Raw genomic sequence first — 144,179 nt, forward strand, 5'->3', positions numbered from 1 at the left:
CTGGATGTTTAGAGCTATTGGTGTCTCCATGGCTACTGAGGCTCTTGATTTGTATGTGAACCAGTTCCACTTGAGCAGAACGACACAGAGGAGTGTTTCTTTTCAAGGGAGGTGAAATATAAGAACAGAAGGCAAATTGAGTAAAACAACAATTGAAATACTGTTTACAGGGCTTATAAAACAGTAGCAGAACTGAGCAAAGTGTTTTCTGTGGTGAATTTGGTTAGTTAAGGTTCCTAGTTCACGACTGCGCGAACTAGCTGTGAATTTCAACTCAATTTGTCAAATGCGGCCCTGCAGGAGTTAAATGGCTTCACTGGCTAGATATAAGTGCAGGTCACTGTGTGTTTAACGGTGAAAACAGAGTTTTACAGTTTGTTAACAGTTTATTTGCGGATTTATGGATAAACCAGGCTTATGGGATGATTTTGAAGAATACCTGGTGAATTCGTCGGCAAGAGTTGCAAATGCAGGTGCAATGGAGGCTCTGGCGGTCTCGGAATCGACTTTAGCCGGCTGGTGCTGGTTTGGACGTGAGCAGCATGCAAAAATAACAGTAGTGTCTTTTGCCAAAAGTGGAAAAAACATGAGATTTTGCCCTAAAAATAGATTTTTGGCAATATTGGCGCGTTTTTGGGATGACGTCAGCATGACGTCATCGGGTGGGGTCGGAGTCGGATGACGTCAGCATGACGTCATCGGGTGATGTGGCAAGCTGCTATTGGTCCACAGAGATGATGCGGTGGCAGACACATTGGCACAGGGGCGGACAAAAAGTTGACACGATGGCGGGGTGGCAATGACGTGGGGATGACGTGGGCATGACATGGGACCAGCAAAACCAGGCGGTAATCAACAATGGCGGTAATGGTTTTCTCGGACCGCCTACGATACGGCGGTGGTTTTGTCAGAGGGCAACCCGAGAGACTGAGAAGGTGACGCGTGGCCGAGGACTGACGTAACCCTTCGTCAGTTTCTCGGGTACTAACTGTCGGGCGTCGGGACCAACCCGATACGTATAAGGGCTGTCCGATCAGAGGCGCTCGATCGAACGACTGACGGGTTGATGAAGTGATCGGGCGATACGGAAGGGGGGCGGGATTTAAAAAATATATTTTTTGGGATGCGCGCTTAGCGGAAGACCATTGGGGTATGGAGGATTTCGATGGTTTTTTTAATGTATTTTCAAATAAAACCAATATAGCGCCCGAACCATTGGATAACATAAAAAATGGGTTTTTTATGAATATTTTTGTAAAAATGCGCCCGATGCTTAGACTTTGGATAAAGGAGAAAAGTGGGTTTTAGAGTATTTTTGCAAATGAAGCGGGTTAAAGGGAAAAAGGGGTTTTTAATAAGGTTTTCTTAGCAAATGAGGTTAAAATGAGTCAAATGGATTCAGAAGAGGGGAGAGGGGTAAGGCTAAGGTTTATCAAATTGACCAGAGGTCCATTTGATCCCTGAAAGAGAACATATGGCTATAATGCCAAGGGAAGGGATATTTATACCATGTTTGGGGTTTATACACCATGGTGTTATAATACTAGGGAAAGGGTAAGATAGGGGATTTATATAATAGAATTAGTGGTTAATATGGATGAAAGAGTGAATGAGGGGGATATCACTAAGTTTATTTGAAACTTACTTAGTTTAGGGAGTAGATCAAAATGAAAAGAATTTTAGACAAGAAATGTGGCTTCTAAAAAGATTAAGAACCACCATGAAACCATAATCCCTTCCATGAATCTCAACTGATGAGGGACTGTTAGTAATGAAATGGAAAAAGGGGAAGAAGGGAGGTTAGACATGCTTCTTGCCTGCTGCAACTTGATGAAGAATAACACCTTCTCAATTCATTGATTTTGCTTTGGTAAACAAAGTTAACACACATGCAACTTATAAGAAATGACCTTTCTGCAACCCCAACTGCCTACCCATCTATTTGCCTAGCATTTTTTATTTCTTCTTGGAGGGTGCACTTGGACTTGCAGACCCTTACTTGCCTTTTCTTTTCTTTGGCTTTTCTTTTGTTTTTCTATCTACTTCTACCCTTATTTCTTCCAAGGTCCCAGATTAAGCTGTTGGGAACCTTTCTTCTCTACCTAAACTACTTGTCTGCCAAGGTTAAACAGTTTGGGCAGACTTCTTTCTCTATTCTGCAACTGGAAATTCAAAACATGGCATGATCCAGATTAGACTGTTGGACCATCCATCAAAATTTGAGTCCGTATCAAGCTATAAGCACAGATTGTATTCTCTTGGAAATATGTGATCTTTGAATCATCAAAGCAGAACATATTTAGACCTTTTCATTGCCAATCATGAAATATGAAACCTATTGGTATAGGTAGCTAACAGGCCCCAAGTTTCAGTGGTTCCAATAGAGAAATTGAGATCTCCACCTACCACCAAGTTTGGATTCCTCATCACCGATTTGGAAAGTAAAGAGTTCTAGAATGTAGCTCTCCCTTGACATGGACCATAGATATTGACTATCAACAGGGGTACACCTAGCTCTGAGGATAGGACTTCCATCCCCATTGCATGCTCCATCCCCCAAAGATTCCTCAATTTTAATTTTCCTTCCCTGATGCCCATGGCTATGCCTCCCGAGTGTCCTATGGAATCCATTGCCTGAAAATTCCACCCTGGGAGAAGGGATGTTAAGCCTTTCGATACTTCTTCACCCCTGCCTAAAGTTTCTTGCAACAGAAGGACATCCGGCTATATATCCATCATCTTATAGCAAACTAACGGGGCAATTAACATTCCACTAATTTTGAGAGCAATATTATCTTAATACAATTTCTAAGCAAAAAATGTTGGACACGCAATTCAAAATACGTGACTAGAAAGGAGTTTGTAGTATGTAACAATGAATTGTTAATTCTTCAATTGTAAAGAAAATTAGAATTTTACTAAACCTACTAAAGTATGGTAGTACCTATCGTGGGAGGGGACCCAACCTCTTCAAATAAGGCACTGGAAGAGAAAACACAATACTATCTAGTCAATCATCGCACACATCAACGAGACATCTTGCAGGAAACCACATAGGTCTCTATAGTAACACGAATCGAATTATAGAGACATCTAATACAAAGTATTTTTCATTTTTTCTTATATTACATCCTCAAGAGATGGGTGCACTGCCTATATAACAATCTCGTATAAAACTAATTTAAGACCTTGAATTGTCACTCAGGTGGTTCTAACAAGAAACATTTTTTGATCCCCGATTCAAACCTACTAATTTATGAATTAGTTGGCTCAAGATGATGACTTCATGAATTTGGAGTGTCGATTGCCTGGATGCATGATTTTGGCATATTCAAGTAGATCCTTGTTTATACACCATCACCTAGATCAACAAGATTCACTCCTTCATCATGCTCTCCTTTGTCATCAAGTGAGATTTGGAATGGTTGAAGTCATGTCACCATTGCTACACAATTGGCAACAATGACTTCCTCTTGAATTCTCTTCCAATCCAACTGCAAATGTGCTATATATCTCATGTAGCCAACCATTAGTCTACCTGTGGATGTGTTGTAGATCTTTGACCACCATTTGGTAGTATAGCTACACATGTGTTGTAGGTCTCTTGTAGCTTGTCGGTAGTATAGTTGTGGAACCCTTATAGCTCTTCTATAACACATTTATAATTTTGCTATAACATAACATAGTAGGGATTTTTCTTGGTATGACAATGCTTTAATATAGTGGGGGTGCACCATAGACCATAACACTTATCATGTGCAAAGTTACACATGCAGATTATTGTCTAAGTACAAAAAGTTGAGTTGGATATGTTGAATTTATGTTAGCTTCTAGACTAATAAGAGTGCATCAATCCACCACAAGTTGGGAGCTACTTGTTGGATCCCCTGAGCCCTCACCTTGCTCCAATTACTCTCAGCGCTTGGAGATGACACCAATCACATTGTTGATTAAAAAATTGCAAGTACAAAGAGAATATCTTTCATTAGCTCCTTTTGCCTCAACACTTCAACAATAAGTTCTCTATACATACTTTTATGATCTTCAAAACAAAAAATGTCATTAAAACTCGAGTTACAATAATAAATAAGAATCAAACATCCACAACATTAATCCAATACAAAATAATTAAAAATCCACCCAAAAAAATGTTGTAATCAATCATTCACAACACCAATCCAATGCATGATAATTGAAAGTCAACCCAGAATTGTTGCAATCCCTTGCTTTCCACCCTTATTAATAAATGATTTTCCGTTGCTAGTTACTTCATGGCTATTTTGAATGTTATTAGCCATTGCAATTTTGATAATGGGCAATTTTGTAGGTCCCGCAATTCGATTTTGTTCATAATAGTTGTTTAAGCAACCCTCTTGTTTTTTTATTATAATGGATCCAAAAAACCACCGAAAGTGGATGCACATAGGAAAGAAAAAAACCGAAAGTACATCATACGAAAAGAAATAAAAGGACAGGTTTATTACTTTAAATTTATTAATATTTTTAAAAATTAATTTCCAGGTTTTCCATATTCCATCCATATTTAGCATGGAGAGAACCCTGTCGTCTAATTGTTCTCTACATAGACACATGACTATGACTTGCTCTCAATACATTGAGTCCATATGAGGGATTCGATCTGACGACCTTCCGGTGAAATGATGATACGAGAACCAACAAAATTCCATGTTTATATAACCCTGGGAGGTATACAGCTCATTCTTCGGAGGATTTACGATTAGGCCCGAAGGCGCTTCTGAGAAAAGCCATCAGCCTGATACAATAAGGGAGTGTGGCCTTCCAAAGGGCCAGATAATAATAAGGAACCCCGATGTCGCAGAACGGGAAACTGATGCCACAACTGGACCAGCAGAGCACCAAGCTCCTCAACCTCACCGTGCTTAAGCGGATCGATCCCTGTGTCGAAGACATCCTCTTCACAGCCGCTCATGTTACATTTTACGAATTCAATACCGAACAAAGCCAATGGGTGTGTACTCCTTTTCTGTCGTTCTGAACGTAAAACGAACTTTTGCTGGAATTTAATTCTGCCCTCAAGGTTTTGGTCATTTTAATGGTTTTTTTGGAAAATTGGTAAAATCCGCAGAGATTTTGCTTAATAGAAATGTGAAATTCCAGAGACTGACATGGATTTTGCGCAGAGTCGCAAAGATGTCGAGGGATCGCTCTTCGTGGTCAAGAGGTATTTCACTTTCTATATTTTTTTCTCGCCTATATTTATCTTTAAATTCAGTTTTCATGTTCAATTTCCATGGCAAAGAAAAGGACATTAAAAAGTACACATAAAAACATCATTTTTCTTAATGTTTATAAGCATTTACATGTTGAGTACGGTATTGGCAATAGCGGACCAGTGGTCGTGGCTTTTCAGTCCCTGCCCAGATAGGAATTCCCTAATAGCATCGGTGGTAATCTAGGCTCTCTAGGTATGTTGATATGACTCTAGCCAATATAAGAGATCACTTGAATAATAAAATCAAATGCTATCGAGTTCACATGAGTAATGGGTCAAGGAATTTGTAATGGTACTGAGCCCACATGAGTAAGTCAAGAATTTGTAATGCGACTTACACAAGGTGCTTGCTGGTAGTGAAAGAGGGGTGTTATTATTAACCCCACTAGGACTCCATTCCCCCACATTACATGTTCGCTTCCTTGTGTGCCATCGTGTCCCTGCAAAAGGGATGTTGTTAGTGGAACCCATCGGGATCATTAAATGATTAAGCGGTCAAACGCCAAAACAGTGTGGGAAGGGGTGTCTCACATTTTGGGTCGTGATGGATACTTGACCTTATGATTCTTCTCAGAGGTGGTGGATACTTGGCACTCAATTAAACTTTTTTCACTTATAATTATTCTCATACTTGGGGTTGTGCATGCCATCTATATTTGTTATAATGCAATTTAGATAAGATGCCTGACGTTGGTGAAAGAGGGGTGTTATTATTAACCCGACCAAAACTTCATTCTCGACCACATTACATGTTCGCTCCCTTGTTAGCTGGCGTGTCCATGCAAAAGGGCTGTTGTTAATGTAAATCATCATGCCCATTAAGTGATTAAGCGGTCACATGCCAAAACAGTGTAAAGCAGTGTCTTACATTTTAGGAGATGGTCAATACTTGACACTTATGTAGAAAATTTTCATTTATAATTACTCATACATTGAAGCTGTTCTTGTCATCTATATTTGTTGTGTATAATGTGGATGTTTGACATACTTGGGAGTTATATTTGCTGTATATAATACAGATGCTTGACATTTAAATAGAAAAAAATCATCTATAATTATTGTCATATTTGAGGTTGTGCTTATCATCTATATTTGTAATAAATAATATGGATAAGTTGACACTTATTTGTTGTAATATAATATGGATACTTGGCATTGAAGCAGAAGAATTTTTCGCTTATAATTTTCATACTCGGGGTTGTGCTCACTATTATGCTCATGCTCAGGGTTGTGCTTGCCAATGGTTGTGTTTGTATATAATATTTATCCAGTTATTTTACCATCTATATCCTATGTCACACGGTTTGGGTTCAAATTCGAGTTCGGCAACAATTGAGTTCGATTCGAATTCGAATTTTCTGATGAGGTTCGTATGAGGTTTGACATTAAGTTCGATTATACATATTGTTCAGCACACACGCACACAAAGATATATATATATATATATATATATATATATGACATAAAATAATAAAAAATCAAAATCAATCAATAAAGCTATATGAGTAGCAGTGAGCACCCACGAGCCACAACTCATGACCACTATTCACTTCACTCTTTAGGTGGTGGGTACAAGCAACATCTAGAAATTGAATTCATGAAATTGCAGAGAATACAACAGGCAGCAGCAACACTGAGCACAATAGAGCGAGTACACTCGGACTGAAGTTGGCTTGTGAAAATCTATCGATAGCCATGGTAAATAAAGCCAAACTAGTGGCCACCGCGGGAAACTAACTAGCAGGAAGTGAAACAAGAGAAAACCATGTGTTGCCCATGGTTTTTCTCATAAACCTTAAAACAAATGACAAAAACAGCCCAAACTCTAACCTCAAATGGCAAAAAAATTCAAAAATTTATAAAATTCAGCTTTAGGTTTGAATTCGTTAAGGTTCAAATTTGATGTTCGACTGTCAAGTTCATCGAACCTGAACAAATTCAATTTTTTTTTTGGGTTCGCCGAATTTCGAACCTCATGGTTCAATTTTGGCAAACCATGTGACATAGTCTATATCTATTGTATATAATATGGATATTTGACACTTAAGTAGAAAATTTTCACTTATAATTATTCTCATGCTTGGGGCTTGTGCTTGAAATCTATATTTGTTGTATATAATATTTATTTAGTTATCGAGGTAATTTGTGCTTGCCATCTATATTTGTTGCATATAATATTTATCTAGTTATTTAGGTAATTTGTGCTTGACACTTAAGTAGAATTTTTTCACTTATAAGTATTCTCATACTTAGGATTGTGCTTGCCAATGGTTGTGCTGTTGTATATAATATTTATCTAGTTATTTTGATAAAATTTGTGCTGGTCATATTCTCATACTTGGGGGTTGTGCTTGCCATCTATATATTTGTTGTATAGAATATTTATCTAGTTATTTTGGTAAGTTGTGCTTACCATATATATTTGTTGTATTATGTATACAATATTTATCTAGTTATTTTGGTAATTTATACTTACGATCTAGGTATTTGTTGTATATAATATTTATCTAGTTATTTTGGTAATTTATGCATGCCATATTCTCATACTTGGGGGTTATCTAGTTATTTTGGTAATTCATGCTCGCCATATTCTCATACATGGGGGTTCTGCTTGCAATCTTTTGGTAATTTGTGCTTTTTTGCCATATTCTCATATTTGGGGGTTGTGCTTGCAATCTTTGTTGTGTATAATATTTATCAAGCTATTTTGGTAATTGTTTTTGGCAGGTACTCTTCTACCATCTAGTTATTTTAGTTATTTTGGTAATTTATGTTTATAACCAGTGCTCTGATACCATCTACTTATACAAGTGAATTGTCTATGGCAGGTGCTCTTATACCATCTAGTTATTTTAGTTATTTTGGTAATTTGTGTTTATAACCAGTGCTCTGATACCATCTACTTATACAAGTGATCCTTTATTGGCTATAAGTTCATGACTCATAACCGATGTGGTATTGTGTTTGATTTTATTGCGTCCTGCTGATTGTGTTTTTTGGATTGTTTGAACAGGAATACACAGCCACGTTTCCAGTTTATTGTCATGAATAGGCGTAATACTGGTATGTGGTTTTCTCTAACATAAATCTACCTGTTTCCATATCTTAGAAGATTATATTGCATTTGGATTCACTTATAGCCATTTGACTGGTTTAGTACTCGGAGTAAGTCTCTGCTCATAGAACATAATTGCTGTCAAAATGCTAGCTCATTTGCTATAACTAGCTGAAATATGACTTTGTGCTATTGCAGAATGGTCTGATCATTCTCTCGTGGATATATTTTTGTTACTGTAGCATTTTATGCAACTCTGTGCTTTGTGTGACTGCAGAGTCCCCCTTCCATGAACATTTTTTTGGAAGTTAACTTCTCATCTGCCTCTCTCCAAAAGAGAAAATTCAAAAAAGTAAACTCCAGCCTTTCTGTTTCAAGTTGCAAATTCCTTTCTGTGCATATAAAATAAGTATGTTACAAAAGCAAACAGGCACATCATGATGCAAGGAAAAGAACAGCAAAACTTAATTTCCTTGGTCGCCAATTCTGATATATTAGATGCTTTCATTCAGAACTTAGCTGTCTGTCTTAAAGACTACAATTGAGTGCAATAAATAAGGACCTATTCTTTATTTTCATGCACATTGCATAAATAATAGCTCATCTACAAAAACAATCTTTTGAACATAGGTGTTCACTATTATCCAATTGGCAACTAGGGCCAAACTCCATGTGGGTCATCTTATTTATGGCAGCTGATATTTTTCTTGGATTCCTCTCTCCGAGAGGTGTAGGATTGACCTAAAGATCATCTGATTCTGATATGTATTTATGGAGATATGAATTTATTCATATTATTGACAATTTGTCAAGGTCGGCCAGCAAGAAAATTACCCCAACTTATCCTCAGCGTTGCATTATAAATAGAGGTGACCTCAAGTCATTTGTGACACACCTCTCATGATCTCTCTCCAATCATTTGGGTTTGGTGGCAAGAGAGGTCAAGTGGGAGACCTAGCTGCAGTTGAAGAAGGTCCCCTAGCCGCTGTCCTAAAGGAGATCAAGCCACAGTCATGGAGGAGACTTATACGCAGTCCAAGGGAAGGATCTAGCCGCAGTCATCTAAGGACCTAGTCACTGTCATAATGAAGCCTAGCCGCAGTCTTGAAGCCCTAGCAGCAGTCTTGTGAGGAGGTCTGGCCACAGTTAAAAGGAGGCCTGGTAGCTGTCAAGAGGAGCACCAATACACAGTATAAAGAAGCCCTTAATCTGCTGTCTAAAGGTGGCCCTAATCCGCTGACTAAAGGAGGCCCTAACTGCAGTTAAGAAAGGCCTAATACGCAGTCAAGGGAGACATCTAATACACAGCCAAGGAGAGACCCTAACACAGCTAATTGAAGCCTGTTGACAGCGTGAAGAAGACTAGATGGACAGCGTGGAAATCTTTGTGTGCTGTAGGTGACAGCGTGGCAAATAAGGCAGCCTTAAGGCTTGAATTAAAGGGCTGTTAGCAAGGCTGGAAGTTACAGTCATAAGGAGAAGCATTGCATTGGAAAAGTCTGTCTTCAAGACGGCATAGGGCAGAATAGGTTATGCGTTTGGGTGCTGTTAAGACTCAAGAGTAGACAGCTAGGCTAAGATTTTCAGGAAGAAAATGCTGCCTTTTGAATATCATTTGGGCAGGCCGAAAGCTACAGCTAGCTGTTGTGCTTGGCCACAGGCCATAGCACACAGCTAGAGGTTGAGTTAAGGGCTTTCAAGGGTGGACAGCACGTTTAGAAGGCAGTGTAGCATGAGAGAAGGATCTCCAAGGTATACTACAGTCCTAAAAGGACTTGTCTCTTGACTGTGGTGGAACTACTGCTACAGGGCTTGACATAACCTATAATGCAGCAAACCTCAATGCTAACAGGTTGCAGCAAGGGCTACTAGATTGATGAACTCAAAGGATATGCTACAGAACTCTTAATGACTGATTGAAGACTATCATGAGAATTCAGGGCTGCATCTTTGAACTGTCATCATTAGCAGAATGATGGACTTTCTACTGCTGTCATAAAATCTCAGATTTGTATATTTGTACTATCTCTTTATCTGCTTAACTATTGAAGAATATAAGAAGAATTGATCAAGGGTTTCCCCACATTGGGGTTTGTCCTTGGCTGGTGCCACATCTTGTGTCCTCTTGTCTCAACTTGTCTTCTACTGTTTATGTTTATGTTCTATCTGCATCTTACTATCATGCTGATGTGATTGCTAATCTGGATATTGATTTTGAGCTAATAAGAAAATTGAAGTAAATTGCTTTAAGCGTAGAACATACCAAAAATTAACATGGTATCAAAACCAAGTTGAAGACAAAGCCCAAGCAAGAGCGAAAGAGCAATCACTGAAGACAGATGGACAAGGTCAAAGGCTTAATGGGTTCCTCATCCCACTTCCTGGCTGAAGACAAGCTCCATGAAAAGTTTTACTATCACGGACTGCTACAAAAAACAAGTACACCAAGGGTGAACTCAAAGCGAAGAAGATGATCAGAGATTCCATTGACAAGCGTCTAGTGGCCTACATCTCCAATTTAAACACCTCCAAGGAAATCTACGATAGATTGGTAAGCATGTTCAAGGTTAGTGATGCAAATCAAATTTTGTTCCTCAAAAATAAGTTGAAGGATATTAAGACAGGCAAAGTTGAGGATATTCAATCCTACTTCTTAAATATCACTGAGATCAAGAATGATCTTCTATCGATTGGAGAAGTCATTTCTGACAGGGAACTTACTATCACTACCTTTGGAGGGCTCCCACCTGAGTGGTATCTATTTAGAACCGCTATTCTCAACAATGATCGAAGGAATGACCGGTATAATGGCAAAGGAAAAAGGAATGCAAGACATCAAGGAAATGGTCGACCTTCCAAGAAAGCCAGGAACTCCAGGTATGAAGAATCAAATGTTGTTTTTGATAAGAAAAAGGAGTATTATATTATATCGGACCTCTCCACTACCTCTCCTCTGGACACTTTGGGAAATTGGCTTATTGATAATGGTGCTTCAAGGCACTTCCTTAGATTCAAAGAAGTGCTCTCTAATCTGATAGAGAAGGAAACAAATTGGAAGATTATTCTTGGAGATGATGCCACCTATCCCGTAAAGGGTGTAGGGAATGTTACTCTTCAATTGGATCAGGGTAACTCGATTCATTTACAAGAAGTTCTTTATGTACTTGATCTCAAGAAGAACCTGGTGTCCATTTCGGCAATGGAAGACAAAGGTTACAAGGTGGCATTCATTGATGGAAAGGTACGTGTTTGGAAAAGAAATTTTAAAGATGCTTTTACTCTTGGGTTTAGGGTTGGCACTTTGTATCAAGTTGTAGGAAGTTCGTTGGGAGCCATGTCTTGCGACACATCTCTATAATTTGATCTATGATACTAGAGGTTTGCCCATCTTCATTGCAAGGCTCTACCCGACGTGAGTCAGATGGTGGTAGGGGTGTCTGAGTTCAAAGGAGAGCATGAAGGTATATATCCAGGATGTATCGAGGGAAAGCTTACAAGGGGACCATTCCCCTCAAGTAATAGCAAGACCACAGATGTGGATCAGCCCAAGGGGTTTGAGGTTCACGATTTGGAATCTCATATATGCAGGGTGAAGAAAACTCTCTATGGTTTGAAGAAAGCACCCCGGGCTTGGGATGAGAGGATTAACAACTATCTGATGAAGCTGAGATTCACTAGGAGTGAGGCCGATCCAAACCTTTGCTTTAAGGTTGTGGATGATAGACCTCTCATATTGGTACCTTATGAGGACAACCTCTTTTTGACAGGTGCAGACCCTCTCATTTACAAATGTAAGAGGGAGATAGATTCTGAATTTGGAATGGTGAACTGCAAGCCAGTGACTACCCCGATGGAGCTTATCTTTAAGAAGTTATGCGGTAGTGCTGCTAGATCTGAATTGGGAAATGCTTTTGAGTATCGTCAACTCATAGTAGCATTGATGTTCTTGGTGAACTCCCATCCAGATATATGTTTTGCAGTGAACACGTTGAGCCAATATATGGTTGAGCCTCATCACACACATTGGATAGGTGCCAAGAATCTTCTGAGATATTTTCGGGGCACAATCACTCATGGACTGAGATACAGTGCCAGAGATGTGAGGCTGCATGGTTATTCTGATGTTGATTGGGCAAGCAGTGTGATGGATCGCAAGAGCACTTCTAGGTGCTGTTTTTCTTTGGGTTCTGCTTCGATAGCCTGGATGAGCAGGAAGCAGATGTCGGTTGCTTTGAGCATCGCTGAGGCTAGATACATAGCTGCGAGTATAGCCTCCTGTGAAGCTGTCTTGTTGTGGAAGCTCTTCATTGAGCTGCTTGGACATGTGCTGGATACCATCGTGATCCTATGCGACAACCAGAGTGGGATCCGATTGTCGGAGAATCCCGTGTTTCATGATCGCTCCAAGCATATAGACATCAGGTACCACTTTATCCGTGATATGGTACAACGAGGAGTAATAAGGCTCCATCACATTGGGACTGATGTGCAGGTTGCCAATATTATGACGAAGCCCCTGGGAAAGGTAAAATCCTTGACTTTCGGAGAACGATTAGGAGTCGTGGAGAGACCCTCTCTTGAAGGTCCTGTATGATATGGACATTGAGCTCTGGGAGCTCCGAGGAGCTTGGGGTACTTCTTGGAGCAATGAGCAACCATAGGGTGAGTGGTTCAACCTTCCCTAGTGGTTTGCTATGTAGGCAGGATGAGTGGTTCATCCTTCTCCTGCTGAGACACAATCATAGGGTGAGTGGTCCAGCCTTCCCCTGGGATACCCCATGGCGTCATGTAGGCAGGATGAGTGGTTCATTCTTCTCTTACTGAGACATCCTACCCATGTAGTCTGGGACTCATGGGAAGTACCTCTCATCTGGTCAATGAGTAGGGAAATGAGGATAGGGACCATAGTACTACCGATGGACGCATCGTGTACTATCATACTCCCTATGATAGGATGATATTGATCTAGGATCAATTGGAACTAATTTCGAGTCAGTAAGAGTGGTATGAGAGACTCTCTTTATTTGGAGCTGATTTCGGATCAGTAAGAGTGCTATGAGACACTCTCTTTATTTGGAACTGATTTCGGATCAGTAAGAGTGGTATGAGACACTCTTTATTTGGAACTGATTTCGGACTAGTAAGAGTGGTATGAGACACTCTCTTTTTGGGATTGACTTCGGGTCAATAGAGAATGGTATGATACATTCTTGATCTCTTCTTCTTCTTCATAGTTCAGCAGAGCAGTGCATTGATGGCAGAGATAGTACAAACTGGCAGATGGATTAATAGATGCAGTTCTCCCTAGTTGAGAGGGAATGTTGAAATTGGAAACTAGGGCCAAACTCCATGTGGGTCATCTTATTTATGGCAACTGATATTTTTATTGGATTCCTCTCTTCGAGAGGTGTAGGACTGATTTAAAGATGATCTGATTCCGACATGTATTTATGGAGATATGAACTTATTCATATTATTGACAATTTGTCAAGGTCAGCCAGCAAGCAAATTACCCCAACTTACCCTCAACGTTGCATTATAAATAGAGGTGACCTCAAGTCATTTGTGACACACATCTCTCATGATCTCTCTCCACTCGTTTGGGTTTGGTGGCAAGAGAGGTCAAGTGGGAGACCTAGCTGCAGTTGAAGAAGGTGCGCTAGTCGCTGTCCTAAAGGAGATCAAGCCACAGTCATGGACGAGGCTTATGCACAGTCCAAGGGAAGGATCTAGCCGCAATCATCTAAGGACCTAGCTGCTGTCATAATGAAGCCTAGCCGCAGTTTAAAAAGGAGACCTATTAGCTATGAAGAGGAGCATCAATACGCAGTATAAAGAAGCCCTTAATCTGTTGTCTAAAGGTGGCCCTAATCCACTGACTAAAGGAGGCCCTAATTGCAGTGAAGAAAGGCCTAATACGTAGTCAAGGGAGACATCTAATACGTAGCCAAGGAGAGACCCTAACGCAGCTAATTGAAGCCTGTTGACAATGTGAAGAAGACTATATGGACACCGTGGAAATCTTGGTATGCTGTAGGTGACAACACGACAAATAAGGCAACTTTAAGGCTTGAATTAAAGGGCTGTTAGCAAGGCTGGAAGTTACAGTCATAAGGAGAAGCATTGCATTGGAAAAGTCTGCCTTCAAGACAACATAGGGCAGAATAGGTTATATGTTTGGGTGCTGCTAAGAGTAGACAACTAGGCTAAGATCTTCAGGAAGAAAACGCTGCCTTTTGAATATCATTTGGGCAGGCCGAAAGCTACAACTAGTTGTTGTGCTAGGCCACAGGCCATAGCACATAGCTAGAGGTTGAGTTAAGGGCTGTCAAGGGTGGACAACACCTTTAGAAGGCAGTGTAGCATGAGAGAAGGATCTCTAAGGTATACTACAGTCCTAAAAGGACTTGTCTCTTGACTGTGTGGTGGAACTACTGCTATAGGACTTGCCATAACCTATAATGCAACAAACCTCAGTGCTAACATGTTGCAACAAGGGCTACTAGATTGATGAACTCAAAGGATATGCTACAACACTCTTAATGACTGATTGAAGACTGTCATGAGAATTCAGGGCTGCATCTTTGAACTGTCATTATTAACAAAATGATGGACTTTCTATTGCTGTCATAAAATGTAAGATTTGTATATTTGTACTCTTTCTCTATCTGCTGAACTATTGAAGACTATAAGAAGAATTGATCCAACGTTCCCCCACATTGGGGTTTGTCCCTGGCTGGTGCCACATCTTGTGTCCTCTTGTCTTGGCTTGTCTTCTACTGTTTATGTTTATGTTCTATCTGCATCTTACTATCATGCTGATGTGATTGCTAATCTAGATATTGATTTTGAGCTAATAAGAAAATTGAAGTAAATTGCTCTAAGCATAGAACATACCAAAAATTAACAAGCTGCCTGTCTGAAAGATTACAATTGAGTGCAATAAATAGAGACCTATTCTTTATTTTCATGCACATTGCATAAATAATAGCTCATCTACAAAAACAATCTTCTGAACATAGGTGTTCACTATTATCCATTTCCCACAACCTTCATGTCAGGCCAGGATAATAACTCCCAAATTGATGTTTTCTATTAATGTAAACATAATTATATAACATGAGGAGCTGTGACCTTGGAATACCTTTGGGATTCATATTCCAAGGTTGCTTCCTATTCTACCTTTTCATTTTCCTTTATTTACATATTTACATTTTTCTCACCCATTCCCCGATGATTAGGTGTCTAACATTCCCCCCCCCAAATTTGAAGGGGTTTTTATGAGTCCAAGCATCATTCTGAATCTTTCAAACTTTTCTCTTCCAAGTGCTTTAGTGAAGATGTCCACAATTTGCTCATTTGGAACAATGTCGTAGATGAATAGTCTCAGTCTCTGCATGATGTTGAACCAAATGATACTTTGTATTGATATGTTTGGTTTGATCATGGAATTTGGGATTCCTGGACAACTTAATTGCAGAAGTATTGTCAATAAGAAGGGGAGTAGAGTTCACTTGTATGTCTTGCTTGTCTTCAAGAATTTTCTCGAACCACAAAATCTCCTTGGTTGCTTCTGCAGCGGCTACATATTCTGCCTCTGTTTGGAATCTGTTTTAACTAACTATTTGCGTGCCCTCCAGGATGGACAACTCCTGATCCAAGGCTCATAACATATCTAGAAGTAGACACTCCATTTTCCTTATCTGCATCAAAGTTTGAATCATAATATCTAATCAAATTAAAGTCATCCATGTGTGAATATTTAAGCCTTGAGTTTCTTTCAAGTACTTTAGAACTCTTTTTGCAGTAGACTAATTTTCTTCAGAAGGCTTTTGCATAAACCTGGAAATGATTCCAATAACAAATGGAATATTTGGTTTGGTAGTGGTGAGCTAGATAAGACTTCCCACAAGCTGTCTATACATAGTTGCATCCTCAAATTCATTTCCTTTTTTAGATGTGAGCTTCAGATTTTGTTCGATTGGAGTGGACAAAGAATTGCATTTAACCATGCTAAACTTGTTTAGCAATTCTCCAATGTACTTCTTTTGAGAGAGAAATATATACATTGGATGTGTTGAAAAATAATGTAGTTATGGTCAACGTTTTTCATTGCAAAACATGAAGAAAAATTCAATTTGTTGTCTCCTACAAGTTGGCCCCATTAGGGCTACCTAGCCCACACGACTCATATAAATATGTGGTAGTTGGCTCTCATTTTCATTATCATCAACTCAACAAGCTCGGTCTACTACATCAGAGCTTATTCACACATGCGAAGTTCAGAAAAGGATTCTCTTTTGGCTACTTTGTCTATCTCTTCAAGTCTCATTGATTACTATTGACTTGGGCATCAAATTGACTTCTGTTCTGTTCATTTTGAAGGTCGAAGACTTCAAAAGGACCTTGACTTTTGTTGATGGCAATTTCGCTCTTTTGATGTGACATTGACCTGAGTTGACCGCAATTTCACTCTTTTGATGTGACATTGACCTGAGTTTACCGTGGGTTTTGGGCCGAGTTTTTGTGACTGTTCAATGAGTTTTCTGTGGCGGCTTAAAGACTACATTTCGGCCTCTTTTTACAGTGATCATAGGACTGATCTTCGGCCTAGTTGTGAAGTCCAATGCAGCTGATATGAAGTTGAATCTCTCTCTATGTATACAGACTTTGACTGGTATTTCTCATTGAAGAGTAATTTGAATTTATTGGAACATTTTGATGTACTTTTGATGGACAAAATCTCTCTCACAAGGAAATAATTTCGGGTTTTCCCCTGGTTGTGAGCCTAATCCTGGTGTCTTTTGTCTCTTATTGTTTATTGTTCATTGTGATCTCTATTTACTACTCTTGTTGAAGATTTGAATTGTTGAAGTTTTTCATGTATAGCTGCTTGTTGATTAAAGTATAAAGAAGGAACTGATTGCATCAATAGAAGTAGTTATCAATTGTGTAAAACTGTTCTAGCCCTAGCTACACTAGAATTTCAACATGGTATTGGAGTTGGGCTGAAGAAAAGTCAGTGAAGTCACCCCGAAAAAGGCACCTATGAAGGATTCCTTGTCAATAAGGACTGCTTAGCTTTTGGAAATGAATTATGCTAAACAAGGCTTGAAGGCCTAATTTATTAAAATAACCTCAGGCAAATTGTTAAAAGAGTTGGCGTGGCGCTTCAGGAACCAAGAGAAATAGCAAATGATTTACTTGAACTCAATTCAATGTACCTTAATAGCTTTTCATAATGGAATCCTAGTGTGAAATGGATAGCTCCTCAAACAAATTCCATATATGCAATGGGCAATGGTCTACACTTTTAAAAGTAGACTGTTCTAACTTTCCAATTGTTTAAACTTCCAGTCTACAGTAGGGGAATGTGATAGTGGATTGTTCTATTTCATTCACTATCTGCAAGAACAATGGTGATTCCTGATCAAGCAACAGTCACTCTGAGCTATACTGGTGTCGTCTATACTCATGCCGAAATTTTTAAAATCGATAATAATGAAGGCATAAGAATAAGTTTTGTGAGGCAGGAATGCATATAATCTCTGGGCTAGAATATGAGTTGTTCTGGGCTTCTATTTTCTGTATTTTCTGGGCTTGATCATGGCATCTTTTGGACACGTATGTGAGCATGTTCTGGCTTAATCTTTGACAACCAAATGCGAGTTCATCTTCTGAGTTCTTTGGAGACGTCTATTTCCAAGGTTCTGAAGTTCTTTCATATATGGTTTCGTTCCCTTATGATGATATGATGCTCTGTATGTGAGTTACTTCAAAATGATCTAAGTCATACTAGGGTTGTTAAAAGGTATACTTCAAGTTGCCAGATGTTACAGTGAGTATGCTGTTGTAAGATACAAGTTGTTCTGAGGTGACAAATGCTACAATTGCTTGATCTATGCGTTACACAGTTTATATGATCCAGTGACAAAGGTATGTTATATGGAGTGCTCAAATTGCAAAGAGTATACATTGCGTATAGCATGTACAACATAGTATGTATGTGATGCAAGTGGTATGCATATAATCCAAGCCATCTCCTAAGGTATGATAGTATATGATGTGATATATGTTGGAATATGTATGTGAGTATGTTGTAGCACTGTACATGATCCAAAGTTGCTATTGTATGGTTGATTTATATGATTCGAGTTGCTATAACAATTGCTAAGTAATGATGTGATCATGAGAGTTTGTGTACACCCTTATAGTATCTATGTCATTAACAATAATTCGTATAACAGATTTGGCAGACAATATATATGACATAGCAGACACTGTTGGTATGTATGACATGGCAGACACCCTTGGTATGTATGACATGGCAGGCAATATGTATGACATGGCAGGCAATATGTATGACATGGCAGACAATACATATATGAGATGGCAGACAATACATATATGACATGGCAAACACTCTTGGTATGTATGACATGGCAAACACTCTTGGTATCTATGATATGGCAGATAGTATGTATGACATGTCAGACAGTAATATGACTGACGTGAGTTATGCCCTGTCAAGATCTGAGCTGTTACAGTCCATTCAAATTGTAACCAGTACATCTAGGACATGCTATGAGAGACACATTTAATACAAATTGAGAGGTATGTAATATGTACACAATGCTTGCACGAGTAACAGCGATCGGAATATGTATAATTTGGGTGCGATTTTGATGATATATGATAGTACTCTTGATATAATAATTCTTATGTATAAGTTCTGAGACATATTTGATATGTCAGTTGCATGATGCAACATTGATTGACTTGACAGTAACTTGATATGATATTGAAACGTGGACAGTATATGTGACCAAGTATATTCTACAGCGATGGTATATGTCAATATGGTAGTAATTTGAACAGTATGAAGGAATTGCAATCATCTTTGAGGACGTGTTGCATTAACAAGAAGAACTGAATCTATCATGAGCAATGACTGTAGTAAGCAGGATCTGTGGCAAGTCTAGGCTCCAAGTTACCTTACACCTCTGAGGAATCTGATTACATGAATTGTGTGGAAGAAAGAAAGTCGAGTATAGGAATACTCCTTGAAGTCGAGAACCTCAAAAACGGTGCCCCATATAAATTTTCGGGCAGAAGAAGGATGATACTCATTGCTAAATAACTGACCTCTAGCTCCAATATAAGTCTTCAATTGAAAGGACTGTTTTTGATTTCATGTTTTGGCTGAAGACTTGTAGATCTCTAAGGGTTTGAACAAGAAAGAAACCCTAGGATTGCCTTTGTTAAAAATGATGAAGAATGCAAGAATGATTGATGAAGAATAAGCGTTAGGGTTTGGGATTAAAACCCTATCAAGTCAAAAGGAGCTGCAAATGAAAAAAAACCTGGGCTTGTGGATTAATTACTTCCCTAGCTCCTGAATGAGTTGACATCTTGGTAATGAGGTTGATTTGCAGGATGGATTTAAAGATCAAGAGGGAGTTGCCACAATCTCAAAAAGATAAGTATCTTGTATTTCTTTGTTTTAATTATTATTGACATTGGATTGTTTTGTAAACCTTGGGTAGGGTTTTGGAAAAGAAAGCCTAGGGCTTATGAATCAAACCCTGGACCTGATTGCTTTCGTTTAAGAAGATTTGACATCTTGTTAAGGTTGATTTGCAAAATGAATGTAAAAGGACTAAAGATTAAGAGGGAGTTGAAAAGATAAATATCTTGTTTTTCATTTTACTTTTAAATTGTTACTAATGATGTGAACTCTTTACAAGGACTCCTTGTTGATGATATGGACTCAATGATAATGATGTGGATTTGTTGATAATGTGGACTTATTGATAATGATAATGATGTGAGCTTGTTGATGTGGACTCATTGATGATGTAGATGATGATGAACTCTTTGATGTTGCGAACTCCTTGATGTGAACTCTTTGATGATGATGTGAACACCTTGATAATGTGGATGTGAACTCTTTGTTGATGTTGATGTGAAGATGTGGATGATGGACTCCTTGTGAACTCTTTGATGATGGTATGGACTCCTTGATAATGTGATGAGATTGACTTGATCAGAGAAGGCCAAGATCAAGAGGGAGCTTACACACTCTCTCAAAATAGAAGTATTATCTTGATTGTTTCATTATGAGTCTCTTGGCTTGCTTGGTTGTTCTTGTTCTTCCATGGCCTTCTCATGAGGATTTCAGGTACATAATGAAGACGACCAAGGTAAGGCAAATCGTTAGAAATATTGGAAGAACAATGTGACAAAAAGATTCATGATAGGGTATGTACTCAGAGGAAGCAAACAAGATTAGCCTGATTGAAGCACGCTTCTATGAAGATGATTAGAAGTTTTGAAGATCTTTGCTGATCTAGATATGCTAAAATGAGCTCGTAACTTTTTTGCTATGTAGAGTACTTCTGTGTAAGAGGGAGCTGCTTTTAAGGCATGGACTTGGTGATATGCTTGGCATGATGGATTGCAGGTCCATCGACATCTCCCTGATGAATGATTTGAAGACGCTGCAAGACTCTGATATTGATTGGTTCAGATTTGATTATGGGATGTTGGATTCTATGCTTGCTTCTGTGAGAAACCACCTATTATTCGCTGGATTTGACTATGAACACTGATATTCACTTCTATGAGAAGCCACTTATTATTGGACTCTACTATGGTTGCCAATGATTGCTTATGAGAAAAGCTGAGGCTGATGTCTATTATTTTCTGCTGATAGCTGATGAGAGAAGATTCGGTTGAAGCAAAATGAACAATTGAATGCCATTGCTTGTTGAAATTTCAAATGATTAAGTATTGAGATCCACCATGGCTACATTTTTGATGTTGAACTGATTTCTGATATGAAGAAATTGGAATGACTGAGAATCCCCTTGAAGAGGGAGCATTACATAACATCATATTATGAACCATCTCTTGTAGACTGTGTGCTGTGAGACCTTGTGGTCTGGGAGATGGATTCCTCTTGTAGGTTGTGTGTTGTGAGAGCTTGTGGTTCGGGAGATGTATTCCTCCTGTAGGCTGTCTGCTGTGAGACATTGTTGTTCGAGAGACCTTTTGGTTCGGGAGATGTATTCCTCTTGTAGGAAGTGTATTGTAAGACATTGTTGTTCTGGAGATGTATTGATGATTCCTCTTGTAGGTTGTGTGTCATGAGACCTTGTGGTCCGGGAGATGTATTCCTCTTGTAGGCTGTGTCATGAGACATTGTTGTTTGGGAGATGTATTGATGATCCCTCTTGTAGGTTGTCTGCCATGAGATCTTGTGGTTCGAGAGATGTATTCCTCCTGTAGGCTGTGTGCCATGAGACCTTGTGGTTCGAGAGATGTATTCCTCATGTAGTCTGTGTGCTGTGAGACATTGTTGTCCGGGAGATGTATTGATGATTTCTCCAGTAGGCTGTGTGTTGTGAGACATTGTGGTTCGGGAGATGTATTGATGATTTCTCTTGTAAGATGTGTTCCGTGAGACCTTGTGGTCTGGGAGATGCTTTGTTGGTTCCTCACTTAGGTTGTGTGCCATGAGACCTCGTGGTCAGGGAGGTGCTGTGAGATGGATGTTGTGTATCTTTCCTTATGATGAGTTTGAGAGAGAGAGAAACTTGGATTGTGTTCTCTTTGTTAGGCTGTGGGCTGTGAGACCTATGAATTGGTCGGGAAGATTGATTTTGAGAGAGAATGAAAAACTACCTCTCTAGCTAAGAGGGAGTGTTGAAAATAATGAAGCAATGGTCGACAATTTTCATTGCAAAACATGAGGAATTTAATTTATTGTCTCCTACAAGTCGGCTTCAAGAAACCTACATGTCGGCCTCATTAGGGCTAATTAGTTCACACATGACTCTTATAAATGTGTGCATGTTGGCTCTCATTTTCATTATCATCAACTCAACAAGTTCGTTCTACTACTTTAGAGCTTATTCACACGTGCGAAGTTCAAAAAAGGATTCACACGTGGGTCGTTGATTATAGTTGACTTGGGCATCAAATTGACTTTGGTTCTGTTCATTTTGGAGGCTGAAGCCTTCAAAAGGACCTTGAATTTTGTTGACTGCAGTTTCGCTCATTTGATGTGATGTTGACCTGAGTTGACTGTGGGTTTTGGGCCGAGTTTTTGTGACTATTCGATGAGTTTTTTGTGGTGGCTTAAGGACTACATTTTGGCCTCTTGTTACAATGATCACAGGACTAATCTTCAACCTAGTTGTGAAGTCTAGTGCAGTTGATTTGAAGCTGACTCTCTCTCTATGTAGATAGACTTTGTTTGGTATTTCTCATTGAAGAGTAATTTGGATTTATTGGAACATTTTGATGTACTTTTGATGGACATAATATCTCTCTTAAGGAATTTTTTATGGGTTTTCCCCTTGTGGATTTTGCCTTGACCATGAGCCTAATCCTAGTGTCTCTCGTCTCTTATTGTTTATTGTTCATTGTGATCTCTATTTACTGCTCTTGTTGAAGATTTGAATGGTTGAAGTTTTTCATGTATAACTACTTGTTGATTAAAGTATAAAGAAGGAACTGATTGCATCAATATAAGTAGTTATGAATTGTAAAGAACTATTCTAGTCCTAGCTACACTTAATTTCAATAGGATGTTGGGTCACTATAATGCCTAAATTGTAGTGAAGGTGTCACGCATTTGTCATCTTGAATCCTTTCTTCAACTCTTTCTTTATGGATGCAATATAGTTTTCATTGTTCTCTCTTATCAACATATTATCTACATATATTACAAGATAGATAACAAATTTTCCAACTTTCTTGACAAAAATTTTGCATCTTCAAGACTAAAGTGTTTGAAATTAATTTCAGATGATGCTCAATCAATTTTTCATACTAGGCTTGCGGTGCTTGTTTTAGGCCATATAAGGATTTGATGAGTTTGCATACTTTCTATTCTTGTCCCTTCACAACAAAGCCTTTTAGTTGAGACATGAAGACATTTTCTTTCAATTCTCCATTTAAGAAAGTAGTCTTTACGTCCATTTGATGGAATTTCCATCCATTTTGAGTTGCCAAGGCAAAGAGAGTCCGAACGGTAGCTTTTATGTGCAAATCTTTTTGCCACGAGTCTTGCTTTATGCTTTTCAAGTGAGCCATTTGAATTATACTTATTCTTGTAGACCCACTTGCAGTGAATTGGTTTGGTTCCAAATGGAGGGTCCACCAACTTCCATGTTCCATTCTTTATGAGAGCATCATACTCCTTCTGCATTGCTTCTTTCCATTCATCATGAGAAGCAACTTATTTAAAGGAAGTTGGTTCAAAATTAGTAGACAAATTCAATTCACAATCATATGAAACATCCATATCATTAACATAATCAGAATCATCTACATCGCCTCCATTTTGTCTGATGGAACTTCTAGTTCTCGTATATCTGACCTCATCAGGGTGAACACTTTCAAGTGTTTTGGTGAGCCATTTTGGGGGACCTTTTTGAGATAATTGAGGTTGCTCTGTTGATAGAAAAGGGGCTACATCAAGATTTAACCTTCCAATCCTCTCACTCATATCACTCAAGGGGTCTTCTTGATTTGAAGGAGTGGCCATAAAACTTCATGCAAGGGATACAATACTCCAGAAGGAGATTCCAAAGATTGATCTAAGATAGGGATCCCCCCTTCAAGATGTGGAATCTCATGATCAAATTCATAATAAGTTTTTGCATGATTGAATCTATTTGAACGATCAAGCTGCCACTCAACAATATTGTAAGTCTTGGAAGATTCAAGAAAAATGACATCTCTAGACAATAATAACTTCTTATTTACCTCATCGTAGAGATGATATGCTTTTGTGGTATTTGAATACCCCAAGAACATGCACTTTCGACTCCTTACATCTCTATCGAATTTTGTAACTATGGTCGGTCTTCATAATGTAATTTTTTATTTATATATTTATTTTGTTTTTGAGCATGTTCTTCATGCTCATTTCAAAAGATCAAAATTCGAATTTTAAATTTAAATGTTTTGGCTCCATTGAAGCCTAGCCGACCTCTTCCTAGTCAAGTGATTAAGTTGGCTAAGCTGGAAAGGTGCCCATTTGGCAAGGAAAAACACTATACATTTACATTTATGCTCCTCCTGTTGACCACTCTTTGTTAACTACCCTATAGCAGTACACATTTTTTCAAGCATTCCATCATGTTCAAGCAACCAAAGATCATCATCTTTCAACATTGTTGTCAAAAGTTGTATTCCAAATTCTGCAGCCCTATGGGCCATCATTATAAAATTGATTCTAGTACGACTATGAAGCCATGTAAAAACATCTAGGTGAGCCTTTGGTTCCTTGCTAAAGAGTTTCACTTTAGGGAGTGTTTTACCATCCGCCACTTATTCGCATTTCTGAACCCAAATAATCGGCAAAGTTTTTCTCCCACACATACCCTAAAGCTAGAGTGGGGCTCGATAGTAAGGTCTCAGGTGAGCCCTATTGTTATCGAGTCTATGTAATTATCATACTAGATCATCCGTCAAGTGTCGCATAATTTGGTTAAGTCTAAGAGGTCATGTGTCAATTGTAAAAATTCCCCTTCTAATGGGATGTCTATGTAATATCTTGATGTAAAAAAGTGTTGTCTAGGAATATTTTTGGTGGATGATTACTCATAATTAGACATCATCGCCAAAATATTTTTTAGACCTACTTTGAGGGTGGAAAATATGTCTAATCCCCACTAGAGTCATTTATTTATTTTCTGGAAAAAATAAAAGAAAATTAAATCAGCCAAAAATTAATAAAAAATTAGAATGAGAGAATTAAATTCTCTCCAAGTGGAAAAATTATCAAAAAATTGTTGAGGTCCTTTTTCAAAGTCAAAAATATGAAAGGACTCATTTCCAAGGCAGAAAGTCCCAGTCCAAAAATTCGTTGGGGTCAAAATGATTTTTTTCTTAGCAAAATCTAATTTTTCGATCAAGGTGGTTATTTTAATGTGAATTCTATTTTTTGAAGATTCTCCAGTGGTCCAAAACCACCCAGAAGTCAACATTTGGTCCATCCAGCCCAACAATCAAGGAAATCGAATTCTTTTGGAGATCTGTGCACCAGTTATCAAGGGATCAAATTAATTTGACAAGGATCAAGGAAACTAGCTGTTATTTCCACTTGGAGGGGTTTGATGCTCTCATTTTCTATATAAGGAAGCTATTATGCTCCTCATTGTATCATGTACTCATCAAAAAATTTTGATCGAGCTCTAAGTCAGGCTTTGCTGGTTGTAATCTTTCTTCTGGAATAATAAAGCAAAAGTCTTTGGGGGTTTATTCATGATGGTGTTCCTCTTTTGCTTCTTGGTAATATTTTTCTGAATCATGTTCCTAATGCTCTACTGAAGTAAAATTCTATAAGTTATTATTTCATTAGCCAGTGGTTGGATTAACTATTTGCACAAGTATCTTGCATTAGTTACTAGGTTTAGAGTAGCACATTAAATTTGATTAATCTAGCAGGTATCTCTAGATTTTGAGGGTTTATTGTGTGATCTAGCCTTTATTGATCTAATAACTTGATCTTAAGTGTGTAGAGATCTCATTAATATTCAGATCTTGGGTGTGAGGGGAAGTCTTCGGTTGGACCAGCCAACTCCCAAGACAAGAAGCTCAAGAGCCCATTGTGTTAAACTTCCAGGACTTATCTAACAATTGTTTTGTAGAGGGCTTGGCCATGGCTCTAATATAAAAATCCCATTCTACTCATTTATCTCTAATTTAATTGTGCAATAAAAGAATAAATCTGCTAATTAGAGCTAGGAATTTATTTGTGAATATTGTAGATAATTTGTATAATATTTTTCTAACCTTTGTAATTATTTTCCTTGTGTATATAGCTATTTGAGGTTTCATTTTTTGATTTCTTTTTGTAGATCTAGGGGGACGGCTAAGGCTTATTGTCTTGCATGTGCCATTACTTCAAGATCAAAGACAAATTCGAAATTTCTAAAGGGACTAGCCCTCACCTAGCCTAGATGGCTAGGGTTTGGGCAACATTGCACCTTTGAGGAAGCTATTTAGCACTTTGGAGAGGGAAGTAGGTGGCTTAGGGCCAGATCTAGCCTTTCAAGGCATAGATCCACCATACCCAAGCCTCTTTTCCTCAACACACTATCTTCTTTGGAGGCTGCAAGCCTTACAAGGGCTAATTTCACTAAAAATTTGGATTTTTCATAAGGGTTTATAGTTCAAAAAGTTTGCAAATATATTTTGTGGCCCTCAAAATTTTCAAATCATTTTCTTGCCAAAATCTAACTTGGTTGCTTGTTGCAAGCTTATTGAAATTTTTTTGAGGGCCGAAAGACTGATCACTAGCCTCTTTTGGGAAGTTGCAAGGGTTTTTGAGCCATTTTGGCTTCGCCGCAGGTCTAACTAAGGCCTAGTTAGCCTAGCCGCAGACATTGGGGCTAATAATTTTTTTGCATTTGATTCTAGACCAATATAAGTTATAACCTTGTTTGCAGACCTAATCCCAACTTTTGCAAGGGTTTATCATTGGTTTTGACTTGGAAATCTTGCCACTATAATTCTATTCCATCAGAAGGCTTAAAAAATTTATTGTAGACTAATTTTGGTTGATTGCAGGCATAGTGCCATTGGCAAGGGTCCTTTGGGCATTTTTGTGGTTTGGAAGCTTGTCAATGAAAATCTAATCAATTAAACTTTTTCTCTAGCCTGGCTGCAAGGCCTAGAGGCCTTTCTAGCCTTGGCCACAAGCATATTGAGGTCTGTTCCCTATTGCGTATAGTCTAGGGCTAATGATTTTTTGATTGCAGGGATAACATTGCTCTTTGGAAGAGTTACAACATCATTTCATGGTCAAAAATTGCTATTTGGGTGCTTGACTTGATACATCAGTTGCTGAGATGAGGCTGCAAGGCATTGGAGCCTTGATCCTCCCCAACCTTGACCTATTACAAATTGTCATAATACATCAAATATGAAGTGTTTCATACAGATACTAATCACACAAAAAGTCTACTAATATTAAGCCTAAAAAAATAAAATTTGTTACACAATAATCACAAGAAGTTAATAAGTGATTTAGCTCTTTCTGTTGCATGAATGTGGGCTCCTTTGGTGACCGATCTTGGTGACAGTGGACTGATATTTCTTGACAGTGGTATCTTTTGAGGTTTGGTGCATTCTTTCCATCTCTAAAGTTGATCATTGTGCATTAATGTGGCATTTGGATAGCTAGAAGGATAGTGGATAAGTAATTGCTTTGGCTTTTCTCTTGTGATCTCATCAAAGTGTCAAGGATAGGCTCTTGTTTTCTAGTTAAATTACTGACCACCTTGCTTTTTGTTTCTCTTGTTAAAAGTTGCATCGCATGGTTAAGTTCTTGTTGCATTTCCTCATTCAAAATCACTGTTAGCAATCTCATCTCATTTGTGTGTATATCATTTTTTTTTGCTTCTTGTTCTAATTGCTGCATTACACAAGTGGAAGAGAATCCTAATAAGCACCTCTTTTTGAGTTGATGTTATTGCTATTATTGTTTCATTGAGTAATCTTGAAGTGCTTCACTAATTGCTATTGGCATCTTGTGATCTTGTATTGATAAGTGATATTTGGTAATCTTGATTACAAGCGGTTTGATATTTGATGCATCTTACATAATTGAAGCAAATCTAATATTGTTAATATTTGCATCCTTATTCTAGACTAGTGTTGCATTGTTAGAACTTACCTCCAAGCATAAGCTTAGTTGTATAGAAAGATAGGACAACCTTCTTCACCTTTCAATTTGAGAAGTTAGACCCCCATTCACGGTTAACACAGGGGACCTTGCAGTTCTCTTGCGAGTGATCCCTTGTAGGAACGAAGGCACTTGGGTGGTTAGAACTCCTGGGGAGGTATTGTTAATGAGGACTTAGCCTCTTTCCCTAACATTTCTCTCTACAACCTTGTTTGTGACTAGCTTTAAAACAATTGACGAGGAGACTTCACCTAGACTAGGCATTTAACTAAAAATAATCAAGATCTTGCATCAATCCCAGTTTAATTTTGCATTTCATCTGTTTAACTTATTATTTTCTTGCAACATTGTTATTATTGTGACTTGAGATATCTATTTGCAAGTTTCTTAATTCTTATTGAGCATTGTTAAGGCACTGGTTTATCACTTTTACATCTTGTGTCTGCCTCACTGATCCTAATTGAATCCATCTTAAAACACATTGCTCATAAACATTTACACTTGCTCTAATTAATAATCGAGTTACACTAATAATAATTGCCTTGCCCTTAGATCTCCTAGACTTGTTGCTTCAACAAGTTTTCCTTCATCAATCATCTTTAGGGACTACCCCCCTTGACTTAGCTAGGAGAGAGTCTAAACAGAGTGAGTAGGGATCAAAGTGACAACCCCTACTTTGAGCATTGTGCCTTAGGTGTACACTTTAGGTGACAACACCTCCATTTGGCATCCAATTCGCCTTCTTTTGTGGATGAAACTTGAATTAGTTTGAGGCAAGCGAAATACAAATTTGAGGCAAGATGGAATGAATTTAGGGCCAATAAATAGCCCTCTCTCTCTTTGTGATACATGACCTAATCTGAGGCCAACAACATTCTCTGAGGCCAACAAATTCATCTTTCTATGATGAAGCACTGAAGTACAAGTTGTGGAGCAAGTTTCTTGGGCTAGTTGTTTGACTTGACTAGGAGAATTGACTAGGTCAGTCCTAGTGTTTGACTTTGATGTCTCTCTCTCATTGACTTGTTTCTATAAGGAAAGGATTGCTAGGTTTTCCCTGGGTAAATTCTTGTGTGGCTGTCTCTTCATGTTTTACTGATGTAGTTCTCTATATAACTGTATTATGATGCATAATAAATATAATAGAGGATCAACCTAATAGGATAATCATAAGAAATAATTATCAGACTGAGAACTACTTGAAACTTTAACAACATCAAGCTTGCTTTTTTGTTCCTTTGGAATCAAGGCATAATAGGTGGAACCAAAAACCTTGAGATGCCTTACCGAAGGAATGTGGCAATACCACATTTCATAAGGAGTCTTATTTTGAGAGCATGAGATGGATATCTATTTTTGATATATACTGCACATTGAATTGCATCAACGCAAAACATCAACTTTACATTTTTCAAAAACATCATTCTTTTAGCTACACCATTTTGTTGAGGATTGTAAGGAAAAATAGTTTGATGTTGAATCCCATGTTGGCGAAGATAGTTTTCAATTTATTAGAAGTATATTCTTTTCCATTAACAGTATGAAGAGAGCCAATATATGGTTGTGCATCATTTTCAATCCATGCTTGGAAATTTCTAGAAGTTTCAAAAGCTTCTGATTTACTTTTCAACAAGTATGCACAACACATCCTAGTGTAATTATCAAAAAGGGTCATCATATATTTATTTCAGAAGGAACATGCATAGGGCCACACAAATCATAATGAATTAGTGCAAGCTTTCTACATGCTTTGGAAGTAGAATAATGAAATGGCTGTTTGCTATGTTTTCGTTGGATACACACATCACATTGCTTCAATTTCCTTGGAATAGTTGGCAAACTAGAACATTAAACACCATTTATTTTCAACAAATGAAGATTGTCATAATTAAGATGTCCAAATCTTGCATGCCATAGAAGACTGGATGGCAATGTGCCTTCTTTGTACTAAGAATTGCATGCAAAGTTTTGTGCACGGGCAAATGTTCCTTGCAGATTCAACAATTTTTCACTCTATTCTAGTCATGTCAACTGTGTTGTTTGATGCTTTTCTTATTTCAACTTTGCCATCAAACATATGAATGGAGTGCCCTTGTTGGAATGTGAATAAGGGACAACATGTTTCTCCGCAGTTATGGAAGGTAGAGTACATCATGCAGAAGGAAGTTAGGAAGTCTAGGCAATTTGAGCCTAATGGTGCCAAGTCTGGATGGCTTGAGATTTGTCTTGTTTGTAAAGTACACTGCTCCATCTACATTGTCACTGAGGTCTTCAAAGAAGTCTTTCTGAAAGTCATATGGTAAGTTGCGCTTGTATCAAGCAGCCATGCATCTTTCATTGAAGCAAATTAAGTATGAAACAAATCTTCAACTACTCCAATATTGCAATGGGCAACAACGTAATGGGCAGATTCAGATGCTTTACCTTTCATTGGATTTGGTGTTTTACCTTTGTCTTCTGTGTTCTTGCGATTGTTTATAGTGAGTTTATTTGCAAATCTGATTTCTTCATTATTTTTTATTTACGACTATACAAATATTCACGCTTTTTAACATTTCAAGGGTGGATTCCGATCACAATTTTCATGGATCCATTTCCGGGAACAGATCCAAAAAAATTTAAAACCCTTGGAAACGTATCCAATTCCAAATCCAAAGTTTCCGATTTTTTGAAATGGCACAAAAACATTTTTACAGCGTTTCATATCTGTTTCTGTTTCGGAAACGACGATCTGCATTTCTGGCAAATTCCTAAGGCATTTCCGGTAACTTAGGTGAAATCTTTACAAATTTATAGGGTCCAATATTTCGAGGCTTAAGTGTAACCATTTTATTTGAACAAACATAATTCCCATTTGTGATATTGAGGATCAATTGAATCATGAATGGTTTAAAGTGATCATGCCAAATATTTGCAACTGTTTAATAAAAGACAATTGAATAGTTGCTAAACTCAAGATCAAGTGAAATTTTTAATAGAATCCATTGAGTCCTTTAAGCAATCTTGCCAAACTATTCAGGCAATGACAAAAGAACAGTTGCAAAATGCATGACAAAATGGCAACTTTCAATTTTAAATCACTTTCATTCAAGTTGTCTGTTCCAACATTCTCAGTCAGTACTAGTAATAACATTATTTGCATGTCTCTAGAATAGTGGCATCGTATATAGAAACTACAAAATTACTCAAGTTGATTATTTATAGAATTAGGTCATCAAGTTGATTAGGATCAGGGCTTCTTTAAAGGTATCATGGGCATCAACAAGATTAGGGTACCTTTTCAATATGTATTCATGTGCATCTTCATTTAAGGCTTCATCATCAATGATCTAAGGTTTTTCATGGACAATAGGGCAAGGGCTTCTTCATTAGAATTAGGGCTTCATACACGTAGGCTTCCATTCATGTATCTTAAGGGCATCATAAGTATTAGGACTTGCATCAATGTGTTAGGGCTAAGGCATCTTCTAGAGTATTATGGGCATTTAGATCATGCATCACCAATCTAGGGCATAAATGTACTTAGGGTTTTGTCATGTAGTTAGGGCAACATCATGAAAGGGTTTAAGGCATGTATCACAAGAATATTTTCCATCTCCAACAATGCCATATTGACATCAATGACAACCTTGACCAACAATCTCCCCCTTTGTCATTGATGGCAATATTCTTTCCCTTCCAACATTTTCTCCCCCTTTGACATCAATGGCAAATGGGGTACCCAAGTACTCCACCTATTAAGTTGCTTCTCTTCATCATAGTTTCTTCATCAATAATAGTTCTTCATAGGTATGTTTCTCCCCTTGTTATGGTGCTCTTTCTTCTGGCAATGTGGTGCATGATAGTTGTGTTTACATTTCTTCATGTGATGAACCAACTCCCCCTGCCTTTACAAACTCCTTTAGCTCAAGAAATATTGCTTGTTTTGTGATCAAAATCAAATGGAAGAGATCTTTAACAATAGTCCATCAGACGAGTAAGGGATCATGTTTTTCAATGGAGTTGCTCCCGAGAGATGATCTATCAAAGTATGATTGTCCATGAGTGACTCATCAAGGATTTCATAGGGCCCTTTCACAGATAGCTTCTGCAAGAATGATCATAAGCTCCACCTCACTGTATGCATGGTCTTCTTTTCTTTTTGGTAGAGTCTCATCATCAAACACTTGGAATATCATATCTATCAATGATGTCTTCATCAAATCAACAACATGTGTTGTTGGCTAGAGTGTCCAAGAGACTTTCATATCCAATTTGCTTCTTTCTCCATATTTGTGTAACTTTCTTTTCTGGCTTGGTTATCATGGTTCTAGCTTGTGTAGGGACCCAAGTCAAGTTACAATCACGTGCCATATGTCCAATGTTAAGGCAATTGAAGCACTTCATCTTGTTTATGAATGAGTAATCATGACTTCTTGCAAAATTGCTTCTAGGAGATTGACGACGACCATTATATTTGTCTTTGTGATATGCCCTACAATCTTTTGCTATGTGCCCAAAGTTTGTACAAGAATAGCAATAACCAAGAAATATACTTTGGTACCTAGGAGATGAAGATTTCCTTGATGTACTTCTGAAGTCTTTTTGCCTTGTGATTCTTTGATGATATTCATTGCCTTTTGTATTCTTGACACCATTTGCAAGTCTTCTTGGAGTAGTATTTCTTTCAATGTGTTCTTGACTCTTCTCCTTGCCTTTGTTGGAACTGGGAACATCAACATTTCTTCCAGGCTTCCTCACATCCTTGTTGTTTGAATCATTAGGGTTTGCATCATTCTTGCTTGAGGATTCACTTGCATAGCCGAGACTTGATTTATCAAGGGGAGACCTTTGATGAATTAGGATGTCATCTAGGGTTTGAGAACTCTTCAAGTTCTCATTCAGCAAGTCAATTTCCTTTTTAAGAAAAACAATTTCTTCTTTCATTTTCTTGCATTCTTCATCCTTCTTTGATAGTATGATCTCCATTTCTTCCTTCATCTTGGTTGCTTCACATGATTGGGCCTTAAGAGAAGTGATTTTTGATCTTAACTTGGTGATGTCATCATTCTTTTCTTCTAGTTGGCATGTCATGGTGTTTCTCTCCTTTTCTGCTTCATCAACTTGTCCTTCTATGAATGCCAAAGCTTCCATCACCTTCTCAACTCCTTGTGCTTGTTTCCTTGCTTCTTCTAGTTGAGATCTAAGGGAGGAGACCTCTTCCTTGTATTGACCAATCTCTGCTTCAAGTTTGTTTAAACTCTTGAGTCTTTGTTCAAGGTGGCTTGACAAAGTTTCTTCCCTTTTCTTTGCCTTATCTAATTGATTTGTCATGGATATGACTTCTTCATGATGCTTTCTTTTGTTTTGATGAAATTCCTCCTTAAGCTTGGTGAGCTCCTCATCTCTTTCTTGTACTTAAAGCTTGAAAATGCCAACTTCCTTACTTGTCTTTTCTTGGTCACCATCTTGCACTTTCTTCTTAAGTTCCTCATTTTCCTTTTTCAAACTGTTAATCTCTTCCATGGTAGCTATAAGTTTAGGTAGGAGATCTTCTTCAAAGTCTTCTTCTACCTCTTGTCTTCTCCCCATCAAAAAAATCCGAGCTTGAATGTATGAATTTAGGTTTATATTTATAGTGGTTTTTCCATATTCTGAAGGGACATGTCTTTTTGCCAAGGGTTATGAGCCTACTCAAGTCGACTTGGACAGTTTGACAATTTTTGACATATGCTGATTTCAATAATTGATTTCTCTTCAACGGTAAGGAATTTGGTAGCATGTAATAGCTTGTTAGAAAGAGGAAAAAATCCTCTACACTCCTATGCCAATCCCATCCTTAAATAAGGTCATTTTACCACCAATAAAATTATTTTTGTGAGATTGTCATTATTATTTTATTTATGGTAGCCATTAGGATTTTAGTTTTAGGCATCCAATGTTTAGGGCTCCTTATTTATAGAATTAGGTCATCAAGTTGATTAGGATTAGGGCTTCTTTAAAGGTATCACGGGCATCAACAAGATTAGGGTGCCTTTTGAATATGTATTCATGGGCATCTTCATTTAAGGCTTCATCATCAATGATCTAAGGCTTTTCATGGACATTAAGGCAAGGGCTTCTTCATTAGGATTATGGCTTCATACACATAGGCTTCCATTCATGTATCTTAAGGGCATCATAAGTATTAGGACTTGCATCAATGTGTTAGGGCTAAGGCATTTTCTAGAGTATTATGGGCATTTAGATAACGCATCACCGATCTAGGGCATAAATGTACTTAGGGTTTTGTCATGTAGTTAGGGCAACATCCTGAAAGGGTTTAAGGCATGTATCACAAGAATATTTGCCATCTCCAAAATGCCATATTGACATTAATGACAACATTGACCAACAATAATAAAAATAAAAAATAAAATAAAATAAAAATAAATAAAATGCTAAATAAATACAAATTAATATAACCTTGTTATTGTCGTAATTGAAGCATTTCGCTCAGAGTTTGGAGTTCCTCCATTTCTCAATTTCAGCATTCAGGCCTTTAGCCATTTAAAAAAAAATAAAGAAAGAAAAAAAGTTATTAAAAAACATATATTTATAAAAAAAGAAGAAATAGTATATAAAAAAAAGTTGAAAAAAAAATGGAAAAAAAAAGGAAAAAAAGGGAGCATAATAGCATATATATAAGAAAATAAAAATAAAAAGTAAAAAATATTAAAAGAAAAGGTTTATATGAAAAAAAGAAAAAATAAAAAAAGAAAAGAGAATTTAAAAAAAATTAAATAAATCATATATTATAAGATTATTAAAAAAATATTAAATTAAAAGAATTTTTTTTTAAGAAGAGGGTAAAAAAATTATATATAAAAAAAATTCAGGGAAAAAATAAAAAAAATGAAATTAATATATATATATATATATATATATTGAAAAAAATGTAAAAAAATTATATTAAAAAACATAAATTAAAATTTAAAATAAAAATAAAATTAAAATCAAAGGAAAAAAAATTGAAAATGAAAAAAAAAACAGCTGCCACCTGGACTTGCAGTAGCTGACAGTGTAGATCGCCCATCACCATTGTTCGATCACCATCGAGTAGCTCCATGCTGCCACTAGATTGTTTTGGACACCAGACTATTGCTGCCAACAACAATGCGACAACCACTGACTGCCACTCTTGACATTTCACCCTCGGCTGCTAGCTATCTCCAAACGTTGACGCCACTAACCTTAGTGTCCATACGCATTCCATAGACAAGACCACTGACTAGATCTCTGTCAAATTCCACCCTTGCCATTAGATACCTCTCGCAGTCCACTACCAACCTCAAGCTGCCCTTTCTGTTGCACGCAAACCTCGTACGATCACGGCCAACTACCACTCACACACACACCATCGAGTAGCTCCATGCTGCCACCAGACTGTCTTGGCCACCACACTGTTGCTGCCAACAACAATGCGACAACCACCCACTGCCGCTCTTGACATCTCACCCTTGGCCGCTAGCTCTCTCCAAATGTTGACGCCACCAGCCTTAGCGATCCATATGCATTCCACAGACAAGACCATTGACCAAATCTCTGTCAAATTCCACCCTTGCCATTTGATACCTCTCGCAGCCCACTGCCAACCTCAAGCTGCCCTTTCTGTTGCACGCAAACCTCGTACGATCACCGCCAGTCGCCACTGCACACTTTACATTCATTACCGAAAAGGCTGGTTCGTGTGTCCACTGCAATCGTTGCTACCCACAACATAATTAAAATAACTTATCTCGTTCATTCACAATTTTATGTAGAATTGATATCAAACACGAAGAGGTGGCATAAGCTAGGGGTCAAACATTACGACCCTTGATAATTATATTAATTATATCAACAGGTTTAATCATCGTATTATAGTTGAACCACTAGAATTCGAGTGAAAATCAGCTAATAAAAATAAATAAATAAATGCTAAAGTGTGGTGAATATTTCTTTCACATTTTGCAATATCTTAAAAATCAATTTCACATACCTTTTTATGTACCTTATAAGCCTAAAATAGTAAGGCCAGTAAGTCACACACACACACACATATATAGAAATAAGGGAGTGAGTGTTAAATTGAGTATTAAGAATTATAAGTCAAGTTGTACAAACTCTTGAGTAATTTTATAGTACAGAAAGAAGGGTTATAAAACGAATTATTATAGAGGTTATTGAAGATTATTAAATTCTTTTTGTAAAGGTATTAAGGATTATCAGGGAAACATTGTGAAGTTATTTATAAAATCAGAGGAAATGATTATTATATTTCTAAGGTCGTAAGGGATATTGTTGAAAGTATAAAGGAGGAATATTTTTAAAACCCTAAAGCTCATCTCGAGAAAGAAAAATGGAGACTAGTAATGAAAGATTTCCTAAAACCTTTAGTAAATGTGTTAGTACACTATTTAAAATCAAAGGATCACTCGCAGGAAGAGATATTATAATCTCTATTAGTCCTATTGAAGATAGTAACTATGTTAGTCTTAAATGTGCTAAGCAATTAGTGATCCCTAAATCAAATATAATTGAAACAAATTTTGTTGATACAAGTCACAAGCAATACGGCATAAGCAATCTACAACTAAGTATTAGGGATTATACTTTTATCTCACAATTCGTTGTGAAAACTTTATTTTTTGATGATAGTGACATTTTTTTGGGCTCACCATGGATGGAAACTCTAGGGTCTTTCATCCTAAATACGAAAAAGAATTTTTTAACATTTTCATACAAAAAGAAAAAAATTAACACTACAGGTTGTTACATTGAAGCCAAATTCAGTAACACCAGAAGACATACAAGATATTTCAAAAGTAATTTTTCAAGAAGGTAAAAAAGTACTACAAAGTATGCAAAAAGAAGTTGACAAGATCACCATTGACAAAAATGAAGAAGTATCTCGGCTTAAAGACCATAGTGAAAAATTATTGGCACAAATTAAGACGCTTAAGAAGGACAAGAAGTCATTGGAAAACAAGGTACAACAACTTATCGAGAAGGAAGCATCAAATGTAGAAGTCCAAGTTGAAAAGAAAGGAATAAATACTGATCCAATCAATGTCACAACTCAAAAAGAAGACAAGCCAATTGAAGAAAAGACACACTTAGATGTTGTAGTCCAAACGATGAACATCCCAAGTGAAAGTTTTGTAACCAATTCAACAACATCATCACTTGAAGTAAATCAAAATATTGCCACACATGGTAACGGAAAGACAAACCAAAATAACAACTTATCTACATCTGAATCACAAGAACAAACATCTCAACAATCTACTAATCCGTATCACTCAGAACATGAACAACAAACTTATGTTCCGAAGACTACTAATGTCAGTACAATTTAGTCTTGTGCTAACAATTCACACGAAGTATCAAGTAACCACAAGATTCCACATAAGATTAATTTAAGATGGTTAGATCCATTCTCTGTGCGACAATTTTGTTTATCACTTAGAGGATCATATCATTTTGTATCAACAAAAATGACAGTTTTGAGACGAGAATATACTCAAAACATAAAAAGAGATCAAACCTTTTCATCAGTAAGCTTTGAGGACAAAGCTTTTTGAGGAGGAAGGCAATGTTATGAATAAAATATAAATATAAAATAATGTAAATATAAATAATAATAACACATCATAAATAATGATTAATTAGTTAATGAAGAGGTATGTCCCTAAGGACATGAGCGTTCATAAAGGGACACTTGCCTAGGGTATATAAGCAGACCCTCACTCTGATTTGTAACATAATTCACATTCATACATTTTAATATATATTCTTGTATCTTCAATGGAGATCTATATATTCCATGTCTTATGGAGTGTTTAACTTGTTATAACGAACCTTGTTCGTTACATTGGTATCAAAGCATTCCTCTGAGTATACATTGGTATCTCACTTTGTTAATTTAAGGATAAAATTGGTATGTTTTATGCATAGAGCAATTTTACTTTGATTTTCTTTATTAGCCCAATATCATATCCAGTATAGCAATCACATCAACATGATAGTAAAATGCAAATTGAACATAAACAATAACAGGAGAAGACAAGCCAACACAAGAGGACACAAGATATGGCACCAGCAAAGGACAAACCCCAATGTGGGGAAACCCTTGATCAATTCTTTTTATAATTCTTCAAAAGTTCAGTGGAGAGAGAGAGAGTACAATTTTCAATATTCACCTGCCCAAAATGATCGGTCAAAACAATAGAAACATAAAGCCCTAACCAAAAAGTCAATGCTGGTCAACAGGTCTGAAATTGACCTCCAAAACAACTTGGTCAACCTTGGTCAACTCGGCCTCCAACAACAAGATAATGTAGCCCAAATCAGTGTGAAAATAACCAGTCCAATATGATCAACAAAAGTCAATGCAACAACCTGAATTAGGGCAGTCAACGCTGGTCAATGCAGGGGGTCAAACCGCCTCGATTTTTGTGCCCAGAATAACAATGTGCCCAAACAAAAGTCTCCCTCACAAACTGAAGTCAAACAAGGTCAATGCTGGTCAAAGTCAGTCTCTTGAAATTTCATCCTCTTGAAATTTCAGTCTCCTGAAGTTTCGGTCAAATCTGATCAACACAACAGCTAGAAAAAATAGTCTTCCTTTTACACATGTGGAGAGAGAGAGAGAGGCCCAGAAATCTGTACCCAATCAATATGAGATGCCAAAATGAGGAGGCACCTTGTATTTATATGCAACGTTGAAGGCTAGAGGAGACTAATTTGATGTCTAGTTGACCTTGACAATTTGTCCATAATCAAAATAAATTCATAACTTCATTTGTACATGTCAGAATGGGATGATCTTTAGATCAATCCTACACCTCTTGGAAAGAGGAATCCAAAAAAAATATCAGCTGCCTCATAAGGGCTGTCCAAAGTGATGTTTGGCTCTAGTTGCCAAATTTAACACTCCCTCTCAACTAGGGAGAACATCACCTGCCAAATTGTTTGACAATTTGTACCATCCCTGTCACTGCACTGCTCCGCTGAACGATGCAAAAAGAAGAAATGATCAAGAATGTATCATACCATTCTCCACTAGCCAGAAGTCAGTCTCCAACAACAGAGAGTGTGTCATACCACTCTTAACTGACCTGTAGTCAGTTTCCATTGGTCCCAGATCAATATCAACATCTTAGCATAGGGAGTACGATAGTACACGATGTGTCCATCGGTAGTACTATGGTCCCTATCCTCATTTCCCTACTCATTGGCCAGATGAGAGGTACTTCCCATGAGTCCCGGACTGCATGGGTAGGCTGTGTTGACAGGAAAAGATGAGGATATTCATTCCTACTTGATGAGGATTACTGAGATAAAAAATGATCTTCTTTCAATTGGTGAAGCTATTGCTGTCAGGGAGCTCACTGTCATTGCCCTTGGAGGTCTTCCTCCGAATGGCATGTGTTCAACACTACTATTCTCAATAACAACAAAAGTCCAAGTTTTGAAGAATTGCTAACTAGATCTTCTCAAGAAGAAACAAGGATGATGGAATTGTAGATGTCTTTGAATAGGAATAATCCTACCGCATTCTCCGCCCATGCCAAGAAGAAGAACAATGTAGATTCAAAGAAGCAATGTCAAGGAAGGCTGGGTTTCAAAATTGGAAGGAAGGGAAGATGCTTCGTTTGCAACAAGTTTGGTCACTATGCCAGGAAGTGTCCAAATAGAAGGGACACATTTCATGATGATGATGACAGTCATTCCAGGGGCAACAACAACAATCAAAGGAATGGCAGGTTCAACAACAAAGGGAAAAGGAATGCTTCCGCTACTCAACTTGGAAATGATCAAGCTTCTTGTAGAAAATCCTATAGATTCACAAGCTCATACAATGTACTAAAGCACATGACAACAATCTACTTCTACTTTCAACCAACGAAAGTCAATAGATCGATGAAAACAATAAGAACAAGGAGAAGATAAATCAATGGCACATAACATAATAAGTTTTCCTGGGGAAAGCCATAGCTCAAAACTCCGCCTATCAGTATTGCATTAATCAGAAATATGAGTGAAGATACAAAGCTTGTTCTCACTAGAACAATTCCGCACAAGTATGCTCAACTCTCTCAGCTCACAAGCTAGCTCTTGGCCAACACTTAGCCAATTTTGCAGCTCTCCAAGCCTCTAATATCTTGCGTAATTCCTAGGATGAATAGCCTGTATTTAAAGGGAATTCATGCTTCCAAAACTACACAATCCAAACATAGGATCTATCTTTGATGCATGCATGATATTTACACTCCAGTAAATAATACCCCTGATAGTACACTGTCCCTACACTCTAGTCTCAATTGGGTCTTTTTTTGAACTGACATGCATGAGTTTCTCATGAGGGAATCTTCAATTAACTGGAGTAGCACTAGTGGGTGCATTAGTGCACCAATTGACTCTTAGTCCTCTATTAGTTCCAAAAACAATTTAGAACTAATTTAACTGAACTTAAATTAGTAAACTGAGTGATCTAATTTCCAACTCAATTTAAACTTGTACCGGACACCTAAAATTTAGGAAGAACATATGCATGACTACAGAAAGACTTCCAACCCGAAATTCCTAAGCTAATTAAGTTAATTGAACTTAATTAACTATTTACAAGTTGCTATGAGAATAGAATTCGATTTTAATTCTCAGTTTAATTCAAGGACAAATTAAACTGAAATTTCTTGTTGCCATTTCTTAACACTTCTAAAACAACAAGAAACTCCAAGTATGATGAGTCTAATGTTGTAAATTCTAAGCAAAAGGAATTTTATCTTATATCTGCCCTCTCTACTACCTCTCCTCCGATACTTTGGGAAATTGTTTGATTGATAGTGGTGCCTTAAGGCACTTCGCCGGGTACAAGGAGGTTCCTTCAAATCTGATAGAGAAGGATACAAATTTGGAAATTATCCTTGGAGACAATGCCACCTATCCCGTGAAGGGAGTTGGGAATGTTACCCTTCAATTGAATCAAGGTAACACCATTCATCTACAAGAAGTATTATATGTACCCGATTTAAAGAAGAACCTGGTATCTATCTCTGCGATGGAGGACAAAGGATTCAAGGTGACATTCATCGATGGAAAGGTACGTGTGTGGAATAAAAATTTCAAAGATGCATTTACACTTGGCTTCAGGGTTGATAACCTATATCAAGTTGGAGGAAGCCCATTGGGAGCTATGTCTTGCGACACATCACTTCAATCTGAATTATGGCACCAGAGGTTTGCTCATCTACATTATAAGGCTCTACCCGATGCGAGGAAGATGGTGACAGGTATGCCCGAATTTAAAGTAGAACATGAAGGTGTTTGTCAGGGGTGTGCCGAAGGAAAGCATACAAGGGGACCATTCCCCTCAAGTGATAGCAAGACTACTGACATATTGCAATTGATTCATTCTGATCTATCTGGTGCAATGCCCGTGAACTCATTGGGAGGATACTTATATTATGTAACCTTTATAGATGATTTCTCTCGCAAGACTTGGATATATTTCTTGAAGAAGGACGAAGTATTCTCATGGTTTCGTTCTTTCAAAGCTTTGGTCGAAGATCAAACTAGGAAGAAAATCAAAATATTGTAAATTGTACTTTCTCTCTCTCTGCTGAACATTTGAAGAATTATAAGAAGAATTGATCAAGGGTTTCCCCACATTGGGGTTTGTCCCTGGCTAGTGCCATATCTTGTGTTGGCTTGTCTTCTGCTGTTATTGTTTATGTTCTATCTGCATTTTACTATCATGTTGAGGTGATTGCTATACTGGATATGATATTGGGCTAGTAAAGAAAATTGAAGTAAAATTACTCTAAGCATAGAACATACCATTATTATCCTTAAATTAACATGGTATCGAAGCTTAGGTGAAGACAAAACCCAAGCAAGAGTGAAGAGAAATCACTGATCAAGAACAAGTCTCAATGGCCTCCACATCCTACTTCAAGTCTATTGATAAGCTTCATGATAAGTTTGATTATCATGCATGGAAGATGTCTCTTGATTTGACTTTAGAAGAGCAAGATGCCATGGATTATGTGCAGGGAAAGATTCTGGAACCTTCTTCAAATGCACCGGCTACTGCTAAAACCAAATACAAGAAAGGTGAAGTCAAAGCCAACAAGATCATCAGGGATTCTATTCATAATCACTTTGTTTCTTACATCTCCGATTTGAATACATCAAAGGAGATATATGATAGGTTGGATGGCATGTTCAAATCTGGCAATGCAAATCAAATTCTTTTCCTCAAGAACAAGTTGAAGGATATAAAGTAGGGTAAAAGTGAATATTGTAAATTGTACTCTCTCTCTGCTGAACTTTTGAAGAATTATAAGAAGAATTGATGAAGGGTTTCCCCACATTGGGGTTTGTCCTTGACTGGTGCCATATCTTGTCTCTTGGGTTGGCTTGTCTTCTATTATTATTGTTTATGTTCTTTTTGCATTTTACTATTGAATATTGTAAATTGTAGTCTCTCTCTCTACTGAACTTTTGAAGAATTATAAGAAGAATTGATCAAGAATTTCTCCACATTGGGGTTTGTCCCTGGCTAGTGCCATATCTTGTGTCCTCTTGTGTTGGCTTGTCTTCTACTGTTATTGTTTATGTTCTATCTGCATTTTACTATCATGTTGATGTGATTGCTATACTGGATATGATATTGGGCTAATAAAGAAAATTGAAGTAAAATTGCTCTAAGCATAGAACAAACCATTGTTATCCTTATATTATCACACTTGTATTCAAACATTTTTATATATAATTACCTGTGCTACAATGGATGTCTTTGTCTTTGAAGTATTCTGAAGATTATTGTGAAGTACAAACTTTGTTCGTTACATTGGTATCAGAGCATTTCCCTGAGTATACGAACTTTGTTCGTTACAACATTCTACATAGGTAGACATATCTATGTTTTTTGTTCATATCTCATTTCAATGGTTGACTTGTAGAGGAACTGATCTTTTCTTCCAATATCTAGAATCTATTACCCTTCTAGTATCTTAACTAATGTGGTAACATTTCCAGAGAATTTATGGTATATAGTATATACGGTACATCTGATTGTTTATCTTAATGTTTTCTTTTGTGGCAAAGTAATTGTAGCCTAGAACATTATGAAAACTGCAAGTTGTTTACATTGTATGAGAATATAAGAGAGAGTAAATGTTTTTAACGATCTTGGAAGTTTCGTTTTGAACTTGATTTTGAATTTTTACATTACTGTTTCTTGTATCTTTGGTGATCCAATATTTTTTCAGTGATTTCTAATTTGTCAACTACCAACAGAGAACTTGGTTGAGAATCTGCTTGGTGATTTTGAATACGAAGTCCAAGTTCCATATTTGCTTTATCGAAATGCAGCTCAGGAAGTGAATGGAATTTGGTTTTATGAACGACGTGATTGTGAAGATATTGCAAATCTTTTCAACAGGTAACCACTAGCCTATTGAAGTTCTGTTATATCCGATATGTCATGTACCAAGGCAGATCTCAATAATGCTTATTCAGATTTTCATGGCTCATAAGAAGGGGAAATTGTTTTGGAAAGTATATTGGTTCTTGGAGAAGAACACATGTAAATAAGCAATTTACATAGAAGGGAGATGGTAATAGCACATGAGTATTTACTAGTTGCATTTAGCTTCTCTGGTTTCAAACTGCCTACCCAACTAGAGAAAAAAATACTATTTAGTGTTAGTTCAATTGCAAGGGCTAAAATCTTTTGAACTAATCTATTTTATGTATGCGTATTTCATGTTCTCTGAATTAAATTTTATATTTCTCCTACCCATGTGAGTATGTAAAGTGTTGTAACTGCAATTAAGATCCATTCTTTGAAGGATATGCATCTGTTTAGAAGGCAGAATTCAGCATGGTTAGAAGTCTGAAATATGCTGCTATAATGGTCTGAAACAAAGCCAAAACTGTTACCGAGTAGTGATGCTATCTTTACTTCATGGAAGATGATAATCTTTACTCGTTAGAAGTAAGAGTCCCAGGCAACCTTTCCTAGGTGAAATCCTGAAAGGTTAAGCCATCGTCACTTCAAGGGAGTTTAGGGGAAATGCCAAGATCTAAACCCACATTGGTTAGGTTTTTAACTGAGACTGATATAGAGTCCATTTTCTTAGTTGAAAAATGAAATGGCATTCATTTCAGATTTAGAAGAGATTGCATTGGGGAGTGCTTGTGATGTGGCCTTGAAAAACAAAAGGCTCTTTTATTGTAGCCTTCTAGAACGTTTTGATGTATTCACCATTTATTCACATTTTCAATTGTTGGGAGTTTAGGATTCAGAGATTTATGCAACTTTTCTATTTCTAACGTTATGTAAATTAAAAACCAAAATGCCAAAAGAAATATAACCAAAGATATAGAGCAAAATAATCCAATACTTAGCCATCTCAAATAGTTGCTTTGGCATGAAGAGTGTTATTTGGGTATTAGATGTAAGGGTCTTTAAGTTGCATAGAACTGGATGAGTATCTTTCATCTTTCATAAGACAGGGAAATAAAGAGGAGGTCAAGACCATTTATTGACCATGTTACTGCCTAAACTAGCATCCAAGTGGAAAGTTAATCATGGATGCTACCTTGGGGCAGTGGATAGTAATTGCATCGCTGTCAGCTTAGTACAGTATCTTCTTCACTCTAGGCTGGCTCTGAATGGCCTAGGAGGGTATCCTTAGTCTATTAGTAATAGAGCTTAAGCAAATCTCTTTAGTGAATTGATCTATGAGAGCTTATGACTTAATTCAATGTATAAATTCCACAAAGATATGGCAATGCAAGGATGTCAACTAATGAGTGATTAGATGCTTTAAGATAACACCTCAATAATAACAATAGCATAATTCACAATTATCTACAAAAAGTATTATGAGTTTAGAAGCTAGTGAATCAATGCCAAATTTGATTATAGAGTATACAAGAAAGGATAGCTTCAGATTTGCATTAGTTTGATTATCGTGTCAAAAAAATAACATTTAGAAAGAGCAACTATGAATGTATGAAAAGAAACTACTTCAAGATAATTAAAACCAAAAGAGATGAAATCACCTAGCATAAATTGAGTATGTGTGATGTGCTTTTGAGTACCAATCAATTATTTGCTTGATTAAGGATAGGTTTAAGGCTGTCAACCTTCAAATCTGTTTTATTGATGATTTATTGCATAATTCTGGATGTGGGGTTAGAAAGAAACCGATCCAAGAGTGTTATTTCAGCCTTTAAACAAGACATCTTGGATATTTAGCTAGGGTTTTATGAAATACAATGAAATGGTAACTCTAACTTGCCTGGAATCAAGTCCACAACAAATATGTTCATATAAATGTGAAAGAATATGAGATTAAAGGTAAATTAGACCTAGGGTTTATCAAGGTTAGCTTTGGAATCTACCAAGAAAATGATGATAAATCTCTAAGTGAAAGGTATGCAGCTAATACCAATTTAGATTTGAATTTCACCACTAGAAAAGAAGAGTAATCTTGCCAGAACCTTCTAGTAAATGAAATATAGTAAATGAAATATATGCTAAGTCTAGCTCTAGATATTCCTTAGAAGCATAAAACCTAGAATCAGGGTTTATGTAAATTTATTTTTCTTCTTTTATGTAATTTGCAGATTTACGTAAGCATCAAAATCAGCCCAAAGAAAGATAATTAAACGTTTGAAGAACAAATCTGAGGGGCCGATTTTCCCTTGAGGGTTTAAACTTTAAAGATAAGGAATTAAGCTGAAACCCTAACTTGATCTAGTCTAGAAAATAGAATAAACATTAAACTTAATGCTAGACTCGAAAAGGAATTAGAAATCTAACAAATGATTTTCAATGATTTTTCTTAGATTTCTTTCTAAACAAAAATTAAGAAAAGAAATTTTGGATTTTGTAGTTTTGGTTGGTTGTTGGGAGAAGACAAGTGTCATATTCCAACTAGGTCTTATGGGCTCAAGAAGAAAACCCCTCTTCAAATTTGGTATATTTTAGGATTAGGAATTAAGAGACTAGAACCCAAAGGGAAGGATAGTCCCATATCTAATCAAGATAAACTATGAAGACCAAGGCCCTACTAGAAGGCATCATCAAGGGAGCACCCTCACCAACAAGATCAACTATAGCTATGATAAGCATACAAATACCCTTGCAAGGGTTCTAAAAGATAGGCAAATCAAGGAATTAAGTAATTAATAAACTAACAAAGGAAGAAGAAGATGAGTAATGCTTTCAAGTGCTAGCCTCAACTCTCAATGGATCGACCTTGTAAGCTTGTTGTAGTCTTGAACATTTACAGTCAACCTTTATGCATCAAAATTTAAATCCAAGATAGAAGAGCTTCAAGAATTGACACCAACATCTCAATTGTTAGATACTAAACAAAATTTCATTCTCGAAAATAGCGAACAACAACAAATTGGAATGAGGGGAGGAGCTTCATAGAGGAGGCTTCATCAATCATCTCATTACAAATATATTTTCCATCTCGTTATATTTATCCTAAGAGATCTCACATTTGACTTGTCTTCCAACTAACTAAGGAGACTATGTCTAGTAATACATAAATACAAGTTAGCTTTCCCAGTGCCGTTCCCCTTTCCTGCAGCGATGTGCCACATGTACAATATTTCCCCCAAGAGAAGGAGGTGCTCTAATATGATGGTCAAAAGGTGCTCAATGTTCCTACACAATGCTAGGTCAGCTCCTCAAATCATGTCAAAAAGCCCTCTCTAATGAATAATAGTCAACCAAGGGGTGCCAAAGACTATGCTGAAGATGAGGGAGGCCCACACGAGAGGTTCAAGAGAGGGGGTGGATCATTTAAATCAACTTCAATGTCTAGATGGAAGGGTCCAAGATATGGACTCCCCAAATCATCTCAACCATGTGCTCAATTCAAGGGAGGTCCATGTTGAATTGTGTAGCTTGGGAGGTTCTCCAAAAGCCTAGATTTGGGGTTTGTGTGAGTTTGGTCACAAAAAGGGTTTGTGGGCAAAGAACCCAAGTGAAGGGGTTTTAGACCCAGATGGGGTTTAAAATTCTAAAAGAAATCAAAAGAGAAAAATTAAATTCCCAAGTCTAAGAGAGGATCAAACTCCCTAAGATCTAGAGGGTTCCAAAGAGGTTTAGGGAGATCTATTTAAGGAGGCCTTAGGATCAAGGCTAGCTATCAAGTGAGAGGGAGTTCGTTTGATCAAGAAGGGAGGTCGAGATGTAGTGCATATAGAGGTTGAGCGTGAAGGCTGAGATGGGCTGCTAGAAGGCCGAGATCTGATCTTCACAAGTGTGATCATCTAAGGAAAGAAGAAGCCTAGGGACGTCTATCTCAGTGGTGGCCGAGCTGAAGAGCAAGGGTTAGAAGGTTCATTCAAGTGTTGAAAAGGGCCGAGATTATCCTTGCAGGACAGCTGTGTGCATCTAAGGAAGAAAGACCGTGTCCTTAAGTGGTTCTGGGCTAGAGATCCGTGTTTTCTCTCTCTGATTTAGGGTGGAGTTTTCTGTGCTACAACAGGGAAGACTGAGACCCTTACATGGCTTAGTAGGAGGGTTGTAAGGCCTGTGATGAACCAGGCACAAGGGCCGAGTATTCCCATGATGCTGCGCTGGAAAGAGAAGGATGAAAAGAGAGGAAATGCTGAAGATTGTGGACTGAGGTAACCTTAAACAGAGGCCGAAAATCTCAATCCAGATCGAGCCCTAAGATTGTGACCATGTTAAGAATATAACAGGTAAGAGATTGTGTCTTTCAAGTGATGATTGCTAGCTCTGAAAGAACTGTCATTAAGAGCTATTGACAGCTGTATATTGTGCCCTAAGTTCTGTCCTGTTTGAAGCAATCAACAGATGGTTAGAGGGCAGATATAACAAGCCTTAGTTAAGGGTTTTTTCAGTGGTACGTTGACCCTTAAAGGGCTGTCCCAAATTCTATAAAATTCGTTCAGATCTGTGCACAAGTTAAGGAGGCCGAGACCCAAATTAAGGGTTAGTTTGATCATCAATAGGGTAGCATATTGCTTTAGAGAATGTACACAGTAGAATGAGCAGTCGGGCAGTAGTTAGGGCATGTACAGTGAAGAATGAGAAGAACTGTTTGAACAGCAGTAAGTACAATTGCAGAAGTATAGTGATTTTGAGGGATCAAATCACTGTTAGGTGGCAGCTTGATGAAGCCCTAGAAGAGGGCAGATCTGAAGCCCTAGATCTGGGCAATTTGGAGGACAAATTCCAGAAAAGAGGGCAGTGTTCTTTGTAGCCTTAGATCTATGTGATTTGACGGTCAAATCACAAGTATGAGGGCAGATCTACAAGCCCTAGGTGAGGGCAGTTCTGGTGGCCCTAGATCAGTCAAGGAGATGATTGAAGATGGGCATATCTGAAGCATAAGAAGCAGTGCAGGAAGGAGTCCAGATTAGGGATAGATTAGGGATAGATGTATGGCAACCTAAGTATAGCATGGGGGACTGTTAGAAGGTTGACAATTGTGCTCTAAGTGCATGACATATAAAGGAGTATAAGCTTGCTAGGAGTGGCAGAACTATTGAGCTCAGAGACTGCAGTCAAGAGAGCCAGATTGATAGCCCTAGTTCACTGTTTGAGGAGGACTTCTACAGTGGAAAGTGGGCAGCCTCTGTGCCCTAGACTTTTCTTCATATAGCAGCAGAGGAAGGCAGAAGTGGGCAGCCAAAGAGCTGTTCACAAATGGAGTTGTGAACAGCTACAAGATGTCTGTATGTGTTGCATCCTTGATGGACTAAGGAGCAGCTAAAGGGCAGACTTGTTGGAGCTGTGTTCAGTGACCTAAAGGAGCAGGTATATTGATAGAGGCAGATTGGTGTTGCTGCAGATTGGGAGCCAAATGACCAGCAGATGTGTTCAAGACACATGGATTGAAAGGGTTGCGGGGCACCACATCAGCAAGTAGGTCAAGTGTTGTCTTGTTCAAGGTAGATTGGTGTTCATAGTTGTTGACATCAAGCCCTAGTTGTATTCTTGTATCAGTATGATTGTATGAGGGCCATGATCCTTGGTACGGGAGCCCTAAGATTGTGTATTATAGTTTGTTAATATAACGAAGAAGGGTTGAATTTTTTTAAAAGTTGTCTATTGTGCACGTGTTGATTCACTGTTGTGTTTATTCCGTTGTGCAAAGTAGTTTGTTGTGGCATTTGAGTTGGTTACGCCAGGGATTGTAAGATTCTAACCTAGATTATCTAGTGCCATGGAAAAAAACATGATATCAGAGCTACTTTGAAGGGCTAGTGGATCAAAATGTGCACGTGGAAGCGTGTGAGCCAGTGGAGATCGTGTAGACTTAGAGGGAGTCTGTCTTTAGGGGGGGTAGCCCTATGGAAGTTTGAGATGTTCAGTCTCTGATGAGGTAGAGACACTACAAAGACAATGATCAATTTTGCAGGGTATGGTGGAGTGATGGATGCCAGATGGGCTAGTGTCACCGAATACTTTCGAGCAGTGGAAGTACCTCCCTCGCTAAGAGGGAGTGTTGAATTATGTAGCTTGGAAGGTACTCCACATACCTAGATCTAGGGTTTGTGTGAGTTTGGTCACAGAAAAAGGTTGTGGGAAAAGACCCCAAATGAAGGGGGTTTAGACCTAGATGGGGTTTAAAATTCGAAAATAAATTAAAAGAGAAAAAATAAATTCCCAAGTCTAAGAGAGTATCGAAACCCCTAAGATCTAGAGGGTTCCAAAGAGGCTTAGGGAGATGTATTTAAGGAGGCCTTAAGATCAAGGCTAGATATCAAGCGATGTTGAAATTTGGTACCGGAGGACAGGTGGTTCCCTTAGGCTTTGATCTTTGGCCTAGGGAAAAGTGTCCAAAAGAATTTAATTTTTCTCCTAAAGTGACTTTATAATTTTATAAAGTTAAATCTAATTTAAAAGTGACTTTAAGTGATAAAGTTACTAAGTCTAATTTTAAAGTAACTTTTATAAAGTAAATGAAAAATTAGAAAGGAAAAGTGACTTTGGAAATAAATGACTAAGTGGGTCTTTATTAAAGTGGGGTGAATTAAAAAATAGAAAGTGAGATTTAAATGAGCATTTAATCTCAGCCATTGATCTAAATCTATTTCAGCCATTGGATTCAGAGATCACCCAAAAGTCACTTGGAGTTATATTAAAGGAGGAAAATGAGGAAATATGTCATTCATTCTTTCATGAGCAGATTGGGAGAAGGAGAGCAAGAGAGATTTCTGAGCAGGGAGGAGAAGGAGACAGCAGCTTGGCACACATTCCAAGGCAGCAGTTGAGCAGATTTGTACAGCTGATTCAGCACATAGTGAAAGGCAGATTTTTGCACAAAAATCGAGGAGTAGTTTGCTGATTTTTCTGCACACAAAACGGAGGCCGTACAACATTTATTGCTGTCCTGTTTGCTGTAATTTCCAGATTGCTGTGAGGCACGGGAAAGGAGATAAGTTGTAAATTTGCTTGCTGATTTTTTGCTGAATAATTCTCACTGTAAAAAGGCAATTTTCAGAAATAAAGAAGAGCTCTCAAACTGGTTTTCCCCAAGAGTTGTAGGGGGTTTTTCCAGGGTCAAGTTGACCAAAAATATCAGTGTTTTAATGTGTTTTAATGGCTGTTTTTGATTGCTGATTTTTAATTCTGCAATTTCCAGCATTCTGAAAATTTTCCAGAATTTGTGTTTTCAGCAATATTTATTTTTTTCAGTCTGTTAAATGTATGGTTATGGGAATGGGCATTTAACTACATGGGAGAAATAAGGAGAAACTGAAAACCGGGGTGGGAAAACAGAAATTTCTACATGGTATCAGAGCTTGAGTGCTGAAGGGCAGTTTGGGACAGCAAAAGGAAAAATTACAGTTGCTGATTTTTCACTCAGAAAATTCCAGCAAGCTGATTTTTTCATAAACAACAGTTTTATCTTTACTACAACAGTGCTATTTTTCAGTTTTAGGACAGCAGGATGTCATTGGGATTGAGGGTGGAGGATAGGTTGGATGGGCATACAAATTACAGCGTTTGGAATGAGAGAATGCAGAGTATCTTTGAGGAGGCAGAAGTCTGGGATATCATGGTGCATACAGCACAATACCCTGTTGTTGTGCCTACTGATGCTACTCAGTTGACAACTTATAATAGAAAGAACAACAAGGGTAAGAGGCTGATTCTAGACGGAATCAAAGACCATTGCATTCCTCATGTGAGAGGAAAGAGCAATGCCCATGAGATGGGGCCAGCATTGTCCAATCTCTACCAGAATACCAATGAGAACCGGAAGATGGTCTGAAGGAGAAGCTGAAGAACATTAAGATGGGTAATGATAGTGCAGCTGGATATCTCACAAAGATTACTAATGTGAGAGATGAGTTGGCAGCGATTGGAGAGGCCATTCCACCCACTGAGTTGGTGCGGATTGCAGTGAATGGCCTGCCCCGTTCATGGTTGAACTTTGCTGATGGGGTTTGTGCACGTGAGACCCTTCCCACATGGGAGAGGTTTTGGGATGATTACATTCAGACAGAGATCAGGAAAGGACAGCTTGGGGCAGCCAAGCCAGTTGAGTAGGATGAGGATGTAGCACTGGTGGCAGGAGGCAAGAAAGGCAAAGGGAAAAAGCAGGCTTCCACAAGCAGTGGTGGGGGCAAAGGCAAAGGTAAAGGTAAACAGAGTAACTCACAGAAGGACTATTCCAAAGTGAAGTGTTGGAATTGTCAGAAGATGGGACACTATGCAGTTGTGTGTCTGGAGAAGAAGAAGAAGAAGGGGAAGAACCAGGATGTGGCAGCTTCAGCTGAGATTGAGGACTTTGCAGGTCGTTTTGACCGGGAGTTTGCGTTCACTACATGTGAGTCCTCTAGTGCAGGATCACCTGCCACACAGGTTCAGAGGGAGCATGCTTTTCCCTCGATTAACGGAGCATCTTCAGGTATCTGGTATGTGGACAGTGGGGCTTCACGTCATATGACAGGAGTTCGTGAGTACTTCTCAGAGCTTTCAGAGAGTGGCACTGATATTGAGGTAGTACTCGGTGATGACAGAGTTGTTAGAGCAGTTGGGGTGGGGACAGTGACATTTCAGAGGGAGTCCAAACCTCCCTTGAAGGTGTCAGAGGTTCTTTATGTGCCAGGGATGAGGAAGAACCTCATATCCGTCTCAGCTTTGGAGGACAGAGGATATGAGGTACTGTTCAGGGGAGGACAGGTGTTGATGTATCCCAGGGGCACTCCAGCTGATTCAGCTAGAGTGATAGCTGTACGCCATGCAAAGGTGTACAAGTTTGCATTTCAGCCCCTTTTGGCATTGAGCAGTAGTACCGACAGCAGAGCTAGCAGTTCTGAGCTGTGTGAGATTTGGCATCGCAGGATGGGACATATGTATCATGGAGCCTTGAGGACATTGCGGGAGATCACTACAGGTGTGCCAGATTTCAGTACTGACCACTTTGATACTTGCAGAGGTTGTGCGATGGGCAAGTTTGCCAAATCCCCTTTTCCCAGCAGTGACAGCAGAGCGACGGGGATACTTGATTTGATTCATTTCGATGTGAGCGATCGGATGTCTCATGTGTCCTTGAGTGGATATGAGTACTATGTTTTATTCATTGATGATCACTCCAGGAGGACCTGGATTTATTTTTTGAAGACCAAGAGTGAGGTCTTCAAGTGGTTTCAAGCGTTCAGAGCTCTTATGGAGACTCAGACAGGTCGAAAGATCAAGTCCTTGAGGTCGGACAATGGAGGAGAGTACACCCTTGGAGAGTTTGTTGACTATTGTGCGGAGGCAGGCATTAGGAGGGAGTTCACTGTTCCTTACAACCCCCAGCAGAACGGGGTTGCGGAGAGGAAGAACAGATCCATCATAGGGCTGCCAAAGCCATGATACATGATCAGGGGTTGCCATTGTTCTTGTGGGCAGAGGCCTGCAACACAGCTGTTTACTTGCAGAACAGGAGTCTGCATCGTGCCTTGGGGCACATGACTCCGGAGGAGGCTTTCTCTGGGAAGAAGCCTGATCTTGGTCATCTTCATATCTTTGGATGCATTGCATACTCCTATATACCCAAGGAGAAGAGGACCAAACTAGAGCCCACCGCAGAGAAGGGTATCTTTGTGGGCTACAGTGAGACCTCAAAGGCCTTTCGGATTTACATCCCTGCACAGAGGAAAGTTGTTGTCAGACGGGATGTGAAGTTCGAGGAGGATAGGGCCTTTCTGAGGTCACGGGAGTTAGAGTATCTGGATCAGCCAGACCCTCAGCAGCAGTTGAGTCAATCGCAGGGATCCAGTGGGTAGGGATCAAGAGGATCCGGAGGTACATCTATGAGGATGTCAGGTCCGTCAGTGAGCAGTGGCTCGTCGAGCCAGAGGGGTGGTGCTCCGGGCAGCATGCAGAGCAGTTCACTAGGGAGTCCATTGATGGACAGTTCACATGGTACCTCAACTTCTATAGGTTCAGGTGCAGGTAGGAGGACAGCAGACAGACAGTCAGGAGTTCAGGCTACTGATGATGATGAGGAGGAGGAGTTTCATTCTCCGGTGGGAGAAGTGCGCTCAGGGAAGAGGAAGCCCAAGTGGCTTCAGGACACCTTGAGAGATGCCACATCTGTTGCTAAGCCGAAGAGGCCGGTCAGAGAGAGTAGACCACCTAAGAGGTTCTGTAGCTATATGGCGATGGTTACCAGCATCCTTGACTCTGAGCCTTCTAGCTATGAGGAGGCAGCTAGCCAACAGGTCTGGAGAGAGGCCATGCAGGAGGAGTATTCTTCTATCATGAAGAATGATGTTTGGGAGGTGGTGCCGAGGCCTGAGGGCAAATCCGTGGTTACTTCCAGATGGCTTTACAAGGTAAAGCATGCTGCAGATGGCAGCATTGAGAAATTCAAAGCGAGGTTTGTGGCTAGAGGGTTCTCCCAGGTAGAGGGAGTTGATTATGAGGAGACCTTCGCTCCCGTGGCTCGATATACTTCGATCCGCTCCATTATATCGATAGCAACAGAGATGGGTTTGAAGATCTACCAGATGGATGTGAAGACCGCATTTCTCAATGGCTTCATACAGGAGGAGGTGTACATTGAGCAACCACAGGGCTTTGAGGTGCATGGGAAGGAGTCCCATGTGTGCAGATTGAAGAAGGCCCTTTATGGCCTGAAGCAAGCTCCCAGAGCTTGGTACTATAGGATAGATGCATACTTGCAGGGGATGGTTTTCACAAAGAGTGAGGCAGATCCGAACCTTTACTTTATTGTGATTGGTGAGGAGCCTCTCATTCTGGTGCTGTATGTGGATGACTTGATCATTACAGGTGCAAAGAGACTCATAGAGCACTGCAAGAGAGATCTTGCGGCGAGTTTGAGATGAAGGACATCGGCTTGATGCATTACTTTTTGGGTTTGGAGGTGTGGCAGGAGGAGGGGCATTTCTTCCTGGGGCAGGGGAAGTATATTGTGGACATCCTTAGCAGATTCCACATGGAGGATTGTAGACCCATGTCGACACCGATGATCACCAACTGGAAGAAGCTTCATGCTTCAGATTCCGAGTTGGTGGATCCCACATTGTACAGGCAGCTGATTGGTTCCTTGATGTATTTGGTCAACACTAGACCAGATATCTGTTTTGCAGTCAACACGATGAGTCAGTTTATGTGTGAGCCTAGGAAGGTTCACTGGGTGGCTGCAAAACACATTTTGCGGTACTTGCAGGGGACAGTGGATTATGGTCTGGACTACAGGCAGGGAGATGGAGTGAGATTGGCAAGATACACTGGTTCTGATTGGGCAGGTTGTGCTTCTGATAGGAAGAGCACTTCAGGGTGCTGTTTTGGGTTGGGTTCAGCAGTAGTGTCATGGTTCAGCCGGAAGCAGCAGTCAGTAGCACTGAGTTCAGCGGAAGCAGAGTATATGGCAGCCAGTCTAGCTAGTTGTGAGGCCATCTGGCTTCACAAGATGTTGTTTGGCTTATTTGGTCAACCGTTGAGACCTTCAGTGATTTACTGTGATAATCAGAGTTGCATTAAACTCACGGAGAATCCAGTATTTCATGACAGGTCAAAGCATATCGGGATCAGATATCATTTCATCAGAGACTATGTTCAGAAGGGAGCTGTGAAGCTTGAGTATATTTCCACTGATGAGCAGGTTGCAGATATCCTTACCAAAGCCTTACCACGGGGCAAGCATGTTTACTTCAGAGACAAGATGGGTGTGGTGAGGAACACCTTCCTCGGTAAGAGGGAGTGTTGAAATTTGGTACTGGAGGACAGGTGGTTCCCTTAAGCTTTGATCTTTGGCCTAGGGAAAAGTGTCCAAAAGAATTTAATTTTTCTCCTAAAGTGACTTTATATTTTTATAAAGTTAAATCTAATTTAAAAGTGACTTTAAGTGATAAAGTTACTAAGTCTAATTTTAAAGTAATTTTTATAAAGTAAATGAAAAATTAGAAATGAAAAGTGACTTTGGAAATAAATGACTAAGTGGGTCTTTATTAAAGTGGGGTGAATTAAAAAATAGAAAGTGAGATTTAAATGAGCATTTAATCTCAGCCATTGATCTAAATCTATTTCAGCCATTGGATTTAGAGATCACCCAAAAGTCACTTGGATCACCCAAAAGTCACTTGGAGTTATATTAAAGGAGGAAAAGGAGGAAAAGGTCATTCATTCTTTCATGAGCAGATTGGGAGAAGGAGAGCAAGAGAGATTTCTGAGCAGGGAGGAGAAGGAGACAGCAGCTTGGCAAACATTCCAAGGCAGCAGTTGAGCAGATTTGTACAGCTGATTCAGCACATAGTGAAAGGCAGATTTTTGCACAAAAATCGAGGAGCAGTTTGCTGATTTTTCTGCACACAAAACGGAGGCCGTACAACATTTATTGCTGTCCTGTTTGCTGTAATTTCCAGATTGCTGTGAGGCACGGGAAATGAGATAAGTTGTAAATTTGCTTGCTGATTTTTTGCTGAATAATTCTCACTGTAAAAAGGCAATTTTCAGAAATAAAGAAGAGCTCTCAAACTGGTTTTCCCCAAGAGTTGTAGGGGGTTTTTCCAGGGTCAAGTTGACCAAAAATATCAGTGTTTTAATGTGTTTTAATGGCTGTTTTTGATTGCTGATTTTTAATTCTGCAATTTCCAGCATTCTGAAAAATTTCCAGAATTTGTGTTTTCAGCAATATTTATTTTTTTCAGTCTGTTAAATGTATGGTTATGGGAATGGGCATTTAACTACATGGGAGAAATAAGGAGAAACTGAAAACCGGGGTGGGAAAACAGAAATTTCTACAAGCGAGAGGGAGTTCGTTTGATCAAGAAGGGAGGTCGAGATGTAGTCCATGTAGAGGTTGAGCTTGAAGGCCGAGATGGGCTGCTAGAAGATCGAGATCTGATCTTCACCATAGTTTTAAAAACTGGAACTGGTGAAACCGGTACTGGTCAGATCTCAATGAACTAGTTTTTAAAAAAAGTACATGAAATAATTAATTTTAATGAAAAAAACTATTTTTAATATTTAAATCTGTGATTCCAAACCAATAGAGACAAAATATGCAAATTTTGCTCATCTATATACCACGTAAAGGTGAATATATCAAAATGGCACTGAGTGCAATACATATCATCGACAACATACATAAGCAATGAGGCTCTAAATGTTGAGAATTCAATAGGGAAATGAATATGTTAATTCTCTTAACTTGATCACTGTTTGTTTTACCTTTTACTTATTAGCTTGTTCGTTATTATTCGAATGTGCAATACATCAAACATCTACCAAAATAGTAAGAATAGTGACACAATATATAGGTTGCAAGCCAGGGCCAAGACCCCTCCTCTTGAGGGGAAAACCCGAAAATCTCTTCTTATTTTTCAGATCTTTCAATTCACGAATACCATGACCTAGACTCAGAAAAATACCCTCTAAGATCAAGTCTTCCATGGCCTCCTGCTACAATATCTTCGAGCTCCCAGTAGATCCGAAATTCTTCTTCCCAACAATTGTTGCTGCTTCTCTAGGAGACTTCGATCTCCCTCTAACAACCTCTTAACTTCGCTTGCCTTGACTTGAGTCCTAGGGCTAGTAAGATGCCCTAAGAGATCTTCGCTTGCCTTTCACTTCTCTCTTGCTTTCAAAATTGAACCTTAGAGTATCCCAACACAGAAACCTAACTTCGCACTTCCAGAAGAATAAAGAAAAACCTAAACAGTTCGACTTCTTCAATCTTCTCTCCTTTGCACTTCCTTTTTCGACTTCCTTTACTTCTGTCTATAAGAGATGTGAGAGTGAATGATCCAAATGGAGGACGAGTTCCTCTTATATATAGGCTTCTTCAAGAGTGGATGTGGCTCTTCATGTAGGTCGACTTGACAACTCATTATGCCGACTTGATCTTGGAGGTATTTTGACACTTTCAAGACAAAATAAATTTTCCTCAACAATTTACAATGTGCTCATATGGTCTTCCATATATGAAAATGACTCTTATACCTAAGACAAATCCTAGAGGCACTCAATGGGTGCTTGACCTATAAAATAAAAGAACTTGAGCATGAAATCCATGCTTCAATAATAATAATAATTTCTTTTTCATTTTACATTTACAAGAATACATTTCATACTATTGAAGATCGAACCTAGTTACACATTTTTCAACACTCCCGCTTAACTAGGGAGGTATTCATAAGAGGCACATGATCATTCAGAATTTGAAGAGATCTCATAAGAAGAGTCAGATTGGTAACCCACCTGTCTAGCATCATAATAACTAGCATTGTCACAAAGCAAGGCCTTGACTAACAACTCTATCTCTCCACAAGATCAGAGCACAATGCTGGCGAGACCAATGATATATATAGACACCATCATCATTATCTCTCAAGGTACATACCCCACCCTGGTGTTCATAGAGTATGACCTCCCATTGGACTATTCTTATCTTGGGTAGCTAACCCTCAAAGAATATCTGTCCACGACTACTCTTGTCTTGAATGCCCTACCACATTCTCAAAGAGTATCAAATGCCAGATGGCTACCCAATCCTCTATTCTTTCTTCCCAAGTGAAGACAAGAATGTCGTGTTTATCTCTCCCTCTCAATTAGGGAGGACAAATCCACCAAACCAAGCTTGTCCCTTAAGTATACAAGCTTCTTGTTTGGAAGTGATTTCGTCAATATGTTAGCTACCTACTCATCAGTGGAGATATATCGTAGCTGCAACACACCATTTTGTACTAGCTCTCGAATATAGTGATACTTGTTGTTGATATGCTTTGTCTTCCCATGAAACACTGGGTCCTCAGACAAACAAATACAACTGGTGTTATCACAAAGTATCACTGTAGGGTTCATCGGTCCTTCAAACAAGTCGGATAACAACTTCCTTAACCATACTGTTTCCCTGCTTACTTCACATGCTGCAACATATTCAACGTGAACACTACTCAGAGAAACGGTGTCTTGGTTTCTGCTCATCCATGAGACCATGGAGGATCCCAAACTAAAACATCCTCCCGTAGTGCATCTTCCATCTTTTTCACTGCCTCCCCAGTCGGAATCTATATACCCAATCAATTGGACATCATTCCTTCTATCATACTTCAGACAATAGTTGATGGTTCCGCGCAGATATCTCAGAATATGCTTTGCTGCTATCCATTGGCCATGCTTCAGCTCTACTTGGAATTTGGTTGAGTACATTTATTGCAAAACATATGTTTGGTCGAGTATTCACCAAGTACATCAATGAGCCAACGAGTTGTCTCTATTTGGAAGGATCCACAGGGCTTGACTCGGAACTCCTTAGTCTCTTCAAGTTTGTGATCATCGGAGTGGTCATAGTTTTATATTCCATCATGTCGAACTTCTTTAGAATCTCGATCACATACTTTCCTTGACCCAAATAGATTTCATTTGGTCCTTGCCAGACTTCTAGTCCCAAATAGTAATGCATTAGCCCAAGATCCTTCATGTCAAATTCTTCTGCTAGTTGCCTCTTACATTCTTCAATTCGGCCTTCAACATCTGTCAAGAGAAGATCATCTACATACAAAAGAATAATTATAGGTTCATTGTTTACAACCTTAATATAAAGGTTCGAGTCAACAAAACTTTTTGTGAAGCCTATTCTCTGTAGGTATGCATCCATTCTAGCGTACAATGCCCTTGGTGCTTGCTTGAGGCCATATAATGCTTTCTTCACTCTACAAACATATGCCTTCCTATCTTTGACTTCAAATCCCAAGGGTTGTTCTATATAGACTTCTTCATCTATAGTGCCATTCAGAAACACAGTCTTGACATCCATTTGGTGGATGTTCCATCCCATCGATGCTATCAGAGAGACTAATGATCGAATCGTTGTATATCTTGCTGTTGGAGCAAATGTTTGTTCATAGTCGATGCCTTCAAGTTGAGAGAATCCTCTAGCCACAAATCTTGCTTTATACTTGTCTATACTTCCATCAACTGCGTGCTTGATCTTATAGATCCACTTGGAAGTAACCACAAATTTGTCTTGGGGTCTAGGTACGATCTCCCAGACTCCACTCTTCATTATAGATTGATACTCTTCATTCATGGCATCCTTCCATTCTCGATGTTCTACAACCTCTTCAAAGGTGGATGGTTCCGATTCTATTAATTTTGTCATGTATGCAACATACCCAGAATATTATTGGGTCTCTTACTTTCTGTAAATGATCCTTGTGCTGCCCCGTGACCTTCTGCATCAAGTAGTGTGGATTTCAACCAATTAGGTCTTTTCCTTATTTCAGGAATGACCACAGGTTAAACATGTTCACTTGGCCCTTCTTCTTCATGGTGTGATCCTTCTCTGCCCTTGTCAACTTCTTCAAATATCAAAAGTTCTCCGTCATCAGAATCTATAGCAAGTTCTTTTGATTTCTAAAATGCTATACGCTCATCAAATATGACATCACGACTAACTTCAATGTGATGCCCATCTTTCATATAGATTCTATAGGCCTTTGATGAGTTACTATACCCAACAAAAGTTCCTTTTACACCAGAAGGGTCCAACTTCTTTCTTTTGTCCTTTGGTATATGAATATACACAGGACACCCAAAGATTCAAAGATGATCTACTGATGGCTTCTTCCCAGTGAACACTTCTTCCGGAGTCTTGTTCTCTAGAGATTTGTGAGGACATCGATTTTGAATGTAGACCGCCGTCTTGATTGCCTCTCCCCACAGAAACTTAGGTAGATCTTGATCGTGTAACATTGCTTTTACACATTCTTCAATGGATCTGTTCTTTCTTTCTGCGACTCCATTTTGTTCGGATTGTATGGAACTATCAACTCTCTCTTAATCCCAGACTCCTAACAAAATGCTATAATCTCTTTGGATGTATATTCTCCTCCATTATCAAATCTTAGTATCTTGATTCTTCTTTCTGTAAGGTTTTCTACTTCAACCTTGAATTCTTGAAATTTTGTAAATACTTCATCCTTGGTTTTCATTAAGTAAACCAAAGTCTTTCTTTAATGATCATCTATGAATGTGACATAATAAAGATGGCCTCTAAGTGATTTTGGAGTCATAGGGCCACATACATCAGAGTGAATGAGACCCAAGATTTCTTTCGACTGTGAAGCACTGCTTCCAAATGGTCTCTAGGTATTCTTGCCCAATGCACATTCCTTGCAGACACCTTCATGATCCTTCTTTAGATTTGGTATTCCATCTACTATGGAATTTAGAGTTGGAAGTATTTTGAAATGTAGATGGCCAAACCTTCGATGCCAAACTTCACATGGATTAGTCTCAGTGTGAACTGGGGCTTGGTTTTGTGGGAGATATTAATCTGTAGAGCCTTCCTTCTCTGATACCAATCACTTTTGCTTGATCTATGCTTGAGCATTTTGCACACACAACTACTTTACCATCAATGAAGGCTACTCTATCTCCTTTGTCTTCTAAGCTTGAAATATAAAGTAATTTTTTGTGCAAACTTGGAACAAATAAAATGTTGTTGAAGTGGATGTTGCTTCCATCTTTGAGCCTTATGGATGTTGATCCAGTGCCTTTCACTGGATGGCTTTTGTTGTCTCCAAGTTCCACAGAGTATGCAGATTTTTCTTTTGATAAGGTCTTCAATTGGTGGGAGTGACCAGTCATGTGTCTTGATGCGCTACTATCAATTACCTAGATGTCTTCGTCTTGGAATGTCCTAGAGAGAGCCGAGAAGAGTCATTCATCCTTTTCTTTGAATGATAGCTTCTTTGAAGAGAATATGAGACTCCATGCTTCTTTGATACCTTTCTTGAGATGGCTTGCAATCTTCTTGATGACCTTCTTCAAAGTAGGGGAGATCTTCATGATGCCCTTAGAGAACCAAAGCTTTGAGACCATGTTGAAAATTCAATAGGGCAATGAATATGTTAATTCTCTTAACTTGATAACTGTTTGTGTTATGTTTTATGTATTAGCTTTGTTCATCATTATTCCAATGAGCAATACATCAAATAGCTACCAAAACAGTGAGAACAATGACATAGTATATAGGCTGCAAGCCAGGACCAAAACCCCTCCTCTTGAGGGGAAAACTTGAAAATCTCTTCTTTTCTTTTAGATATTTCAGTTGACGAATACCATGACCTAGACTCAGACAAATATCCTCCAAGATCAAGTCATCCACAACCTCCTGCTGCAATATATTCGACGTCCCAGTAGATCCAAAATTTTGCTCCCCAGCAACTGCTGCAACTGTTGCTGCTTCTCTAGGAGACTTCGATCTCCCTCTAACAACGTTCCTCTTCGCTTCGCTTGCCTTGACTTGAGTCTAGGGCTAGTAAGATGCCCTAAGAGACCTTCGCTAACCTATCACTTTTGTCTTGCTTCCAAAATTGAACCTCAGAGTTTCCCAGCGCAGAAACCCTAACTTTGCACTTCCAGAAGAATAGAGAAAGACCCAAACACTTCGACTTCTTCAATCTTCTCTCCTTCGCACTTTCTTCTTCAACTTCCATTTCTTTTGTCTTCTTCGCATAAGAGATTAGAGAGTGAGTGATCCAAATGGAGGATGAGTTCCTCTTATATATAGGTTTCTTCAAGAGTGGATGTGGCTCGTCATGTAGGCTGACTTGATGACTCATTAGGCCAACTTGATCTTGGAGGTATTTTGACACTTTTAAGCAAAATATCTTTTCCTTTACAATTTACAATTGTGCCCATAGGGTCTTCCATATATGACAATGACTCTTATACCTAGGACAAACCCTAGAGGTGTTGGAAATACTTAGAGGAGGGGGGTGGGGGGTGAATCAATATTCCTTTTCAATTGTTACTTTTACCGGTGTTTTTAAAATCGGAACCGATGACCGGACCGATCCACCTAATGAACCGGTTTACCGACCGGAACCGGTCTAACCAGGACTGGTTTGGTCTAAACGAACCGGTTTAAAAAAATACATTAAATAATTAATTTTTAATGAAACAAAGCTATTTTTAAGATGTAAAACCATGATACCAAGCCAATAGAGACAAAACATGCAAAGTTTGCTCATTTATATACCATGTAAAGGTGAATATATCAAAATGGCACCGAGTGCAATATATATCATCGACAAAACAACAAAATACATAAGCAATGAGGCTCTAAATGGCCTACAAAGTCCAAAAACAATGCTGCAAGCTATGTGGCCATTGGCCTACTACAAGTCTACACCACTACTAGCCACAGGATCATCATCAGGAGATACATAGACATCATCTGGTTCAGAGTCTGAGGATGCCTCAGCCTGATCTGCAACCTCAGTATCAATGCCACCAATGACAATAGAAGTGGACCTAATGGAAGCACGAGTTTGTCGACCTGCACGACTAGTGCCTTCCATTGGTTCTTTGCCTTTCCTTGATGCCGCTACTGATCCTGGTTTTGATGCTGCCACATAATCTGCTTCATCCCCCGCTAAAGCCACGTCGATATCAAAATTAGCCTCAAACACAGGATCTTCAGTCTCCTCCACCCATTATGATGTTGGATCAATATCCTCCAACACAATGGGATCTAGATCAGGGGTTTTGCTCATCATTTGGTCCTCCTCAGTTGAAGGTTGTATTGCACGAAAACATGATCATTTAGTCGTTTTTGTTCCAAACGGTTTCTCTTCTTCGTGTGTATGCGCTCAAAAACAGACCAATTGCGCTTAGAACCTGAAGCACTGCAAGTTTGACTGAGGACTCTAATCGCAAATCTTTGCAATTGAGGACACTGGCCACCAAATGACTCCCACCAATGTGTTGCAAAGAAAAAGACATTAATTAGTAACTTAGTTTATAATTTGAATTGTAAAGAACGTAAACAATTTTAACTTGAAAAGAAAAACAAATTAGAAATTGGAATTGCTTACCTAGTTGGTCCACATCTCTTGCCATCTTTGCCAAGTTTTTGCCAAAAGTACCACCTGCCATATTGAAAACAGTAAGCTGTCTATGTATTTCCAACTGGTCTGCATGGCTAGGGACCATGCGCTCCAAGCAATCAATCAATCCAACTCTGACCTCCCCATCATGCAGATCTCCTAGTTGATTTTTATAATGATACTTTGGGTTCAAAAAATACCCAGCTGCATGTATAGGACGATGGAGTTGATTGTTCCATCTGTTATCAATGATCTCCCATATACAACCATATTTAGCTAACCTGTCCTTGTAAGTTGCCTGTATTTGCTCCTTTGCCTGATCCATAGCCTCATAAATGTAGCCCATGGCCAATCTTTCCCCATCCACCATCCTTAGCACCTTAACAAGGGGCTCAGTAAATTTCACAAGCTCTAGAGACCTTTTCCAAAAATAAGTGTCTAACACTTTCTTTTTGGTGTCTTTTCCATTTGGTCTACGAGCCCACCGAGATTCAGACCATTCTTTAGAGGAAAACATTTTCTGCAAGTTTTTATGTTGACCATTGAGACATTGCAACGTGAGGAAGTGAGTTGCAAATCTCGTAATTGCAAGCCTAACAAGCTCTTTGCCCCCAGTGCGTTTCCCCATTAGGCTCAATACCCATGAGTGGTTGTAAATGTATTTTGTAATGCACTTGGCATGCTCTACAATGTTTTTTACCCATTCCACTTTTCCTATATCCTCAATCATGAGGTCTATGTCTATGCAATGTGCAACACATGGAGTCGAAAATATGGTCTTATATTTGGTCTCAAGCATCTTTTCAGCAAGAACATAGTTTGAGGCATTATCAGTGATGACCGCCACAACATGTTGCTCCCCAACTTCCTGAATAATGTTATCCAAAAGCTCAAATAGAAGCGCTGCATCCTTTACCTTATCAGATGCATCAACTGATTTCAAAAACATGGTTCCTTAAGGGCAAGAAACAAGGAAATTAATGATAATGCGGTTCTTTCCATCGGTCCATCCATTTGACATGATGGAACAACCTGTTTTGAACCATGGATCTTTAAACTCAACCAAATACTCATCAATGGAAGATATCTCTTTTTGCAAAAGAGCTCCCATCAAGTCATGCAGACTAGGGCCTTTGAAGCCTTTTCCTGCAGCTATAACAAAGTCCCACATAGCTTGGTTACTGGTAATAAGGTGAGCGAGCAGCATTAAATGGGATATCTGAATCATACCACCATCTAGCAATGTATTGATGAGAATTTTCTTTGCATTGTCTTTTCCAATGTTGATCCAAAGTGGGTTGAGAACTTGGCTGGGAGGAAGTGGCATTAGAAGAGGCAATGTTGGCAGAAGATGAGAAATAACTTTGGATGTTTGTTCTCTTTGTTCCTTTTGATGGTTGGCCAAAAGAAGGATGAACATAGGGAAAGGGATCATTGGTGGAAGGGATAGAAGAGGAGTCTTGAATCTCATAATCATCATACCCATTCTCTTTCATGGCTTCTAATAATTCCCTCTTCCTTGCAATGTCATCTTGGATGGCCTTCTCCCTAGCCTCATCCTCATAAAACTTTTCAAGCTTGGAAATGTATTCTGCCCTAATAGGACCTAACAGTGCATTTGGTGCATCACATGGCTTTACTTGGCCTCTTATCCCAACCAAGTGTTGTTTCAACCTAAGAATACCCCCACCTCCAATAGATTTATGGCATAATTTGCATATCATTTTTCCATCAATTACATCACAATGAGCCCATGCACTGTCCTTTTGGAGCCATGTTTGCTTGAAATAATAACAATTTGCAAAGAAATCTGCCATTTAAAAAAAAATTGCAGTTAAGCAACATGGAAAACCAAAGATAAATGTAGGAAAACAAATGCACATGCAAGCTACAAAATTTGATAGCAAAGAGCTAGAGAGTTAATAGCATAGATGATAGAAGTGAGAAGATTATAAATTTATAACACATAAAAAAATTTAAATCATGGACAACAGTCAAATGAGGAATTTTCAAGTGAAAATTCTTACCTGGAAATGCAAACTAGTTTCTGTAGCCTCCTCTTGAAGATGGCAACTCCACTGACAGCGATAAACTATCTCCAAAATAGCTCCAACTCCAACTCCAAGATGACTACTTCAGCAAAAACTTAACACTCTCCAAGCTTACAAACACTCATAAACACTCCAAATCAGATGTTTGAGACAAATGAGAGCGAGAGGGGCCTCTTAAAGGCTTGGAGAGGGTGTTTTTGGAGGGAAAGCACCTTAGTTTCCCCCCAAAACCCCTAAAACACAGTCAATAGGCCGCTTTTTTTGAGTTGATGGTGGGCGTGCCTCTAACCGGTGGCCGGTTCTGTCCTAAACTGGCCAATTAGGACCGGTTTATCGCAAAAAAAGCGAAATGGGTGACCTGATCAGGTTATTTGGTCGGTTTCGACTGGTGGGCTTGCTTCCGGTTAGGACCGGTAACCGATTAGCAAGACCGGTTTTGAATACTATGACTTTTACCAGTTAGATCACTTATATTTAGAACTCAGAATGAACAATAAGAATAAATGCTTTTAATAATTTCTTTAATAAATCAAGTACAATATATGTAGGGCTCCAACCCTAGACGAAGACACTGATCTTCAATCTTCCAGGCTCCAACCTGTATTTGCCAACTAGCGACTTCGACTTCCAAGGCTCCAACCTTGTCAATTTTGAGGCACCAACCCCAAGGTCTCCAACCCGATATCCTGGTTCAGGCTCTGACGTGGTTTCTTCAGGACTCCTATCTTCTAGGGCTCCGACCCTATCTTCGAAGGCACCAACCTTGTCTCTACGAGGCTCCAAACTCTTAGGCTCCAACCCTTAGCTTTACTTCGTCAAGATATGTTTGGTTATTATTCACGATTCCCAATGTCTTCTTCAACGAGCCTTGTCAATCTTCAGCTATGTTGTCACTTAGCATCCACGTCACATCATCAATGACAACCTTGTTCTCTTAGAAGGTGTCACCACTGCTCTTCATTGTACCCAAAACAATTTCTCCAAGTCACCTCATGATGATATCATGGTCTCCATTGATCTCCACAAATCCTCAATATGTCTTTGAGGTACTCCAAGATGTCTTTCAAGATTCTTCACTATGTTGTACCCGGTCTGTTCCAAGAATTCTTCAAGGGTGTCTTCAATAACCCTTGCCTAAACAAGATATCTCTTTACAGGCCTCCTTGATTGATGCTTCAAAAACTCTTCACAGTCTTCAATGAATGTTGACACAAAGATAAGTGATATACTTACTTGTATGTCATCAATAGGATGTTCAATTAGCTCTTCACTGTACTTTGACTTCATCGGTGTGTTGGCATTATGAGACAAGTGTTGTCCTTGATGGCAAATCACACAGATGACAAATCATAGTGCAGAAGGTCAGCAACAAGGAATTGATGAGTAGAAGGTTAGCAACAAGGAATTGATGATCAGACTACAAGTATGAAGAGAAAATACATATACACAGGTTCATTGTGACCAAGCCGCGTATACACGCGGGTTATACGTTACAAAGGCGCGTATGCGTATACACGCACTTTCATGCAAGGAAAAGCATGTATATGTTGGAGAACTTACTTTTGGTCCGTGGTAGTTAGTCCTCGGTATTTGAACCTATGGTTTTGGACCATGGTGTCTCGTCAGAAATGTTGATCCCAAGTATTGGGCCCATGGTATTGATTTATTATGGTTTTGGACCGTTGTATTGAGCAAGGCCTAAGACTATAAAAGGAGAAGAAGATCATTAGGCAAAGGGATCGAGAAAGTCTTGAATATCTGAAGAAGTATGATATCCAGTATGCAAGTTATGGGTTGATGATGCATTGCTTAATCTGAGCTAAGGAGAGATCTCACCGGTTGATGGAGAACAAGATCTAAGGATAGATCGGGATCAAATGGTTTGAAATAAACTGTCTCTATATGATTGATTATGTTTATTCTAGATCTATATACTGACACATGTAATGATATGAACTGGGTTTAACTTAAGTTTGAAATCGCTGCAAGTCATGATTGAATATTTATAGATCTGTACGCGGGTTGGCTTCGGTGTAATCGCGTATGTACGCGTGTTTGGTTCATTGTAGTAGCGTATACCATTTGAGCTATGATGTCTGAAGTTACAGATGGTTCTGACTGTTGATGAGTTCTGATGACAGTTTAATGGTGTCAGTATTCTGCATATCTTGGTTGGTTGATTGTGTATTGATGGATGAGAACCAATAAGGATCAGGATCATAATGACTCATATTTATGTGATCTGATGGACTAGATCTGGGTGCTAACACATATATTATCCTTGTATATGTAATGATCTGGTTATGTCTGAAGTCAGGAAGTGCAGCAAAGTTATGAATAAGTGATTAATGACATATACGCTGGTTCATCTTGATGAAGTTGCGTATACACGCAGGTTCGGCACTTCCAAGTAGCGTATGCACTCTGATGCATGATTTTGATGGTACAGTTGGTTCTGATTGTCATTACAGAGTTCTGCTCTGTGTTCTGGTGACTGTGTTGTTGACAGGGTTTCAGTATTTCAGTGATACAGAGATTGATGATGCTAGTATTGATTGTTTTGTGCTTCAATGATATTTATGGGTCCAGTATGAAAATTTGATGAAACATGGCCTTTCAGAGTATAGTGTTGTGCTTCAGGAGTATCCAGTTTGAAAATGTATGAAACGTGGTACCTGGAGGAGAGAATATTGTAGGCCGGCGCCTACGTACTAGTATCTTAGCTAGTACAAGAGCAAAGGGGGTTGGAGCTCCCTTCCAGGAGAGTCTGGAGAACGAGAGAAGGTTGTAGCCTTCTGCAGGTTGTAGCCTGCGTGCTGGTAAAGCACTGCACCAGTACATTGTAAAAGAAGTTTTTTAATAAAGGAAGATAGAAACGAATTGCAGCAGGTGGTTTTCACCCACATTGGGTTTCCACCTTATATCATGGTGTTCATGTGTGTTGATCTATCTGTTTTACTGCTACTGTTGACTGTTAATATGGCTAATAATGTTCTGATGCATCTATTGAAGATCACATAACTGAATCATGAATATACGCTAGTTGCAATAGACACAGTCGCGTATATACGCGGGTATACTTAACTGAAGTAGCGTATATGAATCTGAGTATGAAATTGAAAAAGTTCAATTGATTAGATAATACTGATTCACCCCCCCCTCTCAGTATTATTTCCAACAATTGGTTTCAGAGCAGGTTCTTTGGTAGAAGCTTGATTGCTTGAAGGAGATCCGTGGAACTATGGGAAAGAAGCTTAAGAAGAAAGCACCTAAGAAGAAGAAGACTTGATTGCTCAGAAGCTTAAGAAGAAAGCACCTAAGAAGAAGAAGACATCTCAGAAGAACTATGACAGTGGGAGAATCAATTGGGGATTAGGTGTAAGAAGCTCCTCAGATTCAGAATCAGATTCAGAATCATTTCAGAATGAAGATGAACTATTAGGTATGAATTTGCTATCCTCTGATGTTCCAGCTATCTATCCATTTGGAAAAGATGAAAGTGATAGCGAAACAACTGAATTTGCTCTTATGGGTGAACAAGAAAGATATCAAATAGAGGCAGAATTTAAAAGACTTTCAGATAAAATCAGAGATCAACAAGATCTATTGAACAAAAGGGAATTTGACTTCAAAGAAGAAGCTACCAAACTAAAGGCCCAACTAGAGGAAGGAAACAAGGTAGGGAAGTTATTCAAGGACAAATATCAAAAGTTGCAGGATGAAGTAACATCACTAAGAGATGAAGTCAATGAAAGAAGCACAACCATCAATAAACTCAAAGATAGGTCCAGTTACTATGAAAGTCTTGAAGCCACGATCCGCTTGCTAAAGGAAGATCTTGAAGAATCAAAGAAGCAGAATAAAGATCTACTCCAAGCTATTGAAAAACAGGTAAACGAAGTTATCAACTTAAAATCTCAGCTGGAATATGCCTTCAGAATTCGTCAAATGCAGCAGGATCTGAATGAAGAACAAGAAAAGGAGATTCTCAAACTAAGGCATTAGTTGGAAGAAGGAAGGAAAGCTGAAGAAGACATGAAGAAGCAATGTCTAGAAAAGGAAGAACAACTTCAAGTTGAGGTAAATATCTTGAAAGGTAAATTAGAAGAAAAGGATAAACTGTTACAATTTCAAGATAGTACTAAAGCCTTGGATGATATTCTTAGTAGTCAAAGGTCTCCTGCTATCAAGACTGGTCTTGGTTTTCATGAAACTGTTGAAGGTGAATCTAGTAAGACAAGGGACTCTAATGCAAAATCTGAAATGCTCAAAAAGGAGATGGAAGGTCAATCTCATCATCAAGCAAGGAAAGAAGTCCTTCAAAGAAAATCTTTTACTCCTATGAATAATGTTGAATGTTATGTATGTCATAATCTTGGACATGTTGCAGCTAGATGTAGAAGAAGAAGGGTTCAAAACCATCATGCAGAAAGATCATCACATTCCAGGTACTTCAATGGATATTGTTTTTCTTGCAATATGTTTGGTGACAAAGCTGCTGATTGTTACGAGAGGAATATGAAACATGTGAGATGTTATGCATGTAACAAGCTTGGACATATAGCAAAGGAATGTAGGAACAAAGTACGGACATCACACCAAAAGGATAAAACATCATCACACTTGAAGATATGGAAGAAGAAGGAAGTACAGTCAGAAAGATGTGGCACAACACAATGTACTCAGATACAACACAGTACAGACATAACAGACTCAGAAGGAGCTGAAAGTGTAAAACTTCAGTGTCCTGAATCTCATACGCAAGTTTCTTAAAGAGAAGTCGCGTATATACGCGAGTTAGACATTGCAAAGTCGCGTATATGTTAGTATGAGGAGAAGCAGTGGGGACTGGCTCAGAAAAAGGATCTGATATGATTCAGTCCATTATTTGCTCTATTGGTTAATAGTTACAGTCTGCTGAGGATGAGTGGAAATGTCTTGATTCTTGTAAGATGTTTAGAAGTATTTTGATCCTAACTTGATGATGATGATGTCTTGATGCTTATTGCTGATATATGCATGATCAGATCTAACAGTAAACAGATGGCACAGGTTGAGGGGGAGCATATGCCTTTAATAATGCATTGTTGGCATTATGGTTAATAGTCCTTGGTGATGATGCTTATATGGCTAAATGATATATCTTGCTATGATGTGGTTATGAGTTGTCCATGATAAAATCTCATATGATTCTTGGGGTTACATAGTTGATGTTCAGATCATATTTGTGGATTGATTCTTAGATGGTGCATATATGATGCTTACATGGTGATCTTCATAAGGATAAGGAGAAGTACAAAGCTTGAATACACATCTTCATTACTTGATGAGTCACTCATATGCAGCTGTTGTCATATGCTACAATTATTATGTAGGATTCCTATAGTTCTTGGTGCTCATGTGGATGAGGAGTGTTGGTGTTATTGATATAAAGAAGCCTAGACAAATGAGCTTGAGCTCAAGATACATAGTGTTGGATACATGCAAAGTTGCATTGTTGGAGACATGATGATGATGAGTTCTTACCTATATGATGAACATATGTTGATTGATGCAGATATTCCCATTGATGATACTTGGTTCATGCAGATCTGGATGGCTATGGTGTTTCTCACATATGATAGAATGTGAATGAGTCTGTATATGCAGAATTCTGTTCAAAAGGATGAATTGATGCAGACATACTTTGTTATAGGTTGATGAATTATACTCTACAGACATTTACAGGTTGCTGATTTGGAATTGGTTGTACGCGAGTTTCATAAGGAGTATCCGCGTATATACGCGCTTTTCTGTGGATATAGTCGCGTATATGTTGATTTGAAGGAAATCAGTAGGGCCAAGCTCTGGTTGAAGAAAATCTGATATGGGTCTAACAGAGACCATCTGGTACAGATGGAACAGGTACAGAGGGAGAACATGATTGCTGGTCTAGATGTTGTTGACAGATGCTTATGGAGCAGATCATACATTGTGTATGATAGTTGCTAATAACTATCATGTTTTTATTTAGATGGTTGGTCTCATGAAAAGGTCATATCAAGACTCATGATGTAATAGTGTGTCTCTATCTATTGTAGTCATCTCTTCGAGTCACATAATGTAATTTGTAACCCCTCTTTGCATAAGAAGGATGATGAAATATTTCAGTCATGTATTTTATGGTGTCAAGGTCATGTAACAGCCTATTTTGGTTTCCCCACTATGCCTGGGATGAAGATGTAATGTTCTTGTTTTATCATGTGTAAACTTTTGATGTATCCCCACTTGGTTGGGTGGATGATCCCCACTTGGTTGGGTGATGGATGTATGTATTGAGTCTTTGGGTGATAGGAAGGTCTTTTATGATGTATAAGTCTTGGTTCTTCTTGAAGAACATCTTTTGTAGATCTTGTCTACAGTCAGGGGGAGCATGAACAACACATTTCAGTAAGAGTAGAGCTTTCAACATGTAGCAAGGACAGATTGGTACACCTTGGCATATACAAAGGGGGAGCTCATTCAGAAAGTTCAGCAGGTACTCAGGGGGAGTATGAACAACGAAATGCTTATCTTGAAAAGAGAATATCTTGGTTCGTCCTTTGCCCTTGATGTCAAAGGGGGAGAGTGATTTGGTGTTGTTGCCATCAAGTCCAAAGGGGGAGATTGTTGGCATTATGATGCATGTGTTGTACTTGATGGCAACCCTCTCATAGAAGAACTTCTCACTTACATATAACTAGATGAATCTACAGATGTGGCTAAATGCATGGGATGCAGGGCAACTCAAAGGAATAAGAAGATCAAGTTCTAAGTATGACAAGTTAGCTTTGCCATCAAGTCCAAAGGGGGAGATTGTTGGCATTATGAGACAAGTGTTGTCCTTGATGGCAAATCACACAGATGACAAATCATAGTGCAGAAGGTCAGCAGCAAGGAATTGATGGGCAGAAGGTTAGCAGCAAGGAATTGATGATCAGACTACAAGTATGAAGAGAAAATACAATTACGTAGGTTCATTGTGACCAAGCCGCGTATACACGCGGGTTATACGTTACAAAGGCGCGTACGCGTATACACGCACTTTCATGCAAAGAAAAGCGCGTATATGTTGGAGAACTTACTTTTGGTCTGTGGTAGTTAGTCCTCGGTATTTGAACCTATGGTTTTGGACCATGGTGCCTCGTCAGAAGTGTTGATCCCAAGTATTGGGCCCATGGTATTGATTTATTATGGTTTTGGACCGTGGTATTGAGCAAGGCCTAAGACTATAAAAGGAGAAGAAGATCATTAGGCAAAGGGATCGAGAAAGTCTTCAATATCTGAAGAAGTATGAAATCCAATATGCAGGTTATGGGTTGATGATGCATTGCTTAATCTGAGCTAAGGAGAGATCTCACCGGTTGTTGGAGAACAAGATCCAAGGATAGATCGAGATCAAATGGTTTGAAATAAACTGCCTCTATATGATTGATTATGTTTATTCTAGATCTATATACTGACGCATGTAATGGTCTGAACTGGGTTTAACTTAAGTTTGAAATCGCTGTAAGTCATGATTGAATATTTATAGATCTGTACGCGGGTTGGCTTCGGTGTAATCGCGTATGTACACGTGTTTGGTTCATTGTAGTAGCGTATACCATTTGAGCTATGATGTCTGAAGTTACAGATGGTTCTGACTATTGATGAGTTCTGATGACAGTTTAATGGTGTCGGTATTTTGCATATCTTGGTTGGTTGATTGTGTATTGATGGATGAGAACCAATAAGGATCAGGATCATAATGACTCATATTTATGTGATATGATGGACTAGATCTGGGTGCTAACACATATATTATCTTTGTATATGTAATGATCTGGTTATGTCTGAAGTCAGGAAGTGCAGCGAAGTTATGAATAAGTGATTAATGACATATACGCTGGTTCATCACAAGAATGAGATTGCTATGATGTGTGAGACCTCTCCATTGGTCTCCTCTCTAAATATTTTATCTTAGCCTTTAAGTTATTTAGGGAACCCTTGGTCGTTTAGGGTTTTCCCACTCAACTAATTAACAAATACTTAGAATATAAAAATTAATCACTTAGGTCCCAAACCCACAACTTTGGGTCCCAAATCCCAACCTTGGGTAAATTTCCAACAAACTCACTTTTGATGGGTTTTCTCCACTTGAAAAGACCTTTTGAACTACCCAAATTCCAACACTCACTCTTAGTGAGGAAGGTATTTCCATCACTCCTTGAAATCTCCATTTCCATGACTTCCTTGCATACCCATGATTGTCCTTGCATGAGTCATGGCTTTCCTTGCATGGCCATAATTGTCCTTGTATGTGCCACGTCTTCTTTTGTACTAGGCCTAGTTTTATCTTGCATGGTGCATGATTGTCCCTGCATGCAACATGACTTTTCCTTGCATGCTTCATAACTATCCATGTATGGGCTATGAATTTCCTTATCACCATGAGTGTTTTCACATGGTTCGTGATTGTCCTTGCATGGGCTGAAACCTCCATTCTCCTGCTTGAACCTGAAAGTTTAACTTCCACTAGTTGGCTGGCATTCCTTCGTAGTCTCCTTCTAAAGCTAGACTCCATCTGAGCCTACACAACCTCCACTGGCTCACTCTGCTTCCCCTCTCGGAAAGTGCTTCTACTGAACTTGTGTCTTTTCAAAGTCAGTCTCGAGTTGTGGTTGAACACTAGGTCTAGTCCACTCTAGACCACTGCAACTCATCTTTGCACGAGTCCTCATCCTACTGGGTCAAATACCTCATGTGCGCATGGTCCAACTGCCATATGCGCAACTCCACAACCCAACGAAGATATTGTCTCACAATTAACCTGCCATTTACAAGGAGCTATCTCATTCATGCCAAAGCACCTTCTCTGCTGAACCTTCTGCTCCATGTCTAGCAGTTTCATAGCTCCATCTTAAGCCACATCTTGTGCACACTGAACCACGTGCTTTTCAAAGTAGCTTTGATACTATGTTGAAATTTCCATGCCCTCTAGAGCTGGTATGTGCCCTAGTTAGGAACACGACACACTAGAGAATCCCATCACAAAATCACTTTGCACAACAGATATACAACAACAATGAAATCAATAAAGTACACAAGAATATTGGCCCAAATCTCAATTCCCATTAGTCCATTAATAAGAAAACATTAGGGCTCCCATACCAATGATCATGGCCCTTCAGAAACCCTGATACAAACTAGTATGCAACTAGGGCTTGGGGTCTGCTCTGTTAGGCCTTCAATTTGACCAACAAAAATACAGAGACAAATCTTGACTTTTGTAATAGTCCTTTGTCTTTAGCCGTTTTTGTCCTCTTTCTCAAGTGTCCCTTGCTGTAGCCCCTGTCCTTGGGTTGCTACGATCTTCCTTCTTTCATGGTCAACTCTTTTTGACCATTGTCTAAATGGTTGCCCACTTGGAAGATTCTTCAATCAATTTCTTAGATTTGGTCTAAGTCCTTCAGCCCATAGATCACTTGTTGTCCCTGTTTGTACAATCCTCTGTACAAACAACTTCTCACAATGGACTCTTCCTTTAGTCACTGTACATTACCAACCTTCAAAACACTTGATGTTAGAACTCCTTTACCAAACATACTTCACAATATATGTTTTGCAACCCTTCTTCGTTGAACAACAACCCCTAAACCACCTTCGTTGGCCTCTTCCTCAGCTTGAGGCAACTCAGCCCTACTCCTAGGGCTCCGAGGCCTCTCAACCCCCCTTCTTTTGTTTGTGGCGTACCTCAAATGGGCTTATCTTAGCTGCAACCTAAGTTGCCTGAAACACCTACCTAATACCTAGAAATGCCATTTTTCGTTTCGGATCTAGAAACTAGTATGAAACGCTGGAAAAATGGCTTGAAAACTTATTTGGAACATTTTTATTTATTTATTTATTTTTTCGAAAATGGCATGTAGACATTTAAAACATTTTTTAGGCGTTTTTGGGAAAAAATTGTTATGAAACCAGCTCAAGAAAAGATAGAAAAGATAGATCAACGCCTTAGAATTAAGCCTCTTCGAGGGGGCAACCTCCTTTACATTACATAAATGAACAATTCTTGGATGATACAAATGACAAAACCTCCTTTCTATATATAGGAGCCTAAGGAGTCACAATATAATCCAGCCGACCTAACAATAATAATATAAAGCCACAAAAATAACAATAGAGGGATTTTATGGGGCACAGAAAGAACAATATGGGGGTAATAGGGGCACAACAATATAAATAAGGGGTATAAGTACAATAGTAATGGGGTAATCACTAGTATTATAGGGACCCAACATGCCCCTCTCCTTCAAAAAAGTGTTGTCCTCAACGCTTGAGTAGTTCTGGATACTTCTGCATAAAATTCTCATCCTCCCATGTGGAATCTTCAGCGGATAAGTTCTTCCACTTGATAAGATACTCTGAAATTGATCGATTTCGTAGTTGTCGAGTTCTTGTTTCTGTGACTGCTTCCGGTTCCAATATAATTTTTCCTTCCTCGTCAAGTTCTGGCAATATTGTTTGAATTGGGAGCTTGTCACTTATAACCTTCTTTAAACATGAAACATGGAAAACTGGGTGCAATCGAGAAGCTGCAGGAAGCTCCAATTTGTATGCCATAGTACCAATCTTTTGCAACACCTTGTACGGACCATAATACTTTGGTGATAATTTATTATCCTTCTTAGCTTGCTTTAGGGACATTTGCTTATATGGTTGTAGCCGTAGGAATACCCAATCACCTACATCAAAACTTCTTTCACTGTGATGTTGATCTGCTTGTTGTTTCATTCTATTTTGTGCCAACACGAGGTTATCCTTTAAGAGTTGGAGGACTTGTTGTTGATGTTCGATGTGATGTTCCACTGCCTGAACCTTAGAATTTTCTCTTAAATATGATGTGATGGATGGTGGTTGATACCCATAAAGTGCCATAAATGGGGTCATTTTTGTTGCTGTATGGAAGGAAGTGTTATACCACCATTCAGCCAGAGGCAACCATTTGACCCATTGTGTCTATTTATCAGATACAAAGCAACAAAGATATCCTTCCAAACATTTGTTTACTATCTCAGTTTGCCCATCAGATTGAGGATGATAAGATGAGCTATGAGCTAACTGAGTACCAAGACAAGAAAATATTCTGTCCAAAAATTTCCAGTGAAAATGGGATCTCTGTCACTTACAATAATCTTTGGGTTTCCATGTAGCTTTTGAACTGTTTCCATAAATGCAGTAGAAACTGTACTAACTTTAAATGGATGTGATAATGCACAAAAGTGTGCATACTTGGTAAGTCTGTCAACTACCACCATGATGACACTCTTTCCCTCAGACTTGGGTAAACCTGTGATAAAATCCATTGAAACCTCCTCCCAACGTTGGCTTGGAATGGATAAAGGTTGTAATAGACCCGGTGTCTTAATTGTTTCAACTTTATTTTGCTGGCAAACCAAACATTCCGCCACAAACTTTTGAATATCTGATTTAAGGCCATCCCAAAAAAATTCCTTCTTAACCCTGTGGTAAGTTTTTAAAAATCCTGAGTGCCCTCCTAAGGGAGAAGTGTGCAATTCCATAAGAATCTTTTGTTTTAGCTGGGAATTCTTACAGAGGTATAAGCGATCTTTGTACCATAACGAATCATTTTGCCAGCTAAATGTATCAGAAGTACTAGAATCTTGTTGTAGCTTTCGAATAAGTGCCCACACTTCTTCGTCATTCTTCCATTCCTCCCTTGCTTCGTTTATCCAATCTGGTTGGATAATAGAAATGGCACACAACAATGCTTCCACATCCTCATCCTTTCTTGAGAGTGCATCTGCCACCACATTTTGCTTCCCTTTTTTGTAGATGATTTCAAAGTCATAACCCAACATCTTTGTGACCCACTTTTGTTGCTCTTCAGAGGATAATCTTTGTTCTAAAAAGTATTTAAGGCTATCATGATCCATTTTTACCTTGAAGTGTCTTCCCATTAGGTAGGGTCGCCATTTCTTAAGTGCATGGAGTATTGCCAACATTTCCTTCTCATAAATAGCTTTGTTAAAAACTTTCCCTTGATTGGACGACTTTCAAAAGCAATGGGTCTTTCATCTTGCATTAGAACAACACCAATTCCATTTCCTGAAGCATCACATTCCACAATAAAGGTTTTTGTGAAGTCCGGTGTAGCTAAGACCGGTGCTTGGCACATTGCCTCTTTAAGATGTTCAAAGGCCTTTGTTGCTTCCGGAGTCCATGAAAATGAATCTTTCTTCAATAATGTTGTTAGAGGTGCTGCTATTCTCCCATAATTCTTAACAAACTTGCGATAATACCCTGTCAACCCAAGAAATCCTCGCAGATGCTTTATGGATGTGGGGATTTTCCATTCCTTAATGGCTTTAATTTTGCTAGGGTCTACCTTAACTCCTTCATGAGATACAATATGACCCAAATATTCCACCTCCTGAACTCCAAAGAAACATTTGGATCTTTTTGCATATAATTGTTTCTCCTCCAATAGTTGTAGCACCTTGTCAACATGATCCTTCCAAGACTTGCTGTAGATTAGTATATCATCAAAAAATACTAACACAAATTTTCTAAGGAATGGTTTGAAAATTGAATTCATCAAACCTTGAAATGTTGAAGGTGCATTGGTAAGGCCAAAAGGCATGACCAAAAATTCATAATGACCCTCATGAGTTCTAAATGTCGTTTTCGGAATGTCTTCAATCTTCATTCTGATTTGATGATATCTCGAACGAAGATCCAACTTGGTGAAGTAAATTGATCCATGCAATTCATCCAGTAATTCATCAATAACAGGAATGGGGAACTTATCTTTAATAGTGAGCTTGTTGAGCTCCCTATAATCCGGACACATGCACCATGATCCATCCTTCTTGTGCACCAATACTACTGGAGCTGAGAAAGAACTTTGACTCGGTTGAATTATACCAGCCTCTAGCATTTCTGCAACCATACGTTCAATTTCACTTTTTTGGACATAGGGATATTTGTACGGCCTGATGTTTGGAGGAACACTTCCTGGAATCAGATGAATAGCATGATCATGATCACGCATAGGTGGGAGACCCTTGGGAGTCTGAAATACCTTGGAATGATTGTCCAAGACTTTTTGGAGATCTGGAGAAATAGATGATTCCAATTTGGAAACATCTAGCGAGCATAATTGTGCAATTACACCTCTTTGCTCCTTTTTTAGAAGCTTTGTCATACCATGAGAGCTGATTATCTTTCCTGGTTTCCCTGCAATACCCCTTAATTCAACTTCCTTTCCTTTCGTAGAAAATTTGATGAAAAGTTCTTGAAAATTAAAAGCTATTGTACCCAAGGATTGTAGCCATTGGACTCCTAGTACAACATCCGCACCTCCCATTGGAATGGAAAGCATTGGGCTAGTCAATACATATTCTCCCATGGATAGCTTGATATTATGGCACTTTCCAGAGCAATTTATTGTTCCTCCATTTGCAATCATCACTTGACACTCTGGTGCTGGATATAGGAAGCAATTCAATTCTTTTGCTACCCTACAATGAATAAAATTGTGGGTGCTTCCTGAATCAATCAACACTATTACCTTTTTCTTCTTGATTTGTCCTTCTATCTTGATGGTTTGAGGAGTGGTAATTCCCGCCAATGCATTACAAGATATGGTCGGATTTATTTGTTCTTCATCTAGGCTTTGTTCCTGGAGTATATCTTCTTCTTTTGACCTTTCTTGCTCCTTTTCTTCTTCCTCTTCACAATCTATGTAGAATAATTTCTTCTCAGCACACTTATGACCTTTAGTGTATTTGCTATCACAACTGTAACAAAGCCCTTTTGCTCTTTTTTCTTCCAATTGTTGTGGTGTCAACCTTATAGGTTGTGGAAGACAAGGGGCAACAACACTTCCGTCTTTATAGTTGTGAGTGGTATGCTTCCTGGTTGCCATAATTTTGCTTTCCATTTTTCTTGCTAACCTGAATGCCTTCTCTAATGAATCAGGTTCCCAAAGGCGAACATCATGTTGGATATTATCCTTTAAAGACCCTATAAACACATCAATCCTATGCTCCTCTGGAATATCTTTTACCCTTATGTTCAATTTTTGGAACTCCTCAATGTGCTCCATTACTGAACCCTTTTGTTTGAGACTTATCAATTGGCTAAAAAAAGTGTTGCTTTTTGTATCTTCATAATGTGCTATCAATTCTTCCGTAAAAATTGCCCAAGTGATAAATTGTTTACGAGAGCAAAGCCATTGATACCATACAAACTGATTTGGTTCCAAATATACAGTTGCCATACGTACCTTTTGTGCGTTTTGCACATTATTGAGATCGAAGAATTGCTCCATCTGTAATATCCATGTGGCGGGATCCTTGCCATCAAACTTCCTCATATCGATTTTTGGAATATGGTGATTCTTCGATCCAACATTAGCGTCTATGGAATCATGATTAACATTTCTTTTGTTCTCATCATGAGTTTCCTTTACTACCTTTTCACCATTAATGACCCTTTCTTGTAGCAACTTCTTCAATTCTTCCATGTCTGTCTTCAAATCTATCTTCAAATCTGCCATGTCTCTCTTCAAATCTGTCTTCGAATCATCCATCTTAGCTTCCATGCCCTTTATCTTAGATTCCACGCCATTTATCTTAGATTCCACGCCACTTATCTTAGCTTCTATTAGCTTTTGTGAGCGTGACATTTGTTGCACTTGTTCTTGTAATTTTGATATATCATGTAGCATTTCTTCCTCTTCTTCATGAGTCATGCTAGAGCTTTCAGGTTCCTTACTAGGTGTTTGCATTTTCTTTCCTCGGGGCATCAGTTACCGATAATAATGCTTTACTATGCCCTTTGAATTCCGTTAAACCAAGCTTATACAAAAATTAAAAAAAAAACTACACACCTTTTTTCACTTTATAGAAGCCTAATATTGAATCTGATGTATCTCTGTAATTTCGGATCATCCAGTTCTGAAATTGCTACCTGTAGTAGCCTTCTGCGTCCTCTTTCCAATGCCACAAGTCTGAGCCAAATTGGATTCTCCAAGGAAGAGTTATGTGAAATCTCCCACAATGACTTGCTTTTAGACTGGTTTAGTAGAGCGAACTTGTACGACGTGCCACGAGTCACTGTTTCAACCTTTGAATCTGAAACACACACACAAGAAACTACAGTCCGTCCTCTTTCTGTACCTTCTTACGAAATTTCAATCCGATCCCCAGAGAGAAAGTTATGACGATTTTCCCCAGGTCACCTGTTTTGAATGTAATTCAGGAGTCTGCAAAAAGACCAACTTCCTCAGATCATATATCCGCAAAAATCGTGCGAAAAGCTCTGAAATTCGGACCCAAGGTTCAGCGCGATTTCTTCTCAAATGGGTTTTTTTTGCGACTTCTAAAACATCACAGAAAAAAAGTTATAGCGAAAATGCCACGATGACCTGTTTGGAGCAGCGAAACCCTAGAATCCAAAGCTCTGATATCAAATGTTATGAAACCAGCTCAAGAAAAGATAGAAAAGATAGATCAACGCCTTAGAATTCAGCCTCTTCGAGGTGGCAACCTCCTTTACATTACATAAATGAACAATTCTTGGATGATACAAATGACAAAACCTCCTTTTTATATATAGGAGTCTAAGGAGTCACAATATAATCCAGCCGACCTAACAATAATAACATAAAGCCACAAAAATAACAATAGAGGGATTTTATGGGGCACAGAAATAACAATATGGGGGTAATAGGGGCACAACAATATAAATAAGGGGTATAATTACAGTAGTAATGGGGTAATCACTAGTATTATAGGGACCCAACAAAAATGAATCGTTTCTGTTAAAAGTTAAAATGTTTTGCGATTTTTTGAACTGTATTCACCTAAAAGGAAAATGTTTCATGATTTCCTCCATCGAAAAGGAAAACGTATCCCAATATCTGGCCGCTGGGAACGGTTTTTTATTTTGGTTTTCATATTGAGCCGGAATCTAACCTAACCTATTATCTTTTATGACTTCTCGCTAGAGTGAGTGCCATTTTCGCCGCTACTGACTGGAGTGAGTGCCATTTTCGCTGGAGACTAGAGTGAGTACCATTATCACTTGTGCCGCCGACTGTGCAATGTGAAGTGAGTGTGATTTTCATTAGAGACTAGAGTGAGTGCCATTATGCTGTCGACTGTGTAGTGCGAGTCCATTTTGTAAGGTTTTGACCAAAGTAAATACTTTTTACAATGGTGATTTGATGAAGCTAAATAGATATGGATTATTTCATACATCAATCATCTTTTCCTATTGTTGCCTTCAAATGTCATTTCCTATCACTCTACGACCTAAACCACTATTCATAACATTGTTGATCACTACAAGCACACTCTCAAAAGTTTTCACAAAATGCTGGCATGGTGTCAATGCCATAGCCCTTAACTAATCCTATTTCCAGTTTTGATCTACATGCAACTTCTGTTATTTGTGAAAGCACTAATATAGAGAGTGAACTTACAAGTTACATCTAACCACTATTGCATAAGAAAGCAAGAAAATTTCACTAGCTTATGTACCATTGGACTTCTTCAATTCTATGAGATCTTGAATCAACCATTTTTATTAACACTTTAGTACCTGAAACCGTGTGTGAATAAGGCTATAAGCTGAACAAATAACTAGGATCCATTTGTTTCTTCCACCTTGGTAACACATATAAGAGATATATTTTCTCCAGCTTCCACATTTTGAGCTTGAAGAGGATTTGATTGATTCACCATTTGCCAACGAATCCCAAATAAATATAGGTCAATCTATGCAAAACATTGCAATGGGTTGTGCTTAAGACCGTAACCTTCCTCAAAATTCAAATGTCATATCAACAAAAAATTCATACGAAGGTGTTAGGTTTTTTAATAGAATTTTCACCATCTCTTCTTCAATTGGCGTCAAATTTATATAATATATACACAAGTCCAATCATTGGTTTTAAACTTTTAATAATGATTTTTCTTTTTCAAGGCTTGTAATTTTGTAACTTGTTTTGAAATACATATTTGGAATTTTATTTCCCAATTTCATTTACATCATCATCATCATTCATGGCGACTTCAAGTTCAGCGATTTGTGAGGCAAAGGAAGTGGAACATGAAATTGAATCTGCCACTAAGGTTGATCTGAAGTCATCACTTTGGAAATAACTATTGTTGGGAAGATCCAAGGAGGGTGGTCATTGGCATGGGTTTGCAATGAGTGTAAAAATGAGTATAAGGGATCATACACACGGGTTAAAGCACATTTACTTGGGTGAAAAGGCAATGGGTTTCGAATATGCAGTGGCCCACCTAAAGAGAATGGAACAGATGGAAATGGTTTAAGCAAGGCAAAACTTACAAAATATCAGAAAGAATAAGACGAGGCAGATGCTAAAGAAAATGAGGCTAATCCCACCTCTTAATTAAAACACCCAACAAGGTTGGGAGCATCTTCCTCAAAGTCTCCACTTCATTCTCATGGAATTGTTGGTTCAAAGCGGTCTAATTTGGGACTGCTTGAAAGTAGTTTTAATAATGATGTTCGAGAGATAACAATTGCAGCTATAGGTCAATTCATTTATGCAAATGGCCTTCCCTTTAACCTTGTGCGATCTCCTTACTGGGAAAAGATGATAAAAGCAGTGAATGAAGCCCCAAAAGGGTTCAAGAGCCCTAGATATGAGAAGGTCTGCACCACAATGTTGAGTGGTGAAAAGTTCGATTTGGAGGCTAAATTAAGCCACATTCGTAGTTCATGGCGCATTTAAGGGGTGCCCATAATTTCTGGTCCATGGAAAGATCAAAGGAATAGGCCTTTGATCAATGTGATTGCTTAGAGCCCAAAGGGGGCAATGTTTTTGAAGGCAGTGGATTGTGAGGGGCAGATGAAAAACTCTGGGCAATGTTTTTGAAGGCAATGGATTGTGAGGGGTAGATGAAAGACTCTCAGTTCATTGCTGACATCTTGATTGAAGCAATTGAATTGGTGGGGCCATAAAATGGTGTCCAGGTAATAACTGACAATGCAATGGTGTGTATAGCAGAAGGCCTAATTATTGAATGCAAATATTGACACATCTTTTGGACCCCTTGTGTTGTACATTCATTGAACCTTATGTTGAGCAAGATGGGGAAGCAAATGGAGTGGATTCGAGTTATTTTTGAAGAGGCAAAAGAAATTCAAGCCTTCATCACAAAACACCACATGTCCCAAGGCATCTACAGGGAATTTGCGAAGTTTTAGTTCCTTAAGGTACCTAAACTTCAAAGTTTATTTCATAAATTCTAATTTTTATGTAGAATCTAAATTCAAATATGTAATTTGGATTCTCAAATTTCATGATTTGTGAATCATAATAGTTATTCAATCAAATTATGATTTTTAATTTATTGAAACATTGGCAATTTGGTGCCTGCAGGTTGTCGAGACTCGTTTTGCTTCTCATATCATAGCCTTAACAAGGCTTATGCAGGTGAAAGATGCATTACAATCAATGGTATGCAGTTCTCTTTGGAATCAATGGAGGCAATCCCAATCTGATAAAGCACAAGCAGTGAAAAAGTTGGTTGTTGATGATGAATGGTGGGATAGGGTGGAGTACCTCTTGGCATTTACTAAGCCAATTGTGGATTTGCTCCTATGTTTGACACAAATATGCCTAATTTGGGAGAGGTGTATGAGGGCATTGATTCCATGATAGAGAAGATAAGGGTGGTTATAAATGCCAAGGAGAATGACCCAGATGAATTCTTTTACAGAGAAGGAAAATATATATTGATCAAAAGGTGGAACAAGATGACCACCCCATTGCACCTTTTGGCCTATGCAGTGAACCGCACCAAGCAAAGACCCAGAAGTCTCACAAGGATTTAAAAAGGATTTTAGAAAACTTTTTGTAGATCCTGAAATTGGGCTTCAGGTTCGTGCAAAGTTTTCTCATTTTGTGGGATCAGAGGGTTGGGGTTTTGATATTGATTGTATGTGGGACAAGAGGGCAATGAGTCCAATTGATTAGTCGAACTACTATGGTGGGGAACTTCTACATATCCAAAAATTGGCTATCAGGATCTTGTCACAGGTTGCTAGTTCCTCTTCAACAGAAAGGAACTGGAGTACATACGACTTCATCCATTCAGTGAAATGAAACAAATTGGGCTCTAAGAAGGCTGAGGAACTAGTGTATGTTCATTCAAACCTTCGCCTTCTGTAACACGAGAGACGAATACAAATTTGGGGCCGCCAAATTATGGGATGTGGAACTAGAGTTGCCTGTCTTGGATATGATGTTGAATGCCAGGTCTCATATGACTTTGTTTGATGTGGAGTCACCAATAGGTGTATCTTCAAGTGGACATGGCAACAATGCTCCCATTTTGCAGATGATGTGGAACTTAGTGATAGGAATGAAGACATATTTGATGATATGTAAATGTAATTTATGATGGTGTTTTAACTTTTAATTTTTGAACTTTTGAACAACCATATGAATTATGAATAATGATAGTAGATTGCTAGTCATAGTTCATTTTGTACTTTGTATTATGTAGTGTGCATTATTAATTTTGGTGATGATGTTGTAACTCGTCATGTTGATAATTGAAATTTGAAACAGAAACTTGATGATATGTTGAATCATGAATGTTATAATAATCATTAATGATGATGACAATGTTTATGCTGAATTGATGATAATGATAAACGATAATTGATTATGTATTTTTAGATATAGAATCTAGATTGTAAAAGATGAATGGTAATATGAAATTCTTATATATTTATGTGTGTGTGTGTGTGTGTCGTATCCTGCCGTATCGTATCCAGATTTTTTGAAAATTTGTCGTATCCATTTCAAACCCCGTATTTGTATCTGTTCCTGTATCCGTTTCATTGCAACTTAGCTGCGACCCCCTCTTATTTGCTTGCCCTCGGCCATGAGTCCTTTTTGACCTTCCTGCAATAATGTGAGGCCTTTTCGGCCATGAACTAGGGCTTTAGCCCTCCTCTAAAGAATAAACAAAAACTTGACTCTTCCTTAAAAAACAAACATTACAATCTAGGCAACATATCCTTCTTGTCCAACAGATAGGTATCTTGGCCTACTTCTCTAGTGTAGAATCCCTCTCCCAAAACAAAAAACAGACCGTACACTATGTCTCTCTCTTAACTGCGGGTTCTTCTTGAGGATCTTGACTCTTTCTTAGGTTTGCTATTCATCACGAGAATGAGATTGCTATGATGTGTGAGACCTCTCCATTGGTCTCCTTTATAAATACTCGTCTTAGGTTATTTAGGGAACCCTTGGTCCTTTAGGGTTTTCCCACTCAGCTAGTTAACAAATAATTAGAATATAAAATTAATTACTTAGGTCCTAAACCCACGTCTTTGGGTCCAAAATCCCAACTTTAGGTAAATTGACCAACAAACAAACTCGCCTGAACTACCCAAATTCCAACACTTTGAAGATGTAACTTGGTTATTGCAAGGCAAACAAGTTCCTTGATATTAGAGTATTTCCCCATTATGTTGAGGACCCATGCATTATTTTAAATATACGTCGTTATGGACTCTATCTTGTGCATATGTCCTTCAATACCATCCTTTTACTCCTAAATGGAAAATTTGCAGGGAAATGGTAAAAGCTTGAAGGCTATAGTAATTTATTATGATGGGAAAATGAATGACTCGTTCTTCAGTGTTAGCTCAGCTTGCATGACTGCATTAGTGGGTGTAGGAATGTTCAATCATGCAGAAGCCGTATCATAACATACATACCACGACATACATATAGCCCATAAAATTGGAACCAACAATTGTTTAAGACTAAACCTCCACCCTTTACAATGAAGTTATATGGTATGACCATATGGTGTAGTTGAGCTCTTGTTGAAACATTTGAATGGTAGTGGTTGGTAAACAAATGGGAGGCAAGATCTTTTTGATTTCGCTACTTGTGCCATGTACACAGATGGAACAAGATATTGCAGGCATAAATGAAAACCCATTTGCTAAATAGAATCAGTTTGCAAACTCAATTTTAGAATTTCTAAATAGGCCTTCTCTGTTTATAACAATAACCAACTTTAGAGCAAGACAAGACATGTGCTATATATGCCATTCAACAAGGAAACAACCCATGATCAACCCAGACACATGAATGGAGATTGTGTTTCCACACAAATGTAGATTGCTAGTTTCATCAAAGAAATCGACCTTAAATCAATACCATTGAGTGTAATGTTGTTGTATCAAAATTTAGTCAACTCTAAAATAAACCGTATGTATTGTATGATCTTTTTAAGTTGCAAAGTGTGTTGAATTGAAGTTTAGTTGATTATTCTCATCATGCTCAACAAGAGGAAGGTCTAGCAAATATCGCATTTATTCAATGTTGAATTGCTTGTAGAGCTTCAAAGTGTACAAAAAGAGCGATGTTGCATCCACTAGGAGACAATACCCATGAGTTACACTTCGACTGCATTTTGGTATGCGCATATAATACAAACTCGAATCCACTGGGTGGTAGTACCCATGTTTATTTTGATCTTGAGGGAGATACCCAATTGGACACACACTAGTAAACTTGGTTGTAGATGAATTGAATGTAAAAAATTACAACAACTAATGCGGATGGAGTAGCAACATTTGGTTTGTGAATTAGAGAAGAAAAGGTGTCACAATTACGGTTTGGCAACCTCCAAACCAACACTAGGCATGAAATATCACTCTAAAATGATTAATGACAGAATAGTTTATCATCCTTCTATGTAGATTGCAACTTATGATACCGAAATGCTCAAGAAATGATCTTTCTCATAGTAGCAAATGCAATGCTTGAGATTCTCCAAAGGTCAAATAGATTACGAATTTTAGATATTTGGAGACAATTAGGGTCTCCTTACCCACACGACCTTGTGTTGGAGTTGTCATACAACTTTCACTGACACAAGGAGAGTAGAGATTGCTTAACCAGAGATTCCTTGAGCAATTTTGCCTATTCCAGGGCATTGTCAAGGATGTAGGTACTGATTTTGATTGTAACAAATCATGGTATCAAAAAATGTGGGGAATAAATTATAAGTCCCCACATGGTATACCCATTCATCTCTCAAATTGCTTACTCATCATTTCGGCACAACCATAAATGGAAGACGAGACGTGTCAAATTCTTGACCAAATTCCCGTTGCTCCACTTGTGAATCGAACTTAGGTGCTATGGGTTTTGTAAGAGTGATAATACAAGAAATTCATGTTTGATTCCAATGCAATGATACTTATTGGGTAACAAAATTCAAATGAGCAGGTCCGATCAGATACGTCAACCTAGCTTATCAATATTAATGTTTCTCAATGTGATAGTAAACAAATAATTAGTAATGTACTTTGAACCCATTCTAGAGCAAGTAAAAAGCTTTGCATCAATTCATAGAGCACGTCAAAATCTTGAGAGAGATTTTGAGCTCACGATTTCTCATAATAGAATAGACAATAGAGAGTCAAGAAGCAAGGGCGCGAAGGAAAGAGAGTGCAGTGCATCCAAGTGGTTTGATTGTGTGAGAACACAAATGTGGAGAGTAGTAGTTGCTAGGGTTTCTGTAAGCTACATGCAGACAAAAGAGGACCATAAACATTGTAGTTGAGGAAGGCCACACACGGTGGCTCTGATACCATTGTTGAACACACGAAAATGGAGAGAGTAAGATAAAGCGTGTGATACATTTCATTCATTTGATATAAAAGTACATTAGTCTATGACCTTTGGATTCATCTTGCAAGAGGCCTCTTGGACTCTCGAAGAGTATTCATCTTCATTTGTGACTCTTTGTGTTCTTCCTTGAGAGAATAATGCAATATACCATAATTCCTAAGGATTAGGTTTCCAATAGAGAGAGAGAGAGGATTGGATAGACCCAATCAGAGAAAGCCTAATTCTCCCATAAAGATAACACACCAGCATTAGAACAAAATAACCCAACAAAGCCCTAATTCTGAAATCGAGACAATAGACCACCACTAGGGAAAAATAACCCACCAAAGCCTAATTCTGTAATAAAGACAATAAATTGGCAGTAGGAAAAAAACCTTGAAAAGCCCTAATTCTGTGACAAGAAAGAACATCACTAGGGAAGCTAAGAGTGGTGCAGCCCTAAAGAGAAATAACCCATACAACAAGTGTTCTAGAGAGAAATATCCCAAGCACTAGAGGGCACAATACTTTATGGTGCCTGTAGGGCTAAGTTGCACTGAAACGAATACAGATACAGGGTTTGAAACAATGTTTTAAAACTCTGACTCAGGTTCGGAACTGGCTGACTCTAACTCCGACTCGATATCAACTCGGCCGATTTGATTTCAATGATTCGGTCGTTGTCAAAAAATACATTAAATCTTTATTTTTTATGTAAAAACATAATTTTAAAGATTTTTTTGTTTCCAAACACAATGCATTAGAATATAGAGAGAAGACAACATATGGTCAAAGTAGGCTCATGAATATATCCATTATATCAAAATGGCACCCAGTGCATTGTCCGATACATACATGATATAGAGATCAAAACAAAAACACATAACCAAGGAGGCTCTAAATGGCCTCTACAACAAAAGTCAATTGTAAAACATCAGTAGGCACCAATACTATTGGCTACTGCTAACCTCCCCAATGAAGCTTCTACCTCCAAAGCTTTATAATGACAGCTTGGGTTTAGAAATAACCAACTGCATGTGCCATGTATAGGGCGATAGAGTTGATTGTTCCATCTTTAATCAATGATATCCCAAATGGGCCCATACTTAGCCACTCTATCCTTGTATGTTGCCTTTATTTGCTCCTTTACTTGATCCATAGCCTCATAAATGAAGCCCATAGTCAATCATTCCCTGTCCACCAACTGGAAAACCTTAACAAACTGGCCAGGGGCCTGGCTCGATTGGCTTGGCTGGTTCGGTAACAAACCGGCCACCAAACTGGTTTTTCTACCGAATCGACCAAGACAGGGGTCTGGCTTGGTCAACTCGGCCGAATCCGATTCGGTCCAACTGAATTTTAAAACACTGGTCTGAAATGGATACAACAAATTTTCAAAATATCCGGATACGATACGACAAGGAAATGATATATATATATATATATATATATATATGAATCTTATATTACTATTCATCTTTTAGAATCTAGATTCCATATATAAAAATACATAATCATCATCATGAATTCAACATAAACAAATCATCATCATCAATTCAGCATAAATATTGTCATCATCATTAGTGATTATTATAGCATTCAACACATTGTCATCGTCATTAGTAATGTAATAAAAAATGCTACAGCCTTTGTGCTTTCGGGTCCAACTCCTTCAAAGAACGTGTCATGCATGGCAGATGGTATCTATCTTCCTTGCATGGCAATTAAAAGGCCCATGGGATCATTGGGATATTCCGTCAAGACCTACTTGAACATTTCAATCTTCTCAATGTCAACTTGGTCTCTTGACTATATGCAGACAAAAGATTGGCTAGAGAAGATTTGTTATATTGGAGGGATTTATGAAATCAAGAGCAAAAGACAATTAACAAAACCTTAACCAAACTCAAAATTAATTGCTCAAATAAATCTCTTTACGAAGACATTCTGTTTGCATTTTTGAACATCTATCTTTTTTTGAGTAGTAAGAATCCTTGATAAATATATGGGGTGTTGTTTCTAAAGATTTAGAAGAGGCCTTATGTGACTGTTTATAGTCAGTTTATTTGCAAATCTGATATCTTCATTCTTATTATTTATTTGTGACTATACAAATTTTCACGCTTTTTAACATTTTAAGGGTGGATTCTGATCACAATTTTCATGGATCCCTTTCCAGATTTCCGGAAATGGATCCAAAAAATTTAAAACGCTTGGAAACATATCCAATTCCAAAACCGAAATTTCCGATTTTTTGAAACGGCACAAAAACGTTTTTACAGCATTTTGGACAAGGATCGTATCTGTTTCCGTTTCGGAAACGGGGATCCGCGTTTCCAGCAATTTCCTAAGGCGTTTCCGGTAACTTAGCTGTAGGGTGAAAACACTTGTATAATAGATGGTTGAATGATCAGACTTGAGTGATTTATCTCAAGATGTGTAAATTGCAAACGGGATTTGTTTATATATACACAACTTAGAGGTAGAGTGCTTTCTCCAAGGAGAATTTATGACCATATGTTGAGTTGACTAGGTCGGCCTTAACCAAACCTAGAAACACAATATTAATAATTACAATGTAGGGTCAGCCATGGCTGAAATGAAGCTAACAGTATTTTCTACAAGACATTGAAACTGGGCCTTTAATCCTAATCGTTGTCAGTAAAGAGGACTTGTGCATGCTAAAATAAGCTTGACCTATGAGTATTTCTGGCAAATTCCTAAGGCGTTTCCAGTAACTTAGCTGTAGGGTGAAAACACTTGTATAATAGATGGTTGAATGATCAGGCTTGAGTGATTTATCTCAAGATGTGTAAATTGCAAACGGGAGTTGTTTATATATACACAGCTTAGAGGTAGGGTGCTTTCTCCAAGGAGAAGTTATGAGCATATGTTGAGTTGACTATTTTCTACAATACATTGAAATTGGGCCTTTAATCCTCATCGCTGTCAGTAAAGAGGACTTGTGCATGCTTCAATAAGCTTGACCTATGAGTATAAGTGTGGTCATATGTCGTTACGATGTCAACTATTAGTGGGGGTCTGGTCATGTTATATCAAACAAGTAATTAATATGGTCCTAGACGCCAGGAAGTCCCCTTACTGAAACAACTCTTCCACCCCCCTTCCACACCAAAAGAAAGTGTGTATTTGGGCTTGTATCTTATGACAATATGCACATTTAATGAAAAGTAGTCACATTCTGCAATGTCCAAACCTAAAATACCTAAGCTTGGTCCACACCCCAGAAAATATTTCTTGTATCTATAGTGGTTGTGAATCCCTTAATGTGCTGGCATTTTTATGCCAACTGTCATAATCTTTCTCAGAAGATAACAATGACAATCATTGCTATTGTCATTTATATTATTTTTTCTACTATGAAATGAAGAAATATATTGTGTATACTATTCTGGGAAATTATTTTTTGATGTTTTTAAAGTTAGTCTTATGCATCAATATACCCCTGCATATTGCATCTCTATTTCCCTGTACACCATTGTTTCTCAATTGATTTTCTTTTGTGGGATGTGATGCAGGATATTGATTGCATTCTCCAAAGTTCCTCCAAAGCCAAAAGCATTCACACCGAAAAGGTGAAATGCCTCTCCTGTCAATACACATCTAGAAGGATTTATTCTGACGTATAAATTCAGACTGACTGAGCTGCAGGTTTATTTAGCACTTTGATTTAATTTCAGACAAATAACTGACTTAATTTCCATGAAAGTTTCTTGATCATAATTTTGTAACTCATGGATTTTTGCGTATAAACTATGACCTTATCACCTTTTTCAAGAGTTCATGCATACTACTATGCTACATATTTTCTATTTTTTTATCATAATACCAATCTAATTTCTTTGCGCATTGGAAGATGTATGTTGTCTAGCAATGGTACAAAATTAGCATTGGTCGTTTTATTCTGTTTGATGTTTAGCATCTAGATACTTTAATCAGTGAGGCATCTTTCAAAAATTTCATCTAGGATTTACTTAATTAGTTTACCTGTCATTTTATTTTGTAGCACTGAGTTTCAAGAGCTGGAAAGAGTCCCAACTTCAGCAATAATGGAGGGTCCTCTGGAGCCTACTGAAGCTGCTCTACCAAATGTTACAGAGCTGTCTGAAGAACCCTATGAATGCTTTTTTAATGTATGTTTCTCTGTATCCTATCTTGCCTCTGAAAAATTACAAAACTATGCAAGGAAATAAATTTAAAGAGGAGATAATGAATTTTAATGTTTTAAACATTGTTTATTTCATGTACAATTCGTAAGGTTAACTGATTTTTGCTTTATGTGAGTAATATAATTTTTTTGATACCAGACATGATGAGATATACGATTCTATTTTCCTTTTAACAATAAGAATCTTGAGAAGGGAATATTGCCAGGAAAAGAAGGATCTTTTAAATTTTCAACAATTTCTAGCCTTTTAGATTGCTCTGATGTTTAGATTCAAAAATATTTGTTAACATTATTACTGACACTACTTTAAGGAGGTTCTCATGACTCAATAACATGTAGTTCTAACTTTTCTCAAGTGCCAACTGTACACTGTCTAGCCTAAGCAATAATGGAGCTGAAATATACTTTCAGTTCATTTACTTTGTTGTTACATTTTGTCTCCAAGGATTTATTTTATTATTTCATCTTCTAGGCCTTTTCATTCCCGTCATCCCATAAACCAAGAACTTTATTTTACAATCTCATGAGAAGAAATTAGTTTATTCATTGTGATGAGTTTTCTTTGATTTATCAATTGTTCCTCAATATTACTCTTCTTGTCCAATTTCCGTCTGAAGATAAATTAAATTACTAATTATTTGATACATCATGGTCTAATTACAATGCTTGGACAGTACATTACAGCAGGATGATCCAAAAACAGGCTTTTAGTGGTAACTAGACTGATTTTGGCTACTGCCCTTGATCAGCATGGGGAAGGAAAGGAACTTAGGATGTGCAGTTGGCAATGTGAATAGATTTTTGATCTACCTATATCCCTGCTTTTGTTCATTCTTAGCATTCAGTTTATCCGTTTTCTTCAAGATCTTGTCCATAAAGTTTCTTAATTGTGTAGTTCATCTTACACTGCATGCAATCACACAAACTTCTAGAACCGTGATGTGAAAATCACTATGCAGTTCTAGGTCAGCATATAAACTTTAAGAGTAGTATTTCCAAAATCACTGTGCTGTTCCTTGGTTGCCTTTGGTATCAATGCCTCTGTATTATTGCATGTAAAATTTAGTTACTCCGTCACAAGCTGACAAGCCAATATCACTTCCACTAGAAGAAAACGCATCAATTTTGCTAGCCTTTTGCTTTGTCACAAGGACTTGGGTAGTTGTACTTAATCAAAAACTACCTGAAAATCAATCAGGGTTGTGATTGAAGTTACCAGGATTCAGATATGGATTCAGATACAGATATGGATCCAGATCTGGATCTGTTAGATCTTTGAAAATCAAGGATCCAGATACAGCAAGGATACGCCAAGTACAAAAAATATAATAATATTTTTTAAATTAAAATAAAAAACACTGTTAGAGTTCTGAAATCAAATCCATTTATAAATCACAACATTTAGAACAGAAATCACTAAATATATAATAAATATGAAGACTGAAACACTAAATCGTTGTCTGTTGCTGTCTGAAATTGAGCAGGGTGCGGCCGACAAACTTGTGGAATAATGCAAGCAGGGACCACTTCATCGTATTAACCACCAAACGAAACCTAAAATCTAAAAATCACATTGCAATTAGGTTGAAATCCGTGGCAGGGTCAGATTTGCTTGCGGGATTCGTTTCCAGCAAATCGCGATCTGCCACGTGGCTGTTTCATGCACAGATCCAAGCGGATCCGGATCAGATCCGCGGATCCTGGACCCCCCTGTTCTGGATCCCGTAACTTAGATTGTGATAAAAAGTAAATGAAGCAGGCTAAACATTCTATGTTTTTAACCTTTTTTTATTTGCCATTATCAGAATCTAGTCAGGCAATATTTGCAAAAATTGCAATTTTGAATTTGATGAAATTGTTGTTTTTAATACAGAAATGGATTCGACACAATCTAATATCCCTACTGCAACTGGATTGTGCAGTGTTCACAGCAGATATCTGCAATTTCATCAATCCAAACTGATTTTTGTTGGATTTCAGGCCAAAAATGCACATTTATCTTTCCACCAGATTTTTGAAAAGCCAAGATCTAGATATGGTGGGGAAATTGTTGAAATATGTAACTAGGTTCGTTCTTCATAATGACGTGTAATTATGATTTTATGTATTTAATGAAAAAGAGAAAAATAAATTTATTATTGTAAGTCTTGAGGCATGGCTTTGATGCTCAAAAGAATTTATTTTATAGGTCAAGCGCCCAACGAGTGCTGCTAGGTTTGTTATAAAGTCATTGAGTCATTGTCATGTATGATGAATGACCCATTTGGGCATGTTACATATTTTAATAAAAAGTATTTGAGTCAAATTAGAGTGAAAAGACCCTCCAAGACCATGTCAAACATGCAAGCATCAAGTCGGCCTCATGGAGCAACAAGTTGGCCTAAGGACGCTTCAAGTCGGCCTAAAAGTAGCAATCCGACTCTATGAGAAGCCTATATAAAGAAGACCTCGACCTCATTTGGAGACACTTCACTCTCACACACACATTCGATTATAATGACAAGAAGAAGTGCGAAGAAGAGGAAGACAAAGGAAGGAGGAAAAATCAAGTTAATTTGGATTTGGTTTTGGGCTACTTCTCTCCACACGTGCAAAGAGAAGTTAGGTCATCAAGAAAAGCTGTTTCAGAAGCTGAGTTCTCTAGGAGAGAGAATCTACCCAAGCGAAGAAGCGAAGTTGTAGTTTCTGGGCAAGTCGAAGTTGCAGTTTCTGGGCAAATCGAAGTTTCAGTAGGTCAAATTTGCTGGAAGGAGAAGCTATTCAAAGAGGAAGCATTGACTTGGTCTTGGAGGGGGGTTCTTGGTCAAGGGTCAAGGTCTTGGAATTCATCAATTGAAGATTCTATAAGAAGAATTCTTGTGGGTTTTCCTCTCAGGTTGGAGAGGTTTTGGCCCTGGTTGATCACCTATATCTTGTGTCATTGTCTTATTGTTCTTTATGGTTTATTAGTTGTTTGACTACGTTACTGGATTCAACAGCAAAGGGGCCAAGATCTTCGTATCCTTGGATCTGATCTGGATCTGCAAGAATACGTGCAAAAAACGGCAGGTGGCAGATCTTTAATTTTGGGAAACGGATCCTCCTCGCTAGAAACGCATCCCGATTGAAAAGCTGAAACCCGCATAATTTTTGTCCAAAAGCCGAAACCCACAAAAGTTAAAAATTAAAATGTATGCGGAGGAGTTTAGGGTTTTCGTTTTTGACTTTAGTTAAAGTTAGTGTGGTCCCTCTTTGTCGGCAGTGCACCCAACAGGTAGAACAGGGGGCGTTTATTCAAGCTTTCAGCGTTTGGCATTATTCATTTCTTCAGGGCCTAGGGTTTGTCGTTATTCAATTTTCACTGTTCGGGCGTTCAAGTTTCAACATTTGTCGTTATTCACATCAGCTGGACCAAGTCACTGCAAGGTATTTTTTATTAAACAACCATTTCAATTTGTCTATTTGGCTGAAATCTTTCCGCCCTTGAGTCACCACCGCCACAATTTTTTAAGACAAGCATTACACGATAGATAAAATATATCTGGTCTTTTAAATTTAATGGTTTAAATTCGTGCTTGTCTCTCATGATTAAGGCTTAAGCTTGTCTCGTTTATTAGAACCATCAACATACATCACCATCGTTTATAAGATGTGTTTCCTTCAAATTAGTTTTCCGCTGATCTATTCCTTTATGGCGTGGCATTCTTTTGGCAATAGAAATGGTCCATAGGTTAAAGTAATTTAGATCTCATGTGTCTTAAAGATCTTCCTACAACAATCGACCCACAATGATGGTGACAATTGTTTTTTGGTAGTTGAGGTCTCTTGTGTGTGCAGCCTGTGTTGAAGACCTGAGTAGGAGGTTGGCCTTTGTATGCAGTTTTTGGGTTCCATCAGTTCGCTTGTTTTCAGTGGCGGATCTTTTGTTTTCAGTCATGGTTTATAACTTAATAAGCTGCAAGCCAATATGCTCTTATCCCAGAAATCACCTCTCAATATCTTTTTTAATCAGACCCCCTTTTTTAATCCCATATGTAATTTCATTTTCCACTTAATTAATTTGATAAGGTATGATTATATGATATAATCATATAAGTTTATGTTTGAATCTTTTCCATTCCCAACGTTTTCCCCTTTATTATAACCTTTCTTTCTTGTAGTTGTTGTCCTTAGCAAGTTGGCATTCTAAAATTAATGTTGTCTTATTTTAGTTTTTGTTATTCCACTTGGTCATGGGTTTTGCTATTATTTAATTGTGTATTGATAATTATTAAATTTTAATATATTATAATTTGAATTTTATATGCAGTATTGAGTAAGGTAACCTATAGACCATTATGGAACCATCATAGCATGAGCAGAGTGAAGGGGAAATCATCAAAACAAACCCAAAATCTCCTCTATGGCAGTATGTGGAGATTATTGGAAAAAATCTTAGAGGTGGTTCATTTAAATGGAAGTGCAATGAATGCCAAGATATAAAAAATGGCCCATATACTAGATTGAAGGCCCATCTCACTGGTCAAACTAACACAGGGGTGCAAGTATGCACCAGGCCAAAAGATGCAAATGGCAAACCTGGCAAAGGTTTGAGTCCTAGAAAAATGAAATTCTATGCATCTTTGCAAGAAGTTGTTGATAGGAAGCATGTTAAGGGAAAACAACCTGTGCAAAGCTCGACAACTAGGCCTCCATTGCCATCTAGGCCTACTGCCACAACTAATAATCTTGAAGCAGCTTTCAATAATCAAGGTAGAGACATAACTGATGAACATGTAGCTCGTTGTATCTATGCAAATGGGCTAGCATTCAATTTGGTGCGTTCCCTTTATTGGCAACAAATGATTCAGACAGTTAATGAAGCACCAAAAGGGTACAAAAGTCCTGGATATGAAAAGGTACGCACTACTTTGTTGGCATCAGAGAGACAACCTGTGGATATATAGTTACAGGCAATCCGGGATACATGGGCAGAAATAGGGGTGTACATCATTTCTAATGGATGGAAAGACCAAAGAAACCATCTATTAATTAATGTTGTTGTAGTATGCCCCCAAGGGGCAATGTTTTTGAAGGCTATTGATTGCAGTGCAACAAAGAAAGATGCATATTTCATATCCACAATTCTTATTAATGCAATAGAAAGTGTGGGGCCACATAATGTTGTCCAAGTCATTACGGACAATGCACAAGTTTGTAAAGCTGCAGGTTTGATTGTGGAGGGTCGATATGATCACATCTTTTGGACTCCATGTGTAGTACATTCATTGAACCTTATGCTTGCCAAGATTGGTGGGATTGAATGGATTAATGAAATATATGTAGCAGCAAAGGAAATCCAAATGTTCATAACCAATTTTTCAATGTCCCAGGCCATATATAGAGGTTTTGCAAAGTTGGGGCTACCGAAGGTACTTTTTTTTAATCAATATTATTTGTATTGGAAATTCTTATTTTTAATTACAAATTTATATATGATTTCTCATTTGGGATTTGACTTTTTGAAACTTGTAGGTTGCTGAAACTCGTTTTGCCTCCCACACTCTTGTCATAAAGAGGCTTGTGGAGCTGAGACAAGCATGGTGTGACAAGGTCCAATACTTTGTACGGTTCACTGAACCAATCTTGACCTTGATCAAGGCATTTGACACAAATACACCTTGCTTGGGGGAAGTTTATGAAAACATTGATAGTATGTTGGAGAGGATAAGGAAAATTTTCAGGGCAAGTGAAAATGACCCTTATGAAACATTCTATTATTTAGTGAAGGACATAGTTACAGAAAGATGGAACAAAATGACCACACCATTACAGTTACAGAAAGGTGGAACAAAATGACCACACCATTACACCTTCTGGCATATGCATTGCACCTTAAATACTATCATTCCAAAATTTTGTCTTTACCTGGCAGAAAAACGCCAAACAATGATTCTGAAGTGGTACAAGGATACAAGACAACTTTGAGGAAAATTTATAGAGATATGGGAGATGCAATGGAAGTCTTTCAAGAATTTGGAGGGTTTGTACAATCTACTGGTAGCTTTTCAGATCCAGTAGCTATGGACGATCGAGGGCATCTTGATCCTATTACTTGGTGGGGCTTCCATGGTGGGGATAACATTCATCTCTCTACTCTAGCCACCAGGTTGTTATCACATGTTGCTAGTTCCTCATCAGCTGAGAGGAATTGGAGTACATATGGCTTCATCCGTTCAGTGAAGTGAAACAGGCTGGGAGCGGCAAAGGCTGAGGATCTTGTTTATGTTCATTCCAACCTCCGTCTTCTATCACATGTTGAACCAAAGTATGAAAAAAGTCCGAGCAGGATGTGGGATGTGGAGCCTGAGATCTCTAACTTGAACTTGACACTAAATGCCATGACTCACCTCAACCTACTTTAGGATATTGTTCCACCACCAGTCCAACCTACTGATGCAACTTCCTACATTCCAGGACCCCCATCATCTATTCATGATGTAGAGTTGCAATATGCAGAAGATATAGATCCATTTGAGGATATGTAAATGTATTCACTATTATCATTTATGATATTATGATCCTTTTTGTTACTTTGTATGAGGGATGATGCATCATTTCAGTGTTTCAGTATTCATATTTATAATATATCTAATGGTTTCAGTTCTAAAAGTGTTTGATGGTTTCATGGAGTATTTGATTTTTGAACTCTAAAGTGTTTTTTAAAATTAAAAAATTATTATTATATTTTATCTTTTTGTACGTGACGTATTCTTTCCATATTCGGACACTGGATTTTCAAAAAACTAACGGATCCGGATCTGTATCTGTATCCGAATCTTGGTAACATAGTTGTTTGATGAAGAAAACACTAATAAGTAACAAGTGAAAGAAAAACCTAATTAAGAAAATTAAAAAATACATCACAAGCAGTTACCAAAGCAAGAGAAATCATCTTATGTTTTTGACCCCTTGATTTCTCAACAGAAATTACAAGTACGAAAAATATAATTTCAAAATTAATATCTGAAATATGATAATATCAAATATATCCTGATTCATGTACAATAAATATTATAAATTATAGTAGTTCATGAACATTACAACATGGAACTTGGGATATAATGGGCTATTCAGGCAGCACATCAACACCATAGAGTGGTGATCTGATAAAATAGAGGGGACCACTTTAAAGAGGGAAATGGAAGATAGAATCCATTAAACAAAAGGTTATTCCATTAAATAATGATGATACATGCAAAAACCTTAATCACCTTAATGTGTATTATTCCCAGGAGTTATGAGCGATTGCTCTTCTCTGATTAGAAAGACATTTTTTAGGTTAACAGCACTCAGATAGTGGTATTGACTGAACTTAGGATAAAAAAACTTGGGACTCATTTCAAGGGAACTGTTTTGTTTGGGATCCATTAAAATTTCTCCAGCTCAGAATTTGATTTAGAGCCAGATTCTTGCCAGTTCTTTGTGGATCCAAATCTAGATCTGAACTGTGGATCTGATTTGGTAACATAGGTAAATACCAAAATTTTCAGCTTGTTTTTTTATATGAAAATCATGGCTATTTAAATAGGTTTTAAAGAAACAGTGGAATAAACTTACAAAATATAAATTAACAACTCCATAATTAAAACCCTATCAGAGAGGCTACCGACTCCACCTGGCTTGCATCCTGTGAATCTGTGTGTTCTAGTAAACACAGATTTTGTCAACATCTCATGAGGTGGAAGGTTAACGAAGCTGGCCACATGGAGAAGGAGCTCCTAAATCACAGAGAGGGAAGCTTCTGGCTCCAAATATTCATTCTGAGAATGGAGATAGAGGTCTGCGATTCCTGTTCCCAATCTCTCAATTTGAGAATGTGTTTCCCAGATTCCACGCATAACCACACTTGGGCTAAATTGAACTCCTTGAGCTGTGGTTTAAAATGGGTTTTCAATGTCTCTGATGCTGAAGATGACCTGGACAAACTGGCTTGATTGCCTGCTACCTCCTTAACATACCTCTGCAAACACCTCAATTTACAAACATCTCCTAGCATGGCACAACGACAATCATAGTGCTCCATGTCTGTTGCAGAGGTGTAAGATATTTTGCTACAAGATACCCCAACCTCAAACTCCTAGATTAGCAAGAGAGAAAACACCAGTAAATTACTGACAAGAAGGGAATGAATGACACAACTGAAGCACCCCAATCCTTCTATGCTTTTCACCATAAGCTCCCATTGTTCTTGGGAAGGTTGAAAGATATCCTACATTCCTGACTGGATTTTGTGCGCTTGATAGATTTTGCATGCTTGACTGGATTTTGTGCGCTTGATAGATTTGGGGATGTAAAGCAATCAAAAGCCAATTATAGCTTTAGCTCTACCCCCTCTTATATAGCCATTCGTCGCCTAGAGTATCCAAGCATATCATACCTATCAAAGTAAAATAAACTGTCAATGAACATCTCAACCCTAATGAAACGATAAATTGCCCATCATTAAAGGAGGATTATATCATCATGGGTACTTGATAAATCAATGAAGATTGTTAAACAAGCCATATGAAATGAAGAAAAAGGAAAATATGGGGACCTGGAAAAACAAAGGAGAGGGAATGTAACTCAAGCAGCGAAGTGCTGCCTTTGCAAAGACTCTCATGGGCAATAGTTTACATAACCTAGTATAAGACTATGACACCTTTCATGAAGTAAACCCCAAGCCATAACACCTATTACTTGCACCTCTTATTTGAAGAGGTCAGCTTAGGAATTGTTCTTCCCCGTATGGTTTTAAGTGCTTAATAGGGTCATGTGATAACCCTCTTGTACCTAAGTATGGTAACTTGTGCACAACCATAAGTCAGTAAGACATTTGAAGATGATACTTGTGTGAAGTATTTAGATGGATTTGCACTTTGATGCCCTTATGGTTGTACCCATGATGTTGAATTCACTTGATTCTATGTATGTGTTAGATGATTTTTTCAAATGCAGCGAAGGTCCCTTTACGGATGGTATGATGATTCTCTAGCTCTTCATAAATGATACCTAGCCACTTTGATGATGATGCATAGCACTTTGATGTAGGATGTTGGGCACCTTTTGAGGGATGTTGACCATGAGGGTGACTTGGCACAATTTATGACCTGAGGCTTAGGACCTTGGACATTGGTGATGCAGGCTAGGTAGTTTCTTGGAGATTAGGTGTGACCAAAAGATGATAGGATGCCCCCAGGTTGGCATTGTACCTTCTTGTTGGGTGTTGCTCTTCTCTTGGTAATGATGGAGGATGATGATGACTCAGTATCCCTTTGGAGTGGAGTTCACACCTTCTATCTTAATGATGTCACCCATTTGATGCATTTGATGATGATGTGGGCTTTCTAGAGGATGACATTGTTTTTTAGAGGACCTTTCTTTGGTGACAAGGCATCATTTTGATGAGGAGATGAGACTTTTGGGATGAGACAAACCCCTTGGATCGTCTCGTACACCTTTTCATGGAGAGACATGCATTTTGGGAGATGACGTCACTCTTGGAGGCTTTTATACTCACATTTGGGTTAATTGAAGCCCATTTTCATGTTATTTCATAATATTGGCTATATTTGGGGTTTGGCTTAATGACCTATCCACCTTGTATCATGGATATAGAATTTTTTAGGGCTTTAAGCCTAATTTGAGGATAAATTAACCTAGTTGCTCTCCCATAAATATAGGCTCGATTTACCTCTTGGATTCATTGTCACACCTAGATGTAATTTCTCTTCATTAGTGCTTTCTCTCTCTTGTACACAATGGAGGCCTAGTTGAGTGACTTTCTTGGGTGGATTTTGTGATGTGATGTGATCTCTTTTCTTGGATGCTTACAATGGATTTTGGATGGTGCATAGTGAATTAAGTTAGTTTATTTATTTTATCTTGGTATTATGTTCCATGGGATTAATGTTCTTGTGCGAAGTTAGTTTATTTGGTATTTGCTTCATTGCCCATTGGTAAACCCTTCCTCCAAGCATTTGAGGAATAGAGATAGTCTTTTATTTCCCTTAATCATTCAGAAAATTGTAAACTAAAATTTCAAACCCTAGGGTAAGTTAGATCATTTTCCCTAGTTTTGTTTGGATTTAGAATCACTCCAAAGAAACCCTTGAATAATTTGTATCGTAAACTCCATATGCCCTAGATTGAGAAGGCACAAGTTTATTTCATTTGTGGCATTTTTTTTAGATATAAAAATCATTTTTCTTTTTATTTTATGGTAAATTAGGGGTGAGTTACAACAAAATCTTCTATTTTCAACATTTAATAACTTGGTGATGTATGTCGTAGGGTTATACATTGTTTTAAAGTGCATTTGAGAAGCAAAATTGAAGTTTTTCATGCATTTTCAGCTATTTTTTAGGGCTGATGTCAAGGTCTTATTTGCTTTTATATACTGTATTAATTGTGAAAATTTTGTTGCAACTGTGTCCTTAGTTTACTATTTAATTTGGTCTTCATTTCTTGTAACTTTTGCACAATCAAAATGGCTAAGTTTGCTGCTGTTATAAACTATTGTTTTGCTGTAATTTGCTGGTCCAAAACACTAGTTTATATCAGCCTTGAGTATTTTCTTGATTTGGTGTGTTTGAGAAACCTTTTTGACTCTTTACGTCAACCATAACCTTTAAATTTTCCATAACTCCCTTAAATCCATATCTGAAATCTACTCTATCCACCTCACAACCTAATTTGCTATTCCCTCATTCGATGGATTCACATTTTAGGATCCTTATGGGGATCTTAGCTTAATATCCATCAGTTTATTGATCCCTAATTGCTACTAGGAAGGCCTCCCTTGTGTTGGATTGTGTCCTTCACTAAATAGAGGGGAGTAGTTGTTGAGGTGATAATGGTGGTGATACTCTTGTGTGTTGCACATTGTGTAAGTCACCTAGTGAGGCTTTGGACTAGGTACCGAAGTTTGTTGTGACATGCCTAATGGAGACTCCTTTATTGATTTGTATGTCGACATCACCAAATACTTGATATTTAGGGAGGTTATCCTTCTAGGTCACTTCAACTACCACACTCCACGAGCGATCCGATGACATGTTCTATATCCAAGAGATAGATCTAGAGTCAGTGGGTTTCTATTGGATGTCTGATGATGCGTTTGGGGCTTCTCATCCCCTATGGTTGATAACTTTTGCACTTGGGGGAATCTCAGGAGTTGTTGATTCTTAGTAGGCTTTTATGTTTTCCATATTCTTGCTTTTTCACATGCTGACCTCATGGAAAAGGAGTGAGTGTTTTGATTATTTTCTCTCTAGCCGAAATCTTCTCCCCTTTATTCATCACTTCTTTGTTTCTCCCATCCCCTTGTTGATCATACTCTTCTTTCCTTCTCTCCTAGGGCTAACACCCCCCTTCTCATCACACCCTTCCCCAAGGGCCAACCCCATACTACCTTCCATTTCTATGAGGGGGATTTGGACATTTCCTTCTCCCTCCTGGATGGCATCCCCCTTCCCAACGCAACTCCCTAAGGGCCCACCCCATACTATCTTCCATTTCGATGAGGGGGATATGAACATCTTCTCTACCCACCTCCATTAGATGCTTCCCTTCCTAACCTAGTTTCCCCTATTAGCTTTTATATCTACCAAGTACAATTGCCTCTCATCCATCATTTGGGGCGTAGCCCTCAAGTCTTATCCTCACTCCACTTGGTCTACTTCCACTTCCCAAAGAACCAATTCTTGCCCTATGAATTGATGGTATGATGAGAAATGCAAAGCTCTCCACCTCTAACTTTGATACACATTCACCCATGCTCACCCCTCCTTCCCAACCTCAAAGCTTCCTATTGTCATCTCTTCTGCTGCAAGAAATGCCTCTTTGTTTCTTAGAGGAGATGAGACTTATGTGCTTCCCTTGTTCACTTCCTGAAACACTTTTGGCACGCAACCCTTCCCCGCCACTTCCCCCTCTCATTCAACTTTAACCCTAGATCCATGTTCTCCTAGGTATCCACTCTCTATGTCATCCTAGGGGATCCCTAGGTTTAGGTTACCTCTTTGCCATCTTCAAGCTCTTATTCATTGACAAGTGACATCAGAGAGGCCATTTGGGTGATGAATAACCACAAAGTAGCATAGGAGGATGGTTTCGAAGAAGAGTTCTTTAAGCTTAGTATTTATGTTTTGGCTTCTTACTTGGTTGATCTCTTAAACCAGGTGGTTTGGATAGGGTTCCCATTAGCATGGTCAACACACATCATTTGCTTGATACACAAATAGGGCCCCAACTCAGATCCCAACAATTATAGGATGATCATGCTGGGTGACACATTCTTGAATCTCTATGTTACATCCCTCCACCTACCACTGTTTAGGGTGCTTGAGTGGAGGCATCTTAGAGCTAGAGGATAGGTTAGATTTTGATCTGAGCACCAGGCTATTAATCATGTCTTTACATTCAGGGCCATCTTTGAGGAAGCCCAACATCGCTTTTTGAAAGTTCGCTATTTTGTATAATTTTGGAAAGTTTTTGACATTGTCCCCAAGGATGCTTTATTCTAGAGATTTAAAGACATTGGCATCTTAGAGATCACTTTGTTTGCCATCATGTGTTTAAATGAGTTAGTTCTTCGTCATTTATGCATAGTACACAGGCTATTAGATTTTATTTGAAGTACTATTTTGTAAAACAAGGTTGCAACTGTCCCCCATGCTATTTGGGATATACATTGATGAGCTAGAGTCCTTGCATGAGCACATCTAGCACGGTGATGGTTGCCTTCTACAACATGTCTTGATTTCTATCTTGACGTTTGTAGATGGTTGTAGGTTTTAACCTTGTACAACTAATTGCTAAAATTAGATTCTTAATAAAAAGAAAAGAGATGTAATGACACACACACACACATTAACACAAAGAGTTTATCTTGGAAACCCAAACTGAGAAAACCAAAAAGTTTTTTTAGTATATTTTCTCTTTACAATGTTACAATACAATGTGTATATGTCGTAGCATCCATAAACCCCAATCCATTAACCCTTGATTGGAATACAACCGTAGTTCCTTCATCGATATTACAAACCATGGGTTGAACCACTATGTGCCCCAAAACCACTAAAAGTGAAACCATGTGCTGAAAACTGCTAAAAAAAACAGTAAACTGCCCTTTTTTCTTATCTATCAGGGGTGCTATCCTCGAACCCCTGCTCAAGGGGGCTTCATCCCCCCTACAATCTGCCCACTATGCTTGGGGCAATGAGTTGCCTGTGGGAATAGTTGTGCAAAGAATATAACACATGCACAGTAGATATCCGATCATTGCTTGGGGCAATGAGTTGCCTGTTGGGAATAGTTGGATGCCATGGCCCTTTTTTGTGATTTTTGTTAGTTAATAGTCACCCTAGGTGAAACCAAGTTCATGATCTTCAACGTGTCGAAGAAGATCCTCTCTGATCAACATTCCTTTTTTAAAGGAGAGGTGATCGAGATCACCAACTCATATATCTACTTGGGGTTACTATTCAGAAGACCTCACTTTAGTTTGCAGCATGCATTTCACGTCTGAATTAGCAAGGGCCATGGATCCTTGGCCCTTCTTGAGAGGCATTATTTCTAGAATCATTTTCGGGACATATTGGCCAAGATGTCACTCATGGACACTCTTGTCCCACCCACAATTCTACATGGCTTTAAGTTTTGGGGACCTGGTTTACTAGAGTTTGATTGGTCTTCACCAAATAGAGTACAGACCATCCTCCTTCATCGCACCATTTGGTGCAAGCACACAATACCTTAGCTCATCACTCTTGTAAAGTTTGGAGCTTACTTACCCTTTTTGACTTGAGACAATGTTTGGTCTCATCTCTCTTCTACATCATGTTTGGAGAATCGCTAATACAACCAAGGGGTGTAATCGATATGCATACTTGGCCTATTGTTCACTTGAGTTCATTGGAGTAGCTAGTCCTTGGAGTTGATGTTGGTGTTGGTACATCGAGGTTTAGGATCTCCTTGCTTCAATTTAAATTATGATGGACCAACTTCCTCCTTTTAGATACACTCCCATGTCCACCCTACCACCTCCTACCAACCAAATAGGATATGGATAAAATCATTCAAGATGATATCTACATGAAATATGTACAGGTCACTTGGATAAGCCCTTAGGGTAGGTTACATCCCAAGATGGTTCTCTATGCTGAGCACTTCGTGGTGATGAGGGATGGACTCATTGTTCAGCCCTAGTACGTGTTTCACCATTGGATGCATGTCATTCATATCCCATTGGGACAGTTCAGAGATTGCAGATTGATATTGACCACCAGATTGATCAATAAGACATTATGTGCTAGTTGTGCCATCTTCGAGGGATTGAGATTGAGGAGCATTTCATCTTATGTTGCCCCATTTATTATGAGATTTGTAGGAGATTTCATTACATGTTCAAGAGGATCTAGACCCTGCCCAGTTTCTTTCGATGCTCAGATTGGAGATGTTATGAATAAAATTTATGTAAAAGTAATAAATATAGATAAGAGTTGATGTTGGTGTTGGTACATCGAGGTTTAGGATCTCCTTGCTTCAATTTAAATTATGATGGACCAACTTCCTCCTTTTAGATACACTCCCATGTCCACCCTACCACCTCCTACCAACCAAATAGGATATGGATAAAATCATTCAAGATGATATCTACATGAAATATGTACAGGTCACTTGGATAAGCCCTTAGGGTAGGTTACATCCCAAGATGGTTCTCTATGCTGAGCACTTCGTGGTGATGAGGGATGGACTCATTGTTCAGCCCTAGTACGTGTTTCACCATTGGATGCATGTCATTCATATCCCATTGGGACAGTTCAGAGATTGCAGATTGATATTGACCACCAGATTGATCAATAAGACATTATGTGCTAGTTGTGCCATCTTCGAGGGATTGAGATTGAGGAGCATTTCATCTTATGTTGCCCCATTTATTATGAGATTTGTAGGAGATTTCATTACATGTTCAAGAGGATCTAGACCATGCCCAGTTTCTTTCGATGCTCAGATTGGAGATGTTATGAATAAAATTTATGTAAAAGTAATAAATATAGATAATAAATACTAATCATAATAATATGTAATGAAATAATAATTAGTTAAACAAAGAGGCATGTCTAAGGAGACATGACCGTTCATAAAGGGACCCCTGCATAGGGTAAATAAGCAAGCACTCAATTTCAATTGTATCATCATATTTTCATTCATACATTTTAATATATATTCTTGTAACCTAAATGAAGATCTACATATTCCAAGTCTTTTGGAGTATTTAACTTGAAGAACGAACTTTGTTCATTCCATTTAGCATCGGAGCAGTTCGATCCTCTAGCCGCTCAACCGCTGCACAGAGTGCATTCTCCGATCTAGTTCCTTGGCCATAAAAATCGTCAACTTTGTTGTCGTTGTGGCTGAAGCATTCGCTACACAAAAATTGGAGCTTCTCCATAATATTAGAACTTTAGCCATTATTTAAAAAAAAGTGATTATATAAAAAAAATTACAGAAAGGGGAAAAAATGGGTGGAAAGAAAAACAAAAGAGTATCTATATCCATAAAAAAATACATATACATAGGAAGAAAAAAAATTGTAAATATAAAAGAAAAAAAAGAAAAAAAACAAAAACAAAAAAAATACAATTAACTGAACAGTCGCTACTCAAAACTGACAGGTGCCACTGTAGCCACCGTCCAAGAAGATTGATCCAATCAGTGGCCGAATTTCTGCCCATTGTATAGGCAATGAAATAGATTTTCTGTACAATTATTTACTTCTAACCAGATTTGGGTTTTTCTGCTGACGATTTCATTATTAAAAGGAATTATTACAAAAATTTTCAGGGAACGTGAGGGTATCAACGAATAATTACATGAGAAACAATATACATGAAGGGGAATCATTAAACCAACTGCATTTGATATTGTATTTTGGAAGATACAATTGTGCATTGTTGTATTGTAAAGTTGTTATCCGCATAGTGGTTCCTGTACATTGCAATCAACCGATGGCCACTCTTGACCATCCCACCGCAACGTCGTTCCACCGGGAGCCCTCCTCACCCGACACTTCCATAACCAATCTGTAGCCACCATATGTAGTTTGCATTCCTCGACCAAGACTCTCCCATTCGCTGTCGTCTTCTATCTCCTCTAGTCATAGGTTGCCGCTGAACGACCCACAACCTCCTCTGTGCCCCCTCGACTCCATTGCCACTGCATCAAGCAATCCAATTGCGCAATCCCCTGTTAAATTGTCTTTGCTACCCGAGTCCATCCACCTCGACTCCCGTCCTCGCTCTCTGCCAGACATCGTCTTACCCCCAACAACTATGTCGCTAAACTCTTTCGACAACCCTCGTCATCTAAACGCAGTGTTCCAACACGTAACCACCGACGCTGCAGTCTATAGTCCACCCTTCACAGAGAGTTCCGAGGGGAGTCTCTATATCGACAACCATCGCCTACCAACCGCAACCAACCTCCATCGGGATGCCATGTCCATATTCGCTCCCTCTCATCACAAATCCTTGTTGCACCGCTGCACTGTTCCCGGTGCTGAACTATCCCTCCCCACCCTTATATCTACCGTGAAAACCTACAGCCGCTTGTTTCCAATCGATCTGCCACACCCATAAGCTGCTTGTCCCACACCCATCCATTGCTCGACCCAACACCATTCCCTGGCCACAACATCGTGTTTTGCGTCTTTTCTCCCGTCGCATCCCGTCCATTCACTATTTGATATCCATATATTAAGTTCATTATTATTATATAGTTTATATAATAAAACCATATAATAATTGCTATATTATATTATAAAGTTAAATAAGTTAATTTAAAAAATATATAAAAAGATAATAATATATATTACTAATTAAAATGTATATATATATATTTATTTATTAATTGGAAGAATTTTAAAAGGTGAAAGAAGAAAAATAAAAGGAAATTACAAAAAAACAAAAAAAGGACAATCAAGTTTAAAAAGGTTACAAAAAGGTACCAAGTGAAAAATAGTCTGGTATCTTATCTTGAAAAAGGCAAAATATAGTCAAATATTGAAGAAAAAAGAATAGATTCTAATCTTGAAATGAAAGAAGGAAGATTCCCAGAAACTAAATATAACTATGCCTCAGTGGTATTTAGAATTAAAGGGTCTATTGCAGGAAAAGATTTTACTATCGCTATCTCGCTAGCTAAAGATAAAAATTACATAAAACCTAAAATCGCAAACTAATTAATGATTCAAATATAATCGGAAAATTAGACTGTTATGGCAACAAAAATATGAAATAACCAATCTACAATTAAACATTGGAGATTATACATTCATATCACAATTCTTAGTTCAAAACCTATGGAGCAATCAAAGTGACATTATTTTAGGTTCACCCTGGATGGAAACCCTAGGTTCCTTCATCCTGAATAAGAAAGAGAAGTTTTTGACATTTTCTTAAAAAAGAAACAAGTAACGCTACAAGATGTTACAGTGAAGCCGAATTCAGTAATACCAGAAGACATACTAGATATCTCAAAAGTAATTTTTCAAGAAGATAAAAAAATACTACAAAATATGCAAAGAGAAGCTGACAATATCACTGCTTAAAAAAATGAAGAAGTTTCTTGGCTTAAATACCATGGTGAAAAACTACTGACACAAATTAAGAAGCTTATAAAGGACAAGAAGTCGTTAAAAGACAAGTTAGAGCATTATATTCAAGAGGAAGTATCGAAAATGCCAATTGTAACAACTCTAGTTGAAGATAAAGGAATGAATACCGAACCAGTCAATACCACAACTCAAGAAGAGGATAAGTCAGTTGAAGGAAACATACGCTCACATGTTGCAATTCTGATGAAAATTCCAAACGAAGAGTTTGTAACCAACTTGACGACATCGTACCCTGAAGTGAATCAGATTCTTGCCACACACATGAAAAAGAAAGGACAAACCAAATGAACTCCTTATCTACATCCGAATCACAAGAATATACATCTCAATCAATCTAAGAATCTGTATCACTTAGAACATAAACAACAAACTTATGTTCAGATGGCAACTGAAGTGCACACAACTCAGTCCAGTAATAAAAAGATCCCACAGAAAATTAATTTAGGATGGTCAGATCCTTCCTTCGTGCGACAATTTTATATATCACTCGAAGGGTCATATCAACTTGTATCAACAAAGATGAAAGTTCCAAGATGAGAAGACATTTGAAACAAAAAAGAGATCAAGCATTTTCATCAGTAAGCTTTGAGGACAAAGCTTTTTGAAGTGGAAGGCAATGTTATGAATATAATTTATGTAAAAGTAATAAATATAGATAATAAATAAGAATCATAATAATATGTAATTAAATAATAATTATTTAAACAATGAGGCATGTCTAAGGAGACATGACCGTTCATAAAGGGACACCTGCATAGGGTATATAAGCAGGCATTCAATTTCAATTGTATCATCATATTCTCATTCATACATTTTAATATATATTCTTGTATCCTAAATGGAGATCTACATATTCCAAGTCTTTTGGAGTATCTAACTTGAAGAACAAATGTTCATTCCATATGTCTAGCCCTTTATACATAGGAGGTCATCAGACGTCATGCCCACACTCTAGCTTCCTCCTTGACCAAATCTTGTTTAGCAGATTATGTCCTTTATGGTACGTGCATCAACTAGGCGCACCAATAGATAAACTGATAGCAACATTGCTTCAAATTCCAGACTGTTATGGACTCAAGGGTCCATTCCCCTCCCCCTTCCCCAAAGACGTTAAAGACATTGCTAGCTCATATTTCTTACTACTAAGCAGTCAATGATCCCTAGAAACTAGTGGGTGAGTTGTTTTTTCCATACTCAATTTAAGGTAATTTCATCTAATATTGCACAATGTCCTTTGTTTATTGAGATGTGTTGAGATCTAGTTGAAAGGGATCCAACTGGATATGTGCCTCCTAGTTTAGAGAGGCTTAGAACCACATTGTTGGTTAAGGCAAAGAAGGGGGTGGATAAAATACTAGAGCATATTAAATCCTCATGACCCTCATCTAGTGGTAGCATTGTTTTTGATGGATGGACAAAGGTAACACGCCATCCACTTATCAATTTCTGGTGTCTTTCCTAAATGGACCAATCTTTTCGAAAGTGGGGGATGACCTTGGAAAATACAAGGATGCACAATATGTGGGTGAGTTGTTCATTAAAGCTATCGAAGATGTAGGTGTTGATTCTTTTGTGCAAATTATTACAAATAATGCATTTGTTTGCAAGGTCGTTGGCATGATTGTGGAAGTTGAATATCCATAGATATTTTGGACACACTACATTGTTCATTCTTTGAATGTCGGACTTAATCTATTGCGTTGAATGTGACATGGATGGAAAGTCTTATTGAGGATGCACATCATATCTGCAATTTTGTACAAAACCATACCAATACCTTCACAATATATAAAGGGTAAAAACATCTAACATTTGTTGAAGATTGCAAAGACTTGATTTTCCTTCTCGTTCATCATGCTTAAGACATTGAGGGAGGTCAAGACCACTCTTGGGTCCTTGGTTATTTTAGAGCTTTGGTCTTGTTGGAGAAAGATGAATCAAGCTTCCTCAAACAATGTCAAGGATAGAGTGTTAGATGATGGGTGGTGGGAAAGGGTAGATTTTACCATTTTAAGATCATGGAGCATATCATCTCTTTGTTGTAGTTTGTAGACATCGACCAACCCATCCTAGGACAGAGCTATGAGGGGTGGGATTGTTGAAGAATCTAGGGCATCTGAGTTATGATGAGATTCTTCTAGCAATGATAACAATTTGTGAAGTACTTGTATATTTCTTATTATCACAATCTTCTTCTTCTTATTATTATTGTATGTTCTCTTACTTCATCAAACAATGACCGAAGCACAAGAGACAAGAACACAAGATATTGTCTCTCAGCCAGTGCAAAACCTCTCTCTCCTAGAGAGGAAAACGCTTCTGCAAATTTCTCTTACTGAAGCTTCAATTGACAAATGCCAAACCTTAGACCCTTGACAAGAAGATCATCCAAGCACAAGTCTTGCCTTTTGCCTTTTACTTCTTTGTAGCACTTCGTCCTCCTTTAGGCAACTGATGGCACTTCTTTTCGGCAATTGCAGAAACCCTAGATTGTATGCCCTAGAGAGAACCTTGTACTTTTCTTCCTTCGCTTGAGATGGAGCCTTTCTAACTCAAGAAGATGACCTTGTTACCACCCAACCGAGCTTTCTTTACTTCTCTAAGATTGCAGATCTGGAACAGCAGTAGTATGTCCTCCTTTCCTTCGCACATGTGGGGTATACCTTCAAGAATATGATGCTTGATTCCTTCTCTTTCCTTAGCTTGAGTAGCCTCCTTCTTCGCTTGAGTAAGAGGCCTAATAGGCACTCGTTTCTAGCCCAATTAATTATCTTTTATGACTGAAATAGGAGGGCTGATATGACAGCAGAAAGAGCCTCCTTATCTTCACACATGTGACTGTAATAGGCCCTAAAACAAGCCTTGAAAACTCGATCTCCAATTCCTCCTTCACTGCAATAGAGACACCTCTCTTCGTCCTTCTTGAACCCTTTACTCATCCTCCTTCGCTGATTTCAGAGATGAATTGCTTCGTATTGGAGAAGTCAAATGGCCCTTTATATAGGAGTCTGCCCCTCCTATTAGGCCGACTTGATCTCTATAATTCAATTTGCTTCCCTTTATGATGTCGACATATGGAGGAGGCTTGGGACTTTGCTTGGAGGTCTTCTTTTGACTCTAATACATATTTTTACATGGTGTAACAAGCCCATAAGGGTCTTCAACAAATACATTGATTCTTTGACTTCCTAGAAGGACTTAAACATGTGCTTGACCTATTCAATAAGCAAGAAACTCATTGTTATAAATGACAAAAGTAATAATTCCTTTTCTTTACAATTACAAAGATCAAAATTACATTTATGAAGACTGAACCTAGTTACACTTTCTTCAGTAGGGATTCCATGATTGAGTCCTTGAAGGTTGTTATTTTATAGAATGAGTGCTTTCAGTATGTGGGACATCAGTAGAGACCTTAGTCGACACCATACAGGGTATTCTTGGCATCCAGTGGAATAAGAACATTGCTTGGCTCAGTGATTGAATCTAGTGATTGAATCAATGATGGGCCTTCACAAAGGTTCTCTCCTCACATGGATGGTGTTATTTCATAGGGGAAGAAGGATACATTTAGATGGATATATTAGGATAGAGCATCCATTAATGAAGTGGAGGAAGGCTTCATAGAGTTTTACACTAACACTAGGAGATTTGGAAGCTATGATGTGCTTAGAGACAAAGAGGCTGAGAAGCCCTATGTTGGTGGTAAACTTATGGGGCAATATTCCCCCTTCTACAACCATTAGCCATAATGCTCCTCTCTCAGGTTACTTCATTGTCTTGTTGTGAGAGGACTTGGAGCACATGTGGGAATTTGTATAGTTTGAAGAAAAGGAGGCTTGAGCAATCTAGGACAAAGACAATGGTGTATGTGCACATTAGCCTCCATCTTATATATAGGTAGAGGGAGGAGTGGTTGAAGGGAAAGACAAAGATTTGGGATGTGTTTCCTGATGCTAGGTTTGGATAATAGTGTTGGTTTGGCATTAGTCAACTTGGATCTTAATGAATTGGTGCTAGATCTGGTCATTTTTTTATGGCAATCCTCTTGAGGGGTCATCCTCCACACCAGTAGATGCATTGATTAGACTAGATATAGAGGAGGACGAGGGGAAGGATGGAGGAGAAAGCAATGGTAGTGATGTTGATTTTGATTTGACATGGATGACTACTGATGGTAATGAGCTATGAGTTTTTTCCATCTATAGTTCTAGTACCCTATTTTGTATTTTCCATTGGCATTCCCACCTATAGTAACGGTGACTCAATATCTATGTAGTACATCTTGATTTTGATGACTTAATGAGAAAACTGCAGTTTATGGTTCTAATTTCTTGTGCATTTGTCATTTGATCATCATTGTAGTATGAGTAAGTACTAAGTAGTAACTAGTTGTATGATTGAATTTGTACCATGTAAGTATTCTACTTTCTAAATTCTAACAAAATTTGAATCTTTTTGTCTATATTTCATTTTTTTATATATATATAAACCTTGTTACATGACTTAGCTTAACTGCTCTCTTAGGGTAGAGCTATAAATAGACCTCAATCCAATCATGCACAGAAATTTCAAAGAGAATGTATGTTCTGTTTTTTCAGTTTTGAGCATCGATGTCCATCTTTCTGTGTCCATGTGTACCATGCTTATATTTTTAATTTTCTATGTATAATGCAAATCTATTCATAAATCCGTCCAGTTGGATATATATGAAGTAGAAATGATCCTATTCATGATCCTGTGCATTATTCACATAATTTTAATACATGATTGACACATAATAAGGTATTTTGTGTATTTTATTTGCAGGGACCTTTGCACACAAACAATCCTTCAAATTTGACATCGTCATTGCCTATGCGGCCATTAACATCAACACACTCCTTACCAAGTCGTTCATTGACAAGTTCATCACCAGCTCCACCAACATCGATACTCACTCCTCCAATAGCTGTGCCATCTGTGCCAGTAAGTTCCATGGATGGCTCAGAAGCTGGCATCAATCGCCTGGTCAAACCTTCTTTCTTTGTACCATCATTGGTATCTCCAGCATTAATGGCTCCACCCATTTCTTCCACACTGACAGCCCCACCTGTTCAACCACCCTCACAACTGCAGCCTTCACATGGTTCACCCCTTCTTCAACCTTTTCCCCCTCCTACTCCGCCCCCATCTCTTGCTCCAGCTTCAAGCATGAGTCATGGACCAATTATAACAAGAGATGGTATCCGTGATGCTTTAGTTAAATTAATCCAGGTATGTATCCACTGTCTACAATCTCTTCATTCCAGTTTCCTTTTATCATTAATTTTGCAAGCCACGTTTTCTTTGAATTTCATACTAACATTTAGCTATGGGGTTAGTCTTACCGAAGTTTTTTGGGTGATAGATGATAGTAAAATTATGAATGGGGCATCCTATATGGGGGGGAGGATTAAAAACATTGAAAATATGAATGCATGCCTTCCTCATAGGATTGTTTTTAATTTCATATTAATTTTGCATGCATGGCATACGTATATTTAATGCTAATAATAAGGGCATGCCACGTGATGTCAGACCTTTATTTAAATTTGTACATTTACATGGAAATTTGTAGATTTTGTAGTGGAACATATGCTGTTCTGTGCAGCACTTATCGTTACTTTATTTTGATAAGATGAGAGTGTTCCATTGTGTTTGCATTGGGAAACCAATATTTTTGTTTTGGATCAACCATCTTTTCAAGGTGATGGCTTCTTTGATATATTATTCATTTACCGTTCATTTGGAGCATTGTGTAATTTAGTAGAAATAAGGGGCTGTTGGAAATCACAAATTGAAGGACACATAAGGAAGCAGTACGACATATAGTTTTGAATTCTTTAACCTTTGGTTGAAATCTTACAGTGCTAGTTGTGCTACTGAAGCTCATGATCTTCGTTTCAATTTGCAGAATGAACATTTCATTGACATGGTGTATCGGGAAATGATGAATGCTCACCTTTCATGAAGATGCTTGGGAAAATGCTTTTTGCAGCGTTTCTGTTTGTAAACACACTTTTCTTGTGTAATTTTTAGATGTATCCATTTTCTTCGATGATGGTTTTGTGTACAAGATTTCTGTAGTATATTGTTGTACCCGACAACCATCTAAAAAAGTTTATATAACTTGTAAATTTCCATTTGTACATTGCAGATGGGTTTTTATTATAATTTCATTTGTTTTATGTGGAGTATTTTCTTTTAAGTTGCTCTCTCACATTATATTCCTTTCATATGGTATTTTAAGGAGATGATTATTTTTGGCTATCTTTCTTATGGAAGTCTTAATAGAGATGTACCATTATTGTTTGGAAAGCAGCACAAAATTATTATTAGTATTATTATTATGTGACTTTCAGCAGCTATATTCTACTGGAGATTTAGTAGGATCTATGCAGGCACATACTATTGTGACATAATAATAAGTTCATAGACACTGAGCTCACTGGATGGTAGTGCTTTTTCTGGTATTATTATTCCATCTATCCTTTATATGTTGAATAGTTGGTTGAAAGAATACATTAAGTACAATTATGATATCACACTATCAGATAAACTAAAAAGTTTAATAGCATCTGAAAAATTATTGAGTCGTGTCCTATCATTTCCTTGATTAGTAGCCTTGCTGCATCTAATGTAGAAAACAAAAATTAAAAGGGTGGCCGTTTAACTAGATGGAGAATCCACCAGAATGGTATTAGGTGTCCCTGTGTTCTCCCACGGAGCTGGGAAATTCCAAGTCTGCTACCTTCTTTGCCAGCATAGAGACTTTGGAATTCAGTTTCTTCAGCTGCGGTTGCTCATCATCAATGCTAAGCAAGATTTATTATTGAGCTTTTGACATTTCCACAAGCACCTTGCCAATGATAGCATTTATTTGCCAATACAGGGCTATTCTTTGCATATATCTAGTCTGCCTTGTGCAGGTGTTTGCTGTATCATAGACCCACCTACCTACATTTTCCACAACTTCCACAATAGAAAGAAATCTTCTCTCAACCTATTCTTCATGTTCAGTGTTGCTAATTTCTCATTGAATCTTGGGCTATGGGCAAACCTACATAACAAATGAATGGAAGAAATCAGAATCATTAAAAAGATTGTTAACAGTTAATTAGTTCTTCCATTTTGGTCCTAATTAATTTCTGTTTAGTGATGGCTTTTGGATTCTCACCACCGTTTGAGTATTACACTTTCAATTCACCCTCGAACTTTCATCAAGGTCTTGATTCTCAGACTTATTTAAAGTAGTGAGCTAATTTAATTCTAAGTTCCTTTTCTAAGAAAGTGTTAAGCTCAACACACAGACACAAAAAAATCATATTAAAAATGAAAGTGGGCTACGACCATGCCAAGTAGCTATGACAAAATAGTAGTGAAGTTTCTACCTTTCAAACAAAAAAGCTACAAGTGAACTAGTCTACCCATAATTACCACAGGGTCTAAAAAGTACCTACCACAATTGCCTAGTTACGCTGTCTAGCGTGTTGGTGAAGTGAACATATAATTCTAAAAAACATGTTAAGACATGGAAATTAAAAAAGAGATTGAAATCATTTTCCTTAACTTTTCCTCACACTTCAAGAGGTCCACACTTCGCTTTCTTCTCTTGGAACTTGGGCGGAGGCCATGGATGTTCCATTGGAGGACGATACCCAATAAGAATTAGAAAGAGCAGGGGTAACCTAGATCGAATTTGGAATGCCAAGATCAATTACCATCCTTTGAACCATATGTTTTATAGAGTCGACTTTCAGTGAAATCTTTAAAGTCCTACAAAGCTGAATGCCCATAAATGAGTCTACCACTTTTTGCTAGTTTCTCAAGCCAACCACATACATTGTAGTGTCAGATGCACTTTTAACTATGCTTGCTCCCATATAAGGCATGCATTTATAACTCCACAATGAGCCTCACCCACCTCTTTCAAACAATATCTTGCTTCCTTATTCAAATGTTTCAACTTACATGCAAGACATTTGTTATATTCACAATATGTTACCCTTCTTTGACTAATGTGATCCCTATTAGGCTTGGCCATAATTCTCCAACTATAGCTAGAAGATTTGGTTGCAAGGTAAAACGGTTAAGCCACATTAACTAGAAAATGTTTGAAGGAGATGATGATCAAGGGTTGAAGCCATGAAAACTAGGTGGTGTTAGAATGGAATGACCACTACAGCCAGAGCGAATCATGTAAACAAAGAAAGAAGGGGACGAGGCTAGCTAATAGCTTGGAAAGGAAAGGTCTTTTGTAGGATTTGGGTTGCCTTGAAACTAGAGAATGACTCCAGTGAGGCCTTGTCAAGAACCCTTTTAAAATTCTTGTAGTAACTTTCTTCGCAAACAAACAACCCACATTTTATAGTCCACATAAGTGTCATCCAATATAAATCATTTCATAAGCTACAAGGTGTATGATTGATGTCCACCATTGATCCATCGTCAAGAGAATGGAGACTTTACCTTGCAGTTTCACATGCTGATCAACGCTGAAGCCTTTAAATCCTAGGGAGGGGTGTGATGAGTTATCCCCCCATTCTAATGCATTGCCCAAGGTTCAATAATGCATCTCGTTTTGCTTGTTGGTCATATTATGGTGATGGAGCACATGAAATCTATTGTTTGATTCTTCTAATTGTTTGAGCGAGGGAGAAGATATTATTATTAACCCTTGCACAACTCTTAAAATGAGTATAAAGCCACTATGGTGGCTTACCTGTTAGGATTCAAGGATAAGAGTCCTTTGAAGAAGCTTTTAATCTTTGGTTCATTATTTGTCACTATCACAATCCCTCAAACAAACTCAATTCCAAATTTCCCGTGGAGTTGAATATGACTCCACCTCACCCTTATTACTTGAGGAGTTTTTGTGTGTGTGTGCATGTGTATCCAAAGAAAAATATCCTTCACCCTCTCACATATAATGGTTTGATGTGAGTAAGTTGGTATCTTGCAAATAATTTGTGAATCACCCCCTCTTAGATTTTCAAATGTAGTATTAATCACTAACAACAATCATGGTTGGTTTGATGTGAGGAAGTTGGTATCTTGCAAATAATTTGTGAATCACCCCTTCTTAGATTTTCAAATGTAGTATTAATCACTAACAACAATCATGGTTGGTAGCCTCATAGGACATGGTGGGCATGGATCTCATAACGTTTATATGCATTAATTTACCCCCTTACACTTTGAACATATAATTAAAATACATCTATGGATAGACATCGAACATATAATTAAAATTCAATCATCATGTTTTGCATGTAACTCATGTTTGAATGTTATAACATATGAAAGTTAAATGAGTAATAATCAATAGAAATTATAAGTGGATATTTCTTACATAATTAAGACACTTAATTTTACCAAAATTTACATCGACACACCTAAATTATTGTGTAGTACATGAAATATATATTAATAACTATCTTTGGGGAGAAGCCTCGAAGGTTTTATAGCAACCACTTTAAAATCGTGAACTTCGACTTGCATAGATTTTTAGAGGCTTGCCTTTGTAAATGTGTTGGCCAGTTTTTCCAATCGGGTTTTTGCAAAGCTAAGGCTCACTTGCTATAAACTTGGCTCTTTTATATAGGTTGAAAGCTATATGGTAGTGATTTGGTTAGTCATCCAAAGCTAGAAAAAACACCCTTGTTGCTCTTGCATATCCTCAGGGCCTCTCAAAGATGGCTATACTGAGTGATTTTTAGAAGGGCATCTTTTACTACCCTCGTCTTTGGTCTCCATTAATTCGCAGTTGACCATTGTAGCAAGGCTCTCCCTTAGTTATGGGTATTCTTTTTGTTGGATTCTTGAATCCTTGAGCATTCAATGAGGTTGTTAGTTATCCTAAAGTCTCAACCTTTGGAAAAGAAGACTTCTGGAGTGAGAAATTTGAGAAAAGTTGAAAGCATTGTAATGTTGTGAGTTCCACTTGAGGAGATTAAGGATTATACAATGCATATAAAAGATTGGATTGTGTATGAGTTTCTTTACGTTGGATACACATTTTCGGGAATTTGTGTAATTGTAAATATTTTGTAAATAAATAAATTAAGAATATTAAGAGTTTTTTATTTAGTATGGTTCAAGTTAACGACATCAATCAAGCAAAGTTAGTTATTCCTCAACTTGGCATGGTATCATAGCTAGTTATTGATAACTCCATGAATAATTCGTTAGGAATATTTGCCCTTTTCTTGCAATTTTTGCTAATCGTGAAAGCTTCTTCAACTTGTAATAGTGTGTGAGATTCTCTCTCCCATGTGTGTGTCAGATCTTCCCAACGTTACTTATGTCGTTCTTTGATTACCTTGTTCCTAGTCTCTCATGTAACATTTTGTTTCCACACATTTGGCATAACCTTTCTTCCTCTCACATGAATTGGAAGTTAACTCCCTTTTACGTTTTCGTCCCATCCGTAAGCCCAAATCCTGTAATTTCTTGTCTTTTTACCATGTCATATTATTGAATCCTCGACTTACTCATTGTAGCCTTAAGTCTCATCTACTTTTCGAAGGTTCTTACCACCCTTTTATCCATGGTTTTGGTGTCATTTGTGTTGATTTTTTAGTGCAATCAAGACTATTACAAATTTTTCAAATTTATAACTACTTCCAATTATACAAGTAGACTTCCTATAACATTCCAATCATTACACAGTTATACATGAAAATATTCATCCATTAACTTTTTTTCAATAGAGCAATAAATATCACAGTAAGTAGTAAAACAAGAGACAAAAGACACTAATATTTAGGCTAGCAGCCAGGGAAAAACCCATAAGGGGAAACCCCAACAATCTTTCCTTATGAGAGAGAGAATTTAGTTCATCAAAACGTACATCAAAATATTCCAACAAGATTCCAAATTTTGACCTCAATATTTCCAAGTCAAAGCAATCAATAGAGAGAAAATAGTCAATCCTGGTCAAAGTCCAAGTTTGCAACAAAGGGGCTGAATTTTAGCCTGAGGTAGCTCTAAACAGGAGTGTCAAAATTTGGTCCAAACCTTAGTCAACGAACCACTGTAATTCTCGGTCAAAGGGATAGAGTTGACATGTGGTCAATGGCCCAAAAACAAAACAAGACTTTGGTCAAACCAAGTCAACGAATCATTGAAATATTCGGCCTCCAAAACAATCAAAGAATTCGGTCAAACAAAAGCAAACTCTCCCAAGTCAACGTTGGTCAAACAAAAGAATAGAGGGTTGGTCAATGCATAACAAAAATTCTCATTGTCTCCTATGCATGTGTGGACTTCGTGTGATTTCAATTCGAATGATGTGAGTTGATCTGATGCCAAATGAGCTCCACCGAACTTCTATTTATATGTGGTTTAGGATGGTTTTGACCTTAAGGTCAAACCCATTCATCATGTGGGTCAACTTGTGCACTTTAGGCTGATTTGGTCAACATGAAAAATATGAATTTTCTCCATCAATTTGATAATGAAAACACTGACCATAACTACCAATTTTCAACACTCCCCCTTAGCTAGGGAGGTACTTTTCATTCTCTTTCAAGATCAATCTCCTCGACCAATCCATAGGTCTCTCAGCGACTGCCCAAGGGAGAGATCAAATGTACAAGTCTCTCTCTCTTTCAAGATCAATCTCCCCGACCAGTCCACAAGTCCCTTAACAACTTCCCAAGGGAGAGATCACAAGCCTCATGATAAGGAAAGATACATATCATCAAAATACATCGCATAAGCCAAAACCTAATGGCATCCAAGTTAGTGCCCAACTGACCAATGGGATCAATCAATGAAGTCAAACTCTCCAACCATATGCAATGACTACACAAGGTACATCTCCTTGACCATAAACAAGGTCTCTCAGTCCACAACCCAAGGGAGGTATCCCTATCTCAATCCCTAACTATATAGTCTCTTAGTTAGATGACCCAAAGGAGGGAATCTCAAAATTAGTGCCCCCGACCAAACTGGTCTCTCAGTCATCATGACCCGAGGGATTACTCTATATAGTTCTTGGTCTTTAGAGAGCAGCTTAGACTTACAAATGTGACCTCTCCTGATAAGGGGCATCGCTAATCGAGGACACATAGCTAACTCTTCCCCCCCGTTTGAGCTCCCAGGGTGTAGCATTGAGATGGAGGGCTCCTGGGGTTGAGGGATCTATGGACAATAGGGTCGTAGATGTTGCTCCCTTATATGTTACCCATAGGGTTGGAGATATTGCTCCCCTATATTGATCTTTGCAAAGTATGCTCTAGTTGGCATCATACCCACAAGTTTTGCTTGTTGGGATTATGCTCCCCGTTTGGCCAACGAGTTGAGAGTGTACTTAGGGGTGTACAACCCAAGTTGATTATGATGCATGTGTTCTACCACATGACTCTTGAGGGTCATTGCTGGGATGATTGGTTTGAGATGTGCTCCCCTATATCACCTATTCCTCATGGTGCCAAAGATGTTTAGCTCCCCCATGAGATTTTGGGTTGAGATGTGCTCCCTAATATGCTTTGGATTGAGATGTGCTCTCCAACGTTATAGAGGGTGGTAGCTTTAGCTCCTCGATGATTTTTCTTCTTTAGATTCGAGAATGTTTCAGCGAATAGAGTTGAGCAGAGATAAAACATGACATGACGACATATCACATATGATTATTACATGATGCGATTGTAATTTCTCCCTAACTGAGAGGGTGTGTTAATTTGGCTATTCCTCTTTTCGAGAGGACCAATTTTGACTATTGAAGCGCTCAATTTGGACAAGGGAAAGCGTACTTATGAGTAAAAGCCCACATATGCACAATTGGATAGGTCATCGTTGACAAGAAATTGGTCACCCTTGTAAGCCTATAAATACAAGTGACCTCGAGCTCATTTTTAAATCATCAAGTATCTTCTTCTCTTCTTCATTGATTGGTTCACATAGGTTTGAGGCTGGGTTGATAAAAGAGGTTCACATAGGTCCGAAAATATAGGGTCTGAAGTTCGTACGTGTTCTAGGGTTTCTGGGTCATAACCGCAGGCTCGCCAAAGGTAATTTTTGGTCACAACCGATGGCTAGCAAGCTCAAGGGAGTGGTTGGAAGGTCTCAACCACATGCACAACTCTTCCTCTGTGTGATTGGCCTTCTAGGCTAAAATTTGATAGTTGACTACTATGGATCGCTGTTGACTGAAGTCAGGTCAAGTTGACTTATATCTCGGTTGTTGCTGGGAACATATTTCTAAATGTTGTTGGGTTAATATTGCTGGATGATTATTTTTTTTGGGCTCATTATACTCTCTGTTGAACATTTTATGACAATCTAATAAAAGAAGAATTTTCAGATGGTTTTCCCCATAGTGGGCTTTTCCTTGGTCTTTGATGAAATTTGGTGTCTCTTGTTGATGTGTTGATTGTCTCATTTTCCAATGCATTTATTGTTATATCTTCAATTATTGTTGCTGGTTGAAAAGATTGATTGATATTGAAAATATTGCTAATTGAAGTATTGAATTGGGCTAAAGTAATTGATACAACATAGAACAATCTAAAAAATTAACATGGTATCAAAGCTAAGGTGAAGGAAAAAGGAGACAAGCATTAAAGCAATCATCTTTGGAAAGCTGAAGGAGCCTATCTAGTCAGGTTAAGATGTCTTCCTATTTCTTCAAGGAACATGAAAAGTTGGGTGACTCATCTAACTTTGCTGCATAGAAAATCAGGTTGGAGATCATAGCTGATAACAATGATGCTTTGGAATGCATTCAAGGAAAAGTGCCCGAGCCTGCGGAAAATGCTTCCGCTGCTACCAAGAACAGTACAAGAGAGGTGAGTTAAAAGCTAATCAAATTATAGCTAATGGTTTACATGATAGTTTACTTGCATATGTTGGAAATTTAAGGAAGTCTAAAGACATATGATAAGATAGTAGGCATGTATAAAGTCAACAATTTGAATGACATCATCTCCTTGAAAGATCAACTCAAAGACATAAAGATGAACAAAGGAGAGTTTGTGCAATCCTACATTATGAGGATATCTCGTCTTAGAGATCAATTGCAAAGAGTTGGGGAAACTGTGCCTAACGGGGGATCGGTGATTGTTACTTAGAGGCCTTCCTCCTATTTGGGAAGCCTTCATTACTACTATAAGCAACAACAATATTTTTCCATCATTTAATGAGATTGTTGGAAAGCTCACTCAAGAAGAATTAAGGATGGTTTTTAGAGGTAGGATACAAAAGCATGAAGAGGGAGAGCTTGTTGCATTCGTCACTCAAAACAAGAAGAAGATGCTTGCTGATTTACAAATGAGCTTGAGGTCACTTGCATTTATAGGCTTCCAAGGGTGACCAATTTCTTGTTAGGGTTGACTTGTCCAATTGTGCATATGTGAGATTTTATTCATAAGACACTTTCTTTTGTCCAAATTGAGCGCTTCAATAGTCAAAATTGTTCCTCTCGAAAAGAGGAATCTAGTCCCATGGTTGGAATTTGTCATTGAGCTGCTAAATTATCACAATCAAATCATAATCACAGTGACATGTTTTCTTCAAATTTGTCACGGATTGTTCATGGACTTGAAGTCCATCATGCCAAATTTATGAAGGATCTTAATAGTGTACTTGCCTTGTCCAACAAATATTCCATTAGGATTTTGCCAAATTTCCTATCCCAAATAGTAATGTGTAAGACCAAGATCCTTCATTTCAAATTCAAAAATTAGCTCCCTCTTACATTGGACAATGAAAACTTCAACCCTTGCCTGAATCACTCTTCTTGAAACAAAGAATCAACAAATAACCATCAATACGAGAGTACCATGCATGAGGAGTGTGCTTCAGTGCATACAAAGCTTTCTTCAATTTGCAGAGATGTCTCTCTATCATGGACCTCAAAAGCCTTGAGGTTGCTCAATATAGACTTCCTCTTCAATTACTCCATCCAAAAAAACAGCCTTGACATCCATTTGATGCAATTTCGAACCTGCAATAGAAGCAAGAGCAATGGCGAATCTAATAGAAGCATACTTGGGAACAAGGGCAAATGTGTCTTCATAATCCTCTCCCTCTTTCTGGGAGAATCCTCAGGTCAATAATCTTGCCTTGTACTTCTCAACACTTCCATCAATTACATGCTTGATTTTGTAATCCATTTGGAAGACAACAAATTTCCTTCAGGTCTTGACACGATTTCCCAAACATCATTCTTCAATATAGATTGGTATTCTTCCATCATAACATCTTTCCAAACTTGATGCTTAGTTTCTTCTTCATGGGTGGATGGCATAGACTCAATGATCTTACACATCATTGCTGCATAACCATAATACTTCTTCAGCCTCTTGCTTTCCCTAAAGGTTTCACGAGGTGCAAAATGTCCTTCAACTTCCTTCAATTTTCTTTCAATCCAAGCATGCCTCTTTCAAGTCTTAGGTACAATGGTTCTTGGAGAGTCAACAAATTCATGATCATCGGACTCTTCATGAGGATCTTTTTCCATTGGTTCAGGCTCTTTAGATCCATATTCTTTGGAGCCACCTATATCTCATCATCAGAGTCCAAGTGTGAACCCTTGGACTTCCAGAAAGCAATATCTTCATCAAAGATAACATCCCTGCAAGTTTCAATAGAATTTTGTTTTGGTAAGTAAAACCCTAAAGGCCTTCGATTTTTCATTGTAGCCAATGAAAGTTCATTTCTTCTCGGAAGGTTCCAACTTCTTCCTTTTCTCCTTGGGCACGTGAACATAAACGAGGACAACCAATGATACTTAAATGTTCAACATTTGGTCTCTCACCTGTTAAGACTTCTTTAAGAGTCTTGTAATCCAATATTTGGTGTGGGCATCTATTTTGAACATAAACAGTTGTTCTTGCAGCTTCTCTGAAAATAAACATTGACAACTCTTGATCATGAAGCATGGCCTTGGTAGCTTCCATAATAGTTTGATTCTTCCTTTCAGCGATTCCATTTTGTTGAGGATAGATAGGAACTATCAACACCCTCTTAATTCCAACATCCCTGCAGAAGGAAATCAATTCCTTGGATACATACTTTCCTCCATTGTCAGACCTTAAATTCTTGATCCTTCTTCCTAGAACGTTTTCAAATTGTGCTTTGAATTCTCAAAACTTATCAAATACTTCATTCTTGTATTTCAAGAAATAAATCCACGTTTTACGAGAGTAATCATCAATAAAAGCGAAAATACAAATTATCACCCAAGGATTTATCAAACATAGGTCCACAAACATCAAAGTGCATGAGATCCAATATTCCTTTGGATCTACTATCACTTTTAGTACATCTTCCTTTAACATTTTCCCCAAGGGCACACCCCTTGCAAATTCCATCATGTTCAATTTTGATTTCAGGTACACCTTTAACAAAATCTTTCAAGCTAGACAAGGCTTTATAATGAACATGAGCATACCTCTCAAGCCATAGCTCACAAAGATTAGTGGTGTTGTGTAAAAAGGCTTGAATTGAATGTCGAAGGAGATGATATAGGCTTCCAATCTCCTCATTGCCAGATTCAAAGGAAGCATCCTTTGTTGAAAAATGTAACTAGTGTCGGTCTTCATAATTTTACTTGATTATGATGTAATATATTTGTCAAAATAAATTTATAATTATCAATTTGAATTATTAAAGCATGGGTTTCATGCTTGAGTCGATAGTCCATAGGTCATAACACCCTTAGATTGCTCTAGGATTTTTGTCGAGTCAAAGTCAAAATCTTTTGTGTAAGAGACCCTTCTTGGGCTCCTTAAAGTCAAGAAATAAATTTTATTTTTGTGTCTATCCTCCACCAAGTCAACTTCCTCTCCAGTTGGCCTCAATCTTATCATGTCAACCTCTACAACAATTTACAAGTCAACCTATTGGACGCTCAAACCACTATATATAGCAATACATACTCAACCAGTTTGAGGAGCATTCGATTCTTGAAGGGCTTCTGCAATTGAAGTGTGATTAGGGCTACAATTTGAAGTGTGAAAAGGAAGTTTTGAAGAGAAATAAAGAAGGACGAAATCTGAATAGAAAGGAAGAATATACTTGAATGAAATTTTATGTGATCTTTCCATCTATGCGAATTGTAGGACCAAGGGAACAATGTTGCAACAAAGGTCCATTCTAACTTAAGTAAATTTATGTTGTCATAAGAAGGTCGACTTGGTAGATGGAGAAGAGTCATTGTCTTGGTCAAATGGTATTGTTTGTTTCACTTGATTTGAATCTATTGAAGGAAGAGTTCTTGATTGGGATTTCCCCTTCTTAGGGGTTTTACCATAGTTGTGTGCATATATCTTGTGTTCTCCTGTGTTTTTGGCAATTGTCTTGATGATACTAATGTAACAACAAAGAAGAAGAAAAGTAATTGATCACAAGAAATTGTCAAGTAATGGAGAAATAAAACTAAACAATACTATTGTTATGAATATAATTCATAACAAGTAAATAAATAAAATAAATGTAAATATTAAATAATCAAATATTAATTAGGTTAAATAGTCATTAATTTAAGTGAAAAGGCATGTCTAAAAGACATGCCCATTCACGAAATGACACCTGCTTAGGTATATAAATGCATGTCCTCATTGTAACATTCATCACTTGTACAATTATATATATATATATATATATATATATATATATATATATATATATATTAAATACCTCGTGTATTTTTACATTCAAGTCTACAAGCTACCAATTTTTATGCTTCAACTACCCTTGATTTCTCAACATTTTATCATATCTTGGTTCATTAGAATAAGGGCAGTTAGAAAGATCATGACAAGAAATAAAGGGCATCAAGATGGTCAAGAGAAGACTATTTGCTAGGACCGAGCTCCTAGAAGTAATGAATCAAAATTATGGGCATGTTAACTAGCCCTAGTCATAGTATCAAAACTTGCAAGCCTATTCAAAAGGTCCAAAATAAGTTTTGAAAGCATAGAGGCATTGTTATCTAATTCCAAAAGGTTAGTATTCAAGCTAAAGGTAGGTTGAGCTCCTTAAGGGAATAAATTTTGAGTTTTGGGCATATCTGCTAGGAGTTTTTGAGAACCTAGAAGCTCTGTTCTAGAAGTTAGAGAGGCTAATATACTAGCCTAAAGTAGGCCGAATGTCTTGGAAAAAAGAGTGAGGTTCTAAAGGCCAGTCTACAAATCATCATCAAAGGTCTGAATTATGTGCTATCTCAATGATCCGAATAACCAATCATAATTAAGGGTAATCAAAACTCATCTCAGAGCATCTATTGTGAAAGCCTTGACAACCAACGAAGTATCTCTATTTGGAAAAGACCAAGACATAATTTATTGAAGGTGTTGTAAGCATAGTTGAAAGGCTAAATGTGAAGCTACAATGACCTTGGAAAGGAGCCGAATCTCCCACAAAATTATGGATATAACCGTATAGTGGAAGGCCTAAATCATAGCCTCCATCACCTACAAAAAGAAACCTAGACCTGTGCACATAAAGGACTCAAAACCGAATCTACAAAATTGATGTATCACCAAGTTGTAGTCACCATTCTTAAAGTAAAATTTGTTGTTCCACACTAGTCCTATACATTGGTGTAGAAGCCGAGAAGAACGCATATCTATGCATATACAAGAAGTCCAAGTCACCACAGTTTCATAATAACTGATCCAAAGAATGAAAGGAAATATCAGTGGTTGCCTATTCCAAATAGTCTTGTAGAAACTATTGAGAAGAAGCAGTCTATATTAGTATGAGGAGAAAGTCTATTTGAGGACTTGTAGCGGTTCTTTCCTGGAATCCTCTACTACAGTCAAGAAAAGGGCATCTAGCACTTTTGGACCAACTTAAAGTCCTCATCAAGTAAGTATTACTCTTCATGTTTTAGTCATCAACAATAATGTATACAGATTGCAAGAAAAATTCATTAGAAGAATAGAGGTATGTAATTCTTGAGGTATGTATAAAGATGTCCATATGAATCTAATGTCTTTAAGTTTTTATTGCTTGTATGATCCTAGGGTTGCATAATCTCTTTATACCTAGGAGTTGTAAACCCTAGATAGTATATATGTAAACCCCATTCAAACAATCTATTATTCATGTATATTTTGGTTGTGGTTGTCAAATGAATATTGTAGGTATATATCAAGAATGATGACTCGGTAAATCAAGTTGGATCATTGAATAAAAAATGAGTATGATGTTTAGAGGGAGTCTTCAAAGGAAGTACTTAGAAAATCCTACAAGTTTTGTAAGAGAGCCATCTCAAGGTATGTTCAAATCCACATAATTTGTAACTAGCCTTCGTCATAAAAAAAGGTTTGATCATTTTCTAATTTTCTCTATAATTCTAACTCTCTCATGTCTAGGTTCTAAATCATAGAGATTCTTGTTAGGGTGATTAATCTTTTGATTTAATCTACCATGTTAATTTTTTTTATCATTCCTATGAAACCCTAACCTTTAGGGTTCACTATAAAACCCTAACATGAAGGTATGTTAATAAAACCCTAATATACTTAGTGTTTGAACAAAGAAATTATATCCTTGCTTAGAAATGATGATGAAACCCTAGTCCTCTTAGTGTTGCTAGTAAAATAAAGAGAAGTTCATTCTTGTAATAATTATGGTTTTGGTATTGTTATGACAAAATCGTAGTATTTTAGAATTTGTTGTTGTAGACCTTGTTATAAACCGAAACCTTAGATTATTAAGACTGTGATAAGTTAGGTTTTTTTGTTGATAAGTCGAAATATTAGATTCTTAGGGTTTGGCAAATTAGAGTTTATAAGCAAAACCCTTGTAAAAGGGGATCCTAGGAATGGAACCCTAGGATTGTATGCTTCTGCTCAATCGAAACCCTAGCTTGATCGACATTATTGTGTATCTAAGTTTGATGCAGTAATATTTGTTTCTAGGGTTTACCTAAGTATTGATATAAGTTTCAATGATGAAACCCTAGATATACATATGCCAGTAGGATAACTTGATTATCAATGTATCTAGGGTTTATAACAAAAACCTTAGCAAAGTCTATCTTGAAAGTATATTATCTAAGGTTTTGTAATTGAAGTCTGGGGTTTATGTAAAATTCCTAGCAAGTTGTTAAGGTCTAAAGTATAAAAAGATGTAGCCTTTGTTGATTATGAAGTCTAAAGTTTGAATGTTTCGATTTTGATATAGTTAATATAATCCTTTGTATTTGCTTTTGGTTGTAATTGCTATTAAAGTTTTGCGGTCACATGATCTTCAAATATATGAATATGTTTGTATAAGCATGATGAAGGAAGCTATATATCAAGATAACCTTGATGTCATAAGAACGAATGAAGCCTTGAAAGGATGAAGTTCCTCTGATGTTATGAAGTTGTTGATCTCCCTAAGTTAAGAGGGAGCCTGGATAGAAGAAAGAGTATATCTCCCCAGTTAAGAGGGAGGTCATATTATGACATTAAATTCCTTGAATTAAAATGAAGCCAAATGAATGAAAGTACGATCAATAAACATTCATAAAGTTGCAAACAAAGACTCGAGGAATCTAAATTTATGTTAGATTTTAGGCTTGTATTTGGTGTTTATGAAGAAATGAAAGAAGAAGAAAACTTCCAACAAATTGTATATGGATAACTTAATGATAGTAGCATCAGAGGACCTCGAAGGTTTGTGTTTTTACAGGTAAATCTCTCCATAAAAGGGTTGAACACTTTGGAAACATGCTTGGACAAATGGATATATATAGTTTGATAGGGAGACTTGAAACATCTAATGGTGGATGCTTGGAAGGACATTTGGCCGACCTATGTGTTGATGTCTAGATCTCGAAGAGGGAGGGTGGCGTTGGTCATGGAACTCTGACCTTGGATACACACCTAGATCCTTGGGTTGATGGTTAGCAAGTAAGCCTGATGGTACCTAGAGTGGTTGAAAGCTTGAGTCCATCTTAGTCCCACATGGACAGATTACCCTAGTTAGGTATTTAGTTCGTAGCATTGAGTGTGCTAGAACTCTTCGTAGTTCATTTAGAGACCCTCCGTGTACCTCTATATATATGTAATTATAAATACCTCCCTAGTTAAGAGGGAGTGTTGAAAAATGTAACTAATGTCGGTCTTCATAATTGTACTTGATCCATGATGTAATATATTTGTCAAAAGAAATTTATTATTATTAATTTGACTTATTAAAGCATGGGTTTCATGCTTGGGTCAATATTCCATAGGTCATACCACCCTTTGAGTGCTCTAGGATTTTTGTTGAGTCAAAGTCAAAATCATTGTGTAAGAGACCCGGCTCCTTAAAGTCCATAAATATTTTTGTTTGTGTCTATCCTCCACCAAGTCAGATTCCTCTCTAGTCGACCTCCATCTCATCATGTCAGCCTCTTGAACAATTTACAAGTCGACCTCTTCATCAACCTACAAGTCGGCCTATTATTGGATGCTCAAACCACTATATATAGCAATACATACTCGACCAGTTTGAGGAGCATTCGATTCTTGAAGGGTTTATGCAATTGAAGTGCGAGTAGGGTTACAGTTTGAAGTGAAAGGAGGAAGTTTGAACATAAATAAAGAATGAGGAAATTTGAACAGAAAAGAAGAATAATATACCTGACCAAAAAAATTGGTGATCTTTCCATCTATACAAATTGTAGGACCAAGTGAACAATGCTGCAACAAAGGTCCATTCTAACTGAAGTAAATTTATGTTGTCATAAGAAGGTCGACTTGGTGGATGGAGAAGAGTCATTGTCTTGGTCAAATGGTCTTGTTTGTCTCACTTGATTTGAATCTACTGAAGGAAGAGTTCTTGACTGGGTTTTACCCTGGTTGTGCGCCTATATCTTGTGTTCTCTTGTGTTTTTGGAAATTGTCTTGATGATACTAATGTAACGAAAAAAAAACTAATGGAGAAATCAAACTAAATAATACGTCCCTCGATTTTTCAACATCCTTCTTCCTTACTAGAACTTGTCCATCAACGAAAGAAATTATATATCCTTTGTCTTCAAGAGATGAAATAAACAACAAGTTCTTCTTCAAATGAGGAATATATAAAATATTGTTAATAGATACATTAATTCCAAATGGAAGGATGATGAACCAATGCCCCTGACTTTGTATTTTCCATTATCTCCAAGCTCAACCCTTTGAGCTATCTTATTTTCAACCAATTCAAAGGGATGTTCACGACTTCTAGTCGTCTTTCCTAAAGGCACAACTGTCCACCAACCATATTTGATCATGGCATGAAATGGAACCTGTAAAAGCATAATAGAATGAATATTCATCATTAGAATCTTTATTTATAAGCCTCCTCTTATGAGAGGATTCATCAATGTCAGTTGCAGAAGCATGTTGCTTCGCTTTCCTCTTTCGATCATCATTCCTTTGATAATCATCCCTTTGATAATCATCCCTTCGAGAGTCATTCCTTTGAGGGAAGTGATTTTGATAGTGACCATATGCTTGGAAACAAAAGCATTGAACATTGTCAATCTCTTCTATCTTGAGAGGGAGGAGGAGGTCTTCTTTGTGAAGCAGATTCCCTTCATGGAGCAGAGCTTGGAGCAAACCTTGAATTAGGCCTTCTACTATAACTTCTTTGAAATATTCTAAAGTTTCTTCTTCCCTTGCTATTCTTTGAGTGGGATGCAAAAGATTGAGAGTCTCGATTCTTCTTGTGTGCATGAAGCCCATAGCTTATCAAAAGAAGGTGCATTTTATCTAACACTAATACTTGCTACAAAAGGGTCCCAAGATTCAGGCAGACCACCCAATGGAACAAATACCAATTCTTTTTCGGATACTTATTCATCAATAGCCTTGAGTTGATCTCTTATTTGAGAAATTCTGATAAAGTATGATGCCATAATATCATTCTTTGTCATATTGATTTCACAAAGTTTACTCTCAGACTTGTAGATTGATTGATGTTGTATATGGTGTACAATCCAATGATGGAATTATACATCTCCTTGGAAGATTGATGATCAACAATATAAGGAATTAGATGATCCCTAATAGATTCCACAATGATGCCAACATGTTATCTTCCTAAAATTTGTCTTTTCCTACTTGGTCAATTGGTTCAATAACTTTTCCCAATACAATACCCAAGACTTTGTGCCTTGCAAGCACTTGGTCAATCCTAGCCTTCCATGCCCTGTAATCTGTAGCTCCTTCAAGCTTGTTCTCGGTCTTAATAAGGAATTCATGATGAAGATGTCCAACCAAAACAAAAATTAGAATCCCAAAACTCTTCAAAGTGATTTTTTTTAATGCTCTTCAAGGTGATATCAATACTCTTTTCCTTCACCAAAGCTTTGATACCATGTTGATTTTCTAGTGCAATCAAGACTAGTAAATTTTTTCAAATTGATAACTACTTCTAGTGACACACTTAGACTTCTTATAGCATTCCAATCATTAAGAAGTTATACATGAAAAATTTCGACCATTCACTTTTCTTCAATAAAGCAATATAAATCTAAATAAACAGTAAAATAAGAGACAAGATACACCAATATTTAAGCTAGTATCCAGGGAAAAACCCACACAGGGAAAACCCAACAATTTTTCCTTATGAGAGAGAATTTAGCTCATCAAAATGTACATCCAAATATTAAAACAAGATTCCAAATTCCGACCTTAATATTTCCAAGTCAAACTAGTCAATGGAGAGAGAAAATAGTCAATCCTGGTCAAAGTCCAAGTCTAAAACAGAAGGGCTAAATTTCAGCATGAGGTAAGTCTGGACAGGATGATCAAAATCTAGTGAAAACCTCAGTGAACGAACCACTATAATTCTCGGTCAAAGGGATAGATTTGACCTACGGTCAATGACCCATAAATAAAACAAAATTTTGGTGAAACAAGGTCAATGAATCATTGAAATATTTGATCTCCAAAAAAGTCAAATAATTTTGTCAAACAGAAGCAAACTCTCCCAGACCAACTCTAGTCAAACAGAAGAATAGAAGGTTGTTCAATGCAGAACATAAATTATCCTTGACTCCTTCACACGTGGACTTCTTGTGATTTCAGATTGAATGTTGTGAGTTGATGTGATTCCAAATGAGCTCCAACGAACTTCTAATATATATGTGGTTTAGGAGGAGGGTTTTCACCTTAGGATCAAACCCATTCATCATTTGGGGCTGACTTGTGCACTTTAGGCCAACTTGATCAACATGAAAAATATAAATTTTCTCCATCAATTTGCTAATGAAAATACTGACCATAGCTACCAATTTTCAATAGTTTGGTCTCATATGAAGTTGGGTCCAAAGGATGTGTAGGCGGTGTAGTAGATTGTTTCCTTTTACATACTCCATTGTAATAAAATCAACACAAAGTTGAGTAATCTCATGGATACTTCTCCTTGCCCTTGAATCAGAATGTTGTAATTAAGACTTTACGAATGGGAAATATCATAATCAGTGTGTAGAGCTCAACAAGAATACGAGGAACATTAAATCTTACAAATGGCGTTGATGAATGGCTCTAAGTTTTAATACTACAACTCTAAATTTTGGTAGTGATGAAAACAATAGAACTGGGAAGGCACCATTGTGGATCATCATTTCATTGGATTTCATGGTATGCTCCACAGCTAAAATTGTAATACAGTACTCAGAGTTGTAGTGTTGGTATCGTAGTAGGTCATTGTTACATTGGATTTCATAGGAAGCTTCACAGTTGTTGTTATTGGGTAACACAATGCTTAGAGCTACAATGTTGGTACTGTAGCCTTGGATGTAGAGACTATCATAATTGCAAGCACCACCTATTGTACTGATAAAGAAGAGTGGATATAGACAGGGCTTAACATAGATGTTTTGTGTTATGTAGCAACCCATAGGCCATAGGTCTCACTCCTTTGTATTTTCACTAATTCCATTCAAGAAAAAGAGAGCGAAGAAAACTCACCTTCCAGTTGGGTTTTCTCCCAAAAGGGTTTATGAGGTCATATCTTGGTGTCATTGTGGTTTGTGAGTGATTGTTTTATATGTTCTCTATTTTTGCATTTTATATATTGCATGCATAAACAAAAAACAATCATTTAATAAATCTAAATAATCTAAATAAATTTAACCCTCATATTAAATTTTGATTTCAATATATTTCTATTAGACTTGTTGTGATGAGTTGTCCAGTGGAATATCCATGATAGTTGACAGATCACTTAACATTCGACTCACAATTTTCTAATTGTTATTCATATAATTCAACATCTAAATTTTTCCCAATAGATAACGGTGAACTAACTAGAATTGATCTTACAACATTTGATTTGATATTATCCTTGCCTTCATGCATAACCTAATATAATCATTTAGCTTTTATGTCATCCCAAGCTTTCTTCTATTGGAAGTAATGCTTCTATGTGTATGATGTGATAAACAGGTTGTCATTGTGAGTCTCGAGGTGGTAATCTAGAAGTTGATGTTCCCTATGTGTGAGTTGTAATAGCTATCTAGATGTGTCGTAGTCAGTGATCTATATACTATAAATATGAAACCATTAAGATCAATAATATACATTAAGTATGATTTGTTGTGTATAATCAATTGCTCTATGATCTCTCTCTTTTTTCTAACATGGTATCAAAGCAGGGACTGGCTTGACTCCCTCACGGGAGGGCCAGGAGGAAGATGGAGAACTAATGTAGGAGCATCTGCCCCCCCTTAATCAAAATGCAAATTTTGAGAGGAGAAGAGGAGGACATGGACCATCGAAGCAACACAAGGGACAAATCTATTAAAACAAAGTAATTTGATGGACTTAATTAAATATTAATGTAATCTGCCATGTATTCATATATATCCATATAGCAAGCTGCAGAGAGATTTAAGGCTTGTTGAGATATTTGTGAGAGGAAATCAGGGAGTGGATTTGATTGGATCCTTCCAGTGATCCGATCCAATGTTTCCTTATATATATGATGAACCTGCGTGTTCAATAGGGATAGAGACAGAGAGTAATATAGAGCAATAGACAGAAAACTGTGAAAATAGAGATAGATACAATGTAGTCGAAAGGGAGTTTGTTCTAAGACTGAAATGCCTTAGCTTGTAATCATCCGTGTATAATAGAAAAGTGTGTTTTAGTGTGAATTTGTGCCTCTGTGTGTTGTTTCATAAAAAGTCTGAATGTTCTAGTGTTGTGAGATTGTGGACCGACCATCGATCACTATATGGATTGATGGCGATCTAAAATGTCAATTATATGAATGTCGTGTGTTTTCAGAGTGTGGCAAATCCGTGTTTTAACACAGAATCCATCAACAAGCAGAAGATCAATAGCGTAGGCGACTAAGAATGAGAACCATTGATCATTTAGATCGACGGTCATCGCATGGCATAGACGCGAGGGCGTTACGCAGCGAAAGAAGTTTTAAAAGGTGGTAAATGGATTTTTGGGCGACCACAAAACCATGAGTGGTAAAAAGGAGTAGTCACCCAATTCCACTTAGCAGAGGACATGTAGCAACGAGGAGGAGAGGAAACCGCTTTTCGGGCGGTTAATCCTCGTGTATGTTACTCACTCGAAATTGTTGAGGCGTTGGATCAAATGAGGTGAAGATCTACGACGCAAAATCAACTATTGGTTTCGTTGATCGGAGGTAACATCAACCGTCGGATTGAGCGCCAGATCGACGGTCAAGATCTAATCGCATATCGCAGAGTTGAAGGGCTAGCGGACGGTGTAATGGAATGCCGATAGCAATAAGCGTCGATTGGCGATCGGAGGAGGAGGAGGAGTGCAGCGGAAAGGCGATGGACTGAGAAGCGGACCCAACGATTTATGAACGCGGGTGTATAAATTTTGAATTCCGGCTTATGTGTTCGGCCGCGTTGTTCTGTGTAATGCTGTGTTATTCCGATAGTTGAATGGTCCTCGTTTAAAGTCTTAAGGCTCAAATAAACGCTTACGATAATGAAATGGACTCATAACCCATAGGCCTCAAGATCGAAAATTGATATGAAAGGAAAAATTGGTTTACCACCTTTTAAAACTGTTTTCGCTGCGTAATGCCCTCACCTCTATGCCATGCGATGACCGTCGATCTAAATGATCGATGGTTCTCGTTCTTTGTCACCTACGTCGTTGATCTTCTGCTTGTTGATGGATTCTGTGTTAAAACACGGATCTGCCACACTCTGAAAACACACGACATTCATATAATTGATATTTTAGATCACCATCGATCCATACAGTGATCGATGGTCGGTCCACAATCTTGCAACACTGGAACATTCAGACTTTTTATGAAACAACACATAGACGCACAAATTCACACTGAAACACACTTTTCTATTATACACGGATGATTACAAGCTAAGGCATTTCAGCCTTAAAACAAACTCCCTCCTGACTACATTGTATTTATCTCTATTTTCACATTTATCTGTCTATTGCTCTATATTACTCTCTGTCTCTATCCCTAATGAACACGCAAGTTCATCATATATATAAGGAAACATTGGATCGGATCACTGAAAAGATCCAATCAAATCCACTCCTTGATTTCCTCTCACAGATATCTCAACAAGCCTTAAATATCTCTACAGTTCGCTATATGGATATATATGAATACATGGCAGATTACATTAATATTTAATTTAGTCCATCAAATTACTCTGTTTTAATAGATTTGCCCCTTGTGTTGCTTTGATAGTCCATTTCCTCCTCTTCTCTGCTCAAAATTTGCATTTTGATTAAGGGGGGTCAGATACTCTTGCATTAGACTCCCAAGGCACAAAAATTTATGACCTCCTAGTCATATGCTTCTCCTTATCCCTTAGCAATTCTACCCACTTCTCAATGGAACTGCCTTCATGATCTTCTGTGAGCTGCATCCAACCTCTGCAATAACAATCTTCCTCTACTACACGATACCTCACCAAGCTTTCTCTTGAGCTTAGTCTTTTGGCATCCTTCTGGTTCTCTCCTCTAGAACCAATTGAGCACTCCTCGCTCTAGGTTGCTGCAAGTCTTCTCACCTTCGGTTGTCATTCTCCGTACAATAGTAAAGACCATAACTCTCTAGTCTTCAACACAATTGTACCTCTTCTCCTTATGCTTGCACTCTTTCTTCTTCTCGTAGGAAATTTTCTTCCCTTTCCTTTAACCTTTCCCTGCTCTGATACCAAATAATGAAAGGAGATTTTGGGGTATACCAATTTTTCCTTCATTCTTGTGTATTCCAATATAAAGTGTTGTGTCCCGAGTTTTAAAGACAAAGAGCGATTAAACGCTTTCGAGAATGAAATGACCTCATAACCCATAAGTCTCATGATCGAAAATTGATATGAAAAGAAAAATTGGTATACCCCAAAATCTCCTTTCATCCAAAACCTTAATCATCTTCGCTTTTGTACATAAATTAGTAAGAAAAGTGTGTCAATTTATAATGTGGTAGAAAAACAAATATTGTGTTTTGTGTTCTCTGTGTGTAGATCTATAGTTCTATTTATTTTTATGGTTTTTATAACTGGTGTTGCAATTAAATCTTCTGTTATACATGAAAAGCAGAAAATCTAGTCGTTTGGTGCTTTTGCCCAGCTACAACTCTGAGGAGAGACGAAAGAAATAGATTTATGTTCTTGACTGCTTCTGCATTCATCTTCGGAACGCTTGGGACAACGGGGAAGATATATTAGTAATCGTTTTTTATAACCCCAGTTGATAATATATTCAACGAATCAAACAACGAGATCTAGACTCGTGTTTGGCCAAGGAGCACGCACGGTGCAATCTAGAGGGTTTTTTGAGACAGGTTACAGAGACTGCTGGCAATTGACTCCATGTTTTTCGCTGCAATCGTAATGGGAAAACAGTCGATAATCTGCATAGATCTGGATGAGAGTTGACCAGGGTGTACCCCTACATAAGATCTCTCATGTCGAGTGATCGCTGAGACAAAGGATTATGTAAAATTCGTGGAAGTGACCATGGTTCAGGACATTTTTGCGCGATTCATCGATGTGGGAGACTGCAATTTTTCTTCCTTCGTAAGGGAATAGTGAATCATTAATGGATCACTCTTTTGAAAGCACTATGTTGAAAACTCTTTTGATATGCTCCTCAGCTTTGTCCAAGGATGCAGTGGTCGCATGGAAGGATTCTCGGTCATTGAGTTACGCCAGGGTCATTAGGTCGAGACGAAGAGATTCATGAAATCATATGGCCATATCAGATGGACAGACTCATGGTAAAAGCGAGTTTTGATTTACGACATGCCCGTGGAATTGTAGTTGTATAACTGGTCATTGAATCCACAGTCGACCTGCCCGATAGTGTGACCTCCTACTCGTTTACATGACAAGCTCGGAGGTGCTGCTAAGCAGTGATGACCGACAAAGATAATTGGCAGTTGTACCAGGTTTGCGCGTAGGAACATTGTGCATGCACAGATGGAGCGTATGACATGCCCGCTTACACTCTGTTTTTTGAGACCCCACTAAGTTGAAACGCCCCTGGGATTTGAGCCGGAAAGGTTATCAATTCTTCCAACCTAGACGTGACTGAGTATTCAAGGAGAAGGCTCACAGTTGCAATAATTTTAAACCATACTGCTGGTGTTGAAGTTTTCATGTCATAGTGGTGCAGTTGGTTTTGTTAGCATGGCTTATATGGTTGTTATTTGATCATTTATCTAGTTATAGGGTGGTGATTTATTTGTTATTAGTGAGTGTTTATTGTTAGTATGATGAAGATGGAGTGATATGTGTAATTTATTTTAATGGATCTATGAAGGATGGTGTCTCACATGTTTATAATTGTGAGATGATCTATATAAAGAACGACAAAAAACATGTTGGAAACAATGAGAGGTGGGGTGAATCAGTGTTTCTTTTTCGACTATTGTTTTATCAGTTGAACAATTTATATTCAGAACACAAGATGAACAACAATAATCAATGCTTTTATTAATATAATCTTTGCAGTAAAATAGATACAATATATAAGTGGTTGCAATCAGTTGCCAAGCTCCAACTCGGACTTTGGTGAGGCTCCAACCTCCAGAGCACCAACTCTATTTCGCCAAGACACTAATCTTGGACTTAGGAGCACCAACTCCCAAGGACTTCAATCCTTCCATTTCCTGAGACACCAGTCCCAAAGACTCTTATCCTTCCTACTTCTGAGGCATCAATCCCAAGGACTCCAATCCTTCTTACTTCTGAGGCACCAATTCCAAGGACTCCTATCCTTCTTGCTTCTGAGACACCAGCCCCAAGGACTCCAATCCTACTTACTTCTGACGCACCAGCCTCAAAGGTTCTGACCCAATCTTGTCAAGGTTCATTTGATAATAATGTCCTACTCTCAAAACTCTTCTCTACTGAGTTCTGTCTGATTATAGCTTCACTGTAGTCTCCAAGCTACAACATCAATGACAACCAGTATTCTTATGAAGAAGACTTTACAACTCTGCGCACTGCCTACACATAGTCTCCAATAGTCTTCATGCTCTCTGATAATGTCTTCACACAACTTTAGTCAGTCTACTGTTAGCTGCACTAAGCTCTGTATAAAGAACAACTTCCTGTACAAGCTTATGTTCTCTGCTAGCACCTTCTCCCCTTTGACTATCTGTTGTCTTGTTGGCCCTTCGATCCTCTTTCTATTCTGTTGTATCCTTTCACTGCCTCTATCTCCTCCAGCTTATTTTCCACAGCGCTTTAACAGCCTTCAACAACATTCACCACTCTCAACTACGGTTTTCCGGCGTTTTTATACATTCCCCATCCTCTATCTACTAGTTTCCTCTTTTCACTGGCTTTTTGGCTTCCTCCTCGCTCGCTTCCGTTTCCTCTGACTCGCTTGATCTTTTTGGCTTCCCTCCTTGGTCGTTGTGGCTTCCTCTTTGGTCTCTGTGGTTTCCTTTGTCTCTTCATGCTTCACCAGCACTTCTGAGACACGTTGATTAAAAAAAACGAGGATCGAGTCATACGCAGAGGACACATATTCCACAATTGTAACAGCGCTCCTGTTTTCTCATGATAGCAGGCATACACAGGGACGACATTGTTTAACGGACAGCCACGTCCCAATCGCAATCGCAATCGGCTTGATTCAACCTCCTAAACTATCGGGAGCTTTTTACATGCATCTTTGGCCGTAAAACCCCGCATAATGCATAAACACAAATATACATGAATATATGAGGAAAAACAGGCTTAACACTTTAAAGGGCAGACTTCAATAAAACATTGACCCGCAACTATACTGTATCGGGTTCGCTGCTTAAATCGCAATTGGTGATTCACGATTTCCGGAGGTCCTTTATATGTCAGGCCCATGACACCGCCGATGGCCGACGGCCGATCCACTTGCGAATGCAATATTGCATTGAACCATGTTGCAATCGGACCATCGGGTCTGTGACTTTCATCGCAATCGGTGCTCGGGAGAGTGAAATTGTTGCGATGGGCGGATGCGATATAGCATTCAACCATAACACAATGCCGCAGCGGGTCCGCACATATCATAGTTATATGATATCCATATAAATATCGCAATCAGGAGTTTGGGGTTGACAACCCTTAATAGATCGTGATTACCGCATATGTGATATAACAATAGGGTGCGATATAATAGGACCATCGGGTCCACATACATTATCACAATCGAAGGTTTCGGTGGTGGTACATAGCCGAACCGCCAATTAGCATTGTCGACGATATACATATATATGCCGATATATATATAAACTTCTTCACTGATAATGTAAGTGCACATACATACATGCGTTTGCACCACTGATAGTGTATATGCCATATGATTAAGTCTTTCTTCCTCCAATAGTGTTAATGCATCATTTGCTCCTCCGATGGCTCCCAATAGTGTAATTTCACACATAAATGTGATTTCTGCCCCGGACAGTGTATTTGCATGCATTAGCTGTGATTTATGCTCCCGTAGTGTTATCTGTTGCATATATGGCTTTGATAACTGTTAAATTGCATGCATATATATGTCTGCGCTCCGATATGCTCTCCGATGGCGTATATAGCTCCACTCCTTTAACCCTGTATATATATTGCTCCGCTATTATACTCCTTTGGTAGGCTTTGTTTATGCTCCTTTGGTATGGCTCTATTAAACGCTTATATATGACATATATATATGGCTCCTCTGTTAAACACTTATATATGGCATATATATATGGCTCCTCTGTTTGCTACCTCCCATGGCTCTATTCTTATTTGGCATATATATATATATATATATATATATATATATATATATATATATATATTGCATATATATGGATCCTCCGTTAAACACTTATATATGGCATATATATATGGCTCCTTTGTTTGCTGCCTCCCATGGCTCTATTCTTCTTTGGCATATACATATTGCATATATATGGCTCCTCTTGTAGCTCCTCTTGCTCCAATGTGGCTCCTCTGGCTTGGCTATCCTAATGGCCTTGTTCCCGTCTCTCCATGGATCTGCTCGACTTCCCCTTGGCTTCATGTCATTCTCTAGTATCTAGAATATTGCCCCATTGACATCAATGACAACCTAGGTCAACAATCTCCCCCTTTGTTATTGATAGAAATATTCTTCTTCTCTCCCCCTTTGACATCAATGGCAAAGGAGTGCTCTAGGACTCCCCCTATCAAACTGCTTTTGTTCTTCATAAATCTGTGACTCCCCTTGTGACAGTGCTCTTCTTCTTTTTACCCAAGATAGAAGGATTGATGCATTATCATCAATTTGCACATTATTCCCTCTTCATGTCTCAGAACTGCTTTATCATGGCTTCAACAATGCTCAAGGATGCTCTACTTCAATGCTTACAATCAAATTTCAAATAGTTATACACCAAGTGTCCAAGTCCAGGCTTTTATGCTTCAATTCATATTGTTGTCTCCACAGGCAGAATTGAGAGACTTTCATAGTCCGAATCTAGAGAAAAATGCCATTGAGATTGTCTTTCTTGCCATCTTTCTTCAGATCTAATTTTCTCTGTGTCTTTATGCTTCTCTTTAAATCACTTCCATCAAGTGTTCAACATCATTTCATTTGGGTGAAATGGTGAGAGGTTGTTCCTTTCTATTGCTATATTTTCTCAGTGAGGTTGTGCCTTTTGCCATGTTATTTCCCTAGCAGATTCAGATATCCAGTCTATGCCTGTCTTTTAGATCCAATTATTGATTTGCATCTTCATGCAATGCTTCAATTTTGTTATATGCTTCTAGCTTCTTTTATTTCAATCTTCATTCCAGATGTATCTGTCTGTTTGAAGATTGCCTCTATTAGTGTTCAAACTTTATATGTTCTCTCATTAAATCCCTGAGTTAAGACATAAACTTCTGTGATAACAACACCATAGTTGTTTGCCCTATTTTCTCTAGCATTAGATGACTTTCTCTGTTGTTTCAAATACTACTTAGTGATTAAGTGGAAAGCATCTTTAACAACAGTCCAAAGAATGGTTACAGGATCATATTCTTCAATGGAGTACCCTTGAGAAATGATCTTTATCAATGAATGACTGTTAATATAATTCAGCAAGGATTTCATAAGGACCCTTTCACTAATAGCTTCAACAATAATGATCAAGAATTACAAGCTCCCCCTAACTGTATGCATCATCTCCTTTTGGTAGTCTTCTCATAAAATGCTTATATTGTCAAAATTCAGGCCAATGACATATGTTGTTCGCTGGAGAGCTCAAGGGACTTTCGGATTGTATTTCCTTCCTTCTCCATACTTGTGTAACTTTCTTCTTTTGCATGGTTCTAGCTTGTGTAAGAGCCCAAGTTAAGCTACAATCACGTGCCATATGACTAATGTTGTGACACTTGAAGCATTCTACATTGTTCATGAATAAGAATTCATGATTTCTTCCTGTAAAATTGTTTTTTGGAGATTGTTGGGGACTATAATATCTATCTCTATGATATGCTTTACAATTTTTTGTCATGTGACCAAAGTTTGTACAAGAATAACAATAACCAAAAGTTGAACTTTGGTACCTGGGAGATGGAGGTTTCCTTGATGTACTTTTGAAGCCTTTCTGCCTTGAGATCCTTTAATGATAACCATTGCCTCTCACCTCTTTGACATCATCTAAATTTCTTCTTAAACCTGGATTTTTTTTTGGAGCAAGATTTCTTCTATTGTAGCCTTGATTTTTCTCCTTGCCTTT

At 38.0% G+C, this 144,179-nt stretch overlaps 1 protein-coding gene across 2 annotated transcripts; it reads left to right on the forward strand.

Annotated features, from left to right (window-relative positions):
- Nucleotides 1–4,566: 4,566 nt before the first annotated feature.
- Nucleotides 4,567–116,250, forward strand: DCP1 (decapping 1). Of its 2 annotated transcripts, XM_089384126.1 has the most exons (8): nt 4,567–4,990; nt 5,163–5,203; nt 8,268–8,317; nt 43,321–43,465; nt 91,692–91,748; nt 92,180–92,306; nt 114,831–115,277; nt 115,957–116,250. In XM_089384126.1, exons 1-8 carry the CDS (start codon nt 4,832–4,834, stop codon nt 116,011–116,013), a joined length of 1,083 nt encoding a protein of 360 aa, XP_089240252.1. In that variant the 5' UTR covers nt 4,567–4,831; the 3' UTR covers nt 116,014–116,250. The 2 variants fall into 2 exon arrangements, with proteins under 2 accessions (XP_089240252.1, XP_089240253.1); XM_089384127.1 differs by lacking the exon at nt 91,692–91,748.
- Nucleotides 116,251–144,179: the final 27,929 nt, after the last annotated feature.

Source organism: Pinus tabuliformis, chromosome Q (genome assembly GCF_031772625.1).
Source record: "Pinus tabuliformis cultivar Carrire ecotype Pingquan chromosome Q, CPIR1, whole genome shotgun sequence".
In the NCBI taxonomy this organism is placed as follows: domain Eukaryota; kingdom Viridiplantae; phylum Streptophyta; class Pinopsida; order Pinales; family Pinaceae; genus Pinus; species Pinus tabuliformis.

Excerpts from the sequence above, each read along its gene's own strand:
- DCP1 (XM_089384126.1), top strand. The coding sequence starts at position 4,832 with ATGTCGCAGAACGGGAAACTGATGCCACAACTGGACCAGCAGAGCACC. Across the intron at positions 8,318-43,320 it reads CATGAATAGGCGTAATACTG|AGAACTTGGTTGAGAATCTG; the intron begins GTATGTGGTTTT and ends AACTACCAACAG. Across the intron at positions 43,466-91,691 it reads ATTGCAAATCTTTTCAACAG|GATATTGATTGCATTCTCCA; the intron begins GTAACCACTAGC and ends GATGTGATGCAG.